General features: G+C 41.1%; 4 protein-coding genes across 5 annotated transcripts; 3 read left to right on the top strand and 1 right to left on the bottom strand.

The window, feature by feature from the left end:
• Positions 1–5,985: 5,985 nt before the first annotated feature.
• Positions 5,986–14,045, top strand: LOC115910003 (sulfotransferase 6B1-like). The gene is made up of 6 exons (XM_030959771.1): positions 5,986–6,130; positions 6,936–7,120; positions 8,169–8,295; positions 10,481–10,575; positions 11,584–11,770; positions 13,927–14,045. The coding sequence occupies exons 1-6, from the start codon at positions 5,986–5,988 to the stop codon at positions 14,043–14,045; spliced, it is 858 nt and encodes a 285-aa protein (XP_030815631.1).
• A 6,270-nt stretch (positions 14,046–20,315) lies between these two features.
• Positions 20,316–31,605, bottom strand: CMAS (cytidine monophosphate N-acetylneuraminic acid synthetase). Its single transcript, XM_030959982.1, has 8 exons — positions 31,376–31,605; positions 28,599–28,741; positions 28,212–28,367; positions 25,445–25,578; positions 24,470–24,564; positions 23,619–23,790; positions 21,961–22,111; positions 20,316–21,214 (listed from the first exon to the last, which is right to left on the bottom strand). Exons 1-8 carry the CDS (start codon positions 31,534–31,536, stop codon positions 20,940–20,942), a joined length of 1,287 nt encoding a protein of 428 aa, XP_030815842.1. The 5' UTR covers positions 31,537–31,605; the 3' UTR covers positions 20,316–20,939.
• Positions 31,606–49,589: 17,984 nt separating this feature from the next.
• ABCC9 (ATP binding cassette subfamily C member 9) lies at positions 49,590–120,088 on the top strand. The gene is made up of 41 exons (XM_030959611.1): positions 49,590–49,686; positions 51,043–51,086; positions 56,205–56,308; positions 57,826–57,991; positions 60,795–60,936; positions 61,300–61,421; positions 62,321–62,487; positions 63,165–63,407; positions 67,446–67,640; positions 70,149–70,313; positions 71,845–72,000; positions 73,855–73,989; positions 75,187–75,349; positions 75,981–76,021; positions 77,108–77,250; positions 80,726–80,834; positions 81,932–82,042; positions 82,571–82,643; positions 84,524–84,629; positions 86,178–86,216; positions 92,064–92,165; positions 93,536–93,620; positions 94,128–94,208; positions 95,130–95,267; positions 95,837–95,962; positions 96,585–96,681; positions 97,612–97,859; positions 98,778–98,926; positions 99,688–99,757; positions 100,566–100,723; positions 102,785–102,877; positions 105,524–105,626; positions 107,857–107,958; positions 110,781–110,901; positions 111,869–111,999; positions 112,586–112,664; positions 115,103–115,211; positions 115,430–115,533; positions 116,257–116,390; positions 116,657–116,719; positions 119,245–120,088. Exons 4-41 carry the CDS (start codon positions 57,847–57,849, stop codon positions 119,380–119,382), a joined length of 4,686 nt encoding a protein of 1,561 aa, XP_030815471.1. The 5' UTR covers positions 49,590–49,686; positions 51,043–51,086; positions 56,205–56,308; positions 57,826–57,846; the 3' UTR covers positions 119,383–120,088.
• An 8,949-nt stretch (positions 120,089–129,037) lies between these two features.
• Positions 129,038–136,487, top strand: KCNJ8 (potassium inwardly rectifying channel subfamily J member 8). Of its 2 annotated transcripts, XM_030960966.1 has the most exons (3): positions 129,038–129,512; positions 129,751–130,197; positions 133,696–134,596. In XM_030960966.1, the coding sequence occupies exons 2-3, from the start codon at positions 129,833–129,835 to the stop codon at positions 134,594–134,596; spliced, it is 1,266 nt and encodes a 421-aa protein (XP_030816826.1). In that variant the 5' UTR covers positions 129,038–129,512; positions 129,751–129,832. The 2 variants fall into 2 exon arrangements, with proteins under 2 accessions (XP_030816826.1, XP_030816827.1); XM_030960967.1 differs by lacking the exon at positions 129,038–129,512 and having other exon boundaries at positions 129,782–130,197; positions 133,696–136,487.
• The last annotated feature ends 7,692 nt before the right edge of the window (positions 136,488–144,179 follow it).

Below are 144,179 nucleotides of genomic sequence, written 5' to 3'. Positions count from 1 at the left end.
TCTCTGAGGGCAACAGGTATTTAGCCCCTGGAGCTGGACAGCCAGCAAGCCCACTCCTCGTGGCATTCTGCTGTCCAAACCCACAGTCATCCTCCCCCTTTGTCCCTGCTTGTTGCAAGAGTTATGGTGGAAACAAATTCCAAAGAGACTGGGACCCATTGAGTCTTCTGCATGGTATGTTGTAAATCTTGTCATACCTTCTCTTAGGATGAGTGTGCACAGAAAATCCAGGTAACACAAATAATGGCTTTTAAGCCATTTACATTTCAGCACCTCCCAGAAAGGCACAGAAAAAACAAGATAGGTTGATTCATGACTGTTCCCATTTGGAAAAATCTCTTTTCTAAATTAGCAGTGAGACACAGAGTATAACTGACAATAATTAGCTACCAGGGAGGGAATGGCGCAAATGACTTCCTTGTCCTTTCGAATGAAGACTTAACATGACTAGATGGAAAATACAGCTCTGTGCAACAGGCTGTTGATATCTGCTCAGGTGCAACTGGATGAAATTACGCTGTGTGTTAGACTTGTGGTTCCACTCCAGGGTCTATGAGCCATTTGTACCTTCTAGTCTAAACCAAAATGCTATCTCCAATGATGGGAGGAGTTATGAGCTGTGCTCCATCCCAGGAAAAGGGCTGGACAGCTGTACAACATCTGTTTGAAAGCTTCATTTAGAGCCCTAAAAAGTTGGGGTTTTTTTCACTCTGTCCAATATTAAGACTAAAATACTGCATGCCAGAGAATCCCAATTTGTTCTTGCCTTGTTCTGAGCTACATCCCAGCTCTGCCAGAGAGGACAAGTGTGCAGTAGGAATTCTCTTTCCTGTTTAAGACATCTATACCTAAGGAGTTCATGCAACACAGAATGTATAAAAGAAACCCCAACTCATAACAAGAGAGAAGAAATATAAACTTTGCAGAATATTACCCAGCCACTGAATGACACAAAGGCAGAGAATTGACAGGAAATTTATGTTTCACTTATCCAGTCTGGATCTGGCCTGAGGTTTGATTGCTGTTCCCATCACAAATCACAGAAATCTGCTATAAATACTGGCCAAATACCTTCCCTTTGGACTTTGGAATTAATTTGTCAGTCCAGGAATGACTAACAATTTTGGGCAAGATTGAGCTGTACTGGTGCTGGCTGGGAAAAAATCAACTTTCTTCCTGGTGCTTCCCAGCTCCTCTGTATCGCCTCCTGATTTGCCTGTAGCATTTTACAGTTCATATCTAATAACTTGGGACTGAGAGACCTTAAAGAACCTTGAAATCAGGGATAATATAAAGATGTAGCTGTGTCCAGCTAGATGCTGAATTTAAAGGCAGTGTGTGGACCATCAGGATAGCATTTGCTATCAGACCTTTTTGTTGTGTGCAGTGATGGTCCACATGGTGTAGATCTCTGAAAAACACACACATCAAAAGACTTTTTTTTTCTGGAATTTTTCTGGCTCCCCATAGAATACTTTAGCCTATTATTGCATATATGCTTCAAAATATTTCTATCCAGTTACACTAACAAATCAGAAGAAGTTGAAACCATTTCAAGTCACCAGTGAAGTTCCTAGAGCTATTTTAAGTGCTTGTGCAATTACAGAGTGACTCATTAGTGTTTGTAATTAATTTCTGTGCCAATTAGCTGATAAAGATAAGCAGAAAATTCATCAGGCCTCCATGGCCTGTCCTCTCTCTCTGGATTCCCAGGAATGCCACTAGGCAACCCCACCCTGACAGACAAGGGAGAGGGTAAGCCCTCTGGTTTAGGCCCCCCTGCATGCACACAGTATCATTATTTTTTGGACTAGCGTAGGTTAAAATCCTCATTTGATTTCCTTTTCTGCCCTCTTGTCCCCTTGCCTCCCCTTCATGTCCTCATTCTGTGTGTTCATGCCCCAGAGGTGTGCTCATGTGCAGCTGCAGGGCAGGAGCTGGGGAGATAGCAGTGAGCTCAGAGGTGGCACTGACCTGCCACCCTCTGCCAGGGCAGGGCTCTGCTGGCTACAGTGGCACTGTTGTCATTAGCTCTAATTAGCTGTATCAGCTGTGCATGGGGCACGAAATGTCCACGGGCAACCATTTGTGCTAAGAGGGATGGAGGGAGGTCAGGGAACTTTATCATCTGCCATGTCATAAACACTGCCTGGCACACAGGGCTGACTTCCTCCAGAGCCTCAGTGCCTGTGGAGTCAGAGACTTCTGAAATCAGAGCTGTCAACTCATAGCTCTTGATTAGGGCTGAGGTACAGGTTAATGAGGGGAGGCTTCGCTGAGAGCACTCAGACACTGCAGGGAAGCTCTACCAGGAAGAGAACTGCTGTTGGAAGTTGGATGTTGGAAGTTGTACAGGGATCCAGTACAGCCCATTCCAGTAAAGCAGCCTTGGCTAAGTCACACACCCTGATAGCTGGGACCAGCTCAGAGTACACTAAGGCAGAGTCTTGATGTGTTGTGGGCAGCTCTACACCCATTCTGCAACTCAGTTTCATGAGAACTACACAGAAGCCCAGGATGGGTTTCCTAAATTCTCAGCATCCAGACACCGAGGGGCCCTAACTTCCCAAATTCTCTGGGTACTCCTGCTGCATACAACATTTTGCAGGCTGTCTTTATTAAATAGCCATAAACTTAGACAAGACACTTCATTTGTAACATTAAAATAAATAGGGATTTCACAGAAACCCTTCAAGGGAAATTCTACTCCCAGGTGCCTCAGGTGAAGTTAAATCTTTTGTCATTTAGGGACATGCGGGCTCATCAGACCTGGAGCAATGATGAACTGGAGACATTTCAGTTCTTGGCCGCATCAGTTTTACCACTCATTCATTACCACAACATTGAAATATTTCACAGCTTTAGGACATTTCAAAAAAAGGAGGAACCTGATCCTTGAGAGAGCTAGATAAAACCACTCAGAACCCTGTAGATGTAAACCCAAATTTTCATCTGTGCAAACAACATGTGGCTTTGCCTGCATATTTCCACAATATCACAATATCTTTTTAGTACATGCTGCCTGAGAGGGGTCTGGAGGGGAGCAGACTGGCCTCAGCCGAGAAATCTTCAGCTGAAGGAGATGTACATGCCTTTTATCAATCAGAGAAGAGGATGGGGGGTCTGAATTGGAACTTGCAGGGCAGAGGCAGGAATACAACAGTCAAAATTTTAAAGTCATTAAAAAAGAAATTTCTCACCCGACAAGGATCTAGATGGGAGAAGGTAAGTCAGACATGGAGACAGGAGGAGCTGGACTGAAGCAGTGTCCAGCTGCCCAGCTACATTTGTCTCAAATAATGAAGAATCCCCAAAATCCAAATTTAGCACTGCTCTCCAGAAAGAAAATACCTGTGAAACCTACTGGTAACATGTGCACTCCATCAGTATGGACAGCAGAGACCAGAACAAGGAGAACTTGGCACTGGGAAAAGCTCCTCAGAGCCTGGTGCAGAGATCAGGCGATAGGTACTGCAGTCCTGGTGTGTCTGTATTTGATAAAGAAGAAAATCAAACTTGGATGGAGAGTTTGGCATAGTCTTCTTTAAACCTGTGCTCTCTTTGTATAATGTAGCTATAATAATGTATTTTATGGCAATGTAGTTAGCATGGTTTTAATAACAGCTTTTTTCTGCAAGGCGCCAAATATTCTCTTGTTCCTTAAATTGTTGCAGTTCAAGATACTGTTTCTTTGCAGGGATAGGCCTCATTTTACAAGTATAGACAGCATTTGGGGAGGAAAAATTTCAGTTTCATTTCCTCTGGATTGCCATTACACACACTTAAAAGATAACCTACTACAAAAAGCAACTGAAATGAGCTAAAAGAACTGGAATTTTCCTGGCTACTGTATTGATTCTGTTTTACACCTTAGCAGTTTCTGTTGTGAATGATTAATTTAGGTCCAAGTCATTAGATGAGGCAAATGCGCTGATTCAAAACTTAGCAGGAATGCAGGAAGAAATGAAAGAGAATAAGCCTGGTAAATATGCAAAACATTTTACAATGAGATTACCTCTGCCAGGTCAAGGCAGTAAAGTTTTACTAGCTTGTGCTATGTGCCTGTAACTGGAATGATGACTCGCAAAATCAACCTTGGAAATATCTCTCTCTGTATATTCAGATTAATATGCACATTCAGAATAACACAGGAACAGGGTTTTTTATGCCTTTGGACATAGTTTGTATACCTGAAGTAACCAAAGTGAAATCTGCTGACAGAGATAGGTTTTTGAGTATTCACATCTTAAGGTATGAAGCAGTGGCTTAGGTGTTTAGCCTGGGGGCAGGAGGAAAATGTTGAGCTCTTCTGGGAGATTCCCTAATTCCTACCTGAGCACCTATATCCAAGTGTTTCTTATACCCCCACTGACTCTCTGGAAAGATTCCCCACCACCTCTCATCCTTAGCAATAGGGAACATCTTTCCAGAGTGCATTTTCCATGATTTTCAACCCCACCTGGCCCTGCAGGAGAGAAATTCTGAGTTTACTGATGGCACAGGCCATGTTTTGTAGGTGAAAAATGTTTAAGGACAACTTTACAGGTGAGAAGATCACTTCTCTTTGAGGTTGAGAAAGGAAAGAGGGGTGCAGGAAATCAACTTTACATTGCTGGCTTTTGTGGAAATTGGATTAGAAATAAGCAAGCACAGAAGCTGGTAAGTGTTCTTATTTCTTGTGAGCAATCCTGGCTGCTCAGGTGTTTGTTGGAAGGATATGTCTATTTATTAATTTCTCACCAGGGCTCAGGGGAGTACATCTGGGAATCAGCTCCTCTGACCAAACCTAACTTGTTATTTATGATAAAAAAAGAACATTGGTAAAGCTGGAAAATTCCTGGAGCATTGCTTAATTTTAAACCAAGATTTCCAAGGAGGTTTTTGAGTTGAAGATATTGAAGGGCCTTGGCTGAATATATTGGAGGATTCTTTCAATAGGAATAGTGAAGCCACTGGATTTTTGAAGAAAAGAATGTAAAAAAGAGTAAATTAATTTGTGACCATTGAAGGGAAAATTGAAAATACTAAACATTCTAAAATGTTTTAGTTCATAACTGAGCTACTTATTTTACTGGGATACATTCACATTACTTAAGGTCACATTAAACAAAAGTGAAGTTTTCTGTTTGAAAAACGTTAATGATAGTTTCCACAGATTCAAATGGAAAAAAACCAAACCCAAACATTTGAAAACAGATAATTAATGGAGGACTGGCTCTTTCCTGAAAGTGACTTTTGTATTGATAAATCTGCATATTCTGTGGAAAGATTTAAAAATCTTCAACCACTTCTAGTCACAAAACACACAGGATTAAAAGCAACATTAAATATCTATATAATACATCTATTTAAATATCTATTTTCATTTTGGGATTTTTGTTGCTTATACTCTTCTTATGGAGACATATAACATCTTAAAAAATGATTGTGCCTCACAAGATTCAAGCACTTTGAATCAATTTGCACTTTTGAAATTTCAAGCTGTTGTATAGTTGATAAAATGAAACAAACAAAAAAATTTTCATTCACATAAAAAAACCATTGTTTCTCTAAAAATCAACATTATTTTAAGATGCAGCTTTTTCCTTGGAAGGTAAGAATATTTTCCAACAAAACATAACTTACAGAAGAATCATATTAAGCATATTTTAATGTAATGTTAATTGTCATTATTTTTCACAATTAAATTTGACCATTACCTCATTTCTTTATCTGGAGAGCCAATAAATGACAAATGGGATTCATTTTTCATGACTCAGCATTGTGGTTATTTATTAAGTTAGCTCTAATATTTCAGTTGCCTTTATCAACTACCTGAAAAAACAAATCAATATCTGATAGGGCATTGCAGCAAAGTATATAAGCATGAGGTTTGTGCTGCTCGGTCTCAGTTTGTCACTTCCAGCCACCTGACTAAGAAGTGACATTTAAATCTTCCTCCTATCCCTGTTATCTGATTTGCAGGAACCCAAGACTTAAGCAACCATGTCCAGCTCAGGTGAGGCAGAGCTCCTACACACATTTAAGGGGATTCCCTTTACCACCAGGTCTTCTCCAGAGCTTTTAAAATCCTTGGATACTTTTGATGCTAGAGAAGATGATGTCCTTTTGGTTTCCTATCCCAAATCTGGTAAGTTCTCATTTTCAATGTTAATTGCAAGAAGCCTTGATTTTGTGTTTCATGTTCTCTGCTCAAACTACTTGGGAAATGTCTGTGTGAAAGAAACAGGAGAGCATGTTTAAGTATGTGAATGTATTCTCCTGTCAGTAAATGTTCATATTACAAGAAATATGGGTCATTTCCCAACATTTTGATTCTGTAATTGAAAACAATCTCAGGTGTTTTCATGTTGGAAAACAAATATATATTCCTTACCTGTAAGCAAAATCTGTACTTGAAAGATTTTCTTGAGGACTTTCTACATTCAATTATGAGCAAGTCAAGAATTGTATGAAGTTATTTGTGTGCCTCTTGGCTGTAGATTTATTAATTTCTTATCCTCTCTCCACCCACCTCTCTTGGACAGAGGAGCACACATGCAGGGGAGCTCAATCAATACTTTCAGAAATATACAGACTCAAGTTATTGTAAGGAAAAAAAAAACCCAAACAAACAGATTATTCTAAAATAAATTATAAAAACAATATAGCCACCTCTCAGCTGACAGCAGTTTGTCTAATGGAATGGTTTTGGTACCAATATTAACATTTCTTTCAGAGTTATCTTGTAATTCAGATATAGCCCTAATTTTTTCAGTGTTTATATATTTGGAGCCAATGGGATTATTTAGTCATGTAAAGTTTCTTGAATCTGTAGGATTAGAAATATAACTTGTTCACTAGCAAGGTGTTTCTGTATGAAAAATGCATGTTTCACAGTAATAAATATTCATCCTTTTTGTTTGTTTTGTTTACTTAAAATTCCTCTTCTGTAGGCACTCACTGGCTTGCAGGAGTTATAACAAAGCTTTACGATGCTCAAGTCACAGTAACATCTCCCATTGAACTTGGAGACATTTCCCAGCTGGAGGAGCTGAATAAACTCTCATCGAAGAGAATCATCCCAACACATTTAGACTACAACATGTTGCCTCCAAATTTTAAGAATAAGAAATGCAAGGTAAGGCAAAAATGATATCAAAGCAGTAAAATATGTAGAAAGTATACTAGGAATCTAATTTGTCCTGTTGATCCTTAGTAATTTTTGAATGATTCACAGTTTTTAGAAGTGTTTTGCTGTGAATTTTGGAGACACTGCTGACCACCAGTTGAAGGCAGCAGGAGCAGAGACTTGGACTGGGGACTGGGTTGTGCTCCTGCCCCACTGCTCCCATGGGGTGATTTTTACACCAGGCACCACACAAAATAGGACATCAACATCTTTCAATCAGAAGTCTCTCATTAGTAGTTGGGGTGTTCTCATGACCTCATTTCCTACTCTCAGAAAATCTTGGCTACTTACAGGTTTCTCTGGGATTAAAGGAACTCTGACCCTCCTGCTGGAGCTTTCTGAAGAGCCCATAAAGGCATTGGGCAAACAGAGGAGAAATGAGATGAGGGAGGCAGATTCAGAGCACAGTTTTGAGTTCATAGAATCACAGAATCACCTGGATTGGAAGAGACCTTAAAGATCATCTTGTTCCAACCTCCATGCAATGGGCAGGGACACCTGCTAAACAAGTTCCTCCCATGCTAATATGGGAGATTTAAAAAATAAGCTCTGGGTCTCAGATTTTATATTCAAAGTAAAAAATTTCAAGATCACTCAGTTCCAGACTTTTGGGACAACGCTGATTTGAATAAAAGGACAAAATTTATGTTTTGCAGCTGTCCTTTGAATGTTAATTAGTAAATGCTTTCATATGTGAGATGTATGAGACAATATGCTGACTGAAGGCTAAAGTTAACACAGGCTCTTTCATAAAACATAAACATTATCCAGCCAGGGCAAACACACCTCTGTCCACATGGAATTGTTTGCTAATCACTATGGACTCCTTACTAAGAAGAGATTTCTAATTTAATGGCATGGTCACTGAAGGAGGAATCCTAAAGGAAAGGGTTTTGACACTGCAAACTGCCTATGACAATGTTCTATTTACACACAGAGCTCCTCTTAAATAAAGGGAGGATATTATCATTAATAACTACATTTTCTTCATTTGCAGATGATCTACATCAGCAGAAATCCAAAAGACACTGCAGTTTCCATGTTTCATTACTACAGAGATAACCCAAACCTTCCCACTGTAGACAGCTGGACTGCTTTCTTTGACCTGTTCTTAAAAGGCAATGGTAAGGTTAAATGTTTTCTCTTTGCAGTTCACATTAGTTTGTTGTGCACAGAATGACTTAAGAAATTTGAAGGAATATGCTGTGTGAAAACTCCTTATTCATATGGAGTTGGTGGGGATAAATCCTAATGCCAAGCTAAACAAGAGCAAATAATAGGATGCTCTCTTCAGCCCTGCAAGGAGTCATTCTGAGAAGCAGCTGCATCATTCCAGCACAGCTCTTTGCAGGTTTTTGCTGCTCTTTGCTGCCCTGGGTGAGCAGGGCCATGGTTGGCGACAGAGCATGTGAGGGGACTGTCATCAGGCTGCAGGGACAGCTGTGACTGCAGGTCTGGTGTCTTCTCCAGGCTGGGAGACAGACCTGGGCAGCCCAACAAAGGAGCCTGTTCCTAAAGCCCTTCTGTACACACTCTTCCTGATGTGCTGTCTCAGAAATGGGGTCCAAAGACCAAGGACAAGAGAGAGATTTTTCAGGAATGGTGGGATGGCAGCTGGCAACAGGACCTTGTTCACATTTTCCACTCCCATATTTAGTGTTTTATTACTCCTTTGAGGACATGTGTCACCACAGTGATGATAACAGCAATAATGATTGATCACCTTGAAAACCCCAAAAGAAAAGTGCTCCTGCAGTCATCACGGACTCACATCAGAGCTCCAGGAGTCAATTCGTTTACTGCCTCCTGCAGGCTTTGGCTCAGATCTGGTGTTCTGAGTCCAGAGCAGCCCTAAGGCACATACTTCAGTGATTTGCAGGATCTTGGCTTGTTTGGTATCAACTCTGAATATACAGTAGTGAAAAAAAAAGGAAAGAGGATTCTATTCAAGGCCAGGCTGGATGGGGCTCTGAGCAACCTGCTCTGGTGGAAGGTGTCCCTACCCATGGCAGGGGAGTTGGAACTAAATGATCTTTAAGGTCCCTTCCAATCTGAAGCATTCTGTGCTTCAATGATTTTAAAAGCATCTCCTATTTCCCCATAAATTATTAGCCACCTTCTATTTTCCAAGTGCTTATGTGTGGCACAAATAGATAACTATGTTGGTTAAAGAGAAATTTAGGTAAGAGGTGATGTGGAGGGAAAGGTGGTCATTTTTGCTCCTAGTAGAAACATTTCAAGGTTGTGCTGCTTGATCCAAACCTGCAGTAGTCTTGCAGAGTTAATATCAGTTCAGAGCAAGGGTTAGGCCACACAGGGACAACTGTAATGAATTCCCTGGAGTTTCCAAGTCTCTCCTGAAGCCACCAGGACTGTGCTATCACTGGCCACATCCCCAAAGTAGCTGGCTAAGGGAGCAGGGTTTAATTGCACGCTGTGGAGCACACATGCCTTGCACTAAGAAATTGCCTTATGTGCTGGAGATGGCTCCAGACTGGAGCATTCAGCTTAATTATAGCTATTAATTATAATTTATACTTAATTACAACTCACAGTTTGTGATCAAAATGATGTCTATTACAAGACTGGAATTTTCTGCTGGTGGTGGTTATAAAGCAAAGTCACAGTTCTGGAGAATGCTTGCTGAGCTTTCTCTGTTCAAGCCTCTTCTCATTGCCCTGCAAGAGGTTTTCATCTTGCCTTTGAAATGGAGAGGTCAGAATTTTGGTTTTTAAAGGAGCTGAAATTTAGCTGTGTTCCCATGGCTCAGCAAATGGAGCATTCAGACAAAACAAATCAGCTACAAACCCTTCTATCTGTGTCACTGGCTGAATGAGGCATTTGCATGAGTTCTTTAAGTAATTCTTCTTCAGAATTTAAAAATTATACAGATTCCCTTCTGCTGGGATGAAAGAGAGGTAACAACTGTGTGCTCCATTTGCCAGACTGCTCATTTCATCTCCTGCTGAGGTGATCAGATCTCTGTGACCACAGACATGCAGTCAGTCATCTGTGAGATGTTGACATCTTGTTAGGCTGGTACATTTTACTTCATTATTGGCCTTTCCTTAGATCTGGAGCCTGCTTCCACTACAGAATCATATCTCAGAATAGTATGAAAACAAATTCCAACAAGAGTGGAAACCTCTTTGGAAGTTACTTTTGTAAATTTGCATTGCTTGACACAAAGAACTGCCTGTGTTTTAGAGGATTATAGATAGAAATTATTCCCCTAAATGTGTGAGGTAGCATCACAGTTATTTATGAATAAAGTTTTTCTGGATCTCTTTACATGGGTTTTCCTTTCAGTTGTCTGTGGATCCTGGTTTGATCATTTCCTAAGCTGGGAAGAACATGAAGATGAGAAAAATATCCTCTTTTTGTTCTATGAAGACATGAAGAAGGTAAATATGCTCTCTGCTCTTGGTGCAAAAGGCATTACTTGTAAATAAGCATCATTAAAACATCAAAGAAGAAGTTATAAGGAAAAAGGAGAAAGAAGGAAAATGTGAACGTGTATCTTTGGGCATATTTTTTATTTCCATGGAATTTAGTATTAACTAAATAATTCTGACTACACAAGTTATATAAACATGAAATCTTATGAGAATTGCATTTCTTAGATGCAGGAATGGGACTCAGACAATTTTCCTCAGGCTCAGGCAGAGCTTTAAGTTCCCCTTTTTGTCCTATGGAAAGGCCAACCAAGGACATCTCTTGAGGACAACACATTAATTTGCTATGTTTGACATTTCAGGTGAAATTTTCAAAAAGTGATGTAAGACAACAGAACTACTTGCATTTAGGACTTGTGTTCCCAATAAAAAAGAAAATTAGAGGCTGGAGGGGTCAGGAAAAACTTCACTATTCTTAAAAAAGGATGAGTAAAATATCAACATACCTTAGCTTTCAGAGAATAAATTTTTAGGTGAATAGAAAACATTTTCTAGTATCTCCATGAAAATAGGTTTGTTCATTTTTTGGGAGAAAAAAATTCAACTCCTAGGAATATAAACAAACCATTTTGGATGCTGAGTCACTTGTTAGATCTCTAGCTACAGCATGTCCAATGAAATAAGCTACTTGGAGCCGGGCTTTGAGTATTCTTCTATTTCCAGGGAAATAATTCTGAGAGACAGGAGAACATTTTATCTGAAGTGGGAGATAAAATTGACAAAGTGACTGTGTGTGATATGACATACTTATTTATTAATTTCTGTGAGTATGGCTAAGAGGGGAATCAGGTTTATTGTACCTGTCATCTGCACAATCCAACGACATATTTAGCTTTGCTTGAAAGCAAATAAATGTGTGACAAACTCATTATGTAACAAAAGGGATAATTTTCAAATCAGCTAAAAGTCTGGTAATCAGCCCAGAAACATAAAAGCTGTATTTTTCTTATACCTCAGGATCTCCCTAAGGTTGTAAAGGAAATTACTCTGTTCCTGAATTTAAATGTCAGTGATGCTGATATCCAAGACATCTGCAAGAAGTCCTCATTCTCAGAGATGAAGAATGACACAGAAAAGGAGAACAGCGACCCCAGTCACACCGTGTGTGCTCTGACATCCAACAGGAAGCTGATTTTCCGAAAAGGTGAATACCTTTGTGCCTAACACAGGAGAAGCAGTGGGAATCCAGACAAAGACTACAGTGCAGGTCTTTCCTGGGGTCTTTGGGTCAGCCCTGGGAAGTGATGACAGGATTCTTCGACCTGAAGCCCTCTTAAAAATGACTTCCTAACTTCTCTGGCTGCAAATTCACACTTGTACTAGAGAAGCACAGAGGGGTCTGAACTATAGCCTGACTAATATTGCTCTGTGGGAGCTGTTGAGCCGAAAGGAAAGCCTCACCCAGCAATACTCTTTATCTGTCTTTTTTTTAATCTAAAAGTTGACCACCTCGGTGTTTTACAACGTCTCTGATATCACCTGCCAAGGTCACTTAGTTAACTAGAATAAGAAAGAGCCAAACACATTCCTTCTGAATGAGTCTGCTCTTATCACCCCTTATCTTACTGAAATATTCCTGAAGAAGGAATATGCTGACGACGACAACAACAACAACAACAAAAGAATGGTCATAGGTAACTTCCAGAGCTTGGAAAATTTTCCACAGTTCTTAGCTCAGATGTCATTTTAAAATACCCTGAGGAGCTGTTTTCTTGCTCCTGGCATTTCAGAACCTTCCACAGGTTTTGATAACAAGTCAATCAAAACCACTGGTTTTTAAAATTATTTTGATTTAGTTAACTTTTGAACAACAACTGGCAGTTTAAAACTAGGAGTTGTTTCAGTTAATAAACAGAGAAATGTTACCTTCCATTAATTCACAATGGTTTTACCAGCCAGCAAAAACAAATGACAACATACAATCTGTCAATAAAAAAGAAACAAAAAAAAAAAGAGATGCATTTTTCTCAGTCAGTGAACTTTGATAGATATGATGAAAATGTTGAAAAATCCCAACATTTTCACTTCCAAATAGTTCCTTTGCTAATCCCAGATGTTTAGCTAGTTTCAGCCAGTTTACAGAAGAGTTATATACATATGTTTTGCTTTGGGCTCTCTTTTCCTGTCCTTTAGGACAGCATACTGAATGCTATTTTAGTCAGAAAATGAGATTATTATTTTAGTCAGGTTTGGGACGCAGAGCCTTTAGAACATGCACATGGAGGGAAACTGTAAGCATTGTCTCATAAAAATGTATCAGTTTACAAAACTATTTCCTTTTTGCTTGAACTGGGTAACAGTTGAAACACTTCTCTGATCACCAGTGTCCATGGACACCCAGAGGTATTCAACTGCCCATTTAAGTAGCTGGACATCTCATCTATAAAAATTCCTAGCGATTAGGAGCAGGTGTAAGAGTGGGATTAATTTGTCAGGCCATTCTTGCTCCTTTTCTAGGAATCTTTTTTTGTCAGTGGCTTTTGGGCTACCACTCATTTAATAAGTTTAGATGGTGACTACAATTTCCTGTAAAGGTCCCTTCCCACCCAAACTGTTTTATGAATCTATGAATTTTTTGACTATTTACAAGACCATCTAGTAGAGAGACTAAAGAGTCTCTAAAGACTAAAGACAAGGGCCTGGGGTGACAGGACAAGGGGGAATGTCTTCACACTGACAGAGAGGAGGTTTAGATTGAATATGAGGGAAAAATTCCTCCCTGTGAAGGTGGTGTGGCCCTGGCACAGGTTGCCCAGAGCATCTGTGGCAGCCCCTGGATCCCTGGCAGTGTCCAACGCCAGGTTGGATGGGGCTTAGAGCAACCTGGGTTAGTGGAAGGCATCCCTGGCCATAGCAGGGGGATGGAACTGAATGATCTATAAGGTCCTTTCCAACCCAAACCATTCTGTGATTCTACAATTTCTTCTACTGACTGTGAAAAAACCCAGGCAGAGACCTTTAACTACACTCAACTAAGGCATGGCAAGATGTCCCTCTGCCCAGACCACCAGGAGCTCTAATTCCACCTTGGAAAGCTGCTGTTCTTCCTCCACCACTTGTGTTGCTGGCACTAATCAGTTCTGAGGATGAGGGTTCATCAAACTTCATGGATGATGATCCATATCTTTCCACCAGAGTATCACCAGAACAATTATGATCCTGACCTACCACTGTGACTGTGGTTAAGAATATATTAATATCTGTGCCAACTGCAACATTAACAAAACTGGGCTGTTTTAAAATCATTTTCTGCTCCACACATTGCTCACTTCACTGTTCTTTCTGTTCCTGCTTTCCTAGGTACTATTGGTGATTGGAAGAACTACTTCACTCCGAAGCAGAATATTAGGTTTCAGGAGATATTTAATGAGAAAATGAAACTCAGCAAGATGGCAAACAGTTTCATCTATGAGTGCTGAGTCCCTGTGAAGAACAATATCCAGTTATCAACAAAAATGCACAAACCAGTTGGTGGGAAGTTCTGAATGGGTGTTCCCACGAGTTTATAGCGCTTCCAATAGGAAGGATTGTAAACATGGGTTCTTGAAAACAGGAAAGTTCTGACACAGTGCCAGAGCTGAACTCAGTTGTCAGAGGGCAGGTGTACATGGTTTCAGAGTCAGGTGTCAGACCTTGGTTTGACAACCGGGTCTACTTCATCATTTATTTATTTTCTTTGCTCCAAGGGGATATGAACAGACTTCATAAACCAGAATAAAGAATTTTACCCAAGATAATATGAAGAGAAAAACAGAAAACAAACTTGCAGTAAACTGAATCTATAAGAAATCTAAAAACACATCATAAGAAAATTACCAAAAATTTGACCCCAGACTTGCTCCTTCTGTAATACACCATGACTTGGAAGTGCCTATCTTACTGGACATTGCTATTGATAATTAAGTTGAAAACTGCAGCATTTGAAGAGCTGAAGTCTGTTTACAAAAGTGCTTCTTTTTTTCTTTCCTTTTCTTTTCTAACAGTATATAGTTCTTTGATGTAACTTATTTCTGGATTAGGTACCGGAGAGTCTTTGTGTTTTAAATGCAACTGATACAAATCCAAATAAATTTCAGCACCACATGTTGAGCAAGCGTAAATGTGTTTATTTTCCATTTGATTTTCTTCCTGCAAAATTCCTGTTTCCAGTGTTTTGATGAGAACTATTTTACTTCCCACTCCTTGAGCAACAAAACCAAACCACAGCTCAGAGACAGCTTAATCCAAACAGCACTTATTTATTTACTCTGCCCTGATAAAACAGATTTTCCAAGAATCAGCTGTCTGTGTCCACATCCCAGGGAGTGTTCTACCCAACCACACAGTTTCAAGGCAGAACACTGTTCCTGTGTGTGAGAGAAGCTCCTCTCCTGGGTGTGTTGTTTCTGAGGTACAGAAACAACCTTGTTTCATCAACACTCATCTCCCTCCAGCCACACACTTCACATTTGCCAGGCAGCCACTTCATTTCATACCTGCTTTGTGCAAGCTGGCATCAACACCTACTGATTTTGCACCTGCACAAAGACACAGAAGTTATGGTGCTGAGGAGAGCGGGAGAAAAGCCTGTGTGCAGTCTGCCATTTACCAACTCAAGACAACCTGAGGGAGATGATGCCCTGCTCTATACAAATAACCAGATGATGTGTTACTTTGCTCTTCTGACATTAAAATCACTCACTTTTCCCCCAAAATGCCACGGTTGCCCTCCTTTCAGGTGTTATTCTTCCACTATTAATAAGTGGCAAGAGATCAGCTGATGAAAATAATTGAACATTTTACTTAGAAACTTATTTTTTTCTGGCTGTTTGAGTATGGGAAAAAAGCCAGAGGGTCCTTGGGGAAATGAGGTTTGCAAGTGAGTTTGGCTGTACTAAGACTGCTGTAAGCAGCTGTTGCACCACACATTGCATGCACACACAAAAAAGATTGTTTATATCAACATCATACTCACAACATGGAACTGTGTGTGAAGGGTTAGGATGAGGACTTGTCTTGTGGATCAAGGTAAGCTACTACTTAAACCTACCCATCAGCCAGGGAGGTAACAGTGTGCTGCTCAAAGTGCAGTTAGTTCCCCAGCTGCTTTAGGGGGGATGAGGAATGACTCAGTTTACAGCATGGCCTACTGGCCAAATAAAGGATTTACATAGATTAAAATTACCAACCAAAAAAAAAAAAAAAAGGTTTGGCGGGTTTAATCAGAGCTAGGCCACGTGTCTCTATGCTACCCAAGCTCTGACACAATGACAGTAGCCTGGCTGGGGAGTAGCCTGAGCTCCCTTGCTGCTAGCAGGGGCAGCAGTTCAGAGGCACTGCAGGGCACTGGTCCAGTTTGCTCTCCACATTGCCAAGCACTGCCTGCAAGTTTACCTCTTAAAACCTCTTGACTTCCATAATAAATCAAATGTCTGCTTTGTTTGAGCAAAGTGCCTCCAAGTGTTGATACAGTGATGTGGCAAGCCGAGACCAGGGCCTGCTTGTGAGTTATCAGAACTACTGCCCATAAAATCAGTTCAGACTCCAGGCAGAGATAAGTGTAGCTCCTTAAGGTCCTTTAAGAGGCAGCATTCAGAGAATGGAATTGATCCAAAGGTAGATCATGATAAATATATTCAGGGAAACTTAAAGTTCAATAAGTGACATGAATGGGAGTGTTTTATATTTGTCTAAATCGGGTAAAGGGCCGTGAGGGGAATGAGGAGAAGCGGAGGCCACTTGGATCTGTTCAGCGGGAGGAGACTGAGGGGAGGCCTCGCTGCAGTTACAGCACCCTCGTGAGGGAAGGGGAAGGGCAGGCCCTGCTCTCTGCTCTGTGTGACCAGGGACAGGACCCAGGAACGGCTGGAGCTGGGTCAGGGCAGGGTCAGGGTGGGTATCAGGGAAAGGTTCTTCCCCAGAGGGTGCTGGGGCACTGAACAGGCTCCCCAGGGATGGTCACGGCCCCAAGGCTGCCAGAGCTCCAGGAATGTTTGGACAGCGCTCTCAGGGATGCACAGGGTGGGATTGTTAGGGGTCTGTGCAGGGCCAGGGGCTGCACTCCTGATCCTGAGGGGCCCCTTCTAACTCAGCTTATTCTGTGATTCTGAAGTACTTCATCCCATTTTGAAGCTTTTTAGAACAAGCTTTACCTGATGAATAGAAACACTTCTGCTGGGCCTCACTGCTCAGAAGGATCAGTGAGTGGCAACTGATCCCCTCCCAACTTGAGTCTGAACTGCTGTGGACAGAGTGTAACCAGAAAAAAAAAGGTGGGTCAGTAAAAACAAAATCCTACATGGATTACTGCTACTGTACTAGCCATAAACAGGCTACTGTACCTACTGCACTAGCCATAAACGGGTGTGCAACTATACCTTCAGATAAAAGTTACAGCCCTGGAGAGACTATTTCCATGTTTAATACAAGAGTAGCCATAACTAGTCCAGATATATTTCAATTTAGGCCAGAAACTTGTCTGCAAAGCATGTGAACAATCAGGAAAAATGTATTTTCCAGAATGTTCTCCAGACCTCTGAGTACATTTTGGCCAACAACTTTCACAGCAATTTACTGTATCTCTAACTACAGTAATAATGACCACTGATTCATCCAAGGTACCTGTACTCTTACATAATTCTGCATGTACTTTTGCCCTATTTTCCTTTTTAAAGATTAGATTAATCCTATTTATAATAGTAATGCCATGTTCTTCTGGTCACTGTATCAGAGCTACACACTGATGTGGAATGAACCACTAACATACATTGTGAAAAAAAATACAATGCAGTTGGGTATTTCCTACACAAGGAATAGGAAGAAAAATCCAAGGTTCAGAACCAGAACTGTACTGAGTGTCAGATTCATGAAACACATGGTCCAAGCCTGTTTTAAGTATTCTGAGGTCCATTAAATGTCTGTAACCCATGTCCAGCTCCAGAAATCCATGAGCTGCAAATGTCCTGAGGCCACAGAAAAACTGGAAAGCACCACTAAATACAACATGGTAAATTTATATTCCTTAGGCACCTGATTTTGGTCACTGCTAGCTTCTTCAGTGGCCTTTCCATGGCTTCCCATCCTTAATTTTACAGATATTTTAACACAAGTCCCTTCAGTCCAAAGTGAAGAATCCTCCTTCCAAAGTGAAGAAATCTGGTTTGGCTACTGCTGTGACTGAATCTGATTCCTGTCTTACATCATCCATTTTACCCTCCCACATTTACTCCCTTTGGAATGCTATAGGCTTTTCAATACAAAATAAACAAAACATGCAGTATTCAAGATACACACAAACCACTGAATTATACAGTCGATTAATTATTTTTATCCTATTTGCTATATATTATTTTTCTAATAATTTCTGCTTTTTCAACTGCTAGCACACACTTCAAACCACTAGATACTTTTCTGAATTATAACTGCTCTGTGAAAATGGATATTTTAACACTTATGTTAGGATTGGTTTTCAGTTAAGCTCAGCTTGTTTTATATACACCTCCTCAGTTTCACCAGGCCCTCTCTTTGCTAACTTGAATAATTTGGTGTCATTACCTTCACATTGCTCACTGCTCATTCTCTTTCATGCCTCCCCCACAGAAGGGGGAATGCTCTATTAAACCAGAGCCACATCCATAAACATACCTAGAATCAGAAAAGGAGATAGACCAACCTATCCCAGAACAAGAGAGAGAGAAACAAACCCACCATCCAAAGATTTTTCAGACAAGGTATAACTGGTAAGTTTTTCTAACCCATTTTTGCGTCAGGTTCACACATAATGATGTTCTTCTTCTGTACAGCATTACTGCTTTTGTAATGGTAACAATTAGGATAATTGGTCCTGCTGGGTGGAATTAGACTAATTTTGACTTATTTCTGCAAAAGGTAAATAGTGTTTTAAGACCAAACTAACAGAAAAAAAATAATTAAAACCAAAAACCTTCCCCCACATAGGCTCTGGAAAAACTAGTTACCTAAAATGTGTGATCAAGGTTTAAAAGTCTTAAAAACTTGAAATCAGCAAGTATTAAAACATATCTCTGACTTCAAAAGGCTGAGATATATGTGATTCATATTGATTTGAATTGACTTAAGGTCAGAACTTGTTGCATCACCGAACAGGAACTGGAGAGGAAGATAAACTGAACAGGAGAAAAAACAGATAAAAATAAATAATGAGAGTCAGAAGTGGGTGAAGGTGTGAAGGATTAATTTGGGCACTAAATCTGTCCACCTTTGCCATCATAAATCATTTGTGCGGCACATGAACTTGGGAGTGTATGATTTGCAGTACAGAAACTCAATGCAAGCCAGTCCATAACCATTCTCTACTTAAAAGACTAAAGAAAGCTGTTTATTTAAAATTTGATGTACTTTTCCATAATAGCTTACTACAAATATTTACATAGTTTCCTATTTTTCCATTTCACATAATCATGACAGAACAGCCCATATTACCAAAGACCTTCTTTGAAATAACCTAGGTTAATTGAAGCAAAAAAACAAGAGCTCACATGGCCAAAAGATGATCTCAGAATTAGCCCAGAATAACAAAACTGACCATTGAAATCGACTCTGAATGAGTAATACTCCTCTAATCAAAGGCAGTTGTGGTGTCACATGTACTGGAACAGGCCTTGGAAAAATATTCTACACATTTGGACCTTTTCTGGGACTTGGGATTTCACCTCTAAGGTGACAGAGTTACCCTCACTGTCTCTGCCTCTCTGACCCCTAAATCCTTCATATGATTGAGACTCTTCTGTAAAATCAAGAGTAGTAATTAAGGCATCCCTGTTCCTACCCTATAATTAGACTTTCCACTGCAGTGTGGGCAATACAAATCTGAACCTTTCAGGAAGCAGATCCTGCATATCCCATATCTTTTTTTGGTAAACAGCCTCTAGAGCTCTTTTATCCTTCATATTCTTTCCAATGTAAGATAATACCATGAATTCATCAAAGTGAAAACCTTGATGTCCAAAATGCGGCTCCCCTCTTGTCAAACTCCATGGGATTTATCCAGCACAGAACCTTAAAACGTGACAGAGACACTTAAATTTAGGTGACTTAGAGCTGATTAGTACAATAAACAATTTGTCTGTTAACTGTAGATAGGCAGTAAATAATTTCAGTTCAACATTTTGCTTTCTGAAAGGAAGTAAACACAAGTTTATCAGAGGCCAGTATATCAGGTGATATACTGGGAGTATAACTATTTATACAATACAAAATTTAGCACAGAAACAAAATAAAATGACAAGCCATTATTATTCACCTCACTTGTAACTGCCAGTGTTCCATGGGTATTTTTATTTTTAGCATAACCCAAACCAGAACTGAACTCTGATATATACTATTGTATTTGTAATGTACAATACAAATCCTATTTTCAATAAATACAAGCATGTAAACCAGTTTTAACATGCTAAAGTAGTCTGTCTATATATTTTATACAAACCTACATCAACTATAGTTTGGTTTTGTTTTTTTTTTTTTTTTAAGAGCAGCTACTTTTCCATACAATAAACCTAAAGACTTTTATTTGGCTTTAACTCTTTTGAGGTTGCAATATAGTCTTCAGAGAAAGAAACTGAGTTTCTGCAAAGATCTCAAAGACAATGGGAAATTTAACTCCAAATTTGGCAAAATATTAATTTAGGGTTAATTAACTTCAATAAAACCCAAAAGGAACAGATTCCAAGAGGCACAATTCCAAATGTGATTTAATTATTTATGAGCTTCAAACTGAACACATGTTAAAGTGCTTTTTCAAACAAATATTAACTTGTTTCACAGTACCTGTGTTGTATTTTAAAAATAGAGGAGGAAGTTTTATTGATAAGTATTTTACACCTGACCTCTCCAGCACATGTTAAAACTCTTCCTTGCTAAGGACAAAGCTTGTAAAATGCAATCACACAACCACAACACCATGCATTTGATAAAAGAAATGCAAACCACACGAGCAAAACTGACAGAAGTTTTGAAGTTTTTAAGCCTGAACTACAAATCTTCAAGTCATGCAAAATCATTGATCCCTGAAAACATTCCGATTATGAAATAAATAGGTGTCATTCCTGTAGGACAGGTGTGATGATTAACAGCAGATTTACAGGGCACTCTCTCTTGTAGCATTCCTCCCATTGCATATAATGGCTTTTAAAATCATCATGGATATGATCATATTTTCAGCATATAATCATGAATGTGGGACCTGGAATTAGGAGGAGACACCTTTTTAACTCTACTGGTGCTGTAAAATTTGAAAGGTAAGCATTCCTTTGGGATATGGATGTACTGAGGAAGAAAAGCAGGATTGACCAATGGCGTTACTCTTTCTCCATCAGTTCCTTATTTCCTTTCCTGGTGTTCTCATTTCTCCCCATTTCCTTCTCTGCTGAGCTGATTTCTTCCAGCTGCTTCCTTGCAGAGTTCACTTTCTCTAAGAGCAGGAATATGTGTTCTGCAAACTCCCGCACAGCTCCGCAGCCACCTCTGCTCTTACAGATGTAACCAGCAGCCTTCTGCGCAGCGGCACAGGCATCAGCAGGCACAGCACTCATGCCTGCCTGCTTCAGGCACTCCACGTCAGACTCCTCATTTCCTGGGGAGGAAGATGACAGGCAAGGCCAAATATCACAGAAGGGAAAGAATCAGTATTTTTCTCAGTGTTTTTCTGGGTATGCAGTGATCTGATTTTTGAATATTTTTTTTGTCACAATGTTCATCTCAGCAGCTCAACAGCACTTTGCACATGCAAGTCAGGAGTTGGAAAATCTTGGTGATCCATATAAATGATGATCACACTTCACAATCTTCAGGCAAAAGAATGCTACTTTTAAGAGCAGTAAAATTATGTGGGCAGCTGAATAAGCATTGGCAGGACTCCTCACTTAGCCTGTCACTGAAATACAGTTTAGCACAGAAGCACATGGCTTTCAGTTCTAATTCTGTCCATTTCTGATTACCAGTTCAGAACATAATCTATACAATATCCCCCTGAAATCAACTAGAATGAGTTCAAAATTGTCAGCTCGAAGTGTATACTTATCAACATTTTGATATCAAAATGTTTCCTAAAAACAAAAGCTTTCCTATACCCCACTGGAAAAACAGTGAAGACTCCCCTTACCAAATTACACAGATTCATCACTGTCTGTAACATTTAGATTGTACCCTAACAGGCCATAAAATACTTGCTTTTGGTGATTGTGTGCTGCAATGTGCACAGCAATCCCATTAAATTCAGTGTATTTACAAAGAGAAAAGTGGTCTGAAGCTCAGCAGCAGTACAATGATTCCATTTGTCTATGCTATTTAAATTAAATAAATCAAAGAAAAGGAACTGACCTAAGTAAGCCACCTCTTTCCAGCTCAAGCCCATGTCCTCCTGCCAGTCCTTCAGAACCTGTAGTTTATTTGTTACACTGACTTTTGCTACACATCCCAGCTGCATGGCTGACAGTGTTTTTGAACAATCTCTGTCAGAGATGAGTCGAACCTATAGAAATAAGATTAGATTAAGTTCTACACCAAAGAAATATGACATATAAGTTGATTTACTATAACAAAAAAAAAGCACGTTTTGCTTGTAAAAGGTCTCTCTGGAAAAGCACTGAATGATTGGTTTTCAAAACTCGGAGCAGAAGTGATTAGCATCCAAAACCACAGAGTCTTGAGGTTCCTTTAGGAAGGTGAAATACCTTTCTACAGCCCTTCCTGATGTTCAAAAATAATTTACATTTGTCTTTTTAAATGCAACATGTACTAAATAAAATACTAAATATCACAGTATGGTGGCATGGTGACGATCTAGTGTAGTATGATCTAATTAACTCACAATGTGGAATGAGAGAATTCCCAAGAAAGATTTCAGAAATATTTGCCAAAGTAGAACATGAAGTTTTTTCCTTGGCCCCTCTACTTACTAACATAACTTTATTTATAGCACCATTTCAGAGCACCAAACCAACACTACACAGACTGAAGCAGCACAGCACATTTATCTCTGGAAGTTCATTCCAAATTTGAAATTTCAGGAATGGTGCACAAGGTAAGCTAAAACCAAAGATAATTGCAGTAGGATTTTTAGAAATCTCAGATGCAAATCCTTCAGGCTTTCTGTCAAAGATGTAGACAAGCTTATCTTCATAATCGCTTTGAAATACAAACAAATGCTTGACACTGATTTTAAGTACAGAATGAAGAGAAGAGGAGCAAAAGGCAGGATTATATCAGCAACATATACTAGAAATAAATAAAGTGCAGCACAAAGACATAGAGGTTTTCAATGAAACATTTCAAGTCAAAGAAGGTATGGAAATAGGTTCCCACAGGCAACAAAACAGCGATTACAAGCTTCCTACCCCTCTGGCTTCCTAGAAAATGAAGCTGAGGGACTGCTGAAAAAACGTCTACTCCAATTCACAGGAGTGGGCTCTGGCGTGACCTCATTGTGGCCTCCCAGTGCCTGAAGGGAGCCCACAGGAAAGATGGAGAGGGACTCTTGACAAGAGCCTGGAGTGACAGGACAAGGAGGAATGGCTCCAAAGTCAGAGGGGAGGATTAGATTGGATATGAGGAAGAAATTGTGCCCTGTGAGGGTGGTGAGGCCCTGGCACAGGTTGCCCAGAGCAGCTGTGCTGCCCCTGGATCCCTGGCAGTGTTCAAGGCCAGGCTGGATGGGGCTCTGAGCAACCTGGGATAGTGGAAGGTGTCCCTGCCCATGGCAGGGGGATGGAAGAAGATGGTCCCACCCAGGCCATTCTCTGATTCTGTGAAATGGAGAGAGATGCTGTAAATACTGTGATTGAGAACTTTCTCAAAACACTTATTTTCCTCTGGGGGTTCTGAGGATAACATTTGTTCCAACCAATATATTATGCTGCTTGACCACAAGCACTGTGAAAAAACGTCAACTTCTATGCTGCAAGAATATATTTTTTCAGAATCTTTTAATGTGCAGGTTACATGAGACATGAAGACTCACTCTTCAGAACAGCACTTACCTGGATTCCTCTTTTCTTTAACAGATCAATGCCAACAATATCTCTGTAATCGTAGGAGACCATTTCCTTGTGATCTTCTGTCACATAAATGCGACCATTGGTCAAGCATCCATCAATACTGCAAACCAAGAGCTTCACCTCTTTTAGTGGCTCTTTGCCAAAATATCCAAAGCTAGACAAAGAAATTATCTTTTTAGGATGGAAGTTTCTGCACACTTCAAAACCCCAAGTATTTCCCATACAACTGTAACCTTCAGAGAGAAGAATCAGCTTTGAAATTCTTCTTTTCTAATGTTTTTTCTCATCATCATCACTCTCCAACTATATTGCCCCTCTTCAAAGAAACTAACAGAACCACCCAAAAGACAGCTTATTTATGTCATCCATTTAAAAATTAGGATAAAAAAGGCAGAGAAAATATACTCCATTCCCACTCATTATTTCCTTAGAGCAGCTGCAAAGAAAAGGCAGCTGGTGAGGTGGAATCAGCTCATGCCCTCTACACAAACATTCCCATTCCTGGGCATCAGTTACAGTGGACTAGAGCATGGGAATCTGGGGCACCTCAGCTTTCCAGCTGGAGATGATGCTAACACATTGCTGAGGTATAGTAGGGCTTATACTCTTCACCAAGCTGAACTTTAAGGAAAAAATCAAACTAAATATATCCCACCATGTAACAAAAATAATTCAGTTGATTTCAATAGAGAGAGGAAAAAATCCTGGGCAGAAATAAAGTTGCCCAGTTATCCTTGATCTCCATTGCTTACATTCCATGCATTATGAATTCACATGATCACACTTTGAAGCAAGCAGCATCAAAGAAATAAGGGAATAAAAAGTGCTTTTACCTCAACACTCTCTGCTCTGCAATAGGCCAGTCAATGTCTATATCAATATCCACACTGTGCTCTGCACGCATTTCATAGTAGGCCATTTTACCGCCCTGAAGGAAATAAAATCCACTCAAATTTTATGCTTGGGTCAACACAAACACAAAACTCTACAATTTAGCACTGTGAAATGAAAGCCAAATGCCTAGTTATACAGTGGCCACCATGGCTTATATAAAAGTGAACCATCAATTATGTTTTTGCCAGTGACACAGAACCATTTGAAGGAACAGTTAATAACTATGGAAGAAATAGTTAATAACTATTTCCATTTTACAACTAGAGAAAGTGTGCAAGATGTTATGCATGATAGCAATTACATCACATTAATTTCACTAGCTCTTTTGATCAGCAAAATAGTAATGCCTTCAGCATTTGCTTAGGAAGACTATTTTATTATTTGCTTACTGTTACTTAATTTCCAAGGGAAATATATCCACCACACCACAGTGTTGTTCTGCACCACTACATTGGTATGTAAACATCAGGAAAAGGAAAAAGACTGTTAAAGTTACAGTATAAAAATTGGCATAAGATGAAACTGGCTTAACATAGAAATTTACAGATTATGACATGGCTCTGACACTGCATGAAGCTCAGTTTCACACCTTTAGTGGCACTAAAATGAATTCTAAGATACACTGGTGAACTCCTGCAAAACTCAACTCAGTATTGTACCGGTTTAAAGGTAAAGCTATATAGAACATTTATTTGCATAAATTTATTTGCTATGGAGGATGCTGTTTACTGGAACTGCCCTAGCTATAACTAGCTCTGCTAAGTTACAAATAATTAGCAAACTGTTCTGAGGTCAGAGTGCTGTTATTTCACACTGACTGCATCAGAAAACAAAACAGAGTATTGAATTCAGAACCCTCTACAGCAAGAGTAGATGTATTATTCTGAAGAGCATGAAAAACCAGAAGCATTAACCTGCAAGTAGCCTTTCTCAATCAGATGCCTCTTGGCAAAATAAAACGAGCCATTTTCATAGAGCTCCCCAGGCCAGTCTTGCCTCCGGTATCGCTTTGCTGGATTCAGGTTTTGGGGTTCTGTCATCTTGTTTTCTGTTAACAGAGGAAAACAATTACAACAAAAGCTTTATATAATTCCTGTTCAGAGTCACTTAACAACCTAAATAACTTTCTGTTGTAAAATTAAGGGTGTAATTCAGTCACCAGCTTCTCTCATTATTGCCTCCTTCTGCTTAACTTTATAAAGAATCACAGACTGGTTTGGGTTGGAAGGGATGTTAAAGATGATCCAGTTCCTAACCCTGACATGGGCAGAGACACCTTTCACTATCCCAGGTTGCTCAGAGCCCCATCCAACCTGGCCTGGAACACTTCTAGGGACACAGAATCCACAACTTCTCTGGGGAATCACTGAATTGCTTCTCTTTTTGGAACTGTGGATATACTGCAGGACTACTCTGTATGCCTAGCAGTGAAAAAGGAAACTTTTCATTACCACTTTAGAAAAAAAAAAACCCAAACCAACCAAACAGAAACAACAAAAACCCAAGAGGTTATTTGCTTCAAAACTTGTTCCCACAAGGAGTAGGCGGGACATTCTACCAGACTGTGCTTGCCAGTGTGAAAGAAATACTATTGCTGTACTCCAACTCCTACTGCATGTGGGAATGCCTGAATGCACTCTGATACCTGAAAGGACCAGCCTGAAATTTGGAAGGTGAAAAAAGAGCATATGTGAATAATTTTTGCCTGTTAAAACATCTTGGGACTTCCCCAAAATACATCCTGTTTAAGAATATGCATTAACTCTTCATAAGTAGTTTAATCAGTGTCCACAAATAAACAAACAGCTGTCTGCACAAACACCATCCCAAAAGATCCCATATTATTACCAAGGACAATTGTACACGCAGCAGAAACCAAATCAAGAGACTTTTGCCCTTGAGCCCCTTCAATCCAGATGTACAAAGCAGCTAAAATTCACCAGGTCTCATGATCCAGTAACCATGAGAAAGTTAGAGGGCATTCTCAAACACCCAAAACATTCGGAGGCTTTAGTAGATACACACACACCCCTTGTGTTTCATAACCAGCTAAAGTTTGTGCTCACTGAAGTGAACATTTCCATTCAGAGAGAGACACCTTTCTCTTTCAGGGTCTATCAATATTAAACCTTAATGCAGAAGGAGCTACAGAGCTACACCAACAAAACCCCCATGAAATTCTTTTAGCGTAATCAGTACTCTAAAGCTGTATGGAAAAATAAAAAGAAGAAAAACCATTGTATAATGCTGCTGTGAATCACTGTCATCTGAAACACCACACAACTGAAAGGCCATTTGCATTTATCCTTAAGCTGCTCATGTTGGCACAATGTGTTTCCAGCTCTCCTCAGTCCTTGCAGCTGAATAATTCCTTATCTCTCACCACATTAAAAACGTTTGGATGTCATTTTGTGCAGAAGAATTACTTCTTTTCTTAAGTAGGCCTCAAGGCTTTCTTATTTAACAATCTGCCTATGGGACACAACCACTTCAGGAACCCACATGGCAGATCCACATGAGATTCATTCTTTCATATTTGTCCCTTCCAGTATCTCAAGATGTGCATGTGGCTTGCTAAACTGCAATCCACAGAATCCTGAAATTGCCACCCATACTTTTGATATTCCTCTTATACTGCACAAACAAAAAGTGTCACTTATTTCTCCTCTTATGGGGAACAATGACAATGTTCAAGTGTTTATTCTAAACAAAGGCTTAACTTTTATTTCAACTTACCTCTAAGATCAAGCCTCATTTATTACACATGCTCTTTTACAGCATGATGCTTTCTAAACTTACAAAAAAATTTAAACTGAAGCAATTTATATCTCAACAAAATAACTGTAATGCCTGAGTAACTTTAATAATAAAGTTTAATAATAAAAAAAAAACTAGAAAAAACACCAAAACTCCAGTGTGAGAGTACCTGAAATAGCCATTTTTAAAAAATGAAAACATTTCTGCTTTAACCACAGAAACAAAGCCAACATACAAAATGTGTGGAATAGCTCTTTGTACCAGGACAAAAGGTGCTTTATAGCTAAACCAAGGTGCAATCTTTATTTGTAAAATGTCAGTCTTTGGTCATCTTGGCCACTGTAGCAAAGGGGCATATTTTCTCTGGGAAAAACCAGTCACATTTTTCTGGATGAGCTAACCAACATGAGTTCAGCACTCATGACTCAAAGGCATTTTGCAACGTGACATAAGTCAGCAGCCAAATTATCAGGATGAAACAAAACCTAAGTCTGCAGGCCAAGAGATTGTCATCCCATTCTCACCAAGATTTTATCTCACATTTTTGTCATTTGTCAGCTACTGCATAGCAAGAACAAACAGTTTTCTAGTTAGGACCTCAGAGTCGTGTCTGAATACCCATGAATACTCACTAGGAAGAAGTTAACATGTAAGGGTTTTTTTGGAACTGTAATGTCAGCTTAGACAAGCTAATAAAATTTTAATATAATTTTAATTTCTACAGTTACAGAAAGGCTGAGCAATGCTCAGTAATATCAAGACACCAATGCTTGGAAGGAATTCCTAAGCCATTTCAAGTATCTCAGAGAGAACTCAGTCTATGCCTCAGACATCACTTCCTAAAATAGGATAGGTATGAAAAGCAAGAATTTGGAAAAAAAAAAAAGTGAAGTATAACTGTAACCAGAAAAATCTAAATATTACCTCCTTTCTTTACCTCACTCCATCTGAATTGATGCCTCCTCACAACAGAGAAGACAGAATCAAAGCCCTCCTTCTGGATCATATCTGCCACTTTTATAAGGTCACTGGGATGTAAACAGGGAGATGTTGCTTGAATATTTCCTACAACATCAACCTCTAAAGAAAAACAAAGAGACATTTATGAAACAATCCACATCTTTAGTAACACACAACTGCAAAGTATGGTATGAGTAAGTACCACACACCAAAAAGAAAAAAAAGGAGAATCTGAATCTTTCTGGCTTTTATTTACTCAGTGCTTTACTTTACTTATTTTTCTAAATAATAAGTGCATCATCCCTCTGGGGCTAGAATATAAAAGATCAGAATATTTCATCCCTGATTTACCATGATGATGATTGAGAAACTCTGTGATGGCTTCTAGGGAAGTGGAGGAATCTTGAGAGACTTCGGGGCTTCTGCGATGGACCTGAGCACCAAATTGCTTCGCAACCTTCTCGATCTCATCGTGGTCTGTGGAAACCCATATGCTGTTGGCAGACAGTGACACAAATGAATATAAAGCATAACTCATTATTGACTTGCCTGTTGCAATTTAACTTTAAAAACTGCAACTTGTTTATGTCTGTACTACAACTTGCAATAGAAGGAACTAGTTCTTATATTTGTATTAATAAAACTATCCCAGTCAGTCCAACCAGCAGCTTTTAACAATGGAGATAAAAAACACCAGAGTGTAAAATCTGAATCTTGAGTTGCATCTCATGCAGGAAGCTTAGGCAACATAAAATTTAAAAGTGTTACCAGAAAAATCTAGTGTCAGGACAAAGAATTTGTTAGGCATGTTAACAAATCTATGAATTGTGAATGCGTTGGATGTGGCATTTAGAATCATGTAAGAGTTTAGCTTACAAGAAGTAAAACTGCCACAAAGTTAAAAGATTAGCTTATGCTGCAAGTATGTTAAAATGTGTTAGTCGGACTCCATACACTCCCAGAGAAGGAGCTGTTCAACTTCCATATGTTTTGGCACAGAAAACTTCCAGTACTGGTAAAGTAAGACTGCAATCATTCAGCGAAAATAAACATTTACAAAAGGAAGGGCTAATCCTGAGTATCATGTGATGACAAACACTGAGCAAGTGTGAAGCCACCGCTGTCATCGTGGTCACAAAAAAGCATGAGAAGTGCAAAAACAAAAGCTCTGAAAAGTCACCCTTCCTCTTCCAGCGATGTGGCATTCTCAATGCACTGTCGACAGCAAATGGTGCTGCAGTTACATTTCTTCCCCCAAAGACATCGTGGAATCATCAGCAGAAAAATATGTGTGACAGCAACAGCAATATCAAGTCACACCCATGAGAACAAACACACAAGAGGCGTTTTCCAGAAACTGCTTTGGGATGGTGATCTTAAATACACATTCCCCACTCAACCACCAGAGTTCTGCTGTGTAACAGGTACCTTGCACACTTGTTCCAAAGGTGACAAGGCAAACCTGGTGCATGTCCACCTACTGCACCTGCCATGCCTCAAAGCCAGGCTGCACAACCCTGACTGGCTTCCTGTTGGGAAAATTCAGATGCCAAAGAGAAGCCACAGCAGGTCATTCAGCAGTACAGATTCACAATCATTAAGAAATTATCAGTAACCTCAGTAACCAGAAATGTTCTTGTCTTTTTCTTTATTAAAAATAAAACACAGTGCTGCATCCTCTACTTTTCAGATACAGCAAGAAAGGTTTTCCAGGCCAGATAACGACAGAGCAGCTATGAGATACAGCGCTCTGGATCTAGTTGGGTATATTTCTCCTTGACTTGCTCTGAGCATTATGCAGCAGGTTTGCACTGGGAACCTGCCCCTAAGTGTGCTACACACCAAGCACATCCTAACCATGGCTTTAATATCAGCAAATGTGTAGAAAATCCTCAGTCTTGCTCCTGCAGAGAAATCTGTAATGCCTCTATTCTCAACACCAACAACACACGTTTCTATCTAGCTCTAATTATTGTTTCTGAAGTTTCAGGCACTTGGCCACAAACTGGGCTTCTCTTCTGTGTCACATGGGCACAAAAGATTATCTCCTTCAACTTGACATTTGAGTGAGACTGCTTCTGATGTGCTGGGTCCAGCTGTGGGCTCCCTGATACCAAAAAGGAAAAATGGGAGCAAGCTCAGCAGGAGCCAGCAAGATGACTGGGCCTGGGAGCACACATATGCCAGGAGATGCTGAAAGAGACATCTCAGCAAGGAGGTGATTTCACTGCTGGGCAGGGAGAGAGAAAATAAGGAAAATTTTTCTGGGTGAGCACAGTGAAAGGAACAGAAGGGCTGTGGGATCTCCATCCTTGAAGACGCCAAGCTCAGCGCACACTGTCCTGAGTACCCAGATGACAACGAACCAAAGTCATCCTGTACTTCAGCAGTTCACAGGAGATCACACCCAGCCTGGCAGTCCCATTTAATGCAGATGTCTTGATGAAGTAAACACATCAATATTTACAACATCACCAGCTTGTGGCCACTGAACCATGCATCAGAAAAACTTTAATTTCAATTTACTGTGTAAGACTTTAATTTCTTCATTCCTCTGCTGCTCACCCTCAGCAGGAGGGGACAGCTGAGTTCTTGACAGGGTGCTTGCCTGGCCTGACCCTTAACCCGGTGCCACAGTAACTGCACCCCCTTGTCTCAAGTGAGGATCAATCGTGCCTCAGCGGCAGAGTCACAGCATGGGTCAGGCTGGAAGGGACCACAGCGGGTCAGCTGGTCCCACCTCCCTGCTCCAGCAGGTTGCACAGGATTCCATCCAGGCAGCTTTTGAGTATCTCCACCGAGGGAGACTCCACAGCCTCCCAGGGCAGCCTGTTCCAGTAAAGAAGCTCTTCCTCCTGTCCAGGTGGAACTTGCTGGGCATTACTTCCTGACGCTTCTCCTGTCCCATTGCTGGGCCCCACAGAGCAGAGCCTGGTCCCTGCTCTGAGCCCTCCCTGCAGACACTGACAGTCATCCCTAAGATGAAGCAGCAGCTTTCTTGACGAAGCAGCAGCTTTCCCCAACCTCTCCCTGGCCCAGGGTCCCCCGGCCGGTCCATCCCGAACCCGAACCCGAACCCGAACCCGCCGGGGGAAGGGGAGGCGCAGGGGGGGGCGGCGCATGCGCACCTGTGGAAGACGCCGGCATCGATGGCGGCGCGCAGCACCCAGCCGATGAGCGGCACCCCCGCCAGCAGCTTGATGTTCTTCAGCGGGATCCCTTTGCTGCCGCCCCGCGCCAGCACCAGCGCGGCCAGGTGGGGCTGCGGCCGCCCCTCACCCCCATCCATGGCCGTGTCTCTCTCCCTGTCCCTGTCCCTCTCCGCTCCTCTACCGCCGCGCCCTGCCACGCGCGCATACCGCCCCCTAGGGCATGCCGGGAAATGTAGTCCTGCGCTGCCGTGCATGCGTGTGGGGAGAGCTGCGGGGAGACGCCGGGGGGGGAGAGCGAGGGATGCGCCGTGTGGAGGGCTCGAGGGTGAATCGGGGAATCATCCAGCCTTCAGGGAGGAGAGGGTGCTCTTTTGGCACAAGGTGCCCCGCAAAGCCTGCTTTCACGGCAGGATGGATGGATGGATGGATGGGTGGGTGCGTGGGTGGGTGGGTGGATGGATGATGGACGGACTTCTGCGGTGTGTATCTCTTTAGTCTAGAGAAGACCGCGAGGGAATCTCATTAATGCATGTAAATATCTCAAAGGGTGCCAAGAGAATGGTGCCAGACTTTCCAGTTACAGGACGAGGAGCAATGGCCATGAACTAAACGCAAGAAGCTCAGCCTGAGGAAGACTTTCTGCACACTGAGGGTGGCAGAGCCCTGGAACAGCTGCCCTGGGAGGGGCTGGAGTCTCCCTCTCCGGGACATTCCAACCCAGCGGGACACGCTCCTGTGTCACCTGCTCCAGGTGGCCGTGCCTGAGCACGCAGTTGGACAGGGTGATCTCCAGAGGTCACTGTAATCACAGTTATAGGATAATCCTGTGGTTTTCTGCAGCTCTTTGCGGGCGTTCGCAGGCCGTGGCTGCCGTCCTGCGGGCACACAGGACGGGGCTCTAAGGGAGGTCCGCGGAGCCCCGGCCGCGGGAGCTGAGCCCGGGCAGCCTGCCAATCAATTCCGGGCTTTTCTCCGTCCCCAAATTCCAAGGGTTTCTCCAGCCTCATTCCCTGTCGAGCAGCTCCGGCAGAGGGCAGAGCAGCCACACGGAGCCTCGTGGTGGGAAAGGGAGCTGGAAAGTGCTCCTGGCTTCTCTTTTCCACTTCCTAGAAATGTATTAAAGCATAAAAACACACGGTGTTGCTATTCCAACTGTCTTACAGAAACCGAATGGGCAAAATAAAGTAATCCCCTGCTGACATAAGGCTGCAGGGGAATTTGGGGTTTAATATAGTTTCAAAAGTGGAAAGTAGAGGCTGTTGAAGAAGTCACAAAGTCACTCCTGGAGACTCAGGATCTCAGTCCCAAGTCAGTCAGTCCATGGTAAAAACGTGCCACAAGTGGGTGACTGATGTCCTCTGGTTAAAGATGTCTTGTGGAGCAAAAAGACCTTATCTATCACTGCCAAACAAAACATTCCCATTACATTCATCAGTAGGCAGGCATTTAAGAAGAATATTCATACTGGGGGGTTGTTTGTTCTTTCTGAAGTGTTCCAAGAGACCCAGCAGAGACAGAGAGCTTGCTCATCTACTTTACAGATCAAGGCAGCACCTTTCAGGCCTCTTTATTTTTTAATAAGATGAAATTAGTAGCTGTAAGGGTCTGAGGAGTGTGCTTCCTGCAGGTCACTTTCCATGTACTTATTTTTAATTTTTAATTAATTTTTTCTTTTTAATTCTAGTATTTTAAACCTTTGCCATGTTCAAACTCCCACACATTTAGCTCTATGCTTCTGTCAGAGTTTTCTGTGCCCACAACAGACCAAGCTGGAAAAAACCTCCAAGATTATTGGGTCCAAACTTTGACTGAACACCACCACATAAATGAGACCATGGCACTAAGTACCATATCCAGTGGTTTCTTGACCCCACCACCTGTCTGGACAGCCCATTCTTGACCACAGTGAGGAAATAAAAACCACCTGTAATTTGGTTCACCACATTGTGAAAATTTCATGATTTATCAATAATAATACTTGAGCTACATAATACAGTTCCATTCTCTTCCCACAGTCTAGCAATATCCCAAGCAGGGAGCTGAGTCTGGGTTCAATTTCCATTTACAGAGAAATGAAATGACATTAGGGCATCTGGCACATATCATAGATGTCATACTAGATGGGGTTCAGCTAGTAAGAATATTTTTACTGGTCTGTAAATAATTAAAATGGATTCAATTATTTTTCTCTTCATATCAAAAACAAATCTTTCACTCACAGGGCTGAAACAGTCTTCAAACAAGGATCTTAAATACTTCTGTCCTTTTTCATAGACATGTATGTAACCCAATCCTAAAGACTATCAGTGATGTTAACTGGATAACCTGTCCAGGCAATATAGAGATTTGTATGATAGCAAAGATTTTCCTAATCTTTAGTAAATCTTCTTTTCTGTAATATGAGTCCATTCATTCCTGTCTTATCCAAAACACATCTGGAGATTATGTTCAGCAGGCATGTGCCTATTTGAAAACAGGCCCCATCTCAGCTCGGACTTTTCAGGATCAGACCCGTGGGTTTACTCTTCTGGTTCAGATCTTCCAGACTTCCCATCATCACTGTTATTCTCTTCTGGGCTGCTTAAAATGTAGTGCTCAGAATTAAACAGGGTATTGCAAGGGAGTGAAGCAGAAGGATTACTGCTTCACATTCCTCATTTATACACCTCTATCATTTACCTTTTCTTGTGCAACATTGACACAATTCAGCCACTGGCTTGCTTTGACCTATGGTTTGTTTCTGCAAGAGCTGGGGCATGGCCAGAGACTTCCAACCCTCTGCCTTTGCTTCTGGCTGTGTCTGCCCCAAGGAAGTTTCCTGCAGTCATTCCTACAGCCCTGTCCCCACATTTAAATCATTTTGTGAAAACCACAGTCCTGTAGTTTATTTATGTGAAAGCTATGGAGAGTCACTGAGCTTATGACAGAGGGCATCTACTCCATCTCCTCCTAGCCACAGGTCTGGATTTGTAGGTTGAAGTTATACTGGTTTGACTCATTCTCTGTAAATTTTTATTGACTATTAATTTATTTTATGTGCTCACCAAAATTTCTTGATTGTTTATTCCTGCTTTTTTTTCCCCCAGGATCAAGTGTTTGACTAATGGTTCAAATGCGTCTGTATCCACATTTTAGTTCAGATCAAGAGTGCATTTCTGAATTGAGCCTCCAGCTACCTAAACTGTTGCTATGTGGCAGTATTTGCCAGAAGAGACAGAGGGGATAGTCCCCAGGCCCTTCCTTTCTCCCTCTTTTTAACCCAGGGAGCATTTTATGCTTTCTGGTCTCAGTAACTCTGCCTGGCTCAGAGGGTTCATCAGCTGCCTGCCTCCAGCATCCAAGGATGAAACTCAGCTCTGAGCACACATTACTCAGCTAAATACATCCCAACTCTTTTCTCTGTGTTTGTACTGACATCTTGCTCCTGGAGGTACTCTGTGGGTCACAGCACTCAGGGAGATAAGAACTTCTGCTATTCTAGTAATAGACAAGTGGAGAACAGAACAAAGAATATAATGTTTTCTGCATCTTTGGGACATGTACCCTGGTTTAGGGCATCATGAAAGTGGCATGCAGGATCAGATTTCCCAGTGTGGAGGAAGGGATTTCAGCTCTTCCATCACCACCAGCTAGGCAGCACTCATTCCCACAGCCCGTGGTGGGGACAAGGTCTTGGAACTGCACATGTTCCCTTCCCCTCACTAATATCCCCATCCTGTCATTCCCAATTGTCCCTGAACAAGAGGAGCCAAATTGGATAATTTCAAGGAAATGCTGGTATAGAAGTAAAATTAGTGGGAATAAAGCTATTTAAAAAATATGTTCCATGCCATACGACTCCATTGCGAATAGTAAAATCTGTGAGTTTCCTTTTTGGCGACCACTCAGTTGCTATAAACAGTCAGATTATTGTTTTCCTGAAGAGAGAAGTCCATTCATTCATGTCCATGTGTAAGAGCAAAAGGACAAGCCCAGAGGAGTTCAGTAGGTGTGTGCTGAGCTGTTAATGCTTAGAGGTTGTAACCTAACTATCACGGAGCATGTCATGGAATTTAGCTGGTTAATTAGGGAAATTTTCTGCAGTTGGAGCTGCTGTTAATGTGTATCAGGCATGGCTGGACAATAAACTTCTCAGTAATGATGGCTGGGCTCTGCTTTCCCACCAACAACCTCTGAACTGCCTGGCATGGGATTAGCCCTGTCCTTCCAATTTGCCAGTCTCACGATCTGCTGTGCGCTTTCTGACATCCACACCTTGTATTGTGAAAAAACAGGAAAAGCATGTCACAGTGGTTCTCTGAAGCTTACTGCAGCCTTGTGGAGTGTGGTCAAAGCCAAATGCATTAAAAAAAACAATGGCCAAACTGCTGTTGGCCCAGCTGGGTCTGGGATTTAATTTAGTGTGCAAGCAGTCTAATTCAGGCTCCATAAGCAGCAGTGCAAGTGGGCTCAGCTGCAGGGTTGTGTCTTTTCCTAGGACATACCTGATTTAATGAATGCTATGGAAACAGGTAAGGAAGGCTCAATGGAAGTGTGCAATGGGAAGTTCTGGGTTCCACTTTCTGGGTGAACTGAGATTTGCTCTTTCTAGGCCTCTCTGCAGCAACAGAAAGTTCAGAATTCCAAATCTCCTTTCCTGAACCATGGATAGCTCCAGCGAAATCCCTGCAGTTCTGAAGTCAAACCAGTGTAGGGGAAACAGGGAATGGGCCTGGTAAAATCTCTCAAATTACCCATTCCTGTTATTGGAAGCTTCGTGCAGTTCTTGGACTGACACAGCTTGTCCATACATGAGAGTTAGGTGAATAAATGTTACCATGTTTATGAAAAAGGCAAAGAAACTGTTCAAGGGTCTGAAATTTCTGAAAAGCAGGCAGGAAGGAATATGATTGTTCAGAGTTTATGCTTGAATTGGTGTATTTCTTGGACTTTCTGTAGAAATGAATTGGAGCAAACTACTTTGCTGCAGCAGATTGAAATGCTGGTGTTTAATTCAGTGGCTGCTGGACGGACTGTGTTCCTTTTGGCAATCTCATGGACACAGAAGAAATCAGAATTGAAATATGAATATTAAAAGGTAATTTCAAACTTCTGAAGTTTTTTTTTTTACCAAGACTATTTGACAGATAGTGTAGACATAACCTGCCTGGATATAAAATACTGCAAAATTTATCAATTTTTGCAGTAACAACGCTGATTTATTTTTACTATAAAAGGATCCAAACACCTTGGCAAATCAAGCTAATATTGCAGATATTTACATATACACATCATTTTTGATACTATGATTTAGATTCATCCTGCATAAATCGAGGTGTCCAAATAAGCAATGAGCTGGAAGCCTGAATACCTCAGGTTCTTTGTGCAGTCAAAGTTTACAATTCAAATATCCTTCAGAAAGGACCTGGAGAGAACATTTGAAAGCAACTTAACTTTGGATTACCCTCAGAGAGGGGACATCAGCAGCTTTCCCCAGCTGGAAAGTGAGTTTTAACAATGCTAGGTATCCCCAAATACTCAGCTTTTTCAGATGCCAGGTTAATTACAATGACATGGTTAAGCTTTTAGCCAGATCTACAAGCAGAAGAAGTTTTCCCCAGAATTCAGACTTGCAAATATATTTGTTACCTTGATTGTTTAAAAAAAATATTCTTTAGCAGTGTAATTTAATCTTGATCCTCCCTAAAATCTTCAAAAAATTCCATACTACTTAAGGGTCTTAATACAGGAATGATATTTTCTTTCTGTAGTTCATGGCTTTTCACTCTTTTTCCTCCAACTTGTATGTATCTTCTTACAGTGTTGGGGAATTTCACAGTTCAGCATTTTGTGTTTTTTCTTTCCTCTCTCTCTCTTTTGTTTTTTTAAAGTAAATCTCTGTTCCATGCATGAGCAAATGATTTTTTTTGTAGCCTGTAGTTCTTATATATTTTGTCTGTCAACCAGCCTATGGTATTCTAAATCAACCCCAAAAAATTCTGGTAAAGAATTTTTTTAGCAGATGATAAAGCAAAAGACCAAAAATCCTGCCTCGTTTTCCTTTTTATAATGAAACTGTGAAGAACTAGTGGGGGAAATGGAGCTTTTTAAGTAGAAACTGAGAGGGGAACTGATATTTATTGTCACACAAGTAAAAGATTTCTGCAAAAAAAAATCCTTGTAGTGTCAATGGCTTGTTTTGACAAGTTACAAGCATGAGTTACATCATGGCATATTCAGGCCAGCTGTTAGAAATGCTAAAGGTGAAGACATCAAGGGACATGGAAATATTTAAAAAGAGGAAAATTAAATGTAACAAAATCTTAGATTTAGACAAAGAGAACTTTTTACCTAATTATAAAATCTCTGTGTAAGTTGATGTTATGCACTAACATTCCCTCAAATATTTCACTCACTCACAGTCCCATATCACAGCTGTAAGCCCCCATGTGTGTCCCCCAAGCAAGGATCATTTGTGTGCAACACAGATAGCAAAGGACACTGTCTGTCATGTGCTCATCATTTCTCTGGTGTTATTCTTGATTGACTACAATTGGGGTTTTGATGGGTCTTTGAAAACCTTTAGGAGTCAGTGTTTGTTATAGGGCAGTCTGTTGTTTAGGGTTCTTGCTTACTTCAGCCTCCATAAACCTTTGAAAAGTTGCTGATTTTGCCCATTTTAACTGGTTTGCTTGAAATTTATCTGTTTTTCCAACAGGCCAATGGGGGAACAAAAGGCTGCAGCCTTCTTGCTATCCTGTTGTGAGGATGCTGGAGCACCTTGTGCTCTGAAGTCATCTTGTCCTGTGGGCTTCAGTGCAGGCCTTTTGGGCTTGCCCTAAATATCACATGACTCAATTTTACTGCTGAGAACAATGTTCTGGGAACAGTGTCAAGGGAATGGTGTTCTTCATTACTAGTACAGGCTATTCTTTTACCCCTTGTTCTAATTTCTCATCTGCTGCTGTCACATACATGTGTTTCCATTCATCCTGTGTTCATAACACTCTTAATATATTTCTTGTTAGAAATCTCTGCCACTGTAGCAGCCAGCTCACTCATTTTATCTGAGCACTGGGTCATTAAACCGGCTCAGAGCATAAACATCCTCAATCTGCTGCAGCAGTTTGCCCACAATATATGTCAAAACTATTTATGAAATTCATGTTTGTTTTACATATTAACAAATTCTTTCACTCAAAGCACAGGAATGTGTATATAGTGCCTCCTTTTTGCCTGACACTGAACATCCCTGGCTGCTGCTAATGGTTTTGGTCTGCCAAGTGCAAAGCTTTGTGTGTTGCCTCTCAGTAGGCGAGAGATCCACAGTTTGAAATTGTGGCCTAAATACAGCAGAGCTTTATTTTGGCCTAGTCTAGAGCAATTTATACCTCTGTCTGTCTAAAGCAGTAGGTTTAATTATAGATTCACACAGCTTATAGACTGCTATGCCTTCTGAAACTGCTGCTGTAGCACAGCCTGGTGTAACCCTGAGCAACTCAAAATTAGCAACCCAAAGGAGTGTTCACATGTCATTTTGGCAGCTGGTGGGACCAGTACTATCTAGTGCCATTATTAGAGCAGCATGAACACCATGTGGCACAGCAATAGTAATAATCAACTGAGAGAATCATCATCAGAGGTGCAATGAATGACCCTTCTTACTATAACAGTGATGTCAAAATGTGTCTATGGAGAACCCAGTACAATCACTATTTTTACTGTATACAGATTTCCAGGCAGTTAGTCTAAGGCTGTTGCACAAGGAATGGCTTCTGCTGTTGCCATTATGCTATTACCGCTTGCAGTTTCTAGTTACTATATTTTTTGCTTCTTTTATGGCTATGTTGAGTTGGAATTCCTGTTCTTACAGGTGGTAGCAGTAGCGGTTTCCCTTTAAGTGAGACGATTCCCTTGTGCATGCGTGTTACTCCTCTTCCTTTCAAAGTAAGCACCCTCCCTGTGCCTGGGTCTCAAGCTGGTTTGGAACAAAGAAGTGTTGTTCTTTGGGCAGCTCCTGTGTCCGGGCTCATGGCTGGCTGGGACCCACAGAGCAGGCCTGGGATGGAACCACGAGCCCAGGCCGAGCAGGAATTTGCAGGGCTGGATAAATAATCCTCTTCATAATTTCTCTATGAGCATGTGAATTGCAGAAGTCTGTACAAAAGATCAGGCAGACATCAGGGGCTCCTGATCCCACCTTTGGAATTCAGGCTGCTGGGAAATGAACTTCTCAGTCCCCATGGCTTGCGCAATGGGCGGCAAAGCCAGAGAGTTCCCGGAGCTCTGTGCCCCCTGGGCCTGTCTGTCTTCTCGGATATTTTGTGTCACATTTCCTTAGGCTCACTTGCTTCAAGGCAGCTGCTGAGAGCATTGCAGAGCTCAGGTCTGCATGTACAATCTTCCTGTGTCACTACCACGGAAAGTTTTGGAAGATGGTTTTCTCACAGTCCAACTCAGCAGCCAGCAAATGGTCATTTTTTGACTACCCAGGCACCCCATTTCACTTGTAATTGCTGCTGGGAAAACAAGTAATGGAATATGCATATGTAGAGGCCATAGGGCATCTGTGATAAATTCTTATTTTTCATTAAATTAACCCTATCCAAAAGTAGTACTGTGATGATTGTGGAGTAAGTAATTGGATTACTACTTTAATGAAGACACTGAACATTCACTATAAAATGATTTTATAGTTGGTTTTGGTTTTAAGCAGTTTCAGTCATGCAATTTTGATTGAAGTGCCTCCTGAGGGGAAACAGGGGGCTGAGATGACCATTTGGGCCAAGAGGTGACTAAGATGACATTGAGTAACTCACATGCCCTGAACTTTTTCCTTGCTATGTCTTGCAAAAGAATGGGACACAGAAAGCTCTACATTTTAGAGACAGGCATTATCTAGTAATTTTATCATCTTCCCTATCATGATACCCTTATTCTTGCCTTTGCAAGTTTTTTTTGTCATTTTCTCAAAATGAAACCAGTCCAGGAAATTTTGATAATGGGGGACTCAAATCTCAATTTATACTACTATGTAACCTCAAATTATACTCTAAACCACAGTGAGACATCACATCTCTGCCTTGTCTCTAAGGAAAGGACTCCTGGAAAACTTTAGTAACTGTTGACAGCACAGCACTTGCAAAGACCTGTGCTGTGAATGGTGCCAATTAGATCTCTTACCTGTTAGAGTGTTTGAAATGCATTACATCTCCTTTAGCCGTCACCACCTGTGCAAACTACCTAAAGTATGTATCTTTGACGGAAATATTTTTCTCAGGCTGGCTTAGTTGTACTGAGACAGAAAGTGCAGGTATCTCCAAGGGGATGCTGTTCTGGAGCCAGAGCTCCTCATGGCACTGACCACAGCCACACTGAGCACAAGCACACAATGATTCTATCAATTATTTTTGTCTCCTGGTTAAATTTCAGGCTGATTTGCCTCCTGTGTGTGTTCCCATTTCCCCATATCAAGTGTTCCACAGCTCCAACCAGTAACTTTCTGTCTTTATTGGTGTGTTTCTTAGAGCTCAGGGGGAATGACACCTGTTGGTCTGAAAACAAGAGTTTTTACTAGGGAGGGGGCACTTCCCCCTGTGTCACTCTTCTCACAGCTCCATATGTAGATGGAAGATGCCTGGATACTGGTACATCTTGTTTAGGTACCAGAGTTGAATGCTTCAAACTGAGGGTGAAAAGAAGGTTGTTTCAAAATTGTAGTGGCACTTTTGCTGGTGATACCTGATATCAAAACACAGAATAGTTTGATAAGAGAACTAGTCCACCCTTGCAAATTTTCTTGGTGAAAGCTGAAATGCATTTTTGCATGAGAGAAAACTTTCTAAGCAAGAATCCTGGTTTTTACTGTTCAAATTGTGTCCAGAAACTGTGGCAAATTATCCATTAGAAAATAGCATTTCAGCTTATTTATCAGGATCCCACTTTATTGGGTTCCCCAGACATAATAAAATATTTAATACATTGAATAACTGCTTCCATATATTCCCTGCTCCATATATGAATAATCACTCCATATATTCCCCCTCTTCTACTACTTCAATTAATGTATCTCTTGTTAGCTCTGGAAGTTTCCTCAGGAGCTCAGGAATCTGCATCTCCTCACAGCTTCAGTAGGAACACTGTTAGGACTGCTTCTTAAGAAGACAAGTTAAAACTTTCAAAATATGGAGCCGCAGATTTTGCATTTTGAAAATATTGAAAGAAATGTCATTGGAAAAAGAAAGATAAATTTTTGACACATAAGAGTTTTCACAATATTATCATAATTGTCATCTCTACAAATACAAGGTACTATGGACCCTAAAAACATCAGAAAAATAAGATTTTTCAGTTTCTTCCTCTGTGATTTTCTTCTAAAAGGAGGGAAGAAATAAAAGAGGGAGAAAAAAGTAGAAATAAGAAAAATTATTGTATTTTTGTAAGTAAAAAGTAAGTACATAACATAAATACTTCTTTTTTTTTTCAATGACTAAGACAGAATAACAAAAACTTTTCAAAATAAAATTCCACCCAATTCTGCTAGTTGTGGTTTTCCTATCAACTAGCATTGAATCAGTTTAATTAAGCACCAGCTGCCTGGGCTGAGTAGAGATTTAGCCAAATATCCAGTTCAGATGAAGCCACCTACAAAGGTTCTGCTCAATGAAGGTAAGAAGGATGTGCAGCTGTATTTTCCCTGAAAGACACAAATATTCCCAGAGACATCCTCTAAAGTGTCTCTCCTTTCTTTTCCCCTCACTTTTTCTCACAGTTTCTTTCTCAGTTCTGTGGAATGACATGAATCACAATAGCATTAGCTACTTTTTTCCAACAACATTGTATTGCCATAGCAACAGATAAAGTGAATTTGTTGTGGTGTTTTAGTCTAAATAAAAGAGTTCACGTGAACATCAGCTGCTCAGGGCACCGTACAATGTATGAACTGAGTATTGGACATATGAACTCCTATTTCCATCTAGAATTTTCTGAAAAGGAAAATGGGAGTTTGACCTCCTGAGGATATAATAGAATCTGTTCAGGCACAACATGTCATATGTCTATGATTCCTACCACTAGTGGCTGTTGCCTTATGATTGAAATTTAAACCCAGTTGTGTTCAATTTCTCTCAGACATCCCTCAGCCCCATCTTGCAGTCAGTTGCTGCAAGTTGGCTCACAAAATCAGTCTCATTGTAGATAAAACCCTGTAATTCGAAGCAACTGCTGGATGATGATGCATCTACAGACCAGATTTGGGTCTGGATTGTACAGATGGGGTTCATTTTTAATTGCAGCTAGAGTGAGAATGCTTAGCATGTTACACACAGAATTGCACATAGACCAGCGGGATCTTCCAGTGATTACTGGGAGCAGGGAAGAATCAGTTCAGCAGAATAGCTGAGTGCAGTCCATTTACATACCAATTCACAAAGTGAAGATTTGGCTAGGGTGGTTTTGGTCATATTATTTTGATGGTGGCCAGATTGCCTCTGTGTACCAGCATTTCTTATGCAAAGATGCAAAAGAACCCATTGGGCCACTTGAAACGAAATTGTGCTGCTCGTCACTGTTACAGGGACAAGATGTAAAAGAGAATGAACAATGATGAAAGTCTGTTTAATTCCCTTTTACATTTCTCAGACCTTTTGCTTTATTACAGCAGATTTGATGTAAATGTTCCTAAAGTCACATTAAAAAATCTTATGCTGTCTGCCAAGAGTCTGCCTGGAATTATTGTACAGTTCAGGGAGGTGTTTTGCTGCTACTGTTCCCCAGGAACTGCTGTTTTCACCACAAAGGCAGTATAATGTTCTATAATTGCTGTACCATATGGTATTGTGGTTGTCTTAGACCTGAACCAATTGTGTTGTAAGAATTTATCCCCTTTTTTCTTTACCTATATGAACCCTTTGACCACGCTGTCAGACTGGTGTCATGGGCCTCTAATGAAGTATTACACAAGTACCTTAGATATACCTTACCCAGGAGATTCAGAAAGTGTTTTGGCTGCAACATTCCTTGTGACATAAAGCTTCTGCAGTATGCTGATTGCTGGATAATTTAGGAAGTTTTAATTTGTTTTCAAATTTTTTCTGCTAAGACACTGTCTTCCACTGCTGGGCCATTGGCATGTCCTACTGTAAATGAGTAATTTTAACTTAATCTTGATATTTTGATTAATTTTTTCCCCAATTTTAATCCATGTAAAGTGACATATAATAAAGTTCTGTGCACTATAAAATGGAATTTAGATTTACATTACCATTCCCTGATTTCCAGCAAGGGTGGCAGATGGCATCAGGTAGAAGAAAATGAGAAAAGATCTGAGATCCAGGACATCAGTATTTTGTGCTAAATACGGGGGTAGCAAATAATACAAAGGACAGGGCAGAGTGTATTAAATCCTCAACTTAATCCTGAACTTAATCTGCAGCAGTTGAATTACCTGGATGATCAATCATTAACTGAAATACAACATAAATTGTGATCGCAATGATTTTAAATGTATTTGGGGTTTGTTCTTTTTATGGAAATGAATCTGAACAGAAGTTCTTTTCTGTTCCCAGAAGTCTGAACAGAGATATGTTAAGAAGCTTCCAGCTTACAGATATGCAGCTTCAGAGATTAGAGGATGAGGATTTAGATAAAAAGCAGATGTGGGACCCTTTATGGTTGAATGTTTCTCTGAAAGCAAGGCACTGCACTACATATCTTGCCTGCAAAAAAAGGTATGAATCTTCTTAAGGATTAAATACATCCTCTTAAGGTAGTGGATTTTTAAAGAATGTATTCTACATGGAACAAATAACGGAAAAAAAAGCAAACTATATTTTGTATGCAACACATGTCAGATTTCAGGGTTAGTATAGGCAAATGAATTTAATCTTTTCCTGTCAAAGAGATTTCTAATCGTTTTGATGATTTGTTTTTCCTTATGCTATACATTTTTACCAGCATCAAATGTGGCAGGTCTCAAGTAGGAAAACTTATGGAATTACAATGAGAGATGGAAAGGCACATAGGAGACATTCTGTGTGGGTTCTACCAGGTGTAGTAAAAATGGTGGGGATGGCCTCTACTAGACACTTGTCATGGTTATTGGCCTTTTAAAATATACATGCAAAAATATTTCAGGCTGAAAATTTATTTCCATACCTCAAAAGAAGAAAAAAAGAGAAAGATACAGGTAAAGTTTTCAAAAGTTTAACCATATAGACACTGTCATTCTCCAGGAGATGAGATAGTCATATCCAGGGTGGAATTAGTTCCCACTGTCTTCTATATCTGGTTTAGAATGAAAAGAATAATCATCTAAAAATGTATTTTTCTCTAAATGCTATATAGGGAACCTAGTAGCAGGCAGACACATAAGCAGTCAAGCATCTGCCATTTAATCCTCTGTGAGGCAAGTTCTGTTTTAGTATCTAATGCCCCTTTCAGACATTCACTCTGAAATTAAACACCTAAAATTATTTCTGACTGCTACATGTCTAAAAGCCAACATTTGTAAATGGAACTGAACAATGTAGGTGCCTTGTTGAGTTTAATGGGAGAAAATGAACCTGATCCCACATTAGTTCTGATTTGGTTGCAGAGGGTTTAAAATCTGACTGGTGGGTTTGCTGGTTAGAAATAATGAAGATTTTCTGGGCAATGCAAAAGAATGGTCTGAATTGTCCAGTGTCAGCCTAGAAGACTCAAATCCAATATGGCACAGAGGAGAGAGTCCCCATTCCTGGAGGTGTCCAAGGAATGTCTGGATGTGGCTGGCACTCAGTGCTCTGGGCTGGGTGACAAGGTAGGAATTGGTCACAGGTTGGGCCTGATGTCCCTGAAGGTCTTTTCCAACCTTAATGATTCTGTGATTATTTTAAACAAAAAGAATCCCCTTTTCTTCAGTTCCTCACACACAGACATACATGTAAAATCTACAATATCATTGTCATTTATAGTACAAGTGGGTCTATGGGTTTGGTAGAATCTAAATTGTAGTACATGAGGTTTACTTTATGATATTTATGATGCAACTCCACTACTCTCAGAGGATGTGGAGATCTTGCATTATCCTTGACAGCCTTGAAAAGCCCTTCAATATGAAAGGAATAGCTCTCAGACTTTGTGGGTTTTTGAAGGAAAAAAATAGTGTAACGCAAACCACATGTTTTTGGTTGCCTGTATTGGTGGTTTGTTGTGGAGTTATGTTGTTTTGTTTGTTTGTTTGTTTGTTTGTTTGTTTTTAGTAAAACAGCTTTTGTCAAACAGAACAGGTAAACCTGGAGATCTGAAAATTTGTGTTGTGTGCAGGGTCTAACTTTTGCCAAGATCAAGAGCTACCCAGGCAAATGGTAGCATCTTATTTGGTGCCTCTGACTCCACCACAGTGCCGTTGTCCCTCAAAGGTCAGAAGCTTTGTAAATCCCTGTTTAAGGCCTGTGGCTTTCTACACCTTTTATAGAGATGAACTCTGAGGTCTGGGATTTTCTCATCCTTCTCCATATAGAGTTGTTCACTACTTAGATTGCTCTGTTGAAATTTTGCTGTATATATTTTCCACAACACTTTTCCCCATAGAAACCAGGCATGATAACTTAAAAAAAAAACTGTGGAAAATATTTCAAATAATACTAAGCTTCTACTGCCCCCCGCTTAATAACAATAAATATTTTAAACAGACAGAGAATTTATCCAAAGAACAGGCTGAATTTTCTATGACATTAAAAAAAATTAAATAAAAAATTAAGTCTTTGCTACTTCATTACAATTGTCTTGTTAGATGCATTAATTTTTCTTTAGATAAAATGAGCAATGTGTAATTAAGAGAAAAAATAAGAAAACAGCAAGCTTTTTTTTAAAGTAGGGTTGTAAGTGTAAATAAAATTAATCTTGAAAGCTGTGTCAGTCTGATCTTTTTATATGATGGCACGAGTTCTGACACAGCACTGTGGGGATTCTGTCACCGTGACAAATTTAGAAGCAAAATAAAGACTTGATAGTCCATAACTTTTAATGTATAATCGACTCTGAATTTTTTATTAGCATAAAGCCCTGGTATAAATTATGTAAGTTGGTTTAAAATCAGTCAAGGAATTTATCCAGTACAGCACAATGAGAGGTTTTCTCCAAAAGGGCTACTTTAGTGGATGAAATGATGGTGATCTCAGCTCTTCACCTAAGAAATGGAAAAGACAAGGAGCCTGCAGGCATGTCTCTGAGTTTGGCTAATAACTGGAAATTCTTTATGGTCCAGTGCTTTGACTGCCATAAATGCTGTAGAAGGGCACTTGTGGATTGGCCCACAATATGGGAAATGGCAGAGAGAGCTGCTGGCACTGAAACCAGAACAGCTTGTTGTGTGAGCAGGGTCCAGAGTGCAGCCACCTTCCTTTCCTGGTTAGTGAGTTAAATAAACCAAGACAGTTCAGGTGGAGAGTGCTCAGCCAGGTCCTGTGGCAAATAAATCCACACTGCAGCGCCTGTCATTTTCCTCACAGTGGTGAGTCCTAATTTATGAAAAGCTTTTCCCACACATGTTATTCCTCCACCATTTTAGTTCTTTTGGGTTCAGCTGGTCAAGCTGATGGAAGCCCACCAGGGTGTGGAAATCAGTGCCGGCTGGGCCATGGATTTCACAGAACGAAGGAGCCAAAACTCAGCGGTTTTGTGAAGATCTGCTTAGAATATTTTGCATTCTGCCTCTCCCTCCCCGTAGCCATCAGGTGAAGCAGCTTCTGCCTTTAAGCTGCCCATCCGCCATGGTCAGGCGCTCTCCTCGCTCCGGGGCCGCGGGGCCTCCAGCCTGCGGAGGGACCCCCGCCGCCGGTGAGTGCCCCGGAGAGCGGCGGCCGCGGGAGCCCGAGAGGGTGGCGCATCCTTCTTCGCATCCTTCCTCCCTGCATCCTTCCCCGTATCCCTCCCTGCATCTCTCCCCGCATCCCTCCCCGCATCCCTCCCCGCATCCTTCCTTGCATCCCTCCCCGCATCCTTCCTTGCGTCCCTCCCCGCATCCTCCCTACATCCCTCCCCGCAATGCCTCCCTCCGCCACCGCATCCGCTGCCAGGGCGGCAGTCCCGGTGCCGGCGGTGCCGTGCCCGGTTCGGTCCCGCACCGCGGGCACCTCTGCAGCTGAATCAGCCTCGGCTTGGGGAGATGTCGGTACCAGATCTCGTCTTCTGGAGGCTGCCTGGGAAAGCCGGTGACGTGCTGGACGTGGGGGTACCTGAGGTTCGGCCTGTGGTTGTTTCCATTCATTTAAACGTCCAATCATTCCCTGAAACACTTTGAATTCCTGTAATTACCATTTTTCCCTCTTCGTCCCCCCTCCTTCCCCCTGACAAATCAAAAAGCCCTGATACAAAATGCCAGATCAGGGCAGACATTTCAGAGCTTTTCATTTTTCTTAATCCTTTTAAAATGCATTTCAAAACACTTTAGCTTGTCATGTAGAGAAATGAAAGTGCCCCATTTAGAAACAGCAAAATGAAACATGCTGTCTGATTCCATGTTCATTTTGCCTTATTTTTTCCTTCCTTTTCCTTCCAAAATGGTTTAAACGATTTTGTAGAAAAGACAGAACTGAATTACAGTGAACTAAATAGTCATGTTTTGGTGAAGAAAATTGTGACCATAAATGTTACTCACTTCTGTCAGAAATTAAATGTATTTTCAAAAATATTACATGACAATGCTATTTCAGATGATTAGATGGGTTAAAACATTTTTATTTTTTAAAAAATCTTCTTTAACAAACATAGATATATAGGACAACTCAGAGACTTTCAATCCATAATCTTTTTTCTAAAGTGTTTAACACATGAAAAGGGAAGAAATAAAAGGGGAAAAAAAAGTAAACACAGGTCTAAGATTTTAAAGTGCCTTGGAGGACTGTTGAGGTCTGTTGAAGAGTAAAGCTGTGTTGGTATTTCAAATCAATGGGAGCTAACAAAAGGTACTAATTAACTCTGAGGTTTCTGATTTCTTATTCCTACACCAGTCAGGTTTGAAACATCAGAGAAAAAGGAGCAGTCTGGGTTTGCCAAGGTTTTGATAAATCCTGCAGTGTTTGGCCTCAGCTATCCAAGTCCATTCTCAGCTTAGCATTCTGTGTAACCCCATTCATGGAAACATGGAAGCATCTTTGACCTCAATCCCTTGGAAACCATTTGCTCTCTAATGATCTAGATGCAATTCCTGGGTTCTGTGAGGTCTAAGCAGAATTCTGTCCCAAGGGCCTCCAGCTTCAGTCCTGAATGACTGAACAGGAATTGGTCTGGGTGATCCTTGTGTCCCTGTTCCAGCTCAGGCTATTCTGTGATTCCAACAGCTGTACTCAAAACCAGCCTGCATTGCCACATGTCTGGTGCTACAAGTCCCAGATCTTTGCAATTTATGGCCTCAAGTTGTAAGGCTCAAGTAAAACTGTCACAATGGAAAAATCCTAATCTTGGTTCATCTTTGTTTGATGGTGCTGTGAGAAAATGAGCAAGCAAACCAACTGACCACATGTGGGCTCTCTTGGGACTTCTTCACCTCTAAGTAAACTTATATCATGGATCTTGCAACTAAAAAATGTTATCCCATGTAAATAAGGGCTATTGTGTTGAAAACTATATTCCTGGTATGAGCATCGAATTAGTTTGGAATTTTATTTCAAGTATTTAAAAAGGCATTTCACAAGAAGCAGACCTGTGTGATCAAAAAGTGAGATTTGGTCAGTATTTTAAGCAGAAGAGCTGGAGGGACTTAGGTAAGTGAGTAAAGTAAAATATCTGAGTAGACTTTTCTGCTTAATACAGTGGAAGACATGCAAAATTGTGTTGTCAAATTCAAATTATCCAAGATTAATTACATAGAAATCAAAAGCTGAATCTCTGCAAGCCTGCCAAAAGTTAGACTACCTTGTCTAAATCGATTACTTCAGAATAGCCATCTGCCAATAGTCCATGTGCTGCAATGCAGCTTCTTGGAATCTTACTGCTCCAGAGAGGGAAAAATGAAAATAAAAGCAAGCAGAAGAAATCCCAGGGGACTGTAGCTTCAGGAGGTGAAAAATTGGTCCTTTTTGCTTGCCTGTCTCTTCCCAGTTTCCTGCCCCCTTCAGCGTATGAGAAAGGCAAGAAGAGTTTGTGCACTTTGGGAACTCGATAGGAGGCAGCAGCTGATCTTCCCATCACCAGCCTAAAAATAATCCACTCCAGGGCTTGGAGCGGCTTCACTAAGTGGAGGAAAATCCTGCCATCGGGATGATATTGATCACATAGCACAACCGAGTGACACTTTGGGTTGGTATTTTGGGGTTGTGTTTACAAAGGTAAGCTGCAGAGTTTGATCTAACATTCAGCAACCAAACGGGGCATGCGATGACCCTCCCCCCATTATCTCCCACTAACCACCACCTCCTCCTCCTCCTTCCCTTTATATCTGTGGGACAGGGCTGCTCCTCGTTCTTTCCTGGGATTACAACTCCAATCTCTTTTTCCTTTTTCATTCGCAGGCGTTCTCTCTTTACCGTCCCCTCCTGCTGATGTTTTCTTTGCTGCTGTTCACAGGGTTATGTTTCTTTTTTTAAACTGTCCTGTCTTGGCAATGTGAAGTAGAAGGTTTTACAGCAGGCAGCGCAGCACGCTGGTGTTGGGGATCGCATTGTGTGGAGAAGCTTTCCAAAAAAGAAAGAAAGAAAAAAAAAAACCGATGCATTTAGATGTGTGAGACCACTGCAGATGTTTGTGTGAAATGCTTTGCAGTGCCAATAGCCTGTTTAGCACCACTGCCGTTGTGATTTTCCCTGTGTTTGGAGTCTGATCCAGAAGGCTCCCGAAGTCAATGAGATTCTTTGCATTGACTTCAGCACCGTTTGGATCAGGCTGTGGCACACAGCAGTTAGCACTGCGAATGCTGACAAGCACCAGAGGTAATTCATCATCCTGAGGCCCAGGGGAGCTGGGACAGCGCTTAGCAAGGAAGAGGGGTCTGTGGAGCATAGGTGGTCACAGCTTAAATAAGGAATAAAAAGAAAATTGTATTTTGTATTGGGTCGTTTTTGATAAAATAGATTTTAAAGGGACAGTGCTTTCTGCCGTAAGCTCAGCAGCACTCTCTGCAAGACTACAGATCACATGGGTTGGGTTAGAGTGCTTTTAGAAAGGTAAGAAGAGCAAACTAGAAGGCTTCAACCTAGAAAGGAAAAAGGTTCAGAGCACTAACCTAAAATCTGTGGTAAACCTCAGAGTTAGGCCTTCTATTCAAAGCTATAAATTAATCATTTGTCCTTAGTTAAAATTTACTATGGGAAATTCTAGGAGGAAATTCAAAAGACAAATTTTACTTTTGTGATTTATCCAGAAGATACTAAGTACTTTTGTAAAACTCTGAGTATTTTCTTCACCCTGCACCTATATGCATACACATATGTATGTACATACATGTTTATATGTATATATGGGCATATAATGCGCATTATATCTAAGACCAAAATGAAATTTGATCTGAACTGAGACACAAATATGCTCTGTAAACAGATATATTTTAATTAGGAAGTGCAACTATCAATTTATGTATTTTTTTAAAGTATGGACAACAGAACTACTGCAATAAATGTTTTCAAAATATTCTTATTCCCCCAAACAAGCTCCACCTGAGGAGTGTACTTATACTCTTTTTTTTGTAGTCATAAGTACCTTGCAGAGCATGACGATCAGAGTGATAATTCAGGTAAGATCAAACTCTTGAATATGAAGACTTTTAAGTCCACTTTAAAAGACCCTTAAGGTAGTTAAAATGTCTTTAATTAGGATTCTTATAGTTTTGTACTTGGTGAGGATGTTCTTATAATTTTAATGGCAATTTAGATTATCTACAATTTTCCCATTGTCTTCTTCAGAATTGCTTATGGAAAATATATCTCATGAACTGGCTTAGTGCCCTGAGAATCCCCATTTATGCTTGTTAAAATGAGATTTGTGAGTGTTTAGGTTCAATGTTTTGTCATTTCCATGTTTACGACTTTGACCTATTTTCTTTCTTCCTAAAACTTCTCTTCACAGTGAATATTTGTTCATGAATCACTTTTGTTCTGTTTTCTGTTTATTCTCTTATGACTGTGTCTGTCCACCATAGCCTAAAACCAGGAAGTCTTAACTTGCCAGTAATGGGGACCCTAGCATAAAAATTTAAATGCTTAAAGGACATGAGGGTTTTTTTAGCTATTTCATTTAAGGGTGAACTGCTGTTCAGATAGTTCACATCCTCGTTAAAGTAAACCAACAGGGAATCAGATTCCCAAATGATGTAAAGGAGAGCTGAAATTTACCTTCCACTGGTACCAACATGGGCCCATCCTCCTAATTATTCTTTCCATTCCCCTCCTCTGTGAAGTTTGGCTGATGGCTTTAGCTCCTACTGACTATTCTGCACAAGCCATTCTCAAAGGGAGAAGGAAAAACCACCTCTGAGAATCTCTGATGAGTTGTAGAGTTCATAAAGACAGAAGTTAAAGTGAGTAATTTGACAGTAACTTAGAAAGACGAAGGCCTTCCAGCCTACAAGTGTTAAAACAAAAACTTACCCGGCACTTGGCACTCCTGCTGGGTTGCTGAATGTAGCTGGTGTCCTCAGAGGGCACATGCTTGTTATCAGATGATCTTTGTCCCATTATTACATTTCCATGTCTGAAATGATAGATTAAACCTAGCATGCTTGGCAATATTATTATAAAGTGTAACATTCCTGCTGTAATTAGCAGTGAAGCAAATTGTGATGTACCCACGTTGCTGCAGTTATCCCAGCATAATTTGTTGGCCTACTGTATTCAACAGCAAGTGAAACTTTCTCTGGGAAAGCCATTTTTTTGCAATGACTATGAATAACATTGTCTTTTTAAATTAGTTTATGAGCCCCTTAACAGTTATTCTGAATGGCTGCTACTACCTGATGAGAAGTAGTGGTTCATAACTGCAGATGACCAACAAATTTCAAAATAGCTTTCTAACCCTTCATCTGTTTTCTCCAGAATATTCACTTTTAGGTTACACAATTGCTGTTTTCAATGTGGCAGTTAGACTGCTCCCATTTTGTTCAGACATTGCTGTTGGCCAGTCAAAGCCATCTTCCTGTAGAGAAGCTTTCAGCTCCAAAGGTTCCAACCTGAGCATGAGCTTAGAGAAAAGGTCAATGCATATGAGAAAAAGAGGCCTTTGTTTTCCAGTGCCTCTCCCTTCCTTTGGGACCCACAGATAAATTTTACTAAGAGGCTGGTGGACATTTCTCCAGTGTTTATGTCCTTGAGACAGTCCTGCATGAGCCAGTTTGGGAATTGAAGTAGGAAAACTGCAGCAGTCCAGCTCTGATGTTGAGCTTGATGTGAACAGGGCTTCTTATCTTGGGAACAGCACCACAGTGACCAGGACTGTTAATTGTGAGACTGAACTATGTTTGTGTGGCTCTCTGCTGGACTGTGAGCCCCCAGCAAGGCAGGCAGACTGCAGAGGGTGATAAACCCATCTGGCTTTGCTGCTTAATTCACCTGTGTACCCTTCCAGGCAGTACTGTTTCCAGTGTTCCCAAGGAAGGGTCCTGGCAGGTGTAGGAGGGCAGCTGCTGTTCTGGAATGCATTGAGTTGGAGCATTAAAGGCTTTAATCTCTTCCATTCCTGTTGCAACAGAAATCTCTTCAAATTTCTCCTCCTGTGGCTCTGCAGCCCAGTTTTACCTCTTTGACCTCTCCCCACATACTTATTGTGGCCTAAAAAGTCTGCCTGCTCATCTTTGACCACAGGGTGGGAAAACTTGAGTGAGCTCTGTATTCTCATTTGCTTAGGTCTAATTCAAAGACCTTCAGCATTACAGATTTTGCTGTTCTGTGTGATTAACAGTCTGTCATTTTTTGGGTGGAAAATACAGAATAAGTATTCAGTGTATTTAGTTATGTACTTGCATAAAGCTCAGCATGGAGAGAAACAAACAGCACTTCCTCACATGGGCAAGATACGTCTTTTTCCCTCTCTACAGATGTAGTTCTGACTGAAGCCCAGCATTTGCTTACTATTGAGTAAAAGCCAAGGGAAGAATAGTTTAATAGTTTAATTTTTATTCAGGGAACCAAATTTGATCAGTGGTCAGTCATAGAAGTGTTCCATCTTCCTTTCCTGCTACAGTTTTCAGTGAGTTATGACAGTAAGCACAACTGCAATTCTTCAATTCTTCATGTTTTGGGTTTATTTTGTGGTTTGTTTTTTGGTTTTAATTTATTGTTCTTAATTTTTACATTTTCATTTCATTTCATGAAATCTTATGATTGTACAGAAAGAGGAGAATGGTACCTTTTCACTCTTTCACTGGGTAACTGCAATCAAGATCTTCAAACTGTCTTAATTTCCAAGCTCAGTTTTATGAGTGAAAGCTTTCAAAGCTCATTAAAAGTCAGTGTAGCTGAGGCTTTTTAAAACTCTTTAAAAATTCTTAGAATCTCTCTAAATTGCAATACTGAAATGCTGTTTAAAAGTGCAGCTTTGACTAGTCTGAAGCTTTGTTTGCAGCCCTAAAAATGTGTCATTCTGTAGCTACACTGTACTTTCCAACCATGGGATCTGAGCATGGGCCCAAGAAATTTTGCCATTATATTATCAAATTTTTATTTGAAAAAGACTGAAGGCTGCACTGTTTTCTTGGATGAGAGATTGCATCTGAAAATTTGTCATGGTCCAACTCCTGTTATTTTTAGTGGAACTGCAAAAGCATTGTTGAAAAATACCATGTACTGTCTAGAGAAATCAAGGATTTGTTCTTCTGCCTTAGGGGCTTTCTGTCTGTCCTTCTTTGGAGAAGACACAGTTTGTTAAACTTTGAGGCTAATGGAAATGAGCTTCTGGAGGCATGCCCTGACGCTGCAGAAAGCAATGGCTAATTTCAGCTTCAAACCAAAGGGCATTGACTGTAAATGCAAAGCATCCTCCCTTTGATATCAGCAAAACTTCATCCAGTATATTTCCCTTATCTAGGAAACTTGAGCCAAGAGGCAGGAACTACATTACATGATTTATTCCAGGAGGTGATAGTTCTGTGCATGTCTTTCCCTCCAGAGTTTCCTCTGTATCTAGGTTTTCCAAAAAACAGAGCAAGGTCCAGTGGTTTGAGTAACAAAACTGTGAAGGGTGTGTGGGATCTGCCTTCTGAACCAGAAATGGATGGGAAGGGAAGGATGGAGTGGTTCCTGTCTCCCCACAAGGCACACTGGAGATGACATTATTTCTCGGAGCTCTAAGGTGGTGCAGGGTCTTTTCATACACCATTCTTGAAGATCCAGAGAACTGCCAGCAGCAGGTGTAATGAAATTTGGGACATGCCAACAGATGCGGAATATGAATCCTCCACTTCCAGCCACAGCTTGTTCCCAGCACAGTGGAAATGGAAAAATGGATGGAAGAAAGGAGGGAAGGGAGGAAGGAAGGATTACTGGACTATTAATGCTTCCTCAGTTCTTATCTCCTGTATTCCCTATCAGTGCCAAACTGTACTGGATGTGTGTCCTGAGCTGAGTGCTACCAAACAGGGAAGCTGTACATTTTATGATTTGGCATTTTATGAGGCCAAAGCTGCACTGGGGCAGCACAGCATCACAACACTGATCAGAATATTTTGATAGATTTTAAGCCTGTGGAAGTTTAATGAACATGGTCACTGGATAAACTGATTCATGATGAGGTTTTCTGATAAAAAAATCTTAGGAATTTAGTGTCAATTGCCCTATCTTGTTTCATTTGCCATGAAATCTTTTTTATTTTCTGGGAATTTTTACAAACTAACCAACCTAGACTCGATTTTCTCTCTCTTTTTAAGAGAAGGCAATTAAATTATACTTCTCTTTCTTTGAAATGAACAGAAGTATTGTGAATAGACTGCCCTTACCTTCACTTGAAAAAGATCACCAGTATGATGGGCACTGTCTCTAGATATCAGTATTAATTAATAGGACCAGGTTCTTTTCTCAGTCCTGGCAATGTGCAAAAGACAATTGGTTTTAAGAATGTTACTGGCCACTCCATACTATACTGTTTGTGATACTCCATCACAGCACTAGGCCCAGCACAGATTCTTGTGAAGATTCAGATGTGATTCTTCAAAGATGCATCTTGCATGAGGACTTTTAGCAACTGTTGTTTGAGGTGTGATAGGAAACCTCTGCAAACTGATGGTGGTCTCCAGTTAAGAGAAAACATTCTTCCTGCAGTTAATAGTCCTTCACTTGAACATTTGCTGCCTCTATTCTATTTCCCTTCCAGAAAAATGGGAAAAAAACAACAGTTCCCTTAGCTTCCCTTGGATGTGATTTTCATCCTTTCTCCCAGATTGATTTTTGACTAGAAGCCAAAAGCTACACAGGGAGTAAATGATTCAGTGGTCATCTGAACCCAGGATTCTCCTGCCTTTCAGTACCACTCCAACCACTAGACCACAACAGCATCTTATGCTGCCTCAGAAGAGAGTCATCCTTGTGGGAAAGGGAGGAAAATTCCCAGCAGAACTCCCTTGGACTTCTGACCTTTGATAAAAATGAGGAAACAGCACTTCTGATTTTCAAGAGATTACCATTATCATTATGTTTCCCTTAAAGAAGACATGTCAAGCTGTCACAAATTAAACCCAAACAACCTCTGTGTAGATATTTTTTTAATTCCTTATTTGTTTTGCTAATAACTCCTTGATATATTCAGACAGATCCCGCATTAACAGAATGTTTATTTTTTGTTACTAGCCTTATGCATTTATGAATGTATTTTGGTATAAAAATAAAATTATAGAATGATAGTGGTCATATCACTCTATTCATTATAGAAAATGGGCCAAAATCTCCATCAAATTGTGTTACAGCACATGGATTGTTAGCAGATGGTGGTTACTGAAGTTTGAGTCCGTTGACCCTCAGCTTTTGCCTCACAGTGAGTACCTGAATGCGAGTTATGCTTAACTTCGGGTAAATCTCAGCCATAAAATACAGATATATTTGGGAAAGGGAGTGCATTTATCACACTCCTTTCAAAGAAACTCCTCTTCTCTGTTGTGTTTTGATATGAGTTGTGATTTTCAGATCCAAAAAGAACTTAAAAGCTAACAGGGGGTTTAGCAGAGGCTCAAAATTCTTATTTGAATTCTATAGTTTTGTGAAGATCTGAGTGTTTGTTCTGTTTCTAAGGGACTACCTGTGTAGTTTATGCTTACCTTGTTGTGATTACCTTGTTTAAACAACTTACAGAACTAATAACTATATGAGGAAAGAAGGAAATCTTTTCTCCCTATTCAATTGCCTTTTTTTGGTTTGTTTTTAAACTGCATTTATAATTTTCTGTATCCCTATCTTGTTCCGATTCTGCAAAACCTATTAATACCAACATTCTTGCAGACAGATGCTTTGCTGAATTAAATATATTCCTTCTATTTTAGCATGTAAAATTTGAGAAAGGGTGTGGATAAATGAGTTTCCACAACTTACTCTACAGCACTATGTTGCTCTGTGTAAGTCTCAGGCAAAGAAATAAGCAAGGAAAGACTTTGTTTGCAGTCTGTTTCATCTTGTTGTAAAGAAAACTTTCTTGTAAAGAAGAAATAAATGATGCATAGATTGATTTTAGCCAGGACCTGGCCATAACTCAGGGTCACTCTACAGCCCATGCTCTGCAAGCACGAACACGGGAGTTTATCATGGTGTACAAAGATAATCTCACTAGAAGTCATGGAAGTCAGAGACTGCTGGGATGAGTCTAAGCACATGTTTAAGAGTTTTCAGGATCAAACATAAATGCTGATTTACTGCCTAGGCAATCTTCAGTACCACCTACTTTGGTTAAGAGTTCGTCATTTTTCTGTAATGTCTCCTGTGTGTGGCCATTGTTCTATGTGACAATGAAGAAATACAAAATATTAGTAAGTGCAAAGCTGCCAGATCACAATTACCAAAGGTTCAGAGCTTGCATTGGGAATGCAGTGCAACAAATTGTTGTAGATATTGCACAGACAGTCTTGACTCACCAAAGAAACAGCAACACACAGGTCAACTTATGTCCATTTGGGTTTTCTTATGAAAAATGGAAATACCTATTTTTCAAATCTTCTACTTTCTTTCTTTATATTCTCACAGAGCTATTGCAGCATAGTGTCTCTGCCTATAGTGAGCACTAGAAGTTATAGCATAATGTATTTAAAAATAGCCCTTAAATAATGAATGCAGCTAAATATAAACAATGTTATAAAAATATAAATAATACTAATGTCATATAAACACAGCCTTCTAATGTACTTGTATTTGACATTGCCAAAAATAATTTTCAAAATACAATTGTGTTATTCTCTATGGATTGTTCAGTGTGCTCCTTCCCTTTCTCTTTATTATATTTATTTTGTCTTTAGCCAAAGGGAGTGCTGGCACTCTTGGTAATCAACATTTCTCTTATTTCTGTAGTAGCCAGACCCTCCAGAAGAGATGAGACTCGCGTTTTGTGGTAACGACAATGCCTCAGCCTACAACATCAGTGCTGGTGTCCTCAGGAATGTCTGCTTTGTGGATGCCCTCAACTTGGTTCCTCATGTCTTCCTGCTGTTTATCACCTTCCCAATTTTGTTCATTGGTGAGTTCTTCTATGGAGCTCTGCCATCCCACACTCGAGTATGTGTTTATACTCAGTCGTGTTTGCGTGGGCTCGGTGGAACCATTGCATGCTTTGTATTTATGAATTCTGAAAAAAGAAGAGGAAGAATGGCTTCACCCAGAGGATGTGAGGCCAACCTGCTGAAATGTGGGAATTTTAGATATAAATCTGAACTAATCAGCATGAAGAGATGTATGAGAACCAGAGAGATCAGATCCAAATTTGCTGTGAAACTTCTCTCTGCGGAAGTTTTCTTCAGATTTGAAATTGGCAACTTGCAACCTCTGTTATTATTAGATATTAGAAGACTTAGGGCAGTGGGTCTGAATTTCCTTGAAGTTACGTGAATTACAGAGAATATTCAAAATGTTCTCATTGGATCTAATTCTAGGGCAGGTGTAGGAAATATTTAATATAGAACAATTGCTTCTTTGCTAACATTTGTAAACAGAAGTAGAGCAATAGAGATTTTTTTTCCCCAACAGAAGTAAAAAATAAGAAATGATAAATTCCTCTTGAGGAATGTAGGATAGTGAAGGGGCTCAACTCACATAGTCTTGTAAAAAAACCCATCTAAGCTAGTACTCTAATAAGAGTTTTTTTCTACAGTTGTCTTTTTATCCCAGTTAATTTGCAGTAGTGAAATAAATACAATTTAATACTTTTCCAGAGAGGTCAAACAGTGGCATTCTAACTGATCATAGGAGATTATGAGACTTGAATAACCATCAAAAGTATTAGTGAAAATAAATATTCTCCTGACAACTGCATGAGAAATGCCATGTCAGTTCTTCCATGTTATTTTCCTGGTGTTGCATGTGTAGATGCATGGTAAGGCATTTCTTCCACAAGGAAGATTTGAATTTGGGACTGTATTTGGACATGAGATTTAAGGGCTTTCATCATGCAAAAAGACTCCAAAGCAGTTGAATAAAATGCTACAGGAACCTGCGGGCTAAGACAGTCTGTACCTAACTGTGACATGATGCAGTGACTATAACTAATTAAATAATTAAGCAAGAGAATAAGAAACAAATTCTACCAAATTATAAGGACCAGAAAGAAACCCCAGGGTTATGGAAACTCTCTCCAACAGTGCTGGGTTTTTTGCCTCAGTGCTGGCTCTTCCTTTGAGGTGAGATGCAGGTCCTCTTTGAAGCACAGGGCTTTGTGCAGTAGTGTTTGATGAAAGTACAATGCAAGGTCTGAGGGCAAACATAATATTTTAGAACATTTTAACAAAGTGCTGCTTCAATGTTTTTAGAGGTATTAGCCAATTAATTCTGAAATAGTATTGCAGCTGCTGAAAATTCCCTCTATTTCGTAATAACATTAGGAAAAATAATAGTATTTTTAAATTGTATGCTATTTATGTAAGTATGTAATTCTTTGTTTTCTATTTTGTATGCTAATTATCAGGACAAATAGTTGTTGAATGGAGCATTAAAAGCCAACTGGAGTCCATGGTATAGACTGACCCCAAACCAGAAATTTGGTGATAAGCTGCGTTTGTGCAGACGTGTGGGCAAAGAAAAAATAAAAAACATCTTAAGAGAGACAAAGACAGGAGCAAGGTCAAAGAAAACCACATTAGATTGGGAAAGTCTTAGAGAACTGTAGAAAATGCTTGAGATAGCTATGGAGAAGAGAGAATAATTTGTTCTTGGAGAATTTTGTGTCTTAACCAAGGATGAAATGGTGAAATGCTGACAGTTTCCAAGAATAAATACACTTAGGTTTTGGTTTATGTGTTCCTGAGTCACCTGGTGAGCCTCCGAGCACGATTAGGCACTGCATCCTTGTGTAGCAAAAGCACATCCTGGGTTTTAAACTGAGTTAGTTTTGTTTCCTTTTGTTTGGTTTCTTTACTTCCCCAAAATGTGCTGTTGTTGGGATTCTCTACAGGCTTTGGGAAGCCTGTCAGGGAATTCCAGGTTTTGCTTTACAGTAAGAGGGACATTTGGGCCCACTGAGTCAGGACAGCCCTGTACCTGTGCAGGAAGAGGCAGAGGCGGAGGCTCGTCACACCAGAGGCCAGCCTGTGGTCAGGCCTTGTGCCCTCCCGCAGATCCTCTGTGCCCCACCTCTTGCTGGGTTGCTGGCCTCAGACAGGATCTTGCCTGGAAATGGCAGGTGACATCTGAGGTGATGACAGGCAAATAGGCTTGAAGGTGAATCTGTTGATTAATTTGAGTCCTGGAGCTGTGTTGGGAGCTCTGAGGGGCCAGCAATGGAGAGGCCTGGGAGGCTGGGCTGCACCTGAGGGAGAGAAGCTGTGAAATCACTGTTCAGCCTCCACTCAGACTGTACTCCCAACCAGGCCTGAAATAGATAATAAATAATACTTGTTTTAAGTAAATACATCACTTTGAGGCCACATTTGAGGATGCAACTTTTATATCAGTTGGAAATTTTTCCCGCTCTTTCAGTGACTGTGAAAGACATGAGGACGCCATCACTTCAGCTCTGCCAGTCCCTGTTGTCTGAGGGTGTCACTTGGGGTGGTTTGCATTGTTGTTGTTTTCTTATAATTTTGCTTGGCCAGGAAGGACTTTTCTTTGATTGTAATTTGGAAAAAATGTTGCCTCATTGTCTTCAGGGTTTTATTTAAATTATGGGGCAACTGAGACACTCCTGGGTCATCTTTTTAGTAACAGCAACCCTGAAGCCTGTAGGGGGTTTGTATGAATTGCATGAAAGTGTGGCCCAGAAAACTCATAAGCAGATCAGTCACTGACTTGCTGTGAGATAACCTTTCTCTCTCCTTGCTATCAATTCCCAGGCTGGGGAAGCCAGAGCTCCAAAGTTCAGATTCACCACAATACCTGGCTGCACTTCCCTGGGCACAACCTGCGGTGGATCCTGACGTTCACCCTGCTGTTCGTGCACGTGTGTGAAATAGCAGAGGGGATTGTTTCTGACACGTAAGTGGCAGAGTTTGGTGGATAACCATGCTAATTGCATTTGTTAATGAACAATGTTTATGTCTGACGGGCTGGCTAGTAAGGCATGAGGAGGTTTTGCCCCAAAAAGTTCATAGAATCCTTTCATGAACTGTCCAGGTTTTAATGGGATGAAGGTGAAGCTGTTGTTAGCATTTATTCTTCTCTCAAGCTATAATGGCAAACAAATTTTGATCAAAGTTAAGCACTCATGATGACAAAAATCTTTTTGTCTCTAGAAATTCATGTTTTTCCTCCTCACTAGATTAACAGAACACTTATGGCTCCACACAATTGTGAAAAAAAGGCACCAAATTCACTAATTTATACCATATTTATTTTCAGACAAATGAAATCTCGCCACTTGCATCTCTTCCTACCAGCTATAATGGGATTTGTGGCTGCCACTGTATCCATAGTATATTACCATAATATTGAAACATCCAACTTTCCAAAGTTACTGCTGGGTAAGTCTAGGTCTGATATTTATGGGCTCTTACAAATCCCAGTGTTTTAGCCAAACTCAGCTCATGTATGTTGAGGAGGATGGTGGAATGTGTGAGAATATTAAAACAGAGAAGAATAACTCTCTGCTCTTGCAACTGGTAGTATCACAGGAGTTATTGCACCTTTCGTAAGGTACACACTGAAAACTGCTTTTAAAATTATTACAAAAGAGAAAATCTTGCATGCCTGTGTCATTTCTATAATGAGCTTTTAGGTATTTTTTAACACTGGTGATAATTTTGAGGAAAAACTTGTCTGCATTCAAAAGGACTGTTTCAAAAGGCCACTTTGAATAATGATCTGACCACAAACTCCTGTGCAGATGCTGCTCTTTCTCAGCATCTTTTGCAGCCGATTCCAAGATTATCCCATCTGCTCTCTCAGTCAGGAGATGGTCAGACCAGATGTGGCAGAATAATGTTTCATACAAGTACGTTGTCCAAATTGCCTGTAACGCAACCACCTGAACAAGGTCCTGACAGATACCAGCCAGGATGCAGGCTAACACTAAATTCCATAAGCTCCTTTTCCAAATGAGCACATTTCTGTATTCTCACTTGGGATGCACCCTGCTTTTTCTAAGAGGCAATATGACTTTTGTCAAGTTGTGTGCCTTTTCCTTCACTATAAGAACAAAGCTCCCCTTCAGATTAAGTCCTCTTCAGTGGAGTTTTGTACCTGTGTGAAGATCTGCTATTGTGGATCTTTTTGAAGGATTGTGGCCCAGGAAAGAAAACAGTGGCTAGTGACACAGAGGATCACTGTGCCTGCACCATATCAAGCCATGGAAGCTAAAATGCTGTAGTTACACTTATGTATTAATTTATTTTTAAATTATGCACACACACCTGTTTTACAGCCCTGTTCCTTTATTGGATAATGGCCTTTGTCACCAAAACCATCAAGCTTGTCAGATACTGCCAGGATGGGGTGCCTTTTTCTCAACTGCGTTTCTGCATCACTGGAATCATGGTCATCCTCTATGGGCTGCTGATGGCTGTGGAGATCAATGTCATCCGAGTCAGGGTATGTGCCTTCTTCCTCAGGATCTAGACAAATATCAGTGGCATCATGGTGGGTGAAGATGTCTCCTTAGTCCTAGGAACTCTGGCTTGTGTCAAGTTTAGGCCCAAGTTTAGGCCCAAATTTAGCTTAGCCATAAAGGTTTGGTTAATTCTGCAGGTATCAGTGGTGATTTAAATCTCTTTAAAAATGTATGTCCTTGACGTATCCCCTGGGCTTGGTGTGTGTGTGTGCCTGTGTGCATCTATCCACACAAAGTGCACACATATTTGCGTAGATAAATGCATATTTGTGCACATGAGGAGGGTATAGGTGGATGCAATCTGTAAAATATGTGCTGTGTTAGTGCTAATGAATTATTTATGTAGTCAATCTTTAAGTTAGCATATGTTCTTACCCATGATAATTTAAAATAAAATTGTTTCCCAATTATTCATTTTTACTGTTGTTCAGCTTGAGATAGGTGGTACTGATAGGGTTCAGAAAGTATCCACATCCCATGTTGCTCAGTTGTTTGCCAGTTATCTGTCAAAATGGAAATGCTCCTATTTACACACAAATTCCACATATAATGACCATTAACAGCAAATTTGAGACTGTCTTACACATAGTTTTTACTAAAAAATTACTATCAATAAGATGATTTCTGAGCCCATGTTTGTCTGTTTTCTCCTTTGCAGAGGTACGTGTTTTTCTTGAACCCTCAGAAAGTAAAGCCTCCAGAGGATCTGCAGGATCTGGGGGTGAGGTTCCTGCAGCCATTTGTCAATTTGCTATCAAAGGCAACTTATTGGTGGATGAACACTCTCATTATTTCTGCTCACAAGAAACCTGTGGACCTGAAGGCCATTGGGAAGCTGCCAATTGCAATGAGAGCGCTGACAAATTATGTCTGTCTCAAAGAAGCCTATGAGGAACAAAAGGTAATAACAGGTGTCCATGTCATTGTTCGGCCTTAGAGAGCCACAGGGTTACTTTGAATTTCTTCGGCTTTCATTAAATCCTCATTTTAGGAATTTTTAACTTAGGACTGTTTGTTCCAAGGTGAAACATTTGTGTAGGAAGTTCCAATCCAATAGTTACTGTTTTGTTTTAAGTGAATTTATAGCAGGAGAGATTTGCCAAACTGAGTGCAACTGGAAACTAAAACCACAACAGACTTGCTAGATTTTAACAGTGAAAGATTTGTTTAAATCTTAGCTACTTTTGAAACTGGAAGTCATTCTGTCCATAGTTTCAGCTGGAAACACTCATTTTCACCCTTTTTTTTTTCAAGATGGGAAAATAGCCAAAACCACACATCAAGAGTAGCCAAAACACTGGCGTCTTAGCAGTGATTTAGTCACCAGTCCCAAACACAGAACCATACAGGCTGCGATGAAGGAAATTAACTCCATCCCAGCCAGACCCAGTACAGAAAGCATGGTTGGGAAAACTCACTGGGTAGGGCAGGATTTTCCAGGGAAACTTCTGGATGCATTTAGGCAGCTCTTTGCTTCCAGCAGCTAATGGAGCTGCAGGCTCCTTTCTGTGCCTTCTGAGATGAAGCAATTATCAGTACAATTGTTTTTACCTTCATAGATACATGTTGCTTCTTTTTCCTTCTGCAGTTGAGGATTACAGAGACCAGAGATCAATATCCTGCTGCTTTAGGCAGAAAGCTACTGAGTTTTTGGAGCAACTTAGGAGCTTTTCACAGCAACCTAGGAGAGGTGCATCCCTTAGAGCAGCTTCTTAAGGTGCCTAAACCCCTTAAAGAGGCAAAAGAGAGATATGCACCTACACAGCCCAAGGTCCTGAGTCTGTGCCATTCTTGACAGGCACGACAGCTGGGTGACAGCATTTGTCTGTAGCTTGTTCACATCTGCAGGTACTGTCTGTGCCTGCACAAAAATGCAGTTCAGATGCCAAAAGGCAAGGTAAATGTGCATTTCTCCTGTGCATGAGCACAAACTTTCAGTGTGTAGCTTCCCTCAGTGCATGTCGTGCACATATAGACACTTGCATAAATGTAACATATGCAGTCACACTTACATTTCTGATGCTGCCTTACATCAGGTATTTTGTGTTCTGTAGTTGTTTAAAGCCTTGAGATTACCACAGCATCTAGCACATTTGGGCTTCTATTCAAAAACAGGCTGCAACCCTGAAGTAAACTGGTATTTTGTAGATAAAGTTAAAGTAAACCAAATGGCTAAAGCAAATCCATGGAGCCAGGCAGTGGGACTTGCTGCAGCTCATTCCTGTGGAGAAATGCATTGGCTTGTGCCTGGGTGGGCCAGAAAACAGCCACAGAATTAGGAAAACTCTTCAGGCCGGAGTGTGTTCTGCAGTCTGGAGGAGGTGATATGCCACTGTCTCTGCTCCAAGTGTGTATTTTACACTAATCTCCTGCTGGTGAGGGGAGCCCACAGCCTCCTCTGGATTAAGTGGCGTTACCCCAGCCTGTGCCTGCAGATAGCTGATCTCAGCTGTGCTCCATAGCCCTGCAGAGAGAAAACTCCTGTTCCTTCCCAAACTCTTCTTCTCACACCTTAATGAAAGATGCTGAACCCGAACTTGAATACTCTGTATTCTGAAATGCTTTTGAGATAGTTCACATGACATTGTCTTGCTATCTCTTCTGCATGCTATGAAAATGGAAATAACAGTATAAATTCTCATATAATTCCATTTACATCCCTTGCTCCCCCCCGCAAAGAAAAAGTGATCCTCCTTCTGTTGCTTGGCTTTTGTTTCAGTTTCTATTGAAGCAGGCTAAATGTTTCACACCACATATCAGTGCATTGTATATCACATATCCAAAAATAGATTTAGCACATTGATATTACATTTGGTTTACCCTTCTACCCTGAATCCTGTATAATTTGTCCTGATGGGCAATAGAAACCTTTTCTTTTGGGCATTTAATAGAAAAATCAATTTTTAAAGTCAAAGACCATTAGTTTCCTATGTCTGCTATTCATGTGCCGCTATGGCTCTTAGCTATTAGGGCCAAGAAAAGGAGGAATGAAATTGTGTTGACTATCAATCACAGGGACAGGGCATTGCCCTTCAGCACCAGGCTTATACTGCCAGTTCCAGAATGATGGGAACAGTCAGAATTCCATATTTACTGAGGCAAACCTTACAGGTGACTTATCACAAAGCACTGTCTCACAGCCCTTTATTCCAACTATGGAGTACCCAAGGTAGAGAAAATTACAGGAATTTGAGAGGAAGTTGACAAAGACAAGGAAAACCAAATCAAGTGGCGCAGCTGGGAACAGCAGCCCAGACTGGTTAATTAATGCCGCAAACTTCTATGCAAGCCCATAACATTCAAGGACCATTCTGGAAAACAAATTATTAGAAAAAGGTCTTTCTCCTCTTTTCCTGTTACATGCTTCAGCTAATACAAAGTCCTGATTAAAAACAAGAAGAAAAAACAGTGTTTTGCAATAAATTAGATAATAACATTTTTTTCAATGAAAAGGAAACAGATTTGATATAGTGATGGCCAATGTGTGAATTTCAGTAACAGTGAAAATGGCTATTAAATTGTTAGAGAAATAAGGATTAACTATTACTATTTAACAAATTTACTATTAATTGAATGCCCAAAACAATATAACAATTTTTTTCCCAAAAGAAGGCAGCCATTTACCTAATAAATTAGCTTAGATGCTCTCAAGCTGTTAAAGTTACTAATCATTTATTTGAAGATGGTGATTAATCCTTCTGGGCCCTCAAGCTCAAAACCCATTAGGTCACAGATTCAGAACCTTTTGTCTAGGCAACTCACACGAGGCCCTTGTTCTCTTTCCCTCCTCAGAGGAAGCAGTTTCCTTCTCACCCCTTTCTGAAATGGTAGCTCTAATTTGACCCCATGGTGCTTATTTCTCCTTCCTAAGCTCCTTGGCACTAGCCTGGACCAGTCTCTGGCAGCCACCTGATCAACCTGCACATTTTTGGCACCATGCATATAATCCATCTAACTGTGGAAATGGCACAAAAGGAGAAAACTGAGAAAAGAAGGGGGAAAAAGGCATGAGGCAGCCAGGCAGGGTACAGGCACGTTTGCTTTTTCTTTGGTGAACTTGTTGGGGCAGGGGGAGGTTGTTGCTTGGCTGTGCTTAAAATGTCTCTGTGAATGCTCAAGAGAGCTTGACTTGGCTTGCAGCTTGCAGGCATCTGTGCTACTTGAGAAATGACAGATGCTTGTTTAAAGTGCCAAAAGCTGCTGCCTGAAGTGCGAGGAAGCATGCTGCAGAGCACGGCTCTGGTCAGTAAAACTCTTCCTTTGTTAAACTGAAAGGACCTCAGGGATATCAGAACTCTTCTGATTACACAAAGCCACATCTGCTGGTTGGTGTTTTAGCCAAGAGCTTTGATACTGTGTAAATTCACAGATCTGAAGGCTAGAAAGGACCCTTGGTTGATTTAATCTTACCTCCCATCCTGGTCTGCTGCTTTCATTTTTTCAGCACAGTTATCATTGATTGGTTGAAGTGTGTTGTCCTGGAATGCATCCAAGAGATGGGAAAAATTCCAGATAAATTAAATTAAACAATATTCTTGTAATTGTCATGTATTTTTCCTGAATCAGAAGCCTTTACAGCTTGTGAAACCAGGACTACCCATGTGAGCAAAGGGCTACAAGGTCAGACCTTTCCCTGAGCACACATGTGACAAGAGACAATGGCTGCCTGCCAGGATGATAATCTTTGCTTGCATTCCTGTGTTCACAGGTTGAGGAAAGTGGTGGGATATAGAGGTGAGAAACCACAGTTACCAAGGGGAGGCAGAATTGGAATTTGCTGTGAAGAATGTCGGAAATCTGTCGATAATTACAGCAAATTTGCTGCCTCACCCGGTCTAAACTACCTTCCAGGAGCCTTTTGGGCATCCAGACAGGAATGATGCCATATAAAGCCTGAGAGGTTTCTCTTATTTCACTGGCTACCTGTTTCTGTTTCCAGAAAAAGGTGGAGGACCATCCCAACCGGAGTCCCTCCATTTGGTTGGCCATGTACAGCGCTTTTGGACGGCCAATCCTGCTCAGCAGCACCTTCCGCTACCTGGCCGACCTGCTGGGCTTTGCTGGGCCACTCTGCATTTCTGGCATTGTCCAGGGCTTCCAGAATACAACCAATAATACAAACACCACAGAAAAGGTAACCTGACAATGTGAATTGAAAGACTCTGGTAGTAGTTTTAGAGTCATATCAGGTATTTAATACAGCTGGCTGCATGCTTTGATAGGTCTGTAGACATCACTGTGTTATTTCATTGTTTCTCTCAAGCAAATTGAATATTTCTATGCCAGAGACAGAGAGACAGTCAAGTTATAAACCTGAGCAATGAGAGACTTGGGTAGGAATGGAACACAGGTTGTGGAGGCTCCCTCCAGCTCCCCAGCTGTCTGTCTTGATGGAGTCATCCCAGCAGTTCTGGGAAGAAGGAGCAATTTTTTCTGCTCGTCTTCAACTGTGCCTGTTTCTTTCAGGCAGGACACACACTGGTGGTACCTCAGTGATGCATCCAGCCTGGGAATTTTGCTTAATTCCTGTCCATTTGTCAGTTTATACTTCGCTGACAGTTTTGACTTCTCTCAAATCTGTTTTTTTATACCGGGAAGCTGACAGTAGCCAGTCCCTGTTTGTGGCTGATTTTATTGATTGCTGCTGTGATGAACTGTGTTGGCACATATTGAGAAATTGAAAAATATACACTTTACTCAATGGTGTTCCTGATACTAGATATGCACAAGAGATGCCAGTTCAGTGCTCATTTCAGGTTTCACTGAGACTGAACTTTCAGGGATCACATCTAAATGCTGAGCAAGCCTCTGATACAGTGATTTTCTATCACAAGAAAAACAATTTATGAGTAACTAATAAAAAGATACAGGTAAAATTATTTTACTGACAGCAGAGAAGAAAAGACAAAGACATTTTCCTGCATTGGTCTTGTGACAGAGAAACATCTCCGTACAGTTTTTGGAGTGTTTTATCTCTGAATGAGCAGATAGGTATGTAATGGAATAGCATTTTCCTCCCCAGATAAAGTATTTGACTATCATCACTATCCATGTATCTTTTTCTTGGCTGCTCACTCTTGACATTAATTTTCTTGACTGATGGTCTCAATTTGGCTTGAGACTTTCCTGCTCTGAAGGAGACTTTAATTGTACAGCTTATTAAATAAAGCTTTTTATCATCCTTGAACCTGCACATGCAGGATTTGAGCCACAGAGTTACGAGGCAAAGTGCATGTTTTTGTGCCTTCAAAAAGTTGGGGTTTTTTACATGGTGAACAAACAAAGTATTTAATCTTGAAAATAATTTCTGGATCTCAGAATTAGGAATCTGTACCTTGTCTACTTCCTTTATCTTTTGTCCTCTTCAGTGTCGTGTCTTCAGTTGTGGCTTTTTAAAGTTTTAACGAGCATTGGCTAAAGGGAAGATTGAAATCATTGGAGATCTTGAAAGCACTTGGCTTGCTGACAGTCACTGTTTCTCTTGGATACATTTCAGAATGCATGTGCCTTTAATTTATGGATTTTGATAAACTTTCTCTTGGTTGTTCTTGCTATTAAACATTTCTCCTTTAAATTCTCTCTAGTTCTAACTAATGTGAATATATTTAATTTTATGCTTATTCTGCCTTAATTCCTGAGAACTCTATATACATTTTAAAAAGCTATCTACAAATGTTATTTTCTTAATGATATCCCTACTATGAAAACAAGGGAAAGTTAGATGCAGCAGAATATTAAAAGGGAGGTTTTCAAATGTATTTATCTCACCATTTATGCACTTAAGCAACCCTTTTTCAAGGAGTCTTGGGCAGATTGCTTTCTTTCTTATATTGCCCATACCTTTCATCTGAGAATCAGGCTGGATATTTCAGTAGAACAGGCTTCTTTCTTTTCTTTTTTATTTTTCTTTTTTTCTCCCCCTGTAAGAATTCCAGTACATCCTGCTTCCAGCTGGGTCGGAAATACCAAAGGAACAGTCTTCCTTGGAGTATTTTGGTACATTTGTTTCCTTTTCTGCCTGAAACAGAGCAGAATAGTGAACACAAAAACTAGAAAATGAAAACAAAGGGCCTTAAACAAAATTTTTTTCTTTTCCATATTGAGGCATTTAAATTTCATTTTGTGTGGAATACTGACACGTATAAGTCTAACGTTATTCAGAATTTATGGCTATCATAGACTATATTGTGGAAGGAATTCTTTCCATAATATGCAAGTGCAACATAAATAACTAATCCCATATAATAAAAAATATTTTCTTGAAGCTTTTCTGTGGGACAGGTGGAATGAGCTTTATTTTCTACTGAGTAGCATTTCTATCCTACAAATCATCACAATTTGATGGGGAAACTAAAGACATAGCAGACATGGTGATCTTATTGTTCCTTTCCTGCTAAAACTAAATCATCTTAGAACTGCTAAAATGTCTCAATCCTCAGTCTTTGGAACAGGACCGAAGTTTTAAATTTGTATCCAAATGATTTTGATATAGAGGTCAGTGAGAAATCTGATTTCTATAACTTCCCCATAACAATGCAATATGTTTTATTCTAATGCAATGATTAAATTTGCTTGTTTCCAGGTTCTCAGGAATATACAATCCTTCCTACAGCATTTGCATCATTTTTTCCTTTCTTTTCAGGTGAAGGATCCATCAAACTCCTACCTTTCATCGGAGGAATTCCTCAGGAATGTTTATGTCTTGGCAGTCCTTCTCTTCCTGGCTCTTATCCTGCAGAGGACATTCCTGCAGGCCTCCTACTATGTGACTACAGAGACTGGCATCAACCTCCGGGGTGCCTTACTGGTGAGCAAAGATCTGCCTGGAGATTCACTAGTAACAGCTCCAGCTTTGCCCTTTCATTTGTCTCATTCTTCATCTGAAGACTGAGCTTGAAATTGTGGTTTCAGAGAAGATATGTGCTGTATTTTTATATTGAAAACTGGACAAAGTAGCTGGCAAACTGTTGGCACCAATTCCTTTTGCTAAAAACGAATCCCATCACTCTAACCTGCTGGAAGTTTAACACCCATAAAAACCCATGCATATGAAAACACATCTTTGCAGACAATGAGAGATAGATGAAGATGAGCAGTGTCATTTTGGCTCTGCATCTGCTCTGTTCATTTGCTTATGAGTTTGCTTCTGCTGACTATGGACAGAGCCATCTGCAGAGTGTCCTTGTTTTATGGGAACGCTGTGCATCGTCGGCAGTAGTGACTCTGGATATTTATGCCCTTTAGCACAGAGCCCTGTGGGATGGGACAGGAGTGATTCATCTGCAGGGCTGTGTCTGTAACCCCCGCATCCCTTAACCCTCTGTGAGAGCCTTGTTTATGGACTGGAGCCAGCACAGCCCAGCACATGGTGGGCGGGTGTAGCAGGGCTCTGCACAGACCAAACTCCACAGGCAGCAGTAGCAATCCAGGAGCCGGAACTGATGTTTTGCCAGATGTAACTAACCATGGGAATATCATCTCAGCATGGAAGCTTCTTTTTTTTTGTACTTGCTCTGATTGATGGAGCTGCTTCAAACATCTTCTGCCTTCTCCCAGGATAGATGGTACAGACTTGGGGATGAAAGAGCTCCTGGTTATTTCATGTTTGTGACTCCTTTTTATGACTCCCACTTACCAAAACTGGGACTCTTAGGAGCATATGCAGCTTAGGCAATTCACCAGGCATTTCTGATTAATTCTACAGGATATACTTTATTCATGAAGAAAATGGGTCCAAAAGTACAAATTATTTTTAAAACTTCCTTAGAGCTGCAGCATTTGATGTATGATCATAACTGCAAACTGGGCTCACAATATTTGCCTTTAAAATTCAGTAAATGTAAGCCCTGATTATTTTAAACCCTGTTAAACTCCTACAAATTTTATGGAAAGGAATGGCCAGGTAATGGAGAGGAACTCAAAGGAATACTCAAAGGAATAGCCACTCTGATCAAACTTCACAGCATGAATTTACCTGTCTTATCAGAAACAAGGATCTCTTTGACAGACAGTGTCACAGGAAAGCAGGCTCACCAAATGCTTGTTAAAAAGGTTCTTTGGCCAATTTCTTAAATTTTGATATTTTGTTGTCATTTTTTGTTCTATTTTAGGTCTGCGTTAAGCAACAAACCTTTTAAGAGGAATTGGAGTTTTTTAAAGTCAGTTCTCTCTCTTGTGCTTTCTCTCACTCTGTCTCCATCTCTCTTTGTCTCAGGTGAGAGACTGGGAGAAGGGCTGTCCTAGGTAAAGGCTGATGATGCAGTTTGAAACACACCACTGCTACTGTTCTTTTATAATTATATCATTTTAGTAACTTCTTTTTTCCCCCTTTCTTACAGGCAATGATATATAATAAGATCCTGAGGCTTTCTACATCCAACTTGTCCATGGGAGAGATGACACTGGGACAAATCAATAACTTGGTTGCCATAGAAACCAACCAATTAATGTGGTTCTTGTTCCTGTGCCCCAATCTGTGGGCAATGCCTGTTCAGGTAGAGCATCCAAGTTAGGGCCTCATTTCAGAGATACTTCAGCCTGGCTGAGGAGAATGCATGTCTGGGACACTGCTACAAAATCCAGAGGGGAACCTGCACTTCCCACTCAAATTAGCAAGCCGAAATGTTCCCCAAGGGCTGGAAAGGTATCTTTCCAAGGGCCGGTGAAGAGAGAGGGTTTTCTTAGCAGGATTTCCATGTCTGTGACTTGAAGAATGAGGACCTGCAATCCTTTTTCCTGCTCATATTTCTTCCACTGCTGACACAAATCCATTGCTTTTATTTTGCCACCTGGCATCAGCCCTAAGCATTGCTTCTGCAGTGTCCACTTGTAACTGGGTTTTGTGGCAGGACTAACAGCAATTGAATCCTGTTCCATGACTGACATGACCACTGACAATGCTCAGAGGAGCCTTCATCTAAGCAACTTAGTCACTGAACATCCCTGCTTCTTAACAAGGCTGGGAAAGAAATTGAGTCAGATCTGTAGGAAGGAATGGTTGAGATTATTTAGCTTGAAAGAAATTTTCAAAAATGCCAATGACTTAATGACCTGAGAAGTGCTAATTTTCCCTGAAGCTTGGACTCCTGTTGCCTCTTCAGAGTTTTAGCTCAGGGTGTGTTTGGCATGGTCCTTACCTGGTGGTGATCCCACTGACATTAAAGAATTTTTTAAAGGGGTAGAACGAACTCTTACAGTAGATCTGTTTTGCTGAATTTCCTGAAACTGCATCAGTAATCTATTTTATTAGTCACTAATTACTACTACTAATGGGTTGAGTAGGGTTTAGAGTGTCATGAAATAGTTCATGAAAAAAGGCAAAAAAGGCTACATGGAAACAGAAATTAGAAATAACCATAATATATGGTTTCATTTCACTGTTTCATATCCTGTGAAGTGGATGGAAGTGTTGCTATCAATACTTTGAAAGTTATTTAAATGAACAGGTGATCTGATTGCTATGGCTAGGTATGGTAATTTGCAGTACAGGAGCCTGAAAAGCTAAATATTGCTTTAAAAATGTTAAACACCATTGATTCTTACTTCTGATGTTGTAAAATAAGAAGGGAGATTTAAAGACAGACTTGTTTAAGAGATAAAAGTATGAGATATGCAACTAATTCTGTATGCCCTCTTATCACTGAGGACATCACTCTATCCCAAAGTGGAGCTTTTAATACAAATATTTATATAGCAGAGCTTGAATCAACTCAGGAACCAGAATCACAGGAGTCACACCACAGCCATTCCCAGGTAACCTTCTGTAGGAAGTGTTCCCAAACCCTTTGCAGGGCTAAGGCAGCATTTTCATCCAGAGCTGCATGGTATTGATGCCCAAGCTCAGTTTGTGTCAGTCCCAGCACAGCTGCTTGGTGCTTCAGTGCCTGTCTGTGATGTCCCTCTGCCCGCAGTTGCACAGGGACAGTATAACACAATGCAACTCTGATCCATGACAGCCCAAAGACCTCTGAATGCTTCCAGAGTGAGGTAAGGAGCTCTAGTGTAAACAGGACTTGAGGCCAGGATCTCTGTAAAATGCCTCGGGGCAAGCACCATCATTTTAGTGTTCCTTTAGTTTTGTGGAAACCCAGTCTGGAATTAGAACTACCAGGCACTAACACAAACTATTTAGTTAATGTCAAAAAGAAAGGCTTCTGGGTTTATTTCCCACATTTTCCAAATGTGACCTCCTGAAGTATGGGCTCAGCTGATTCCTATGAACCATTTAAGTGTTTATTAGAAGAACAAACATTTTTCTCTTGGTGTGGTTCTGGCATATTGAAATCGACTCTCTCTCTCTTTTTTTTTTTTTTTTTTTTTTTTTTCCTGTGTTGCTTTTCTCTTCACAGATAATAATGGGTGTGATCCTCCTCTATAACCTGCTGGGAGTGAGTGCCTTGGTTGGGGCTGCTGTCATCGTGCTCTTAGCTCCCATCCAGTACTTCATAGCCACCAAGCTAGCTGAGGCTCAGAAGAGCACTCTTGTAAGTGAATTATTTCAGTGATATTTGTGATCCAGAAATGAGAACAGAGTTTCTGGGTTCTGTTTTTCTAGTTAGTGAAAACCTGTGCATTTGGGCAGGCCATCCCTCAGTTGCACTGTCCCTCCATGTCTGTTTTTTGTGGCTCAGTGTCTCTTCCTTCCCCATAATTTGTCAGAAGAGAATCTCGAAAAAGTATGTGGGCCTTGGCCTGCCTTCTCTGCAAAGAGTATTTTTAATGCAACTAGCCCAATTTTGTCTCAATTCCACTCCATGAAAGGGTGTTATTCCCGCATGGAGATGTTGTATTTCATGGGATGTTAGCAAACAGTGCAAAAACCTGATAAATTATAGCAGAAAAGTATTAAAGAATGTGCACAACCTCCCTCTGTAAAGTCTAGAGACATTTTACTCGCTGCCTAAGCTTTGGTATTTTCTAAAAATTAGTTGGCACTGATGGATTATTATATATTCATATCTAAATTCTTCAGTGCTGTAAGTTTATTTTTCTGCCTCATTTAGTTCACCAATTAGAAATGTTTTCTGCTCTTTTGTCTAATTTTTAACTTTCTTGCTGTGACCCTTGAACTTTTTAAATAAGCCTTTGATGTTTAAATTGCCAAATATTTAGAGATCCTTTTTATCTTAATATTCAATAGGCAAATTGTTGATGCATGGATCTAATTGCTAGCACACTTCAATCCTGTTGAGTTGTGCCCATTTTTGTAACCTATAAAAATTGTACAGAGGACTTATCTTTGCATAGTTTTGGAAATAATCTCAGTTTCCTGCTGCTCTATTCTGACTTCCTCTGACTCATAACATCTTTTGGATTATGATTTTACCAAAACTTATCATTACTGTTTTCTGATGAGGAGAATTTAGCTGAATACATTGATAAATATCTCACTTATTTTTACAACTAGATCCCAGAATGATTCTTGCATCAGCAAATACACCCATTTAGGTTTCTGTCTATTGTTATGGACACCATTTCCCCTAGTGGTTTTAAATATTTTAATACCTCTAAAGAAAATGAAATTTTATATTCTTCCTCTTAGTATGGCACCTGTACAAAATCACAAATGAACAAAATTATTTTTTAAATGAATCTAACAACAGAAGCAAGGGGAAAAGACGTTTGTCATTAAGACATCAAACAGTTATAAATTTTTTCCCTGGTTTTCTCTTGAACTGAAGGACTATTCTACTGAGAGATTAAAGAAAACCAATGAGATACTCAAAGGCATTAAGCTATTAAAGCTTTATGCCTGGGAGCACATATTTTGTAAAAGTGTGGAAGAAACGAGAATGAAAGAGCTCACCAGTCTCAAAACCTTTGCGCTTCATACATCTCTTTCCAGTAAGTAACTGTGGTTTTAGTGCTTGGAAAATTATCCTGTTTTTCATGTCAACATTCCTCCCAACTTCAGTTAAAGAGAGATACAGCTGTGCCTGTGACATTTTTGTCTGTGTGTAATGTCATTAAAATAAAAAGGTATGATAAATACATAGCACAGAAATTAAAAAGGATAAAATACATATTGTTGGGGGTTTTTTGCAGTAAGTTTTCTCTTACCATCATTGTGACATTGCAGTTAGGAGTTGCTTTATAGTAAGGAGGCTCCAGGTAATATTGGCAGCCCTGACAGCAGCAAAGATAGATTATATTTTCTTCATATAAATTGTGTTTTCTGCAATGTAGAAGGGTTAAGTAATGTTTTAGTTGTGTTTCATATTAATTGTGCACATAATGATTTTTATCCCAGCTTAGTAGAGTAGACAAATGAGAGAATTCTATGCCTTATTTGTTGGTGTGTTTAAGATCTCTGACTATCAGGGAAGGAAATTTCTTCCTGCAGACTAATTTTCCTTTGGGAGTCTTAATTACTTGAATTTGAAATAACTGCATCATTTTAGTGTCATACAGTTACTGTAAAATTGTTTTTTCTTATTTCCTATAATCTGATGCTTATTTTATTTCTCTTTCCCAGTTTTTATGAATGCAGCCATACCAATAGCAGCTGTTCTTGCAGTAAGATATGATTTTTTTCAGTTTTCCTTATAAAGAAGGGAAAGGAAAGTGGGGAGAGGGGGTGTAAAAAGGAAGAAATAGCACCATTGTTATTGTAGGACCTATTCTTCATAAAACCAGCAGATGAATTAAAGTGCCTCTGCTAACTGTAGGAGAACATGACACTGGAGGTTTCATTCCCAGAAGGTGGATTGGTAAAACCAAAGAGAAAAATAATTTTTTACTTTAAGAAAGAAAAATCATTACATCTTGAATTTTTGAAAGAAAGAAAGAAAGAAAGAAAGAAAGAAAGAAAGAAAGAAAGAAAGAAAGAAAGAAAGAAAGAAAGAAAGAAAGAAAGAAAGAAAGAAAGAAAGAAAGAAAGAAAGAAAGAAAGAAAGAAAGAAAGAAAGAGAAAGACCATTGCAACTTGAAAGAGGACCCATTTTGAGAAGCTCTTTTTGAAAGGGATTTTGAGTGTCTTTTTCTTTAGCAGCAAAATTAATTCCTGTTTCAAAATGCATTATGAGGCACCATTAAAGTTTTCAAGAAAGGGTACTCTGCAGTTTAAAGAGGAATAAATTTTTCTTGTCCTCCAGGTTTAAGTCTCAGCCTCATGCACTAGAGGAACTATGACATGCTGGTCAGTAAGGAGCTCTCATAGACCAAATTTTGGGGGCAGAGTATGCTGAGTGTGTACAAGAATTGGAACATTTATGACCAGAATTCTGCATCTGTGAAAAAAAAAACCCTAAGATTTGTTAGATTCTTAATGTTTTTTTTTCTGGGTTGTGTGTTTCTTGTAAACCCTAAAGTCAATTACAAAGCTGTAATCAAATGCTAGATCTTACAATGAAAATTGTAAAAATTGAAAAATTGTAAAAATTGAAAACTTTCATTCTTCAACATGTAAACCTCTTGAAATCACAGGCAAGATTTTAAAATCTATTTTGTTTTAACAGAACACACCTTTCTCTGCATTTTATCCTGATTCCCATGGAACTTAGATTGTTCTTAGCCTAAGCTGAGCAAAATATTTTGCTTGCTGTCCTTGTCCATCTTGTTCAAGAGTCCTTGTCCTGACATGCTCTTTCCCTGATGTGACAGACCTTTGTGACTTATGCATACACCAGTGACAAGCCACTGCAGCCCGCCCAGGCATTTGCATCCCTGTCACTGTTCCACATCCTGGTCACACCTCTGTTCCTCCTCTCCACAGTCGTTCGTTTTGCAGTCAAGGCCATCGTGAGGTAAGTGGTCCTTCTCCTTCCTCCAACTCCTGAACACTCACGTTCAGTACCAGAAAAAGTTGTTCCTACCAGCTCACATGGAAGAGTGTTGTGAAGTGGGCCTGTGATGCTAAAGATGAGAGAGAAATCAGAGTGACCCTTCCTTTTTAGTGCATGACACAGAGAAAAAGAAACACAGCACAGGAAGGACAGGGAGCTGCTAGAGCCAGTCCAGAACAGGGTCACCAAGGGGATCAGAAGGATGGAGCAGCTCTGCTGGGAGGAAAGACTGAGGGAATTGTTCATTGGGATTGTTCAGCCTGGAGAAGTTTTGGAGTGACCTCATTGTGGCCTTCCAGTGCCTGAAGGGAAGCCACAGGAAAGATGGAGAGAGACTCTTGACAAGGGCCTGGCGTGACAGGACAAGGGAGAATGGCTTCACACTGTCAGAGAGCAGGTTTAGGTTGGATATGAGGAAGAAATTATTCCCTGTGAGAGTGCTGAGGCCCTGGCATAGGGTGCCCAGAGAAGCTGTGGCTGCCCCATCCCTGGAAGTGTTCCAGGTCAGCTTGGACAGGGCTCTGAGCAAGCTGGGCTAGTGGAAGATGTCCCTGCCCATGTCAGGGAGGTTAGAACCAGGTGGTCTTTAAGATTCCTTCCAACCTAGGCCATTCTGTAATTCTATGATTCCTAATGTTCCATTCTTTTTACAATTTCACTAACTTTGGCAGTTGGGATTCAGAGCTTCACTGTCCTTCCTTGGGAGGTGCTCCTCCTCTCATACTCTGACAACACACCACCACTCTTCCATCACACTCTCTGGGCTCTTGTCAGCGCTGAGGGGGTGAGAGAGCCTGGTGTGAAGCTCTCTAACAAGAACAGCCCTACTGAAGCAAGGAAGAGTAACTGGCTAAACCCTGCCTCCGCGTAAACTACATTGGGCTATATGTGAGAAGTTAGTAATGTCCTGCATCCTGTTCCAGGTATTTATTTCTGTAAAACAGCCCAACAGGGCAGCTTCCTTCATGCTGGGCTATAGGGCACTTAATCTTGAAGGAGCAGATTGGTATATGTTGAATTTCAGCTTTTGGGTGTTGTGTCTGTGGCCTGTATGGACAGAGTCACAGTCATAGTGCGCTTATGCAGACCTACACACTGCCAAGATGTCCCAAGAGGTGCAAAGTGACACCTGGCTGGGAGTAAGGTGTCAGATGCCAAGCACTAGCAGGATGTGAAGACAGAACTAACCTTCACACCCAGAAACATCTTTCCTTCATGCCAAGGCTGAGGCACATTGGCAAGATATGGCATTGCTGCTGTCACTGTCTGTTTTTAGTGGGTAATGGTAATATCAAGCAGCAGTCAAGGGGACTTCAGGCTCCACGGCTGTCCTTTGCCTGTGCCACACTGACTTTAAAAAACAAACAAACAAAAAATTTAACAGAGTTTATTTTTATCAAAGCAGCAGCAGGAGCAGGGCCACATGAGATGTTTTCCCTATGTTGAAAATGATTTCTGAGTAATGGAAAATGTCCAGGCTTCTCTATAAATCATCCAAGCCTCTACATCTCTGTACTATGTTTAGCATAGCCCTAATATCAAAATGGTGTGTACATTTTCCTTAACACTGCTGGCCACCCCCAGGACAATATTTAAAGACCAGATTTGCCAAAACAAACTGCATCCTTTGTCAAACTAATTTCCTAACATCTTTCTCCCATGCACATCATGTCCCACAAGTGAAGGATAAAGAATGTATGTTTGGCCACTCCATGGCTCTATCCTCAATCAAATACATACACGAATATGTGCTTATTATTTTGGGGATTAAGAGTTTATACTTTGGTCAGAATCTCAATTTTCTGTCCAAGTGCCATTAAAACCTCTGAGGGTATCTCATTCAAATGCAAAATAAGGGTTGATGTGATTTTAGGTGCATGATCAAAACAAAGTCTTGTATCTTCTACAAGAAAATAAATTCTTGCTTACCCCCTTATGTAAGACTGAAATTCTGATATGGAAATATATCAGAATTTATGGGGCACATAAATTTTCTGTTCAAGAGAGGAGACAGGAACAGACATGCTGGCAGGAGGAAATAATGACAATAGCAGTGCTTTCTTGCTAACCTGTCTCTCTGTGGCTTGAAGATGTATTGATAATTTAATATAAAATACACAGACAGGCTTTGAAATAGACTACTTTCTCATTTGCAGATTAATGTTCAAATCTCTGATCTGAAGGCATATGTCCTTCTGCTTTCTCAGTCTCTGGCCCAATGCACCTTAATTTTAGTTTTTGCAAGGTAATAACTTCACCATGAGTGGTGTGTGATTTTGTTCATCCCTTCCCTGGAATGATAAAGACCCGGGTGCTTACAGCACTCCGAAAGGAAGGGGAACAGAAAGAGAGGATCAAATCCCCCTGTGATGAAGAATGAATTGAACTAGTGTGCTGTGTTTCCCAGTAGTCAATTTTAAGAGCTAAGCAAAGAGTCACTGTGTGTCTCCAGGGCTGGCCATGGCTGTGCTGAGGTGTGCAGTACCCAGCCCCTGTGTGCATGCTGTGCCTAGAACTATGGAATCCCAGAATATGCTGAGATGGAAGGGACACACCAGGATCATTGAGTCCAGCTCCTGGCCCCGCACAGAACACCCCAGGAATCCCACCCTGTGCCTCGGAGCAGTATTCAAATGCTTCCTGCACTCTGTCAGCCTTGCAGCTGTGACCACTTCCCTGGAGAGCCTGTTCCAGTGCCTGAACACCCTCTGGGTGAATAAATTTTTCCTGATATCCAACCTAAACCTCCCTAACACAGCTTCATGCTGTTTCCTTGAGTCCTGTCACTGGTCACAGAGAGAAGAGATTGGTAGTTGCCTCTTCACTTCCCATCATGAAGAAACTGCAGAACTTTCCCCTTCCCTTCCCCTGGTGAGAAAACTGCACAATTGTTGCGAGGTCTCTCCTTAGTCTCTTCTTCAGGCTGAACAAGCAAGGTGTCCTCAGCTGTTCCTCATATGGTTTTCCCTCCAGACCCTTCACCATCCTCATGACCTGCTTTAGACAGTGTCTAATAACTTTAATGTCTTTTTTATATGATGCAAAAGCTGTGTCAGGATGCACCCACTGCCCTGGCATTTCCAGAGGATGGAGGTGGGTGAATGACTTATTTCTGCACCCTGACTGCAATGGCCTGAGAAAGGCACAGAAGAGATAAGCCTGCCAAGAGGGAAACCATTCCCACGGAGCTTTCCTTGGCACCCTCATGACTTGCTCTGCTCTTCATTCCCAGCTACCAGTACAATGCTTAATTATTTTCATCTGTCCTTCCACACACATAAATCTTAATTTGCCATCAGAGTGGCAGATGAAAGTATCCCATGAACTTCTTATGGAACATTTCTGATAAATCCTGCTGGCGTGACTGCACAAAAAAGGAAATGTATTCGTGGAAACCTGGGTTTATGTAACTCGCTGTCCTCTGTTTTCTTTCAAGTGTACAGAAGCTGAATGAGTTTCTCCTGAGTGATGAGATTGGAGATGACAGCTGGAGAGGGGGGGACAGCTCTGTACCTTATGAATCCTGTAAGAAGCACACAGGACTTGTAAGTTCTGCTTTATGACACTGAATTTCAAAGCAGAGAGGCCATATAGCCCCATACAAGGCCAGTGGCCAAGCTGACAGAGCCTGGGAGGTTTTATTCCTAGCCTAGCTCTAATATTGACCAATTTTGCCTCTTTTATGTCCTAATCTGTGTGTTTTTGTGATATGAAGGGTCCCCAAACACACTTAAGCATTGCTGAAGTGTCAGTAGTAAAAAAAAAAAAGCAACCTAAACCAACCATGATACACCAACATATTTAAATATTACTAAAATTCAACCTTCTTTGTTTTTATAGAAGGCCCAGGAGGATATTTTGTGGTTTCTACTGTCTGTTGCCCATACAATCCATCATGTACTGGGCATCCTTAGGGAGGAACAATTCTTGCTTTGGGAAATTCAGAATTAAAGGTGGAAAAAAACAACACCAAACTTTGTGAAATAGGAATTAATTCCAAAATGCTATTTCTGGAGTACTAAACATAGAGTTGATTTGAGTAAAATTTGAAGACAAAAAATGAAGATGATTTGGGAAAAGGTGTTTTTTCATTTTGACATTTTTCTAAAGCTATATATTTCAACAGATTCAAACTGACTGTACAACTTGAAATGTGACTGAAACTTGAAGACAGAAACAGAAAGAAAGGATTAGCACAAAATAAATCTTATTTTAGCTTGCCAACCTGAAACAACATCTTTCTTGTTTTTCTGGGCTGACAATGATAATAAAAGAAACAAAAATGAGATTGTTTCAGCTTTTATTTTATTTGTCCTCTCCACCTTTTGCTTAGTCCTATAGAAACTGTAGATGATGGGGAGAGGGTTGGAGAGGGATGGTAGAGACGAAATTTGGGATGGTTATGCATGGGAAGCAAAAATCCCAATATTTTCTGTGATTCGGCTAAGGGTGTTTAAAACATGTAAAATGTGTGCATGACAGTGTTGTATCTGTATTATCACATATTGAAAAGCACTGGCTGCTTCTCCTGAGCTGGAATGGTGGTAGGAAAGGGAATGGATTATTTGCTTTACAGGGCACCAAATGCTGTCTTCTCATGAGGATTCCAACTTCTCTCCTGTTTTCACTTCTCTCTGTGCAGCACACCAAGGCCATCAACAGGAGGCAACCCCTGAGGTATCAGCTCGAGAGCTATGAGCAGCCAGCCAGGAAGCAGACACGGCCCGTGGAGATCGATGATGTGGCCATTAAGGTGGTTTGGAAAATGTTTTCCCTCATGAAAATAAGGAGCAGATCCTCCTGCAACAGCACCTGATGGTGCCCAAGTGCTGCTGTTACTTCAAATGGCAAGAGAAAGCCCTTAAATAAGTTAGCACTCTAGCCAAATTTACAGTGAGAAGAGTGAGCTTCAGACCAGTTTTTACAGTTATTTCATGTCTTCTCAGGAAACAAAGAGTATCATGAATCTGATATCCGAGTCTTTAGTCTCATATTTGACAGAATGAAAGTATTTGGTAAATAGAGCTCAGCTCAAGATAATTCCTTTCTTGTCTTACACACATTATGTACATTTGTGTATTTATCTTTTCTTACGCATAATTTTTTGAGGTTTGGCAATCTTTACAAACTTAGCATGCTTTTGTCTCTGTGTGTACAACCATACCACATTGTGTTCATAAATCACAGATTTATTTTATGAAGGTATTTTAAGTCTAAATTAATCATTCTAATTTTTCCTCTCCTGTGTTTAAATATCTGATTTGTGGTAACTGTTTTGTAGGTGACCAATGGATACTTTTCATGGGGAAGTGGTTTAGCTACACTGTCCAACATAAACATTAGAATTCCAACAGGTAGGATGAAAGCACACCTTAAACGTGAAATATATAATGTCAAATTGTTATTAATTCCACTTCTTGATGTTTTGAAATGCACAAAGGTACACATTTAGAATTTCATAAGAAAAAAATAGAGTTTAAAGCGTATACAAGGTCATGAGCTGTATTGTTATGTAATAATATCATTAGATAAACTTTGTGGCTTTTATATATCTATATAGTTTATGTAGCACAAACGAAGTCAAGAGTTAGAATAAACATGAAAAAATGGTTGAAAAAATATAATTATTATTTTTAATAGAGAAATGGAATAAAAAATAAAGAAGAAGAACTCTAGACTCATTCAAACCAAGGATACATCTAACTCAGTGTTATTTTCAGCAATACTCTTATATGTTATACTTTTCCTGCCATGTATCAACATTACAGTCTTCCAGTTCACAACTATTTTCATTCAGAAGATGGAGTTTTTCTGTCAAGAAATCCTTAATTATTTTGTTTATTAGTGAATTCCTCTTTATCAAGCTCAGTTCCTGTAATTCCTTGCATCCTCAATGTCTTTGGCCTGGGATTCCACAGGTTTACAAAATGCTGGTTTGTTTTGGAATACTTGCATAGCAAGTGTGAAAAGTAGCAACTAATATTTTTATTATGAATAATAATAACAAAATCATTTTTGTTGTTGTTGATAATGCTGTAATATTCATAACACCAACTTCTGGCATTTCATGTTAATAAATAGTCTTATGCTCTATTTTGATCTCCTATCAAGGGCTTTGTTTTAAAATAGAATATTACTTGAATATTACTTTAGGTTGCTGTCACATGGTGATTTAGTAATCCCCAAGCCTGTATGATTTGTTTCCATGTAGCATTAAGTGTCACCAGCAGAATGTCTGTGCTCCAGGAGTTTACAGTCTGAGGCCATGGGTTCACAGGCTGGGTGAGCCAGAGTTTGCCTCCTTTGGAAGGAATAAGACCCTTGGCTCCCAACTGGAGAGAAGCTTAACTGGAAAATTTCCAGTACCTAAAGGGAACACACAGGAAAGATGGAGAGAGACTAGGGCCTGGAGTGACAGGACTAGGGGCAATGGCTTCACACTGTCAAAGAAAAGGTTTAGATTGGCTATGAGGAAGGAATTGTTCCCTGTGAGGGTGGTGAGGCCCTGGCACAGGTTGCCCAGAGCAGCTGTGGCTGCCCCGTCCCTGGAAGTGTTCCAGGCCAGGCAGGATGGGGCTCTGAGCAAGCTGGGCTAGTGGAAGGTGTCCCTGCCCATGGCAGGGGAGTGGAATGAGGTGATCTGTAAGGTTCCTTCCAACCCAAACATTCTGTGAATCTCTGAAATGCACTGGCCAGCACAATTAGTGAGTTCAATCAGTGTACAGGAAGATCTGGGAAGCACCATTGTCAGTGCAGAGTAGGACTGGAGGTAGGAAAGTGTCTCTGTGGGAGGAAGGGGAAGTACAGCAAAGCAGAGAAGAGCAATGGGTCTTCTTTCAGTTTATTTATTAGATTGGCCCAAATTCATGTCAGTTAATTTATTTAATTGGTCCAAATTTTCATGGAACTCCAGGCTGAAAAATCACTCCCCACCATATATAATTTGACCCTAAATAATTTTCATAAGTTCCATAAAACAAATGTTAATATAGGTAAGAGCAAAAGTCTCATTCCTTTGGAGATTAGTGTGTTACTGCAGTCCATTAATGTTCCCATAGATGAATATGTGCAATATTGCCCATTAAGTAGTGGATGCTAAAAAAATTATTTAATGACTTTGAGTGCTCTAGAGCTGAATCTAGCTGGGCCTTGTGAACTACAGTATAACTGGTGTTGCTTTTTTGTTTTTTTTTTCTTTTTAAAAAGTCTTTTGTTGTTTTTCCAATTATCATAGGTCAAATGACAATGATTGTGGGCCAAGTTGGCTGTGGCAAGTCTTCACTTCTGCTTGCTATACTGGGAGAGATGCAGACCCTGGAGGGAAAAGTTCACTGGAGCAAGTATGTTTGTATAGCTATTAATTGCTGTATTCATTTAAGGAGGAGGCTGAGACTTGCTGTGAGAAATGTAAACTTTATGCCTCAGAACTGCATGTTGAGTGATTACCATCACCCAGATCCTCTCTGGAATGCATCACCTGCAAACTCAGGAGATATTTTTCACTGTTTTATCATGTGCAGAGCAGGGTGCCTCAGGAAGGGAAAGAGGCTAGTCTGGTGATTAATATCTAATATACTGGCCTAGCAAATGACCTGGATAGAAAGCATAGGCTATTCCTTTTATCAAATAGACTTCAGTACTCACTATAATTGAAGGGCAGCATTGTCATATTGTTCCTGTACCCACCAGTGAAAGTGTGGAGCTTCTACAGCCCAGTGGGATCTGTGGGGTGCCAGCCTAACAGAAAGGATGCATTTCCACTTACAGCTGCAGCTACTGCTGGCAGAAAAAAAAATTACCTGTGAGCAATGCTTTTCTCCTTCCCTGGTACCCACCCAAGCCTCACCTATGGAACAGTGTCATTCTTCACAGTAATAAACTCAAAAAGCAGCCTGAGCACACCAAACACCTTAAAAGTAAAGGCTGGGCAAAAGCTGTTTCTGAAAGGAGAACTGCCCATGAGGTCAGGCCTTGGATTCAGAACCAGTGAATGAGAACTTCCCAGAAAAATGAAGTGGGGCAGCAAGCACTCCTCAAGCCTTGGCAGGGCAGCGACAGTGGAAGTGAAGTGCTGTAACCCCAAGACTTGTTCTTTGGTTTTAAAGATCAGTTCTGTTTCTTTAAAACTATCAAGCCAAACTCCTCTCAATTATCTTTTTGCTGAGAAAAGAGGGAATTTTGTCACAGAGACAAATATTTTGTTGCCCCATCCCTTGACTTGTAACATCCTTTGTCATATTTTTCTTACAGCAATGTTGTAAACTGGATTTTTTTTTGCTTTTCCTGTGATAGTATCCATGGCATTTTTGCTCTCTAGGTATTCTTCACTTTCTGCTATTCTAAACATATGATCTCACTGGAGTAGCAGGTACAGTTGAAGCCAAGGCTACACTAAATTTAGTTTAATTACATATGAATTTAGGCTTTGAAGGAAGAAGAAGATGTGACCTACCCCAGTTAATTTCTTTGAGACATGCAATGAAGGTTTTTATACCATAATCAGACATTGCTTTTCTCAGTAATTAAAAAAAAAATAAAAGGAATAAGTAGAATGTACCTTGAAATGATTCTCACAATTGTTTTGAAAGAAGTATTTGAGAAAGACTCAGATTTTTCCTAGATAAAGATATGGAACCTTGGAAAGATTAGAAAAATGAGAAACATAATAGATACAGCTTATGAAATGTTTTGTAATTATGAATTGTGAAAAAAACTAAGTTTAATATTGCTCAAGAGATAGAATTATGCTGTCAGTTGATTAACAGCCTGTACATCACCACAACATCAAGAAACTCAGGTTCTAGCCAACACCTCAGATTTTTTTCCTTGTACACTATAATTGTGATATAGCTGATGCAAACATGGTTATATTTTGCTGGTAATTTCAGACTGCCTGGCAGACAGATGAATACAGAAGGAGACTTCAGGTATTTAACTAAGTGGCTCCTGTATTTTGTAAAACCTTAATAAAGGTTCTATTTACTCTTTTAAGTCCCTTTCCATGTGATTCTCCATGCATGACTAACGCAGCTACTGATCCAGGGATGAAATGCAGGCTAGGTGAATTCCTTTACAAATTCAGCTGTAACAACACAGTAATTGTAAGCATGGATAAGATTGCAGCCCCAGTTGTATTGGGACAATCCTGCAAGGCATCACTGGGATTCAAATGCCCTGTTGCTGTGGAGGCTGACTGCTGTGAGAGCTGTGTGTCCTGCTGCCAGGGTTGTCACTGCCTTGGCATCCCAGGGAAATAAAGCATGGCCATGTATCTTTCTGTAAAAGATCTTGGCCAGGGCAAATCTTATGGGCTGGGTCTTAGTTTTTCCCACTTATATGAGACGTGGCCGAGAAATGTGACATCCTTAGACATGGAGCTTGGTTTTTGTTTTCCTAGAGAGCAATCAGCTTGAGAGGCTTGTTAGACATTGGTGCATGGGGCTGAGTGTAGTCATTCAGCCAAGCCTATTTCAGATGAGAGTTATTTATTAATAAGTTATTTCTTAATAATTTGCGAGAATCATGCAGAGACAGGTTAATAAAGCCTCTGTTCTGGCCTTATTACCAAGCAGTGCAAGATAGCTCAGGAGTCCAGTCCCCAGGGACACAGGGTGCCCGAGAGCCAGGCTAGCTTGAGGCCAATGCCGCAGGCTAACTCCCTTAGCAAGCTCAGTAGTGATGGTGATTGCAAGCTCTTAGGATTTCAGCTCTTGCTTGCTAGGTAAGTTTGCCCTTGGCTTAGGCTGCAGCAGACAGCAGAGAGAGAGGAGAAGGAGGTGTTCTGGGGTTCCGCAGAGATGGTTTTATTGAGGGGATCTGCGAAGGGTCCAGCGACAGCTCTTCTCTCGAATGGGCTAAAGAATGCCTCTTTTATAGGGTTAGGGGGAATCCAGATTTGACCAATAGTAAGGGTTAAAGTAACATGGCCTATAGGGTTACAGGGATAAGCTTTGGGGCGGGGGTCAGGGAGACAGGAAATTATGTTGCTGTCTCAGCATTCCTATTTTCAATTCTCCATGGTGCTTTCCCTAGTTCCATGGAGATTACTACAACAGGTATTCCCCTCATGCACATCAAGCCAAACAATCTTCTCAGACTGCCAAGCCAATAGGGGCTAAGTGGAAACTGTCACTTGCTACATGTTTTTTTTTGCATTGAAATGGTTTCTGTGCAAACAGCTTGTTGTATACTAATTGAAAAGCTCAGGAAACACAAGAACTGTTAAATAGAGCCTCAAAAATGGCCTGTTTTGTCCTCAATTATTCAGAAGGATGTGACAAATATTAGGAAAAGTCAGTGCTCCCCTCAGAAATATTGCCAAGAGCAACACTCACCCAAAGATTACAACCACAGGAGCTCACTGAAAGCACTGAAGGGCATAATGATCACTGGAGGGATAAAAAAATCATCATACAAAAGTCAGTGGCCAAAACCAGCAGAACTACCAGTTCTGGTTGCAGGCACAGGTCTAAATTTCTCGAAACTCCTGTATGGAATTTCTGTAGATGCTTGGTCCTCATCTTGCCTCAATTTCCTGCTTATATTAGCAGAGGAAATGGTTCATTCTGTGGCTACAGGGGTGTCCCAGAGATTTTGTGCATCTTCCTTCTCCTCCCTCATTACTTTGTAGAATGAGGGAATCAGGGCCTGCTCAGACATGCTTTAGTCTGTTTTAAAATATTATGAGTTACCATAAAAGTGTCTAAACCTCAACAAGAGGTCTTTTTTTACTTTTCCTAAAACCTTGATTTCAATTGATTTTTTTTCTTGTTGTTGTTTGTTTGTTTTTTCATCTTATATATTCAAAATCCTATAAAAATGACTGATTAGTTTGGCCTTCCTACCATTTCAGACTTGAACTTACCACACCCCATTATGGGCAATATGCATATTTTATAGTACAGCTAAAAATCAGTATAAATAGCCACATTACAATAAATAAATGAACTAGAGGAAATAAATGCTAATCCCCTCAGGCAAATAAAATACCCTTTTTAGAAATCTCAGGAGCTTCAATTTCAGCCCACTCCCATGCCCTGCAATCACATCACTCTCTCAGATTCAGCAGGGTATTAAGTATAAACCCAAATACTCAATCCCCTTGTTTGTGAAAGTCCCAGCTCACTAAAGGTCTTCTCTGTGTTTATTCATGGGATTATTGGTAAATGTGGATTCTCACAGAAATCTCATTCATAATTTCGGAGAATCAAAGTCTATTTGTCAAGCTAAGCTGGGAATGAAATTTCTAACCAAGGAAAAAGTGTTTAAGAGACAGAGCTCCTAAAATTAGTCCTTACCCATTGAGAAAGTCTGTTTGGTTATCATGGCAAGCAGATTAAATCTGGCATGGAATTGCAAGGAGTCTTGCAAGGCTTGTGCCCAGTTTTTGTTGACTTGCAGTTCAGAAGGTGCTCCCAAACTTATACCTGAAAGCATTTTCTCTTTATCACTGCAATGCTCTCCTAATAGAAGTTTGGAGGTCTTGAACAGAGCAAGTTTAGGGTTTCTTCTTCTTGTTTGCCTTCAACTAATTTCCAGTCCCTTTTCAATCTCTTCTTAGATTTCATCTTTTGCTTTCTTGTGACTTTTTTTCCATTGTAAGGAAGTCAGGAAGCTTGTGCTGAATGAGAGACCAAGTTTTAGTGAGGGACTGTCTGTTTTGAGCCTCTGTGTGTGGCTCTCTGACACTTCTGAGACTTATGTCTCAGGTACTCTGATGCAGCACATTTTCTGGGAATTGGTGCATGAAGAAAACACAGACTGTGCATTTTAGGAGGGCTGAATTATCCAAGTCCTCAGAAAGCTCCTGTGCAGCACAGAAAACAACATGTCTCAGTTCTGACATTTTGGGAAGATGCTTAATCCACGAGTCTGGCATTCCAAGGACCCTGCTTGCTATTAGAATTTTTATGCTCTTTCTAGTCTTGGATAGCCTGCTAATGATTGCAGCTGCATTTGCTGGTATCCCAGCAGTCAAGCAGTCATTTCTGTCTCAACATAAAAGTATTTCATCTGGAGTATTCATAGGCCTGAGAGAAGAGGATTTATTTGTTCATGGCTTTTTATTTAAAGCCAGGAAAATAATGTTCTAGCATGAGTTTTCTACCCCCTTCCAATGCCTGTTTCTATTTGCCTGGTATAATCTCTTTTAGGTTTTGCACTTTGCAGTGATGCATCCCCATGCCTGGAATGAGCATCATTGCTGGTCCAAAACAACTTTGCCTGCCATTCCAGGCTCTTGGCACAGTTAAAAAGTCAATTAACAAAAAGAGGCAACTGCAAAATCATTCATGTCATTGCCAATATTTGAATGTTCTTCAGAATGTATTTCTTGAGAATATGATCCTTAAGAAGTGGAGGATGACAAGGAAAACCTACATGTTGTAGGGCTGTGCACAGCTTTATGCAGCCTTCGTGCTACAAAGAGATTCAAAATCTGTTCTGATCCTACAGTGTTGCTGCAAAACTCATCTTTATTCCAGGGGAAATTTGGCATCAGTTATCAACTTCTGCAGGCCCCTGGCAGAACTGTGTGGAGAAGCTAACTTACTGCTTGCCATGCAATATTAATATTTTAATTTTTAATAGGTTTTATGATACAATTTTAATTTTAAATACATTTTCTAACAACATAATTTGCCTGTTCAGCCACTATGCCTTGTAGATACGAAACTGTCACATTTCAAGAAGTATTATGGTTTTGCTTAGACCTTGTTTGTTTTCCCTTTAAGAGCATAAAAACCCAGACTTATGATGAGTTTTAAAGTATGTCATTAACTCCAGGTTCACTGTGTGTAAAACTAGCACAAAATGTTATTCTTTATATTTCCTGCTTACTAAATGTCATTTACCATAACTTACAGTGTAAATGAAACTGAACCTTCTTTTGAAGCATCCAGAAGGTATTATTTCTTTTCTAGTGTATCATAAAACAATCATTAATTTCTTCAGAATTTCCCCAAATCCTCATCTTTGTGCTCTTAAGCCATCTCCCTGTTTCCTTACCATGTTGATAATTGTTTCCTGTGGGATTAATTCATAGACTGTGCAAATCCAGTGGATCCCACACTTCTCCAGCCAGTGAATCACTACCTCTGTCTCTTGTCTGAAAGATGCTCAGCTCCCATCTGACCACAGTGTGAGTTCAGTGTGCTCCTTGCTATGCAAGGCAGAATCTCTAGGTATGAGGCACCATTAGGTGTCTCCTCCCACATGTTCTTGAGTTTTCTGCCCAGCACTGGGTGCCCCATGGTGCCTAACCTGGCATGGGATGGAGCAGGGCACAAAGGGAGCCAGCTCAGCTCCAGCTGAAGCCAAGCAGGGACTCCACCCCTGGCTCCAGGTTTAAAAGAAAGACAAGCTCCACTAAAAGTATGTCATAAATGAGAGAGAGGTAGTGGCACACAGAGCTGTGGTTTGGAGCCACACCATGGTTTGCTGCCCCATAATCTTGAGGACGTATTTCATACAAGCGCATATGAACAGCTAAAACTCCTGGAAGTTTTGGGATATTGCTGACAGCTTCTAACCAGCTGTTTCTCCTGCCTTAGCACCCCTCTCTCAATAGTAAATCCTACATGTTTACAAGTAAAGCTAAGCAAATGTTTGGGTGGAAGCAATACCATCAAAGAGACAAAGCAAAGGAACCTCATTGTGGCCTTCCAGAACCAGTATGAAGCCTAAAGAAAAGATGGAGAGAGACTCTTTACAAGGGCCTGGAGTGACAGGACAAGGGAAATGGCTTCACACTGACAGAGAGCAGATTTAGATTGGATATTAGAAAAAAATTCTTTATTGAATGTGTAGTGAGGCCCTGATACAGACTGCTCAGAAGCTGTGGCAGCCCCATCCCTGGAAACTGTGGCTGCCCCATCCCTGGAAGTGTTCAAGGCCAGGTTGGATGGAGATCTGAGCAAGCTGGGCTAGTGGAAGGTGTCCCAGCCCATGAAAGGGGTTGGAACAAGATGATCTTTAAGGTCCCTTCCAACACAGGCCGTTCCATGATTCTCTAAGTGTTCAGATCCATGAGCTGGTGCCAGTTCACACCTCCTTCCTCACATCACCTTGGGCATCTCAGAAAAATTTCTGAAATTATATGACCATTTTTGCTGCTGTACCTTAGAAAAACAGACAGAAGTAAAGAACATTCATGCCCCTATTGACAAATGTCAATAGGCATTTAGACACATTTAAGGTATGTCTAATAAATCCTTGGGAGGCTCCCTGTGATTTCTTCCCAATCTGTATTAAACTGCCCTCTTTTCCAATATCATAGAGGATCTAATAAACTGAAAGGGAAAAAAGTATTCACTGAGAAAAAAGTATTTATATGTGTGGCCACATAAAATAATCTCACACTTCAGAAAGCAGCAAGTGTGCCAATGCCATTTGAACAGTGCCTTTTCCCTTCGTGTTTTCATGTTAAGAGAAAATAATGCCAAATAACTATTCCCGTGGGAATTTAATATTTCTAGTATAATTTGCAATTTGCTTTTGGATTTGAATTGCAATTACTAGATTGAGGTAGGTACCAGCCTTTTATAGTAGAATAGAATGCAACCCAGAGTGTAGATTTTGCCATCAGGGGAGAGAGTGGGTGATGTTCTAACAAAAGCATTGAATTTAAAACTCTTCCCTTCTTTTTGTTTTGCTCATGCATTTCCCTGTGTTTTTCTGAATGCACATTCATGAAATTAACTTTAAAAAACCTGATTATCAGACATTCTATAGTGTGAGGGCTTTGTTTCTTACTAAAGCTCTATGTCTGTCTGCAGTAGGAACAGGTACTCCGTGGCTTATGCAGCTCAGAAGCCGTGGCTGCTCAATGCCACCGTGGAGGAGAACATCATCTTTGGCAGCCCCTTTAATAAGCAGAGGTAAATATCCACCTCCTTGCAAAAACACCTGGCAGCTCCTTTTAAAGAGGGCTTTTTGGCATCTTCTGGAGGATGTTTGTAGATTCTGGAAAATATCAATCAGTGCATGCTAAACCTGTGGTGGATTTAGCTGACCTGACTCAGAGGAAGGTTTCTGGTTTAAGCCAGGATGCTCCTCTAACCAGAGCACATGTCCAAGATGTTTGTGAGAAATCCCACAGTGGCAGTGGCTCTCCATAGAATACAGCTGAAGCCGTATGTGTCATTTCCAAGGTGAGAAGAATCCCATCTCTGGAGACTACTTATGTAATTGTCTTTTGTTTCATGGAGCCCAAGGTTGCCAAAGGACTCTGGAAACAGGGATTCTAGGCATGTTTCCACTGAGTTTATGTGCTAATCCTGCTGTGATCAAGTTACTGGAGCAGCCACTTTCCAAAAACAGCATTTATGGAGATGGGGTGCCTCCAGGGAATGGCCTTAATTCTTCCTTTAGAAATACAGGAGAAGGAAGTGTGAAAGCTGAGGTGCACAGCTTCTATTGTGCCTACCCAGCACCTGCTTCTTCCAGCCTTCTAAAAGGTCAATTAACAAATGTGGTAAAAGTGACTGGACTTAAGGAAAACAAATTGCTGAGTTTTCAAAGGCAACACTCTCTCTGTTTTCGGTTACTGAAAATACACCCAGTTGCTCTCAGTCTGTGTTGTGTTAAGATGTATGACTCCATTCTGGCTTGATAAAACCTAACCATGACCAAATGCCTCAAAATCCAGAAAAGCACCAACATTTCAGGGACCAGATTCTTCAGCCACTGCATCCATCAGCTTGTTTCACTAGCTGCAAAGGGGCAAGGCTGAATTTCATCACTCATATAGTCTGATCTCAGCTGCTCATCAGCAGATCACCTGCTACAGACCAGAAATCTCATCAAAAAAATTTCGAAATTTTGCAAGTGGTTTTGCTGGTTCTGGTATGACCAGAAGCACTGTAAGGATCCTTTGTCCTGTAACATCACTCCAAAGAAAATGAAGAGGCATTTAAAGGGGGAAGAATAAAAGCTCAATGGAAAATGTCTTCAAACGCTCTGGAGTCCAACAAAACAACTCCATGATAGGGAGGAATGTATTCAATAATTTACATAATTAAAAACAGTCTTGCCAATAAAGGCTTCTCATAAAGATGTAATTTTTTTACAATGTTTCATTTACAATGCTCTAGGATTATTTCTCAATAATCATTTTGCCCTACTTATTTTAACAATTATCCAGCCATCACAGAGCAATAAAAGCTTCGTGGTGACATCTACCTGGAGGTTTTTGTGTTAGCAGTGAGTGGCTGGGTAAACAATTGCAATGACCACGTTGTTTTTCCAGGTACAAGGCTGTTACAGATGCCTGTTCTCTGCAGCCTGACATTGACTTACTGCCATTTGGTGACCAGACAGAAATTGGAGAAAGGGTAAATAATGTGAATGCTTTAGTCTCTGCTTGGCCTTTGTATTAAGAAGATACATGTCTTCTGATGACACTGATGACATCCTGATGTCACTCAGACAGTTCTAGTCTGTATTGGGCTGCCAGACTGGTAAATAATTGTAATTCACCAAGGGTTACTACCCAAAAAAGTTGAAATCTCTTCAGCTTCTTCAGCTATTTCTCAAATGGGATTTCTTGACCAAAGTCTCCCATATTTTGCTTGCAGAATTTGATGCTGGTATTGGTTACATTTTCAATTTAAAAAGCCTACTTGTGCTCAGAGCAGCTTTTCATAATTTACACTTATGCATGAATAACAACTTTTCTTCTGACATTATATGAGGACTATGCTTGTTTATCAATAGAATTAGCATTTTAATGACGTTTTTTATTTACTATAAATCCTATAATTGTAAAAAAATCACATTTCCAAAGGCCTGTCATAATGTTTATTCAAAGATGCCTATTTCTGATCCATTTGAATCATTAGGGGATTAATTTAAGTGGAGGCCAACGACAGAGAATCTGTGTAGCTCGAGCGCTCTACCAGAACACCAACATTGTCTTCTTGGTAAGATTTTTCTTTTTCACATGGAGCACGCAAAGTTAGTAAAAAACCGTAATTCCATATATTTAGTTTATATTTAAAAGACCTATGGGGACTTCCATTCAACTCCAAAACCAAACTATAGAGAGGCAGCGTCAAAACATCCTGGGAGACCGATGAAGGCGGGAATTTCTGCACAGATTTACGCTGGAAGAGTGGAACAGATTGTCTTAACTCCTTCTTGCTCTCAGTGGTGACCTACTATCAGCAGAGTCCCACAGAAATCAGCAGGATTACTGATAAGGAACCATCATGAACAGTCTGAGGGCTCAGCACTCTCCTGCAGAGTGCTGTGGAGTTGGACAGCTTTTCCCTTCTCTGATATTACTTTCAAGGCATATTAGGAATTTCAGGAGGTTAATGAAAGGGCTGTTTGAGCCTCTTCAAAATTAAGGAGAGACTTCTTGAAGAAAAAATGTTTACATATTGATATCCTTATCTGAATGTTGCCTTATTTCCAGCCACACTCACTGTAAAGACCAAGCATGTATGTAGTTTAGTTTGGAGGAAATCAGAAGAGTTGCTAACTCTGCTTTAATTTTCCTGTGCCAGTTTCACACCAAAATTGGGCCCATGTTTGGCTTTGGATCCTGACATTTTCAAATTTGGATGGGAAATTTCAGTTCTGGTGTTCCTGCACTCTGTTAGTGAGGCACCAGCACTACACACAGCCAGACACAAGAAATGAAGCTGAGTCCATTGCTCTGAACTGAAGAGCAGTGGATTCCAGCTCAGTGGAGCACAGCCCTCTGACTGGGCCATAGTCACTAGAGAGAGATGAAACATCAGTAAAGACAGATGCTTCCTATTTTAAAAATACTTTTTTAGGGATAAACCTCACTTTTGTATCCTGTTCTAATATTTTTCAATTTGATGTGGTTGCAGGATGACCCATTCTCTGCGCTGGACATTCACTTAAGCGATCACTTAATGCAGGAAGGAATTTTGAAGTTTCTGCAAGAAGACAAGAGGACTCTTGTTCTGGTGACACATAAATTACAATATCTGCCACATGCTGACTGGGTAAGAGAAGAGGTACCAGGGGAAAATTTGCTAAGGATGATTGCCAGAAGCAGGCATCAGGATATTATTGAAAAATTGAAAAATTCCCATCAGAATTGAAATTTTATTCAGAGGCTTGCTACTCTAAGCAGTCTTGGCAATTCCTGAAGTTAACACCATAACATTTAATGGGATTATTGCTTTTCTCTGCAATACAGTCCCTCCTTAATTCTGTATGCCATGTGGCTAACTGCCACTTTAGCTAACACAGATTTTATAGTGGAAGAACTATTTATTTTTACATTATTTGAGTAGAGTTTTTTTGTTCATTAAAAGGCCTGGAGAATGCAACTGTCTATCCCTTCTTTTCAATGCTTTTTCCTGTCTGATTGCAGGAAAGCATGACTTATACAAGTTTCAGTTTATGAGCTGAGACAGCAAACTTAAGAAGTTATTAATAAAATATTGAATAAAATTAAGACAGAAATTTGCATAATGGTATTGTCACTAATGGTGAGACATATCTTGTAGGATCCAGGTCAGTGATTATGGTATCTGTGTTGTTGAGTGCTGGGTGCTTTCTCCCCTAGATCATAGCAATGAAGGATGGAATGGTGCTTAGAGAAGGGACACTAAAAGATATCCAAAACAAGGATGTTGAGCTATATGAACACTGGAAAACTCTGATGAATCGCCAAGATCAAGAGTTGGAAAAGGTAAATAGAGCATTTAGGCAAGGATGACTTTTCTGCAAAGAAATATTTGTCATTCAATTTCAAAGAAACCCAAACCATGTCTGAAGCACATTTTCAACTTGACTTTAGGGCAAAACCACATGACCTGTAAGGAGTTTTAGGGGCTGGAATAGATTGTCCAGGAAGTGTGTGTTATATCCATCATGGATGGTTTGTACGCACATCCTAGCCAAGAAACCCTTGGAAATGTGATGCACAACTGATCCCTTGGTGTGGCAAGGGTTGCACCCAGAGGCTTCCTATGGTATCTCTTACCCTTTTATTCTGTTATTGCCATGGACATTTAGGATTCTCTAAAGACTATTTTTAAAGTTTTTTCCATTCCAGAAGAGAGGGAATGAAAGAATGACAGAGAGAGGGAAAGAAGTGGGCAAAGTTGAATTCTCTGAAATTTAAATTGAAAAATACTGTGTTTTTTCCATTCTGTAAGTTAAATGATCCATATAAAGTCTCTTTGAGATTACTGCAAGTACTACTACAATTTTTGAACAGCTAAGCTCTCAAATTAATAAATGACCTTTAAATTAATATAATCTATTATTAATAAATAATAATAATAATAATGATAACCTAATTATTCCAGGATATGGAAGCTGACCAGACAACTCTTGAGAGAAAAACCCTTAGAAGGGCCATGTACCCCAGAGAATCCAAGTCACAACTGGAAGATGAAGATGAAGGTTTGTTTTACAATTTCACTTTCTCTAACACCATTTTTCATTGCCTTTCCACTTTAATAGCTGGCAGTTCTTAGCAGCAAAGTGTAACTCTATTGATGACACTTGGTAATAATAGTGGAAAGTCCAACATTTTGACCTGTTTGCAATAGGACTTGTTCAAGGGATTCTCCATATATTTCCCTAAACATCATGCAGAGATAAGGATGTATCAAAACAAGTTAATGTCTTTGCTAACTCACAGTGCCTGGAGTTATTGTGGGATGAGATAGAAGTACAACAACATTAAAAATTGTAAAGGAAAAAAAATGTGGTAGCTGTCAAGAGCATGTGAACATTTTCTTTCCTTGGGGAAATTTCCCTCCTGCAGGGCCGTGAGAGATATATTCTTATTATCTGCAATAAAAAAATTAAATTTCATGTTTATACATCTCTGAAATAAATTTTTTTCCGCAGCAGAAATCTTCTACCATTTGTGTTTCAATAGCATGCGATCAATTATTATTTTAGTACTATTGACTGAAGGGAAAATTGAACTTGTTCATGCAAACAGATGATGAAGTGTCTGGATGGAAAAGTTTGGAGGGTTTTTAAAATCTTCCAAATTGCTCTTCTGACTGTATAATAAAAACTGATCAACTGGTTGGGAAAGGCCTGGTCTCTGCTCCAAATAATAAATAGTGAAGACTTGGTTTATAAAAACTTTTTCTTAACAAAACTGTGACAAGTCAAAGACTGGCAAACTCTAGAATAGCTAAAGAGAGCAGGGGAAGTCTTACGAAAATGTGTCTGAAGTGTTTGCTGTTCTTAAATGACAAATTGAATTTTGACTTTAAATTCAAAGCAGAAGAAAAAAATGCCCAACAAATCCAGTAAAACAAGGTATAGTTATTATTGAATCCATGCTAACTTGATCAAATGTCTGAGTCACAGAGGAGGAAGAGGAAGAAGATGAAGATGATAACATGTCAACTGTCTTGAGGCTCAGGACAAAGATGCCATGGAAAACCTGTTGGAGATATCTAACCTCTGGAGGATTTTTTTTACTCTTTCTGATGATTTTCTCCAAGCTGTTGAAACACTCAGTTATTGTGGCCATAGATTACTGGCTTGCTACATGGACATCCATGGACAATGCAAATGAAGCCAGGAATGCTGATGAGGATAAGAGCAAAGAGAAGGTGAGCCAGATATTGAAGCCTGACAAGGAAAAAAATGAAAAAAAAAAACATGTTCTAAAGTAATGTTCTGCTTTTCATCTAGAAGCCAGCTGGATTGAAATCACAGGTAGATTATTATACAGGATGAATGGATTCTTAATGTTAAAATAAGGCAATTCAAATTTTATCAATAATTTTGACAATTCAGAACTCAAACAGAAGAATATTTGAGGGTAGAAAAATATCTGACCTTTCAAAGTAAGGAGCCTTATACTAAACTTTTCCATCTGGATTTTACAACTGGTCTTCTAAGTCAATGACCCCACTTTCCTAAGTACTGGCTGTCAAGTAGTTTTTTTCCTGCCAGAAAAATATTAATGGAAGTCTTCAATTGTTCTGCTAAAGTACAATCTGCTTATAGCTGTAAATTTGACTCAAGTACAAGATCTCATGGAATCCACTTACTAGACTTTCAGAAGGCTTAAATGTGCTATAACCCTGGCAGATCAGTTTAGGATTTGCTCTGTGATTTTCATAATGCTTGAACTTACTAAAGTGGAACTTTCCAACGTCTCTCAAATGCCTTAATTCTTGAGAGGTTCTACTTGGTTTCCCTGTTTCTTGGCTAACAATCCTTTCTTTTTGTCCACATAATCAGTCTTCACAGCTCTAAGAGCTACCATTTCAAGGTCTTGAGGGGTAGAATAGAGTGAGGGATCTTAGACCTGCCAGAACTTCTAATTATGTGGACTAAATGAATTGCAGTTCCATCACGGCAGTTCCATCATATTTCTTTTATTTCCCAAAGATGATATATAATTATGTAATACAAGAGATAAGATATTGTAGCTGATGGGCACTAGGTACCTTGGGAACTTCCTAGCAGAAAAGAAAAATGGGTGATTATTTCTAGGATTGATGTATTTGTCATTCCATTAGACTTATCATGTAGCTGTCTTCAGCATCCTCTCTGGAGCTGGGATTGTCCTTTGCCTCATCACATCCCTGACTGTGGAGTGGATGGGCCTCACAGCAGCCAAGAACCTGCACCATAATCTCCTCAACAAGATCATCCTTGGGCCAATCAGGTACAGCAAAAATTATGTCCATGGAAAGCTACATGGTCAAAACCTGTCCTCTTTGTAGCTTCAAGGTTACTCCAAGGAAAAGACCTTGAATTTGACCTGTTTCCTTCAAGACCTCAGAAAGGGAAAATAATTAGTGAGATAACCATGGGGGGGGAAACATTCCATGAAAGAACGTGAAATTTTGCCCATTTTTTATTTGGCTGGAATGTTTCAGAAAGCTGGTACCCCTTCAGGGTGCTCAAGGGCAGCCCTGAGGGCAGTTCATGCTCCAGGGCACCTAGCTCCAGCTCTGGGCAATGGCTATGATGTCAGACCATGTGGGCACCAAGGCTTCTTCTGTGCACAATACTCAGGGTCTCACAGGCAGCAGAATGGCCAAAGGATGCCTGAAGAACAAATAAATTTGTCACAGTGCTTCCCAACATCTGGGGTTAGTGCCCATAAGAAGGAGGCTGAGCAGCAGCCAAGAACAGGCTGTGATCTTTGGAAGAGATCTTAAATCCTGATGGAGCAAGAAGGAAAGATCAGGACAGAAGACAGCAGGTTTGTGGAAGAGGAGACAATTTTTTTTCCAGGGGAAAGTGCCAAAAGAAGCATTTAGACAGTTAAGATGCAGATAAGATGATCTGGCATGTTATTCATATTTATTGCTTTGTTTTAGACAATGGCTGTACATAGCTCTGTTTTCTGTCTGACTGGACTTTAAATCCAAGCCTGGAATTCCTCTACAGGTTACTTTTTGGTTTTAATTTGTCCAATAGGTTCTTTGACATGACTCCGCTGGGGCTAATTCTGAATCGCTTCTCTGCTGATACAAATATCATTGATCAGGTAGATGTAGCAATATATTCTGTTCTATTATCCTGACTCTGCAAATTTTCATGTAGATCTGAATAAGATGATGTACTAAAATATTCAGTAGAGAAAGGCATAGCAAAACCAGGCTCAGGGAATGATAATAGGGACACTCAAAAAGTACACACATTTGTAATAATGCGGGCAAGTAACACTTAAAATAAACATAGTGGGAGGTGGTGGCTCTTAATTTCTTCATATGCAGAATGGTTGATTCTGTTGGAAGATCTGGATTAAGAAAACATCAGATTTTGGACTTGAAACAGGAAACACAGTAAAACATAACAACTTTGAATATATGGGAGTAGGTATGACAAATAAATGTTCCACCATGGCTGGCAGAACTTGTGGATTTAAAGCATCCAGGGAGAGGAAGAGCTTTCACTATGACTGTGCATTAAAATTTTTGGATGAACAATAATGCTGAATGTAAGGTTGATGGGAATATGGAATAAAAATTATGAGACAGAGCATTCTACTTCTCTAAATATCTGGCATATCAAGAACAATTTTCTCTTCCTTGCCTGATATATAAATGAGGTGGAAATGGCTCCTATTTCCCCATGATCTTTTAAACTCTGACCTTCAGAAAACAAAAACCTACTGACTCATTTTTTAACTCCTGTACATTTGGCTATGAGACCAACAGAAACAGAAAGACTCCTGATATTAGGAGAACATCAATGAGTATCTAGTGGTATTATTTCACTTTTCTGATAGGAAAAGGTGTATAGTGCTGCTACCAGGATTTTTTTCTTCATGGATGTTTTTCACTTCCCTCTAGCACATCCCTCCCACACTGGAGTCTCTGACCAGATCCACCTTGCTCTGCCTGTCAGCCATTGGGATGATCTCCTATGCCACTCCATGGTTCCTTGTAGCCCTCGTGCCCCTGGGCATAGCATTTTATTTCATCCAGAAATACTTCAGGGTTGCTTCCAAGTGCGTATTAAAGAACTGTCCTGAAAGTTTCCTCCATGAAATATTGTACATAAGAACTGTAATGGAATATGAGGTTGTAGGAGCTAAAAAAGGGGGAAATGGTCATGGCATCCTGCTTTTGATCCTGATGCAGGAGTTTGAGACATGCACTGGGGAATCTTCCCAACTGACCTGGCTATAAATGGGGTATCTGGGGAAGTAACACCAACTGAATGCATTTTTTTGGCTCTAGAGTGAGATGAACATGAAGTTTGCTAATCAGCTGAGTTTGCATCTGGTCAAAACTCCTCCTTGACATTTGAGCATTAGTAGAGAACATAAAATAATTCCCTGGATTAACATCAATCATAGTTTTTCCTTCATATTGGGGAAAAAAACTCCACAGAAAGTAATTTCCACTGTAGAGTGTTCCATATTCAGGGTGGCTTGGCTGGGTGTAAAGAGTACAGTTTTTTCAGCAAAATGAGAGTCATGCTTCTGGTGCTAAATTTATTTTATAATTTCATAAAAAATCTTCAGGAAGCCAGTTTTTTCTTAAATTCAATCCCTTAGTCTTTTGTTATCAGCCAGAATATTCCAAGATTTATTTAGAAGAAAACTCTGTAATCAGAATTCACAAAGCAGAAATGTTTAAATCTGAAATAAGTTGCTTAATTTCTCTGAGATTTTTCAGAAACTTTGTTCTTGCCCCACCAAACCTCCAAAATGAAGCTGTGTGTGGCAGTACACCAGATCTCAAGGTGGCTGACAAATCAGGAGACCTGGTTTTCACTCTCAAATTATTCTGTTAATTTAAACTCTTTTAAATCGCTTGAGATGTGACTTGTGTTCTTTTGATGGGCAATAGAAATGAAAACATCCAATTTATTTCCCTAAAAATTAGTCTTGGGAAATGTAGGATGAAGGAATAGCTTCAGCCAGTATTAGTAACTCACTTGCATGCAGTCCTTTGCAGGCATATAAGCCTCAATAATTTTTGGAAATGCAAATATTTACAATATTTCTTGCAGCACTTTGACTCTTTGTTGTATTTTCCATTACATCTTTCAAAAACTTCTGTGTATTTTCCATCATAAATTTGAAATATATTTATCATCAAAACATCAGCAGCAAATTCAGCTCTGCACACTGCAACATTCAGCAACATCGAGCAGTTGTTTCTCCTAGCCTATCTGATACAGTGGGCAAAATTTGTAGGCTTTTGATAACAAGTTTTAATTTCTAATGAGCTGGACTTTCTTCTGTTTGTACAACTGGCTGCTATGCCAATGGCAGAATGTTACAGAAAGATGTATTTTTTTTTTCTGTGGTTTGGAAAATGTTCTTCTTTTAAAAGACTGGAACTTTTTGGACTTAAATATTGTTGCTTCACACAGGTCTTGGAAGTGTCATTGCTGAGTAATTAGGGAAATTTATCACTCATTTCTCTGTCAGTACTGTCTCTGCTACAACCAATGTTAACAGCACAAAGAGAAGATCTGCTATCATCTGAAATATTTCACTTTCAGCATGTTGTGGTACTTCTAGATATGGAAAATGAGGCCAAGTTTATGTGGAAATACAGCTTTTTTTGTTAGGCCAGCTGTTGTCATAAAATATATAAACTTCCTGATACACAGACCCTATTACATACCTGACCTAAGAGTCACAAATAGCATGCTATAAAGTTTAAAATCAGTGGTTTTGAATTCAATTTTATGTTATTAATATATCAGAATCTGTGAGAATAAAAAGTAATGAGGATCTGTCTAAAATGGATAGCAGGTTTTTATCCAGGAGAGACATGATAATGTCATTATTCCTGAGGGGCAAAAAGAAGCTTAAAGTGACCAAAAGTAGATGGAGAGGGCAACAGGGAGATGATTCAAAGGCTCCTGTGGCAAAAAAAAGGAATGTTATATTCCCATGCCAGTGTCTTTCTGTACTATAGAAATTTTGTGTGATGCTGAAAAGAGTATGTACAATAGATAAAATGTCTGTTCTTGTCTGCTGTGCAGCAAAATTTCTACAGACAGAAATGTTTGCATTGTAATGGGCATCTGTTGTTTTTTGTACTCCCAGGGACCTCCAGGAACTTGATGACAGCACCCAGCTCCCTCTGCTGTGTCACTTCTCTGAGACAGCTGAAGGCCTTACCACCATCAGAGCATTCGGGTAAAATTTGTAAAACAAATTTTTAGAGGGCAGCTTGAGGGTCAGGCCAGCCTGTTCAGCTTCCTTGGAGCGTGTCTGAGGGCAAACTGTTGCATTTGAAGAACTTTATTAAGCTATTTAGAAAAAAGCTGATGATATTTTTTTGTGTTGCTTTGCCTCTTAAACATTTTGCATATTTTCAGTAACACATGTATTGGTGTTCCACTGAATTAAACATGACTATATTTTTAGGATATGATATTTAAATTTTTAATGGGTCTATTTTAACCATGCCTTTAACCTGAACAGCAGGGAGCTCTATTTTGCCAAGCAGGCAGAGGCACTGCCCCTTCAAAGCCCCTGCTATAACCAAGTGTCCCTGAATCAGTTCTGTGTTTAACCCACTACACAAGCAGGGAGACATCATTATGGTGCTCTCCAGCTGAAAGGCAATTGCAGCTTGAGAGAGTTTCCAAGAAAACTGCAGCAGAACAGAACTCGATTTGAATATTGTAAAACTTCACTTTGTTAATAAAAACTGAGAAATCAGTTCTGTAAGATCCAGAGAGTTTTTCCAGCTTTCCATGCATACATTTTCTCTCTACTACCTGAAATATAGGCCAAACTCTCCTATGTTCACTCCATTATGGTGATGACTGTCAAAGTGCCAGATTGAGGTTTTTTCCCAGTAAGTGCACCTTGCACCCGTTCTGCACTATGTAGAATTCCAAACCAGAGCAGATCCCACTGCAGTGACATTTCCACACCTATTTGATCAGCTTCAGGCTGTTTCCTCACATCAAGCTAAGCTTTAGAACCTCAGCTGTTAGCACAGAGTGTTGCAGTAAGGTCTGTGGAAGAACAAGCAAAACCAGTGTTGTGTTGTAGAGGTGTGAGCCAGTGGTCAGCAGGAAATGCTTTAATTAGCTTTATCAACAGAATGATGTATTGAAACAGGAAGTCATCATTAGGGCCTGATGCTGATGTATGCTGAGTACTTCTCAAGAGGTTCGGAGTGGCCTTTCACCACCTGAGGAAGGTTATGAGCCTGAGGTTATCTCCTGAGGAAGCTGAAGGAGCTTAGCACTTTCTGAGTGGTTCAACTCTTTTTTGCCGCACAAAAAGGTAATGTGGGCTTGGATGGCAGAGAGCAAAAGGCACCCAAGGGCACCACAACAATTGAGTTTTTCAGGATTTCTGGTGCTAATCAAAGCCATTTCATTTCCCTGCCTGTGCTCCACTGCCCACCAAACCTGAAGTCTCCTGCATTTATTGTCTGCAAGTTTCTATTTACTTGCTGGTGCTGTTAGTCATTCTCTGCAGTTTGGGTTCAGTATGTTCCAAGATAAAACTGAGCAGCTCCTCACATAACTTACTGCGAAGCAGTACAGTTGGATCAGAGAGCAATCTCAGTGACCTTTGCTGTTCGTCATCTGACAGGATAAAAGTCTGAAAATGCCCAGAAGATGAGCTGAATGTGGATGAAAACACAGATTGAGCATGTCAGATTTTCCATTAGGAGAGCAGGAGTTTTGCTGCCAGGAAAGCAGATGAGCAGAGTAGCCAGTGCATCCTTGTTCCTCCCCACATCGCATCATTACTGTTACCAGTTGTTCTGGGGAGATTGCTTGTCCTGTTTACAAGCTATGCAGAGGGAAATAAAATATCAACAGGAAATAGCAGGAAAAAAAGGAATTTTCTGGAAGAACAGACATTAGAGGTGCTTCACAGCAGGGCACTGAGACTTTGAAATGGAAGATAAAACAGACACTGAGCTGCTGACTGAAGTTCAGCTGGTTTAATCAAGTGAGGGTATTCACCAGACAATAGACTATGATTTCAAACAAAATGGTTTCCATCTGACTGTGCAAGGCACCATGAATTTAATACATTAGCACCAATAGAGATTTTCCCCTGCCCTCCCAAATGTACCTCGGCTCTTCAGCGCTCTGGCATCCTTGCACTGTTTTTTAAATGTGATGGGCATTGTGTGGGGGAGAGAGGAACAAGTGGCAGTGGAGGTAACACCACTCATTTTTCTAATTTAGAGGTGATCTATAGCTCTCCCTGATTGTCCTTTCCCAGTTGTTTAGTGACTGGCTGAGAAAACAGCTGAGCTGAGTAGCTGAAAGGTTTGGTTTACAGATCAGTCTACATCCATATTATTGAAACTTTAGGGATGTCAACCCCTGTTAAAGAGCCCTGCAGCTGGCCAGGTAACCTCTGAAATCAGACTTAAGCTGAACAGGTGAGCCCTCTGCCCTTGCTAGTGGCCTGTGAGGAGGAGCTGAGAGGCCACAGCAGCACTCACCTGTGGGAGGAGTGGACTACAATCCACACCTATAAAAGGTGGATCAGCTCTAGGAAACAAAACCTGTCCCAGCACCCTGGCATTGCAATTTCTTTGAGGGGACAGTCTCTGGTCCAAACCCCAGTCCAACAGGATTGCTTGTCAAACAAATCCCAACTCCACGTGTCGCTCTGGCTCTGGGCGCTCTGGCAGCAGATGTGCATTCTTAGGGAAGAGCTTTTAACCCAAACTTTGGCAAAAATAGAAGGGCAAAAAGTTTTGGGCTGCGGGGAGGGAAGGCAGAGCTGAGTTAAGGCTTTACCCTTTTGTGTGTGAGTGCGTAATGTGTTGTAATGTAACAACTTTGGTCTCGGCAGGCACGAAGCCAGATTTAAACAACGTATGCTGGAGCTGACGGACACAAACAACATTGCCTACTTATTTCTGTCAGCTGCCAACAGATGGCTGGAGGTCAGGACGGTACGTTCAGTTTTGTCCCAGCCATGGTTTTGAAACCTTGGAAGCAAACAGAGACTTTGCCTGATGCAGAGAAGATCATAACGAGTATTAATCTCGCGAGGAGATTATACACACAGTTCCTTAAAATAGATCAGGATTGTTATGTTAAACCCAGAGGGTTTTTTCAGCTTTCTTGGCCAGGAGTAAGAAAATACAAGCCTGCCTCATCTTCTGCTGCTGTGCTGTCTAGCGTCTGAAGGGAGTGCAAGAACAAACATTTACATAACTTCAAACAAGACTTTCTCTACTACTGTGCAGCATCCACAGACCTGCCACAGCAGGAACTACTTTCAAGGCAGAGCGTGGCTTTTCAGTGGCTTTATGAACTGTGCCATCCTTCTGCCAGGGCTGTTTTAGGCACATTGATCTCCTAGGTCTTGAAGTATCTCTCCAGCAGCAGGGTTAATCCCACAGCTGTAAGCTAAACCCTTGCAGGGCCATACTGTTTGTGGTTTTATTGTTTGATATCATGAAATATAGCATAATTAGACTCCAGAAAGAAAATGACAGCAGGGCACAATGCAGCCAATGACAGTGACATAGGCTCCTGGGTTTTGTGGGGGCTCTCTCTGAGGGACTTTCCTGATCTGCAAGGCAAGAAGAGGCAAGCAAAGTAACTGTGATTCCCTTATTCATCTGAAACAGAAAGAGTAGTGAACAAACAGAGCAGTGGCCTGATTCTGCTGGACATAAATAGCAACAGGCATGGTTAATCCTCACATCAAAGGCTGTATACTCACCTTCTTTTCCTCTTGGAGCAATGAAGTTATTCTCCCTTTTTTATGATGGCAAAGCTTTCCCTTGTGCTCAAAGCTTTCACCTTCTTACAGCATCCAAGATCAGCTGAAATTGCTTCCAAATCTAAGAGAGATAAATAACAGAGCAACAGCCAATCCTGGAAGAAGCCTGTTAATGTCTCACAGTCTTAGACTTGCTTACATGCAGAATGAATTTGGTCCAAGAATACACTTTGCCTCATGAGAGCATTAGAAATAATGTGGTCTTGCTAAGGAATAGTTCATGTAGCTCTGCCTAATGGCACAGTGGTACTAAGACCACTAAAAGCTTTGTGAGATTTAATAGCAGCTGTTAAGTCCTAGCAGATGATGGAGACTCAAGACCATTATGCTCCATAGGTGTGAGTCACAGAATCCCAGAATCACAGAATGATTGGGGCTGGGAGAGACCTTAGAGCCCATCCAGTTCCAACCCCTGCCATGGGCAGGGACACCTTCCACTATCCCAGGTTTCTCAGTTCTCCATCCAGCCTGGCCTTCTAGAGATGAGGCAGCCACAGCTTCTCTGGTCAACCTGTGTCAGGGCCTCACTACCCTCACAGGGAAGAATTTCTTCCTCATAGGAAATCTAACTCCCCCCTCTGTCAGTTTGAATCCATTCTCCCCTAAAATTTGAGTCTGTGTTCTGCTCATAATTTTCTAGACAGATGAACTAGGCAGTCCTCATTTCAAATCTCAGAAGGAAAGATTCCTGACATGGTATTATCAGGCAGGAGGAGAAAAATGAATAGAAAATGTGATCCAAAGTGAATGTAATGCAGGCAGCAGTGGGAGAGTGGGAATACCAACTATATCCCATTAATCAGCACCTTGACTTCACAAGATGACATGTGGCATATGCTTCAAACCTGAGGTAAGCATCAAGAAAATAGGTTCCAGCTCCTGCAAAGCTTCTGCCAATAAAACATGTACATGACCTGAATAAATTCTACCAAAAGCCTTCCTGGACTTTGTGAAGTCAGTGATACTTCCTTTCTTGAGGAGGCAGACCCATAGTTGAGAAGACCTGAAGGAGAGTGGAGAGAGTGGAATTGATTTGTTTTAGTGGTGGGAATTAGGGGTGTCACTGTTATATCCTTCTCATGATTTTTTTAAAAGATGCTTATTAGATTTTTTTGTCCCTGCTCTTCTTGGGGTTGACACCATGGGATGCCCTAGCCCAAATGAATTTGCAGCAATTACTGGCCTATTTCATTAGTGTTCAGCAAGTTGCTTTGAGTATTTCAGTTTGGGTATCACAACCACGACCTCTTCCAGGGAAAAAAACAAAACCAAAATTAAGGGCTAGATGTCATTATATAAATAATTCTTGGTAAAGTGGAACTGCTCTACAAGTAAAGAAATGTTCTGGTTGCTGCATTTTTTCCTTTTTGTCCCCCTGTCTCTCCTTCCAGGATTATCTGGGTGCTTGTATTGTCCTGACTGCTGCTGTCACTTCCATCACTGAAGGGCCACACTCGGGGTTCGTGGGGCTGGGTCTCCTGTATGCTCTGACGGTACGTGCCAAGGCCGAGTGTAAGAACTTCCAGACAACACATTAATTTTATAATATTTTTATGTGTACACTGTCATCTCCCAGCTTTCTTAATTTTGAAAAAAAAGAATCCTGCAAATAATGGACTCAAGCCAAAGTTGAGAGAGTTCAGGGCAACTTGGACTTGCTTCAGATTTTATGAGCCAATTAAAAAACACAACCATTCCCAGGCCCTGCGTGCTCCCAAGTGGAGCAGGAAAATTAAAAATGCATAAGAGGACCTGCTGTGCACTCTGTTTTGTACAACACAGTGCTGTTTCCACCTCTACATGGCAAAACCTGCCAGGAAATACAGATTGTCATCATCTGGGTAGTCTTTAACCAAAGACCAAATAAAATAATTGCTGAAGAAACAGAATTATTGGTTTTGCCCTTGGAGGGAAATTACTGAGGTGCCCAAGATTGTCCATGCAATTATGAAATGGATTTGGGGATTGGGACATTTGTGGGCATGGTTCATCATGCCAGATAGCAGTAGGCATGCAGAGGAGATGGACTTAAGGGTGACAACGTTGTGGTGGTGCAGTAGCTGGTTCATTCTGTCACTGCCATTAGTAGTGAGAAGGAGCAGTATTTTAGTGTACCTGGCTGCAAGAGAGGCTGAGTATTCACCATGAGCACAGAGTGAATGACAATCACCACAGAGAGTAGAAGTATTCATGAATTAAGCACAAGAGTTGGGACAAAATATTACTGAATGAACCATGAGACTGGGGACAAAGGTAGGATGATGATAGTGGCAGGAAGAACTTTTGAAACCATGACTGGCATGGCAAAAATCTGTCTGCTTTGAGGCACTGGTGTGAGGAAGGGATAAAGGTGTGGTTCTAACCCTGAGATCTGGCTTTGCATGTAAATGCTGGTGAGCCCATGGCCACAACAGAAAGTCCTCAGAAGCTGCCTTAGGGAGACCTTAGATCCCCTCTGTGCTGCTGTTGCAACAGTGTGAGAATCTGTCAACAGCTGAAAATCAGTCCCAGGGCTTCAGCTTCACTCTGAAAACATTCCTGGTAATGCTGCTTCATTAGCAGGGATCTGGAAGCATCAAGATGTCTGCATCATCCTTGCCTTCTGCATCATCCTTGCCTTCTGCATCATCCTTGCCTTCTTTGTTTTTAGCCTGTGTTTGCAAGCAGTTCAGTGGTGTGAAACAGGCATGTGCTGAAGTCTGGCACAGCAGGTGAAGAATAGCTTTAGGCACCAAGTGATCACCTGCCTCCCTCCTGCCCACAATAACCCTGATGAACTTTTGAAGGCAGCTGGATCATTACCTATCTCACCTGGCATAGTTTGGTTTTTTTTAATAATTATTCTTTGCAGCTGAGAGAGGGCTGATATTTGGACCTAGATGAGAGCAAACTGTTTGTACTGAGGTTGTGTTTACAGTGGACATCCTGAATTTATTCTCTCCTCTTTTATAAACCCTGCCAACTCCTTTGCACAACTGTGATGAAGCCTGAGGTAATGGGCAGAGTTTTGGGTGCCAGGTTGTGTTATCAAATCTGCCAGACCTAGGATAGCAGCCTGCCATTGCAAGCAGCAGTTCCACAGTGTTTTGCTTATCTGCAAACTTTCCCATTTCTGTAACTTCCTAAGTTAAAAGCTGGACACCAAATAAGCAGGTATCTGAACATAAAGGAGAGAATACCCCATCAAGAACTCTATCTTAAAGATAAAGCAAGCAGCCAAGTCCTCTAAATTGAACACAATTTTTGCTGAATCTCATTGAACATTATTTAGTGTTTGATTACTGCATCAATATTAGGTTAGTGGTAAAGTAGTGAGACTGGGTGATTTATTCTTAATAAAGTCCTTATTTGGCACTTACTAGAAAAAATGGCAAAGCCTTTCTCTGAATATATTTGTCCATAGGGTGTTTTTATTTTTAAGTTTCTAAAACTTCATTCAGGTACATAAAATATCTCAAGTTTTAAAGATTGTCAGTCAACTCTTCCTAATAAGATCAGTTCTTCTTTTTTTCAGAAGCACCTAAATACAGACTTAGGAAACAGATTTACAATTTTCAGCCTTAAACAGTAAGTCCTGCTTAGAAAAGAGTTTTTCTAAGCTACTGAGTATTGTCAGAGAACTAATGATCAACTATTATCTACTAAAAGTAATACCTTTAATACTGATTTAACTATTGATAAAATCCTTTTCATTACAAATGAGAATAAAAACCAGGAAGGAAATATTGCTGAACTGATAACACTTTTTCCCCTCATATATTTCTGTGCTAAAAACGTCTCATATTTTCCACAGAGGGAAATGGACTATCTAAATATGTAGAAATGAAATTATCATAAAATCTTTTCAACATATTTGCAAATAGTGAACTTTCTTAATCTTTAGTTGCAGTTTTTGAAAGATTAGAATATACATAATAGAAAATATTTCCAAACAGCACTTTCAATTTTGATTTTTTTTCTGTTTGTGTGCTTAAAGAAGACACATTTCAGTGCTGATAATTAGATGTTGAAAACAAGAGATTCCCTCAATCAGTCAGAGTTTAGATACAACTTTTCCATACTTCTCCTTCAAAAAACAAAGATGAGAATACCAAGCACCAAATTGCTGTCTTAGGGCTAATTGTGTTGGAGTATGACTGGCTTCTTATGGATTTGATGCTGTTGCATTGAGTCTTGAACTGCTGTAATGTTAAAGAAACCCACTGTGTTGAATCAGGCCAAGGATTTTCACAAATGTATCCAACCTTTATTTCCAGATGGGTAGATGAACAGAAAGAAGGCTGAACCCTGTCCTTGTTTTCATTTTGTGATGCAGATAACCAACTACTTGAACTGGGTAGTGAGGAATCTGGCTGATCTGGAAGTGCAGATGGGCGCAGTGAAAAAAGTACACAGCTTCCTGAACATGGAGTCGGAGAACTATGAAGGCTACCTGGGTATTGTTCTTAATCTTTTTGGGGCTTTACATGGTAATGTGAAAGAATAGTAGACTTGGTCATGCAAAATGCACACACCTCTCTGGCCAAAATCTGTTCTCACTGAGGTGTAGGAGCTGCCACTGGTGTGAGTGACAAGGATAGCTAAGAGAAGCTATGAAAATATGTTGTTCACATTGGTCAACATGAAAAAAGATCCTATCAATTGCCAGGGAGACAGAGCAGGACTCTGCAGTACAATCAAAAATACCACAGTTATAGACAAGATGAGCAAAACATCCATGTAAGTTATTTAGCAAACAAAAATAAGGATAAAAATTAGAAATGTCACATGCTTCAAAATCTCTGATCTTTCTAGCAGATGGGGACTACAGATAGGGCCACATTGGCAAGCAGACCTCAGCAACTCTTCTCTGAGCTGTGCATTGGAATTTGTGCTCCACACCCTTCAAATTGGCCTTGATTGCTATTTCAGAAGTGGTTGAAGTGCAAGAAATGGCTCATAGGTCAAGAAGCTTCCCTGAAAAGCCAAGCTTCTTAGTCCAGAGACAAAACCTGCTGTGTATTCACAAATTAGGACGAAACAAGAGCTGTGATAATGTCAACAGCTCATGCTGTGTGGCAGTAACAACTTCCTTCCTCAAGCTGCCCTTCCTGTACCGGTCGCTGACCCAAGGCCACGCTGACACTGCCCTGACACCGCGTTCTCTGCTCCTTTGGCTTCTCCCTCTTGCAGTGCCAAGAGACACTTCAATATCTGCCCTATCTCCCCATATGTGGAGATATGGAAGCCAAGTGCCTGCCAGGCAGTTCCCAGCTCAGCCTCCCCTTGGCAGGGAACTGGAGCTCTGTATCTCCAGTGGCTTAAAGGAAGGTGCCCGGGCAGGAGAGAGGGGGAAAGGTGACTGTTGTAAAGGGTGACCCTCTGGCAGCACTAATTTCAGTTTATTTTCTGTAACTATTTCAGATCCCTCTCAAGTCCCCAAAGACTGGCCCCAGGAGGGGGAAATCAAGATTGAAAATTTGTGTGTTCGCTATGAAAACAACCTGAAGCCTGTTCTGAAGCATGTGAAGGCCTATATCAAACCAGGACAAAAGGTATCATGTCCGGCAACTGCCCATCATCCTCATTCTGGTGCAGATTCTTCATTACTGACCTTTCCTTTCTGAAGTGCCAGAAGAACAAGATTTACAACTTGCATTATCAGATATATCCATTTACAGTCCCCTCTAAGGTCCCTGGGCACAGATCAAAAACTTACACTGATAAAAGCTTATTCTTGGCTGGGAGCAATTTTTCTTCTGGCTATCCCATGTCTTTCCAAGTCCATTTTCCTTGCTTAAAAGTAAGTCTAAATGGCAGATAAATTAGAAGGATATCAGACTGAACTGTGTAAAAACACAAGAGTATCTCACATTTCAGCACAGCGTGTCATTGGCATCCATGTCAAAATGCTGAAATGCCCCTGGGACAGTCCTCGTGATGAGGGGCATAAAAGGGGAATATGCTTGCTGAGCTGTTTTGTGGTTTCCCTGGTGTGCCTCTGCCTTTGGGAAGGACCTTTCTACTCACCAGCAGTACAATCCAGTGCAGCTTTCCTGAAAGAACTGCAGATGTAAGTAAGAAGGAAGGAGCAAGTGAGTAAGTACCCTGTAAGTAAGTGACACCTTCCATTTTTTGCAGGTTGGGATCTGTGGTCGCACTGGTAGCGGCAAATCCTCCCTGTCCTTGGCGTTCTTCAGAATGGTGGACATTTTTGATGGTCAGTTTTTTTCCATTTTCCCTGGAATATGCTGTCATTCCTCAATTGCTCCCCCCTTATTTCCTGAGAAGAAGCAAGGAGCCTTTTTGATAGTTTATAGCCTGGTTCTCTGGCTCAGAAGATATTTGATTAGAAATTTTATGCCTGATCCTTCAAAGGACAAAGTGTCCTATTGCGAATAGCACTTGGTTCTCCCAGGAAATGTTGTGTACAGATTATATTTCTAATTAAAAAAAAAATTGCATATAGTCTGACAAAACAATATGCAATTTTTGATGAGACAGGACAAAAAATATGTAACTCTCTGGAGTGTCTAAATGTTTGCCTAAAAAATAACTGCATTAACTTATTATAGCTGTCAAAATATTAGCAGAGTAGAAACTAGAACTCAACAAGTCCATTCCCTTGTTTTTTGTTTTTTTTATTTTATTATGCTTTCCCATATCTGCAGCAGAATCTGACTCAAGGGTTGGAAATATATTGCTATGTTTTCACTCCTGCAGCATTTACCTGTCCCAGCTAATTGGCATGGACTGCTTTTCAGCATTTATAATACAAATACATGTGTGCTGTTGAGGGAACATAGCAAACCACTAGGAAGACATCTTTTTGTTTCAAAAATTTCCATGTTTCTGATTCAGCCATTTTGCATGGAATGTTTGCCAGAGAAAACCCAGTAGGATGTGGGAGAATAAGTGAATCTGATGCAGCTAATACTTGCTTTTGTTGTGGGGTTCTGTGCCTATACGTGTCTATGGTCACAGGCTTCTGATTCATGACCATGATTCCTGGATGCACAAATATTGCAAAGAAATAATAACCATGCTTATGGCCAGCTTGAAGTTTCCTTCTACTTGAGTGTTCTTTCTGTATATTTTCTTTGTCTGCTTCTCCTGTATCCCTGATTTTTCCCAATGAGAACATCTAAGCCTTTTCTAATCAAGTTCTGTTTATCCTTTATGCACATCCCTGTTCCAGCTGGATCCATATTTGGCCTCCATGCTGATCCACTTCTGGGTGGGGTCCTGACTCTAATAAAAGTTACATAATAAGATTTCGAGTAACTTTACTAGGGGCAAAATTTCATTCATGCTGTTCCTTATCTTCATTATCTCCCTAAATTTTTATCTGTCCTGTTTTATTTTCCTACTTTTGCTTTGTTCTTTAGTGTTTCCCTTCTCTTGCCTGATGTTCAAACAACCTCCCATTTCTTTTGTGTCTTGCTTAACCAGCCCTCAATCCTCTCCCAGTTTCCCAGCTCCTCTCAAATTTAATTTTTCCCTTAGGTTCTCTCATCTCCTCTTTTCTTTGAGCACCCTGGCTTCTATCAAATATGCATTTCCCTATTCCCCAGGCATGCCATATTAATTTTTCCCTCCTTATTCTACCTCATCTTCTGCTAACCCAGTCTAATATCCTTGTTTGTGAAGAAAAGAAATTGCTTAAGTTTATGCAACCACCAATGTCTCAAGCAGAAGTCCTATAACCTGATTTGGATTTTCCTGAAGAGTGAAAATAATTGCACTTTGCAGATAAAATCTTACAGATTAAAATCTACCTTACAGATAAAATCTTGATTTTTCTGGCCATATAGTAAAAGCATAAAACTACAATAATAGAAATAGTCCAGCTAGGGGGGCAATGAAATCTTCCACTGGAACAGGGTCACAGAGAACAACCTACAAAATGTACCATGAAAATGGGAATGACAGAAGGGACACACGTACAAGGCTCTGAATATCCATGTGCCTGCCAGTTCACAGTTAAGTTCTCACTGCTGGGAGAGAGAACTGATGAAATGAATATTAGGTACATCCCAGCGAGGAGTGAAGCTGCCCAGTGAGGCAATCCACATGAAAACTGCAGAAGTGCCTGATGGAAATAGCCTTTACCATATCCTCATTCAGTTTGCCTTGGCCCATCCCTTCCCTGTCACCTCCAACCCCCGGTACACATGCATGTATTATGCAAAAGAAATGGTGCTCCTTCTCAAAGGAAATATCTTCAGCAACTGTTGAATTCAAGGGGAACAAAGAAAAGCGCAGCAACATAAGTTGCTCTTGTTCTTGCTTTGTTTGGCTGTAATTGCTCTTGTTCTTGCTTTGTTTGGCTGTAATTGACCCATAATAAATTATCCTTCTTGTGCTATCATTAGTCACACAGAAGGGAAGACATGTAATTTTCTTTGAGGGAGGGTGGAAGGAAGAAAAAGGAAAAGAGCAAGGTGGCAGTGTCACTAATAAACTGGGACATCCCTGGCTTGTGTAATTAGATACATTCACCTTCCTGGTGTGTCTGACAGTGCTGAGAGCTCACAGAGACAGTGTCCCATCATCCAGAGACCAGCCCAGAGGGGCTGTTCCACCTTTCCACCTGCTACCTGTGGATCATGTGCTTTGTGCAATTCTTTCAGGTGTTTTGTGTGTTGTTTGACACAGGGAGGATAGTGATTGATGGGATAGACATCAGCAAATTGCCTCTGCACACGCTCCGGTCCCGGCTCTCCATCATTCTGCAGGACCCAATCCTGTTCAGTGGCTCCATCCGGTAGGTGTATGCCATCAGGGGGTGGCTGGCAGCATTGCACAGCCTACCTGTCATGGGAGCTGGGGGACAAGAGAAGATGGAACAGCCAAGGAATCTTCCTAGCCCAGCCCAATCCCTCTGCACAGCCTGCCAAGCGACACATAATGCCAAAGTTTTAATTTGCAGAAAACCTGAAAGTAATTGCAGTAACAAGACTCCTGCTATGGTTTTCTTTGCAGCTTTAATTTGGATCCCGAATGCAAGTGCACCGATGACAGACTCTGGGAAGCTCTGGAGATTGCTCAGTTGAAGAACATGGTCAAGTCATTGCCAGGAGGCCTTGGTATGTCTGAACCAATCTCTGGATCATGGGCCAGTAATGGAATCATGCATGCACACAGATTAACAGATCCATCCCATCTGACACTCTGGATCATCATGCAGGAGTGCCAGACACTCTTCATAGTAGAGAATATTTTTATTGAAAGCTGAAGAATAGTCCGGTTTCCCATGCACTGTGGAAAAATCTTGCAACACCTCAGCACCATGGTGTGATTCTTGGGGCTGTCCTGTACAGGGTCGGGAGCTGGATATTGGTGATCCTGCGGGCTCCTTCCAACTCAGGATATTCTATGATTCTATAATCACAGTGGGATAATTAGTAAGGAGAAAAAACAATTTTACCTCCTTTAGCAGAACCTGGCTCTGCAAGCAGAGCTGTAAATTCTCGCAGAGTATTTTTCTTACCATTTCAGATCCATTTCATAAAGGAAACTTCTATATTTATTTCCATATTAAATATATTTCATATTACTAAGATATTACCCTTCAGCCTACCAGATTTTCTAACAATTTGTGCCAACTTTTTGTTTAGTGATATATTTCTCCTTTCCCAAGAGGCTGTGCTCATTTTTCTTGGTATCCCTCCATCTCACTGGTCAGTCAAGGTTATGGTTATTGGCTTTTATGGGGATTTTGCTTGGCCCAGTAATAGTGCACAAGCAGAGCTCTCAGGCGCAGCATTTCAGAGGTGTTCAGATGTTCACAGGAACTGGTTTTGTTACAGATGCCATGGTCACAGAAGGAGGGGAAAACTTCAGTGTGGGGCAAAGGCAGCTCTTCTGTCTGGCCCGAGCCTTTGTCCGCAAGAGCAGCATCCTCATCATGGATGAAGCCACAGCATCTATTGACATGGCCACAGTGAGTACAGCAATTAGCTAATTAAGGATCTACCAGGAGAAGGGCATCTTCCCTAAGTGTCAGCCACGAAGTGTGAGATCTCCATAGCAGAAAAAGCTGGCAGTTTTTTTGTTTCTCAGGATAAAATGAAATGCTTTAGAGAACCCCTGCTTTCTCAGGTGTGACATTTCCCTGCTGGGAAAGAGAGAGTGTGGAATATGCTTAAAAACATGTGAATTAGAATGTAACAGGATGAAGTAACTGGAGTGAGCCTTTTCCTCTGACAGGAAAACATCTTGCAGAAGGTTGTGATGACTGCCTTTGCCGACCGCACTGTTGTTACAATAGCGGTAAGTATTAAGCCAGAAAAAGCTCTTTTTTCCTCAGTCCTCAGGCAGTTACCCTTGGCCTTCACCAGTTAAACACCATGACATAAAACTAAAAACATCACAAAATAGAACTAAACCACGAGGCCAGAATATTCCCATGATACCAGAACAAGTCAGACACCTACTATCAACCTGAAATTTTGCAGTAAGTGCTGTCTTGCTATTAAACTAAAACACTTGGATCTGAACAAAGACGTTACAGGGAACTTCAGCATCTGCACTGTCTCCAAGAAAATTTGAAGTAATTTTTACCAAGAAATTGATAGCAAATGCATGGTTTGAACCGTTACTGAAAGCTGCATCAAAATCTAGGTTTGAATTTTGCCTCTGAAGGCTATGTATGTGTAGTGCCTACAAACACAGCACAAATTTATGAGTTGAGATTTCATAATATTCTTGATATGGTTTCTCAAGCTGCGTTATCTTTTCTCTCTTTTGGAATAAAAAGCTGGGTTTACAATAAAAGTTTTAAAAACTGGAATTGATGCCTAAAGAGGCTGCAGAGGCTAGACAGTGTTAAAGAATAAGATAGATATTTATTAAAAATCCCTTCAAAGGATACACTTTGAGCAGTGCAAGAGCCCAGCCATGGCTTCAACCAAGATGGACATCATGTCACGAGTTTTCACACTTTTATAAGTTTTGGTCCATTTACATATTTGGGTTAAATGTCCAGTAAAAGCTTCAGGTTATGCAGTCCCATCCTCCCAGATTACTCTCCTCAATTCGCCATTGTTGGTATTTTTGGGGCTTGAAGCTGCAACAGTGTCCTTGCTTTTCAGGTTGGATAAGGATTGTTTTGTCGGACTAAACTGTGAAGAGAACTTGCTAATAATTTATATTAAGTTCAGAGTTACACACCAAGGCAATACAGAATCTGGAATATATGAAAGCTAAAACTTAAGACATCAGAATCAATGGGGATTACCCCCAGAATAATATCTTTTCAGCAAGGGGTTTATTATGTTCTTTCCCATTTTCCTGCCACTTCTGGTGCCCAGAAGTTCCCTATATCCATACATGTTCATACATACAAGTGTATAGACATGTGGCGGACACCATTAAAAATATTTCCACCTGTGACAGCAGCATTAGTCAACAAACAGAGGTTTTTTCCATGAGATAAATACGTTTTTCAACAGCTGTTTCATTTGCCTTGTCTGGAATCTGGAGTCCTGTGGTTAGAGATTACAGTCAGGCCTCCTGGACTCTTATTTCAAGCCTGTCATTGAGTAGTTTGTGTCAGGCAAGCCACTTAACCCAGCTCATTTACAATGTGCTCCAAGGTTCTTGGCTGTGTAAATGCTGAAGATTCTGGTGGTGAGATTGTCCTTCAGTTCCATGCTTATTGTCCTTCTGGCTGGAATCTCACTTTTCTTTAGCTTTGCCTTTCCAAAGTCAGCGTCTCAGGTGAAAGAGCACACATTAATATTTAGCTTTCCTCACGGGGCTGGCTTCATTCCTTCCTTTCCTCATTCACAGCTGATCCTCCCTTCACCCACCTGTTTTTCTGTTCTTTTTTCCAGCATCGTGTGTCTCACATCTTGGACGCCAATATTGTCCTAGTCCTTTCTGAGGGCTTTCTAGTTGAATGTGACACTGCCTCAAACTTACTCCTCAAAGAGGACGGCCTGTTCACCACTTTGGTGAAGACTCACAAGTAGACTCTCTCAGTCCACACTGTTCACAGGACTTCTGGCTCTTTGGTAGTTATTTTTACCTCTTTAGTTTCCTTTCACCCTGCTTCCTTTCTACTGCACAGCTTCTGAGAGGACAGTGCAAAAAGGCGTTTCTTGTGTGGTTCCTGGGTTTGTTTAATTTCATGACTATTTATGTGGATCATATGTAAATCTTAGACATGCAGCTGACATTGAAACTACCATGTCAAGGGAATCCAACCCATGAAGTGATCTCTGAGTTTCAGCCTTTTTAGTGAAATATCACACTTTTAAGAGTTTATCCCATCTATACCTGACTGGCTGTATTCATATGGCCTTGAAATTAAGCTCAAACTGGTTTCAAACCTGTAGCCTATGGGATTAAACTGTTGCCTGGAATACACTCACATTAAATCTCAGAGGGATTTACAGAAGGCAGTAGCCCAGGATTGCCCTGCGATAGATGGAGAGCAGACTGCTGGGGTGCAGAGAACATGGAGCAGAGCAGGATGCTAAGCCATTTGACAGTGCAGGATGCTTCTCATCCCTATTTCCCACAGGGGAAGATGTATTTCAATGGTGCCATAGGATTTATTCCAACAGCTGTGTCATCCATAATGGCAAAAGGTGAAGCTCATGCTTAAGTATTTTCAGGCTTGGTGGCAGAGGCTGTAAAGTAATTGAAGATCTCTTCAGGTTAAAGTAAAAGGATCTATTCCAAATATCGCTGTAAACAAGGACAGCCTTTCCCCAATGGGGTTTGCCTTGCATGAGGCCCATTAGAGAGAATTATTCAAATAAAAACCTGTTTGCTTTCCTTTGTGGCAGCACCGGGTTCACACCATCCTCACTGCAGACCTGGTCATCGTCATGAAGCGAGGGAACATTCTGGAATACGATACTCCTGAGAACCTGCTTTCCCAGGAAGATGGCATCTTCGCTTCCTTTGTCCGGGCTGACATGTGAACAGCCACACAGTGCATTTTAACAGCTTATTTTTAAACAGATGAAATGCAAATATTTTCTACTCAGTGTAACATCACTTTTACCTTTTTTGTTTTGTTTTGTTTTGTTTTGTTTTGTTTTGTTTTGTTTTGTAGAGCTTCTTTCTTCACACTTCCATCTTTGAAAATAATAAAGCCTATTGCAATATATGTATGCCTTGAAGCAATAAAAATGTCACTTTATTCAAAGCTATTAAACTTCACACACACACCCACACCCACACATGCACACACAGAGGAAGAAGTTTTTACTTCCTGAGAATTTGTCATTTTCCTTAGACTTTTTATTGACTTTATTTTTGTTTAAAGAGAGAAAAAGAATGCACTGATCTTATAAACTGCGTATGTTATGCTGGAACCAGCAAACAAATCGTGCAGTTTGTCAAGGAAGCAAGAGGTTCCCCAGATGCATTCTGTCCCCAGAGGGAAAAATTAGGAAAAACATCCAAGCCCATAACACTTGGGTAAATCTGCTGCATTCCAAAGGCATAAACTTTGCTCTCCAAGTTGTAGCAGAGGGGCAGTGAATAAGGGAAAGGAATTTCATCAGGAATAAGAGCATTCTTCCTGTTCTTCACTTTAGTAAGCACACTTTAGTCATGACAGAACTATTTTCAGTGCAACAATGGTTTATTCATACACTCAGTTCCTAAATCCATATTCATTCTTCCAACTTTCACTAAAGATTCAAATCTTTATGCATGCTTTGATAGGCTTATAGAGGAATTTTGTACAGTATCTCAAGACTTTGTATTAAAATTTATCTGAATTTATAAACTTGATATTAGCCAATCCTTTAATCATGTCTACTAAAATATTCTGCTTAAAATGGCATGTAATTAGCCAACCACTAATTGTTTTATATGTCTTTAGTCCTTCAAGTTCTATTTGGGGACAATCTTTATTTTCCTTTATATATTTGTGGCCTACCTCTAAATCAGACCTAGTGCAAGGAGGTATGATTTTCAAATTATTGCTATATCCTCAAGAATGTAGATGAAAATAGACACATATTTACATCAGGCAGCTTTGCAAAGGTTGTCTGCACCTGACTTTCACACATAGTTTGATCCTGACCCATGGGCAGTTAACACCCAGAAGGAGTTTCAGAGGCATATTTTCAAAGGTACAGCTTGAGAGATCAGCTTCACTGGTAATATTCAAGGTGATTCTTACTCATCTGCTGCTACAACATTAGGAAGAACACTAAGTGCACTTAAGTCTATTTATAGTGCATTAAAATAACATAAGGGACAGCATTTGCTGCACCCCCTCCCCTTTCCCAAAAAAAACAAGTGCAACAATTTTGGAGAAGTTGTAGGACTTGAAATTGGGCTTCCATTCAGTCTCACAGTGTAAAAACTGATACAGTGGTTTATCTTTTTAAATTGATTTTTGGAAGTTTTAATTTTCTCTGATTATTGAAAATAAAAGCTGTGTGACACAACTAAACAAAAGAGCTCAGTCTTGAACATTTTATGAGGGGAAGTACTTCTGTGATTTCCCTGTCTAACCCTGTGAAAGCATTTTTGTTCTTTTCTGGATTAATTCCCCATGATGACTTTTGTCATTTGAATAAAATACATTTTTAAAAAACAGATACCTGCAGGAGAAGCACATATTGTTATCCAAATTTCATGGCCAAAAGGCCAAAATTATTCTTGATTTAATTTAATTGTCTTCAGCAAAAAGATAACTGGATTCCCTGCGGTCAGGCTAGGTATAAAGATGAAGCACAAAAAGTTTTGTTGATCTGTGTGTCTTTGATAACAATGCAATCCTGGTTTATTTTAAGTGGTGCCAGCCAGTTCAATGAGATCCCTGTTCCCACTGCATTGAAGGGTTACCACAGGCCTGGGACTGTGTCTTGTCATACTTAAGAGGGGCCAATAATTAGCACCGCTTTTTTCTTAGTTTTGTCCCAGAGCCATTACAGGTGTGAGAAGCACCTTCTTTGCTCACCCCTCGCTTTAGAAGTGAACTCTGCTGTTTGAACAGGGGGAAAAGAAAATAGATATGTGAGAAAAGGAACACATGATGGGGTGAGAGAACCTCATCATGCTCCGTTTGGAGGGAGGAGTGCAGGAATATTGGCCCCAGTGTTAGATTCACCATGGCTGAAGTGTGGGGCGACTGCTGCAGTGGGTCCCATTGCTGCCCAGCAGGTTTAAAAGCACAATCCCATTTCTAAAGCATTAATCCTATTCAACATACATAAATCTTACAAGATAACAAACATAAACCACCTGCTGCAGATACAGGAGATCTCCTCCTGTTACAGCTGCTGTCCACATGATGGTACAGCAAGGGCTGTAAGGGCCAAAGGGCTTAGGCTGGACACTTTTTGTGCTTTCCTCTAAAGGAGGAGCATGATGCCAATGGTTGCGCAGCTGTTTTGTTACTGAAAAGGGTGCAGAAGGGATGAAATCTTTGAATCAAATTACTTTTGATTTCATGTAAAGGTCTGAAGTGTGTCCCATTTGGGAGCAGTTTCCTAAGGCTGTCACATGCATCAGCCTCGAGACTGTTTCTTTGATTCTTGTCACACTGCCTCTTCTGCTGATAGGCCCTTCTTCTCTTCCACAGCCTTCTTGCTCTTTTTTCTTCACCATCTCCCTGTGTCATAGACCTTTGAGGCTCCTGCTTTTATCTCTGGATGCTCCTTATTCTGCCTATGCCCTCCCACTCCTTCCCAGACAAGCTCCATACTCTTTGCCCCATTTCTTCTCTCACACAGCTCTGCACTCACTCTCCCTTCTCCTTTCCTGTCTTTCTTTCATAACATCCCTGTTCTTCAGGGGGACACTTACTCTAGTGACGTCATGTTTCGCGGTTGGTTTGTTTTTCTAAGCATTAAGCCAAGCAAGCTTTCAGTATGGTGATACTGTGCTTCAGAACTATGAAGTTCTTCCTTCTCCAAAGGAACTTTGAATGTGAACACTGGCTATGTGTAAATTTAACTATGGACAGAGGAAAGACACCTCTGTGATAAATTATATTTCTCATTCCATCTGCATTATTTTTCTGTTAACTGTTCCTGGGAGAGAAACAGCAAAGTTGTTGCTGATCATAGAATCACAGAATGGTCTGGGTTGGGAGGAACCTTAAAGCTTCTCTCGTTCCACCCCCTGCCATAGGCAGGGACACCTTCCACTATCCCAAGTTGCTCTGAGTCCCATCCAGCCTGGCCTTGGACACTGCCAGGGATGGGGCAGCCACAGCTGCTCTGGGCAACCTGTGCCAGGGCCTCAGCACCCTCACAGGGAAGAATTTCTTTCCAATATCCAATCAAAACCTACACTCTTCCAATTTGAAGCCATTCTCCCTCCTCCTACCACTGCACTCCCTCACAGAGTCTCTTCCCATCTTTCCTGCAGGTCCCCTTTAAGTACAGAAATTGGTTGTGCAACGGCTTGTGGAATCACAGCAGTGTTTCTTAACCTTTGGCTTACAACCCATGGATATCTTTCCCACTCCTTGAGCCAGGTCTAAGGGCTGGCATGGATCAAACTGCTCCCTTCCTGTATGTGGCCTTTCATCAAACTCATCACAGCTCATGATAGCTCATCCCTGTTTCTTCTAAAGTAGAAATATCCCTTACAACCTCTACTGAGCCCAAAGTTAATCATGCTAGGAAACACTAGAACTTCCCCTGAGCAGTTTGGGATAGCTCTATTAAGCCAAAGTCTGCAGGGAGAGATCTCTGCTTTGTTAGGCCAAGTGATATGTACAAGAGGTATCTCAAGGGTTTATAAGTTCCAGCCTCACTGCAGACCTGAAAAAGCTCTTTATTTGCAGGAGCATGCCTGCTTTTTCCAGCTGTACCAGTCAGCTGAAAGAATATATTCTCCAATGCTTCTCAAGCATTTGGACAAGCCCCTTTTAGGTTTGTTATAGCAGAACACCTCTGCCATAAACTCATACACCTCCAGGGAACTCAATTGGTACCAACAGGAACATAGCCCAAAGAAGTTTGCATCTCATTATATATAAAACCTCTGCAAAGAGCAATAATATTGAATTGTGTTTTCTTAAAATAGAATTACAATTTCAAATGTGGTCAAATACTAAAAACTCCTTGTACAATAAGTTGTTTCATTTAATTGAGTGTGTTCTTTTTGCTTCCCAAAGGAACGGATTGCTGGTGCTTTATTGTGTAAGGATGTCAATACATTCACAGGCAATTTTCTTAATGCATCATGAAAAGCTGAAGGAAATCTCACACGAGCATTTTACACGAATGCTTGTAGATATTTTATCAAAAAAATAAATTAAGATATAACACACTTGAGTCAACAGCTACCTTTATTAAAAAAAGCTGTTGACAGGGGCCATGTTTTCATTATCATGTTTCCATTATCCAGTGTCAGAAGTTGGAGTATATTCCCCTTGGAAGCACTATAACCCCATGTCCTCAGTGTGATACTGCCAGTAAAAATCAACTCTAAAATATCCACTGAAACCACAGTGCCACTTGTAAAAGACTCTCTGGAGCAAATATTCTCCCACTAAATGTGATTAAAAGCAACAATGAACTCTGCATATTTGCATCCTCAAGTAGCATCTTTTGAAAGCCTTATTTAAAATCAAAATATGTTATGTAAATTTTCTGATATGAATTCCATGGTGGCATGTGAAGAACTCCTCAGTTTCTTTGGAAACTAAATCCTTTCAGAGGCAAAACTAAGAGACTACCAAGAAAAGTCTGAAAACAAAACTGTAAATCAAATTATTTGTTGCCATGCAAACATCCCAATCATTTCCACATTGGTTTTTCACTGCTCTGTTTTTTCTCCTCTAGAATTGACCTCTGTGCAAACTGTAGGGAAAGACTATCAGGTATTCAAATGATGAAAAAATTGTTGTGAGGCAGAAGTGTGCTGACTCGTACAAATTAGCAACTTGCTGATGCTGTTTTGTTTTGGCAGCACAGCTTAAAGAATTGGCTTGAATGAAGCCAAGAAACTTCCAAGTGTAATCTGTCAAGAGAAGAGAGATTTTTAGAAAATCTATTCACTACAGTTACTATTAATTATTCGCTATTGATAGCATTTGTCTGCTGCTAGATATTACCCATGGAAACAGAACAGACACTCCTGGTAGGCGCTGCTCATTTCTCTAATATAATATACCACATTCTGAACACTATAAACAAGCAGTTATTTAAAATATAATTTTAATTGTATTATATTAGGTGTAATTGTCATTCATCACATGCAGGATGCCTCCTTTCATTTTCATGGAACATGGGGATTTTCATCCCATGATCTGTTATATAATAACACAGCATCCAGCACACTGCACATTTCAGTGGGCACTGCAATTCATTCCCATGTATGTATATTAGTCTGCTTTATACATAAATACATTACATGGTTATACAACCTTTGGATTAAAGGTATAACTAAGTAATGAACAGTCCCAGCTAGGACTGTCCAGAAGAGCTCCTCATAGCTATTACCATGATATTTCTTAACTCTCCCTTTAATTTATTTCAGGATTTTCAGGCTATATCCATAAATATCACTTCAATGTGCAGTAAAATATTTAACCGTGTAACTAAGGAACTAATGCAGCTTCGTGTAAATGACATGGTCCAGAACCTCCACCCTTCAAGAGCACAGCTACAGATGCCCCAAGGCAGCATGTTCTTCCATATTTAATGGGTATATGTGTTTTTATTCTAGCAGCCATATTAGGCCCTTACTCTTTCAGCAATATGGCTTCTCCATCAGAGGTAGGAAGGTGGGAGCCTAAGAATCTCTGAGTACTGCAGATTTTCATGGCTGAATCATTCAGATTTGGGGCCATCTATTTATTCAGGTCCCACCAGAACATCTGAGATTTGAGGGCTGTGAGTTGTCAGATATTGTGTGATAAGATCTGAAGGTGAGACACAGCATCTCTCTTCTGTGAGTGGCATGATCTTAATTTAACCCTGAAAAAGCCAGTGAGCCAGGGAGGGGAAGCACCTAAGGGACACCACACTCTAGGAACACAGCTAGAGACTCACTGTAACCATGTTCAACCCACTTAGAAACTGATTTACAGCCTTCCCATAAATTATGGCATGGGGAGACAAGGAAACAGTCCCAAACTGGGGTTGCTCTTCCCAGAGCCTCAGGATAAACTCCAGGAAAAGGCACGTAATGAACAACAAACTTCGCTATGCAACTTACACTGGACAAGGGGCACTAGTTACATGTATTCTGATGATAAAAAGTATTTTTGTCCTGCTGCTCTTGCATGAAATAGGGGGAGAAATAGTTAGTTCAGGGTAACAGATGCCCTTAGTTTGCAGTTTCTGCTCTTTCATGTTTGATGGATGTCCTGCCAGCTCATGTAGGGAGGAGTTCACCCACGCTGTCCGAATATGGCTTATCAGCTTTGTGTCTCTGTGGAAGCCTCGCTCTAAGGGCATGACATCTCTGGACGCCTGCAAAGTCATCCTATCTCTAAGCTAAGATTAGAATTTCAAACAAAACTTATTATAAAGCAGGATATTCTGAAAGGGCTGGACAGGGCTATAATGTGGAAATTTCAGATTCATGTCTAAGCGCATTATTTAATCCTGATTTTTAGATAGGCATAATTGTAAAGTGATATTTACCATAATATCAGTAATGCTTGTGGGTGGAGGGGAATGAAACAGCAAGAAGGAGACACATGAAGGTCCATAAGAAAACTGGACCTAAAACTGCCATCAATTCTGATAATTTTTTTCCTGAAAAGGCTGTGTTCACAAAACTCAGACACTCTGTTCCTTACCAAATGGGTTAGGAGATGTTTTAGGAGATTTTCCCAGCTATTAACTAAATCTCAGACTGAAGTGTGCATGTGGCAACCAAGCAAGTATTTAAAAGGTCAGAGGGGAAGGGTTTTAGTAGCTGTCACTCTCCAGAGCATATTCATAGACTGGAACTTGGAGAAATGGATGCTGTGCTCAGAGTCATGGCTGGAGCTCCTGATCCTCACATCCCTGCGGTCATGGCCCAGCAGGCTTCCTCAAAACTCATCTCCAGTAGAAGTCTTCCAGTATTGAACAGGCAGAGAGGAAAAGATAAGCACTTTTCCTGCAATGTGTGATGGTGGGTGAAAGGATCAGCAGCTTTTGTTCAGCCACACTGGGGCTGTGCCAGGATATTTGTGTTAGTTTGATGGATCCTTTCCTATCTCAGCTACAAGAATTTCAGCCTCTACATGGTGCCCAGTTAAGGGGGAGGAAACTTCCAGCAGGTTAGTGGGGAACACGTGGGCCTGAGAGCTCACAGGAAACTCCTGACAGTGCCAGTGCTGGCAGCAGTTTCTGTTCCACTTGAGTAGCTCGAGGAATGTCGCTCCTTGCTCCCACTTGCCCTCAAAGATGGGCTTGATCCATTTTTCCAAACTAGCTGGTAATGCACACACTAACTATATGTCACACAGTTGCACTCACTACCAGCAGAGATGGGGTAGGGAGCACAGCAGCAGCTTGAGGGGCTGGGTGAGAAGGGATGAGGTTGAAAACAGCCACACACATGGATTTATGCTCTGAAGTGGCAAGTAAATAAAACAACATTTCTTGGTATTTCTGCATCCCCAATTATAAAGCTGTGGATTTCAAGAACTTCACAGGAAACTGTGCAATTGGGCATGTGGCCTGAGCCAATTCATGTCAGAAGCAAAGTCATACAATTCAAGGATCTCAGCAAGAAGTGAGGGGTGGGAAGTGTTCCATGCAGTTCTCAGACAGTTGGTTTTGCTTTTTTTGAGTTGCACCTAGCAGCTGTACTGAGGAGCACCAATCTTGTTTCTGGCCCTAGAACAGAACAAATACTTCACAGGAGCTAAATGGGAGAAGGGCGGAGGAAAAGAATAAGGAAAAGGGGAAAAGGGAAAAGGGAAGAAGGGAAAGGGAACTGGTACTAAACCAGTTATTTCCAATAGTTACATCTAAGTGAGACGCACTTTTGGGGCTGCATAAAACAAATGAGGCAGCCCCTCTAGTGCTGTCTCTGCCACCTCTTTCATAGAAGGGTAATTTCCCAAGTTCTCCAAGCCCGGCCCATGAAGTGCCACATACCAACAATGCTGACCCTGCAGATACCCACCCAAGTGATTTTATGTGTTTGTACTCAGAGTCTGGTTAAAATCTAAAGGCATTTGGCTTAAATCCTGATTTTTCAGCTTCCCATCTGCCTAAAGTTAATTTCACACATAAATATTTAGCTAATTGCCTAATATGACTGGGGCTCTGTGTCTGTCTCTCCTCTGGCTACTGGGTATGTGGTATTAGCAAAGGCCAGTGCTGGAGAAGTTTCCAGGAACCACTCATCTATTTAAAGTTGAGCACGTGCATGTGTTCAGCAGGGTGGATATCTTCAAGCTGAGGATTATACTGGCTGTCAAATGTGCCTTCTCAGTTTTTCCAAGCCTGAGTATGCTTAAAACCTTCCCGATTGCACCAGGCCTGTCAAGCTTTCCCCTAGTTTACAGAGAGGAGTGAGGTATTTTGTTCTGTAGAAATTTTATACCCTAGAGGCGATTCACTTGAGTGATACACAGAAAAGTTTGGAACCTCCCTACTGCACAAACACACACGTACATACACATATACAAACACTCACTCTCTCTCTCACACTCCTTGGATACAAGGGAGTTAATCTGACAAAATCTCTGCACTTTCCTTCATTAAAATCTGAATTGAGATATTTTCATAAAGTTGATGCACTGTTTATTCTCCCCATTACAAACCCTAAGACTTCAGGACAAAAAAAAAAAAAAAAAAAGCTGCCATTTCCTAGAATGCAAGTTTCCATTAAAAAAAAAGCCCAAAATTGTTAACCTCAACCAGTGGGAAAGAGAAAGAACTTCAGGGATTTCACTGGGGAGGTGGAGGAGAGGTTGTCATTGTACATAATTCTTCATACCCATCCCAAATACAAATCCTCATCTGCCAGTGCCCATTTCCCAGCTGAACATTACAACGGGCCTGACGCTGCTCAGGAAGAGCTGTGACCCGTGAAAAGAAATGTTTTCCTTCCTTTCTTGCAGAGACAGGTAATTAAGTTTATCCAAAGCTGCAAAGGTCATGAGATTCTGGCTTTGGTCCCCCAAACACTTACGCACAAGCCTCGCTTCCTCTGCCTCAGCCAGATTCGAGGGAAGATAAAGTTAGGAAGGCACAGCTCTTGGCTTGCCGGGGGAAGCAGGCAGGCGCGCAGCTCTGTGTAACTAGCACAGACCAGCAGCGTTAGCATCTCGTCCCGCTGTTAAATGGGCTGGAACCTGCCTAAACCCCCCCCAACCCATCGTCCACAGGCACCGCGCAGCGCAGGGAGCGTGTGCGCCCGTGCTCCGCATCCCGACCGCCGCTCCGAGCCCCGGCCCCGCATCCCGACCCCGAGCCCCGCATCCCCAGCCCAAGCCCCGCCCCGGCCCCTCCGCGCATCTCCCCGAGCCCGAGCCCCGCGTCCCCAGCCCGAGCCCCGCGTCCCCAGCCCAAGCCCCGCGTCCCCGGCCCCTCCGCGCACCCCCCCGAGCCCGAGCCCGCTCCGCCCGCCCCGCTCCGCCCGGCCCGGCCGCGTCCCGCCCCGTTGTGCGGTGAGTGGCGGCCGGGGGCGGGGGGGACCCTGCGAGGCGCCGGGGGGTCAGGCAGCCCTGCCCTCCCCCGGTGGGACGGGCCAGCCGCCGGGGAGCCGGGCTTTCCGTGGGCTTGTTCTGTCACCCGTTTGGGGACAAAGTTTGGGAATAAAGGGAGGGTTTCCCCGCCTGATCCCGGAAGGGAAGGAGAGCTGCGAGGGAAAATGCGACCGCTTGCTCTGAGGAGTCCCGTTCCCTGCCTGCCGCACCTCCAGCTCAGCTCCTTCTTGTGATGCTCTAGGGCCACGAGGCAGGGGCTCCCCACAGGCTGCTGGATGAGCTGCGGGGCTGCCGCCGTAAGGAGGGAGTCTCCTCGCGTCTCCGCAGACTAACTTCGGCTCTGCCCACAGACGTCTGATTCTTCAGATCCTGAAGGATGCGAATAACTTAGTGCTTCGTGTTCCGGTCCCCATCTGAGCACTGCTGTCTCCCGGAGAAACAGCCTGAGGAACCGAGCTGATGTCTGTCACGGTACTTTACAGCGACTTTGTGAGACTGCTATGCAGCCTCCCTTCATGCAAGGAGTCTCCAAATAGCATCTTTCATATCTGCTACGAGCTGATACCGACTGCTCATATAAAAATGGTGGTCTGAGAGAGACAGGGCACTGTAGAACCAGCATTTAATGTAGTGGGGTTTGGCAGGGGGTACCTTAATCGGGGCTTCTTACACAGGTGACAACTCTGACCGGGTTCACTCTTTTTTGCAGGGTAAAGCAAGCCCTGCAGATACTTGTTAGAGGGAACACCCCCCATTTTGCATCTTGCTGAGTGGACTATGGTGGCAGGAAGATGTTGGCTCGCAAGAGTATCATCCCTGAAGAGTATGTGCTGGCACGGATCGCTGCTGAGAACCTGCGCAAGCCCCGCATCCGCGACCGCCCGCGCAAAGCCCGCTTCATCGCCAAGAACGGTGCCTGCAACCTGGCCCACAAGAACATCCGCGAGCAGGGGCGATTCCTGCAGGACATCTTCACCACCCTGGTGGACCTGAAGTGGCGTCACACGCTGGTCATCTTTACCATGTCCTTCCTGTGCAGCTGGCTGCTCTTTGCCATGATGTGGTGGCTGGTGGCCTTTGCCCATGGCGACATGGACCCGAGCACAGAAAACCCTTCAAACAGCACCAAGTGGACGCCGTGCGTGACGTGTGTCAGGTAAAGTAGAGTTTGGTGGGATGAAGGAAGGGTGGGGACAGAGCTGCCAGCTGTCCTGGCGTTGTCTGAAGTGCAGTTTTTGGTTTACATGAGCCGTTGGGTTTGGTTGAGACAGTTGAAAAGTGCAGTGTTTTCCTCTAGATTGCATAAATTCAGCAAGCCTCCCGGGCTTGGAAAATACTGTACTGTAGATGTCTTTGATTCCTTACAGGATCTGAAAGAGAGGGAGACCTGCTGCTTTTCATGTGTCTCCACACTCTGTGGGTAACTCGATTGCCTGTCGAGATAAGAGCCTGCTGCAAGAGTGGGTATGTGTTATATGTATTGTAACATTGTCTACAGCAGCGGGAGCATCCCCAGCGCCACGTTGGCCAGAGGCGCTCCCGCCAGAGCAGTGCCTGAGAGGTGGGAACCAGCCCTGGGTGTCAGGCAGGGCACCTCTCAGAGGTCATGTGTCACTTAGGACAAAACTGAGTGTGTTTCGAGATGACTCTCCTGAGAGTGTTAAATATGTGGGGCTTCAGAATACCTTGGTGAAGCCATAGGCCAGCAGTTGGACAGAGGAGCACTTTTCCACACCATGCATTTGTGTCAGACAGTGAAAGCTTCAGGGGTGACAGGATTAAATATCACCTGTTGAAGTGTCCCCAAAGCCATGACCATTGTCAGGGCACTGATAAGCTGACACAAACATACATGGAAGAGAGGACTGTGAATTAGGGGTGGGGTAAGCTGTAAGATAACTTAAGGATCTCATCAATTAAATCTGCTTTTTTAACACTAGTTTTTTAGATAGAACCTGGTGGTTCTGTACCACCAGGCTGCCCCAGATCATCTACCTCTACACATTGCAATGCTGTGAGGGTCTGGGTACTGCAGGGTGCTCTGAGATATCAGGGAATCCACTTCCCTTTTCTCCCTTCTCCCAGAAAGTTTTGAGGTACCTCACCAAGTCTAAAGGGCCTTTCTGTCTGGCTCATGAGGTAGCAGAGATTTAATTCTCCCTTTGTTTTGACAACTTTTTTGCTAAATGGGGATTTTCCAAGGTAAAAGAAGAGGGGATGTTCCCAAGCTACCCTTCACCAGGTTAGGGGGAATTGGAGCAGGGGTTGCTGTCTTGTTTATTTTCTGATGTCTGGCCAAAGGCAGTGTCCTCTGAAATGAGATGTCATGACCCAGCTTGCACCCGCAGGAGCATTACCCCCGGCATTTCTGGGATTTGTGGGATCTGCCCAACCGGAATTAGTGCACAGTTACAACCCTGCAGTTCTCCAGGGTCAGCTGAGGGGACATCCCTGCGTGTGGCTGGTGGCTCCCTCAGCGTGGCTGCTGTGTCACCCTGCAGATCCTGAGCTGGGGGCCAAGGGCTTCATGCCACTGGGGCCAGGCACATCCACAGCCAGGACTCTGCCCCTGTTCCCTCTCCATGGGTGCCTGTGGATCTTCCAGGATGTCTGCTAGGAAATGAAATGAATGAATCAATACAATTTCAGGTTTAGCCCATGCAAAAGAACACACTCCCCTCCTTCATGGGGGGTCCAGGCAACAGCTGCTCCAGTACCCATGTCCAAGCCATGAGAAATCTTTTCCTTTCCTAGGGAAACCTGACAACCACTTTGGTCAAAGTCATGAAGTAATGATGTGATTGCTGACATCTTTAAGAATGGCAAGTCTTTGGGTGTAAAATACTTTTAGTATTGGAATGCCAAAATCATGACAAAAAAATTTTAGCCTACTTCCCTGAGGTTTAGGCCCACAGATATTTCAGGAGGGCTTCTTGGGTGGATGCCATTACCTATTTACAGGAAAACCTGGCTTTGGAAACTTTAACCAGTGCCTAAAGCTTGCATAGCCCTTTCAATTTATGAAGTATTGCAGAAATTTCTAAGCCTCACATCTCTTTGCCACAGAAAGCAAACATTATCCAAAATGGAAAGCTGCTACACAGCTCTGAGGGGAAGGACCTGGGAACAGTGTGATTTGCACTTTCTCTCTCCCATTTCACATGGCTAAAATGCTTTCCAAACTTGCTGTTTCACTTACTTCCACTGTTAAAAAGATTGATTTTTTTCTCTTTTTTTTTAAAGAAGAGTGTTGCTAAGGGAAGTCAGACTACTTACTGGACAGAGTTTTAAGCTAAATTAAGCTGACTGAAATTGAATCCAGAAGCTGCATTCTGCATATAACTGAATATTCATGACTATAAGAAATCATTCCATGGATTCTATTAAGTAACTCCTTCATCCCTGATTTCTTCAGAGTGAAGTACAAAATAAACCCCCTCAATACAAAGGAATTTGTTAATGATTAAGAATAGAAAAGGCAAAATAAGAAAGTTATTTCAAAGATACCTGTGCAGAGACTGGCTGGTTTTCTCGAAGATGGACTTTCTTATTGCCCAGAAAATTATCCTTGATATTGCCTATGCTATTTTAATGTGTCTTCGATACCCCAGTGAAAATATGGCTAGAAAAGAAAAAAAATAATTTAAAAGCAGATTAATTGAAAAGCAAAGCAAAGCCAATGAATTATTTAGATCCATCTTCATGGGCAGGATATATTTTCCACTGGTATGGCCCTGTTAAGCATTGGATGCTTCAGATTTATTGTATTGCACTGGAAGGATTTATCTGGAAGGAATAAAGGAACAAATAAATATAAAAGGAAGTTAAGGACCCTGATATATACAGGGGATATAACTTTGTGGCTACCATAAATAATGTATTTTGGAAGGCATTTGCTGATGTCCAGCACCATAGAATTTTAGGGTATTTAACTTAAACCCACACTTCTACATCCCACTTCTGTGTTGAAATTTTCCAGCTGGTCTTGCCCTGGCAGTAAGCTGAACCCAAGCCCTGGGTCACAGCACTGTCCTGCTGCCAGGGTGTGCAGGGAGCACCTGGGGGCCACTGGCCTCTCTCTGCAGCCTCATCCTGCTCACTCACAAGGCGAGCAAGGGTTTGAGAAGTGTCACAAATCTGGGAAAGCCCCTTTTCCCCTACCAGGAAATTCTGGGTCATGATTCAGGTAGCATGAGTGAAGTGCTGCAGTTTTCCCTGTCTCCTTTCCCTGCACAGGCTGGTGGAAGGATCTCAGTGTGCCAGCCGATTGCCCGTGCTTGCCAAAACTACCTCTCTCCACCAAGGGCTTCATGGGATGGAGAAGGTGGAAAGCTCAGCTGTTCCAGAGCTGTTCACTAAGCCAGTGGGCAGCCTGTGCTCCTGGAAAGAGATTCCCTGAGCTGCTCAGGGTCACCCAGGTGGTCTTTGAGAAGCTCAGGCTCTGAGGTCTTCCCTGCCACCGTTAGACACTACACCAAGCACACAAATCTGAGCCACCAAGCATGCAATGCTTTGGCTGGTGTTAACAGAAGGCTTATGTGTACTAGAGCCATACAAACATGTCCTTAAGTTTGTTTCTGGAAGTACATGTTAAGAGCTTCTCAGTGTGTGCTCCATGTCCTGAAAGTTAACTGGGTGCAATCTTCCCCTACAGGTCTTTCACCTCCGCTTTCCTCTTCTCCATCGAAGTCCAGGTGACCATTGGCTTTGGGGGCAGGATGATGACCGAGGAGTGTCCCCTGGCCATCACGGTCCTGATCCTGCAGAACATTGTGGGGTTGATCATCAACGCTGTCATGCTGGGCTGCATCTTCATGAAGACGGCGCAGGCTCACCGGCGGGCCGAGACGCTGATCTTCAGCCGGCAGGCGGTCATCGCCGTCCGCAACGGCAAGCTCTGCTTCATGTTCCGCGTGGGGGACCTGAGGAAGAGCATGATCATCAGCGCCTCAGTGAGAATCCAGGTCGTGAGGAAGACCATGACCCCTGAAGGAGAAGTCATACCCATTCACCAGGTGGATATCCCCGTGGATAACCCCATTGAAAGCAACAACATTTTCCTGGTGGCTCCCTTGATCATTTGTCATGTCATTGACAAGCGGAGTCCTCTTTATGATATCTCTGCTTCCGACCTGGCGCTCCAGGACCTGGAGCTCATTGTGATACTGGAAGGGGTCGTGGAAACCACGGGCATCACAACACAGGCGAGAACCTCCTACGTGGCAGAGGAGATCCTGTGGGGTCACCGCTTTGTGCCCATTGTCACCGAGGAGGAAGGCGTGTATGCTGTCGACTATTCCAAATTCGGCAACACCGTCAAAGTGGCTGCGCCGCGCTGCAGTGCCCGGGAGCTCGATGAGAAGCCCTCCATCCTCATCCAGACCCTGCAGAAGAGTGAGCTGTCCCACCAAAACTCCCTGAGGAAGCGCAACTCCATGAGGAGAAACAACTCAATTCGGAGGAGCAACTCCATGCGGAGAACCAACTCCTCGCTCATCGTGCCCAAAGTGCAGTTTATCACACCTGAGGGGAGCCAGAGTGCCTCAGAAACGTGATGCACAGCTTTGTGCTAGGGCACTGGGCTTCAGAAGGAGGAGGCACCTGTGGTGTTTTGCTTCAATTTCCTTTTACTTAAGAAAACAAGAACACAATGCAGAAGAGAACAGTGCAAGAACTATTTATTCCATTACTTACTGAAAGCACCACCTAATGGCATTAGAAAACACCTTAGCACTTAGTGTATGAATTAATAAAAAATGGCACGTACACTAAAGAAAACACACTTCACTCATGTAATATAATGTGTATTTATACTTGTTTTAACGGCATGCTGATTTTTTTAATCGTATTTTTCCTATCAAGGGTCTCTTTCTCATATTCTGGTGGCTGTCACAAAATGTGGGGCTTTCCTATGCAAGTGAGTGCTTCACAAAACTTCTATAGTCAACAGCTCCTACGGATTTTGTGCATGACGTTTGGGTATTGATCTTTTTGTGTGAATTCCTTGTTCTCTTAAAGGGAGTAACTAAATTCCTCAAGGATTTCACTGGAGAAGAGCAACCATTTCACCTTTGATTTCCCAGGCTTTTTCTTTTTTGTTGGTTTTGTGGCAAGGGCATTTTGAGAGAAAATTCAGGTCAGGTGTTGTGACCTGTCCATCCCACAGGAAAGCTGGTGTCACTCCAGGCAGGAAAACCAGCAAAATGATGGAGTGCTGCTCTTCTTCTCAGGGTGAAATACTTGGCTGCAGGACAACACATATCTTAGATTAGCTGTAGGCCAAGCTGAGAAATCCCTGTCCTCCTGGCTGCCACCTAGGCATCTGTTTCACTGAAATTATTCAAGCTGGAAAAAGAAGATGCCTCTTTAACATTCTCATCATGACAGAAGACCAAATCCTGTTTTGCTCTCTCTGATAGATTCATACACGAAGGAAACACATGTATTTGTTTCACTTACTTTTCATAGGATTAAGTCTGCATCCTCCAGAAAAAGGTTAATTTTTGCCAGTGGGAACTCATGAATGAGAATGAGAGGGAAGCCTGCCCATAATATTAGAGATAGTATTTTCAAAACTATCTGAATGCTTTTCAGGAGGACTTGGATACTGCTGCTGAATTCCTGGGTTTTTAGCAGTGCCTCACCTGTGTTTTTATATAATCTGGCATTGAGAATTGGTGGAAAGAAGCTTTCCTCTTCAAATTAAAATGGGCATTTGTTACCTGGAGCCTTCCCAAAAATGTCATCACATGTTTTTCTACAGGAATACATAAAAGTAAGACAACTAATTCTGTCACATTTGATAGCCTAAATTTATACATGTTTTTTCCCATGTGAGTAAGCATAACTATGGACAAGTTCCTGTTCAAATGTCTTGCAGAAATTGTTTTATGTCTGTGGGTCAAGAGAATTACTATCCTTGTTCTGACCCTCTAAGCCACTCAAACATTTAAATGTTTGCTTTTTTCTCTATGGTGAAACTGTCAAAGCTGGATTCTCATTCTCTTTGAAGGAGCTCATCAGCAATTTTTGGATGGATGGTTTCAGGCTTCACGAGGTGTTGGATGGTGGCATGGAGGGGTATTGCTCTGAGGTGTGGACTCTCTGCATTTGGAACAGATGCTCTTCAGAACAAAAACTCTGAAAAAATACTTCATCTGAAGCAGCAGAGGAAATTGAAGTTTCTGCTGAAAGCATTCATTCCCTGGCCTGCCCATTAATGTTCTGGAAGGGTGGATGGTGAACATCTGGAGAAATTAATCTGTCACTTGTGTGTCCAAACTATTATCAGCTGCATCTTCCAAGAATAGTCAGAGTGAAGCACTGTATTACAATTTGTCTCTGTCCTCCATTTCCAGGACTGTGAATTTCTCTGAGGCTCTCTGTTGGATACATGGTTACGACAGATGCTGTGCAAAAGCAGGTTTTATACAAAATAATAATAAAAAGAGTTACAATAATCTCTTGGTTTGAAAGAAAGGTGTCTGCCGTGGAAGGTGGGAACCTCCCTTGGAATGGAAAAAATATGACCCCCTTCCCTTTGAACTATTGAAACTTTGAAAGTAAGGGGCTTTCAGGCAAAGATATGTGAAAAGGAATAACAGTTCTTTATTAGTCTGTATAGCAAGGCAAACAAACAACAGCAGCAACACGAACAGAACCAGGAGCGCACCCGCAGCCGGCCGGGCCGTGGTGCTCTCCCTTCACTGCAGTTCCCGTCACGGCCAGCAGGGGTGCTGCTGGCTCCCGGCTGGGCAGAGCAGGTGCGCTGATTCCTGCAGGGGGCGCTGTGCGCGAGCTCGGCCGCGTCTCCCTCACATGGTAATGGCGGCGGGCTGGGTGGTGAGAATGGGCCTTAGCAGAGACCGGGGGGGCAGCGGCTGGGACAGCAGGGATGAGCAGACACCAGAGCAGCCAAGGAAATGTATCAGAAACTCCACAGCTGTAGCAGGTGTCATGGCAGGCAGGGGTGCTGGGTCAGAGTGTAGAGGAGAAAGCAGTGGGACTGGGCAGCAGCAGCCAGGCTCCTCCTGTAGCAGCTGCAGCATACAGCCGGGAAGGGGAAGAGGGCTGGGGTCCTGGGTTTGTCCCCTGAGGCACCCAAATAGATGGTAAGGGTCCCTTCCAGTCAGATTGGGTGGTAGCAATGTCCCAGTCCAACAACTGCTCACCCACAGTAGGAGATGCAATGGAAGGGGAAAACTCTGTTGTGGCAGTGAATCCTCTGGCCAGCGACTGCAGACCAGCTGTGCTTACTCCGATGCCAAGAGTGAGAGGAGCCCAACCCAGCCCCTCACCACCCAGCCAAAATCTCATGGTATCTTTGCCCTTCCAAAGAGAAAACTTCCCAAGTAAGAGAGTAGCCAGCTGCATGCGTCACCCACCTTTCGGCCTCTCTTAAGTACTGGTCATTATTGTCTCTTAGCCACAGATGGGACAAAATTCCATGAGAGAAAGAAACAAAAGGAAAAAATCCTAACCCCCAACAAATAATTATTTCTTCCATCTCTGATTTTTCCCTATTCCTTTCCTTCTTGTTTCTTTGTATTCTTTGTTCATTCTTCTATACTCTTGGTCCTTCCTGTATCCCAGCCTTTTCCATGGTCCTTTTGAATAATAATTTAATGTTACTTATATTTCCTCATTATTCTCTCAGTATTTCAAATTAGCTTTTTTTTTTTTTTTTGCCCAGAACCATTTTCTCATTTTCTTCTTCCAAATTTTATTTCATCTTCATGGCTCTCTCTGCTTCACACCTAACACACTGTGTTTCTTGGAACACTACTGCAGGGATATTGATATTTTGAGGTAACACTAAGACACCTCAGTCATATGCCAGGATGCTGAACAGATAAATAAGGCAGAGCTTTGTGCCATGAATGTTCTGTTCATATGTGCTGTGCCCCTGCTCCATGCAGAAAATCCTTTTGTGCAAAGCCCCTTTCTTGAGTGAGATTTGCAGTCCTGGAAGAGGTCAGGGACAGAGGCAGCCAGTGGTGGAGAGCAGGAGAGGGGTCTTTGGCCTAGGAGCTGCTTCCCTGACTGAAAGGACAGATTTCAGACCCAGCTTTGCAATATCATTGCATGTCCTTTCAGACCCAGCTTTGCCAGCTGAGAGGGCATCAGCTGGCAGCACCACAGCTCAATATGTTTAATTATTTATTCTCCCTGGCAACTGCTGGGGAGGATGAAACAGGAAAGCCTTATAAATATGATTGCCTAGCAAAAGATTTTGAGAATATGGAAACTATAAGCGAGATTGAAATGAAAGCAAGCTTTGAGATCCCTTAGTTCCTGAACAACGGGAAAACAATGGTGTGGCCAAAGAAGGTAATCCCCTTTTGATGAAACAATTCCCTCTGCTTGCAGGTGGGTCCAAGGGTCAGAGCAGACTCTACAGCTTTGCAGAAGGGGTCCAAAGAGTAGTTTTTAGGGTTTAAAATGTAGCACAGTATGGTAATGCAGTGATTCTTATAGGCTGTATGTAAATGCTATAGGATTTGTATCTTGTACTAGATTGGTTACTGAGAATCAGAATATTCAACACAGAAGATGATTTATTGTATTGTAACGGGAACTTCGCTCTCTCTTAGCTCTTACTTACTTACCTACATTTCTATGCTCTTAGCTCCTAGCTCTTACCCCTTTTACACTCTTATGCTTTCACGCTCTTACCCTCTCTGCCCCTCTCTCCTCTCAGGCCTGCTCCGAGCTGTGGCTGGCCGCTCCCAGCAGGGCCCTGCACCCACGCCCTGGCAATAAACCACAAGTCCACGACCTGGCTTCAGAGATCTCTCGTCTCCGTCCATCCCAACCGTGCTGACCCCCTGTTGCTCTTACAGGCAACTTTATCAGAAAGGGGTTTTATTTTAAATTTGAAGCCTTCTGTTTGCAATACAGCCTGACTAGTTAAGGATGATGGTGAGATTTCTACCAAATAGTGCTGACAGTTCATGTTAGCAGTTAACTGTCCATCTCATGGATAATAATTTAGTAAATTAGATTAAATAAGGTATCAACATCATCTCTTCACATTTATTTGTGTCCCTACCATTCCCATCCCTCTGCAGCATGGTGTAATTAGAACTGCATACTTGACATCACTTATTCTGTGGATTTAATATGCTTTGGCTCTTTGTGCAGCCTACCAGAAGAGCAAAACTGTTTTCTAAGCTTAGAAAAGTAAAGTCCTTCCAGGACAGGCATAATGTCTGGGATTACGCTTTAATTTTTCTTCCTAGGTCTCACCTAAGGAGCTTTGTTTTAAACAGAAATGGCAGTGAGAGTCTTTGTCCTTGTTTGGGACACCCAGAAGATTCAGAGTTACTGTGGCGGGGACACAGAGCAAACAAACACAGACAGTGCTTACAGGGGATATAAAGGTTAATGCTCCAGGGTTGAAGCCAAGATCTGAGTGATAGGATTGGGAGGAAACTTTCCCTGTTGGCAGCTGATTCTATGGCTATCACCTTCAGGACTTCTTGCGCTCTCTTTTGCAAAATCTGGTGCAAGCCAGGGACAGAAGCTGGAGCTTGGCACTGGCAAGGCCCTGCTGCAAGGCACACCTTGAACCTCTCTGCTACCTCTGGCATCACTCTGGCCTTGTAAAACAGTTCTGGCCTAGTAAAACAGTCCTGCCCCTTGAACATGTCGTCATGAGCACGTTGTCCCACAGTGATCTGCCCTGGCATATAGAACTGCCTGGCTCGTTCCACAGAAGGGCTATCCTTCCTTCTGGGCTTTCTGGGGTACTCAGGACCTCGTAAAGTGAGAGCCAGAGGAACATTCCGATTTAGTTAACATCTCATGTGTGCCATGGCCCTTTGCCCTAAAGCCATGTGTCACTCCAGGCCAAAGGGTCATTTCAGAGGTTTTGCCTCACAGCCATTGTGAATGAATTCCATAGAAGTCCGAGCCTTAATCTACACTTCATAAAGTTCAGGAATCATGCTTTTACTTTGCAATCTGGATAACAGCATGGACACACTATTTTTTCTGATTGAAAATAAAAAAGATGGTTAATTCTCCACATCCCTTTTTTCATCACAAACTAGAGACTGAGGACGTTTTGTGAAACCAGTTTCCAACCACTCCAGTGGTTATTATTAGCAAATGTTTTTTGCTGCAATCTGCAAAAGTAGTTAGGCCAAGACCAGAAAGGAACTTTGACAGGAGAAAAACCATTAGATATTACACGATGAAAGGAACAAAGCTTTCATTATTTTCACAAAATATAATCTCTGCTGGGACTGGTGTTTTCAAAACACTGGGCGGGGGGAGGGGGCTTGCTTGAATAGCCAGGTGAGAGTTAACTATTTCTCCCCCACATGCTTATATTAAAATATTTTTTCCCTATATTTGTGTTTACATGACATCTAGACTAATCTAAGATGATAGACAGGAATTTTCTAATACCCTTAGCATAATTATAATGCTTCTCCTATTAATAATCCTATGTCCCTGAATTGTGTTTTCTATTTTCCCTTAAGAATTCTTTGAACATTAAAAAAAAAAAGAGATTTCTCATGTGATAACTGGACAGTAAAGATAAAATATGTTCCCATATTCCCTTATTGGATGCTGAAGAGAAATTTAGCCTGCAGAGACAAGATCAGTGCTGTCCAAGAGAAACAGCTACTGGGATTGAGGCACTCACAGTCAGGACACACCACCAAGGGCATGGATTAAAAGAAATATTTAAAAATAGTAAGTATTCAGGGGGTTTCTGGCTGAGGACTCTCAGAACACTGATGAGCTATTAGCTAGCAGTGAAAGGAATGTTCTAGGATCATCAAGACACACTTCAATGCAAGGAAGAAAAAAAAAAGTCCATTCAAGGAAAATGTGGTCCATACTTTAGTTATTGCTACCAATTATTTTAACATTTAGGTTATTAAAAATTCAAAGAGGCAAGAAAATAATGTTGGATCCCCTCTTCACCTTTAACAAAAGTTTAACACCTATTTTTTTGTACCCTGAGGAAGATTTGATCTATATGAAGACATCACTCCCCACACAAACATGCTGTAATTTTCTGGAGGATACTTGTTAATCTCTGCACACTTTTCTGGGCCCAGTGTGAGAGTAGCTACGCATGATGTCATGGCCTGTATTGCTCAGTATGTCGGATGGGATGATCTAATGGTCCCTGCTGCACTCCAAATTTATGGATAGAGAGAGTTTAATGAATTTTGGTCAAGAGAAAGCTTTCCTGTGAGTCTTAAATTAATCTCCCACAGAGGAAACAAACAAACATGGGGGAACAGAAACCCCAGCAGAGTTAGGCATCCCCAAATGGTTGACTTAATTTGACAAATGCATTTCAGTGCCAATTATGGATTCTTCAAAGCATCGACAAATGTCCCTGGGGACAATTTGTAAAAATTAGGGTATCTCATTGTTAGAGCAGTTTACTTGGATTCCTGCTGTTGTTAAATTTTGGCTTAGCAGCAAGGATGAGAAAGCCAGCTTCTGTGTGGGCCAAAGTGAAATTATATTTCTTGATTTTAGGGTCTGAGGTCTATTACAAAGACCATAAAACTGAAGAATGCCACTGGAGTGACTGCAAAAGGGTATTGTGGTTTGGGGCTCAGCATCTTCCTCATCCAGGGAACATCACTGCTTTCCCCAAGTGTTTTTTTTTTTTCTTTTGTAACTACAATAGCCATGAAAATTGATTGCATCCTCCCATGGTCCAGCCTTGTTGTCCTTCAGGGTGTATTATTTGATATTAGGTCTCTCATTCTGGGTCATCTGGTTGGTCTGTCAGAAAGGGGCTGCTTCTGCTGATTGTCACAGTTTCCAAATTCAGTCAAGGGCAGGCAGGACATGAAGCAAAACTGAAGGGTTGTGACACACACTGAAAGAAACTCTGCTGAGTTTGAGCGAGAGCAAGTGACAGTTGTTTTCCCCTTGGGTGGTCAGCTTTTCAAAAATATATCAAGTACTAATAAATGTTGTCTGCTCAGCCTTAGCTGGTGTTTTAAATCATATTGTAAACAGATACTATTCTTGGCTGATCAGATTAAATTGTTTGGCATCTGCTATTTTTTCCATATACAAAATCTCACTGCATTCTTTAAATATTTTGTGTTAAATTAAGAGAGTAATAAAATTTCTGGACTGAAGCTTTCCTTATAGTCAGCTCCTTTATACTGTCAACATTCACATGAAAAATGGAATTCAAGACTGAATGTGCTCCATAAAATATTAAATTTAACCTAATTTTAAAGATGTGAATATACTTCAGTTTATATTATCAGCAAGTATGGTGTTACCAGTCATGGGTGTTTTCCTTAAGGGACAACAATCTGTCCAAATATCAATTCAATACTCTGGTTAAAGATAAAAAGCAACAGGCAATGAGTCCTAATTCTGCCATATCAATTATGAGAGGAAAGGCACAAAACCAGAGAAATAAGAAGTTCAGAAAACTGAAATAAAAATTTCTTGACCATGTACTGAATGGTAGGTGGAACAGTCTTCAAAACGGAGATGCCAGAGACTTTACAGGTGGCAATGTTTAATCTGAAATCATGCACAAGACACGTACAAGCACGATAATTTAGCATGGAAGCATGCAATCAATCATATCTTTGTCATTTCAGATGCCAACATCTGAGCACTCACTCACTGAGAGGCTCTTAGTGGTGCCCACAAAACAGAAATATCATTTTAAATAGGCAGTCACACCTTGCACAGTGTTTGCAATCCACAGCCAGCAAGTGGTGATAACTCCTTAGTCTTTCCAAAACCATGCATCTGTGTATATCAACACATTCTTTCCTATTCCACTTCAAGCACAGAACTATTAATTCCTCAGTAAAATCCTTCAACTTAAGTTCTCTTTGGGCACATTATCAAATCAAAGGAGAAAAGCTTGTTTACCTTGATTTTTATATATATATATATATATATATATATATATATATATATATATATATGTATGTATGTATATATACACACACATTTATATATAGTCACATTTATATATTTAAAGAAGCACTGCCAGATTTGACAGTAGGGATTCTCCAAGTTATTTTTACTTTGGTTTTCCAGCCAAAAGATTCCATTATATATTTATAGAATGAATCCTCATTCTCAGATTCTCAGAGACTCCATTGTGCTTTAGGGAGAAAAGATCCTCACTAAGATGGACTTCTCTCCCACCCTGGGCCTCAGCTAACTACACTAACATCTGAGCAAAACTTCCAGCTCCATCTCTTCTGGCAGACATTAAGGAAGGTCCGACACAGCAAAAAGTGCATTTTTTTGTTTGGGAGAGCAGGCTCAGAAGTGGAAATTTTCATCCTTATTAGGTCAACCTAGCAGTGATTAATGTGACATGATGTCACAGGAGGAGCGCTGGTTGTGAGACCGGTTTTTGTTTGTAACTCTTTCCAATGTGTTGGTTTAGATTTCTGTCAAGTGTCTCAGTGAGTTTCTCATGGTCACATTCCTCTTGGCAATTTTCAACTTGACTTACATTTGCACGCAGTGGTGGAGAAAGGCTGGGAACTCTTACCGCTATTAGGGTTTCCAGGCATTTCATATGGGTACTTTGGGAATGTCATTTGGGATATGACACTGGGGAAATAAACTGCAGGGGAAAAATGTGTGCATGTACAAATGTGTGTATGCAAATACACATCCAAAGTTTGTTGATGTTTTGTTCCTGCTGTGGAAAGGGGAGAGGTTTGCTTAGTAGCAACAGGTTCCAGAACTCCCTTTGAAAAACTTGCCCACAATAATTTGGTACCTGAAATCATCAAGAGGCTGTGGCATTTCAGCTTGGTAAAATTGCCACAAGTACAGACCAATCAGCACTATGCACACAGAAGAGGGCAAAAATACCTTTTGAGGGATGAAATGTTCATTAGCAAAGACACAGAGAGCTTGCCAAACGGTTTCCCTCAGAGATGTGAGCTTTTAAAGGGTAGCACTTACTCTCAGCGCCCATTTGTGTCCCTGGGGAGCTCCCCAGCCCTGGATGAGGCCGCAGGGGAACTGCATATGCCGTGCAGGACATGGAATTTGGTCATGGAAATCAGCAGCCAGCAGAGAGCTACGTGCAGCCCCTTCAGCCAGGCGGGGACTGGCTCCCAGCTGGGTCACAGCCGTGACCATGCGAACTCCCAG

Source organism: Camarhynchus parvulus, chromosome 1A (genome assembly GCF_901933205.1).
Source record: "Camarhynchus parvulus chromosome 1A, STF_HiC, whole genome shotgun sequence".
NCBI classification, from domain to species: domain Eukaryota; kingdom Metazoa; phylum Chordata; class Aves; order Passeriformes; family Thraupidae; genus Camarhynchus; species Camarhynchus parvulus.
This window is presented reverse-complemented; position numbering and strand designations above follow the sequence as displayed.

Excerpts from the sequence above, each read along its gene's own strand:
- KCNJ8 (XM_030960967.1), top strand. The coding sequence starts at position 129,833 with ATGTTGGCTCGCAAGAGTATCATCCCTGAAGAGTATGTGCTGGCACGG. Across the intron at positions 130,198-133,695 it reads CCGTGCGTGACGTGTGTCAG|GTCTTTCACCTCCGCTTTCC; the intron begins GTAAAGTAGAGT and ends CTTCCCCTACAG.
- LOC115910003 (XM_030959771.1), top strand. The coding sequence starts at position 5,986 with ATGTCCAGCTCAGGTGAGGCAGAGCTCCTACACACATTTAAGGGGATT. Across the intron at positions 10,576-11,583 it reads TCTATGAAGACATGAAGAAG|GATCTCCCTAAGGTTGTAAA; the intron begins GTAAATATGCTC and ends CTTATACCTCAG. Across the intron at positions 11,771-13,926 it reads GAAGCTGATTTTCCGAAAAG|GTACTATTGGTGATTGGAAG; the intron begins GTGAATACCTTT and ends CTGCTTTCCTAG.
- ABCC9 (XM_030959611.1), top strand. The coding sequence starts at position 57,847 with ATGAGACTCGCGTTTTGTGGTAACGACAATGCCTCAGCCTACAACATC. Across the intron at positions 98,927-99,687 it reads ATCATCCTTGGGCCAATCAG|GTTCTTTGACATGACTCCGC; the intron begins GTACAGCAAAAA and ends TTTGTCCAATAG. Across the intron at positions 116,720-119,244 it reads GCACTGTTGTTACAATAGCG|CACCGGGTTCACACCATCCT; the intron begins GTAAGTATTAAG and ends CCTTTGTGGCAG.
- CMAS (XM_030959982.1), bottom strand. The coding sequence starts at position 31,536 with ATGGATGGGGGTGAGGGGCGGCCGCAGCCCCACCTGGCCGCGCTGGTG. Across the intron at positions 28,742-31,375 it reads GATGCCGGCGTCTTCCACAG|CATATGGGTTTCCACAGACC; the intron begins GTGCGCATGCGC and ends GTCTGCCAACAG. Across the intron at positions 28,368-28,598 it reads GTTTCTCAATCATCATCATG|AGGTTGATGTTGTAGGAAAT; the intron begins GTAAATCAGGGA and ends GTTTTTCTTTAG.